The following is a 144,179-nucleotide window of genomic DNA, read 5'->3' as shown; positions in this document are numbered from 1 at the left end:
TAGTCAGCCACCAATTGTGCAAATTCTCCCACTTAAAAAGATGAGAGAGGCCTGTGATATTCATCATAGGTACACTTCAACTATGACAGACAAAATCCCCCCCCAAAATCCTGAAAATCACATTGTGGGATTTTTAATGAATTTATTTGCAAATTATGGTGGAAAATAAGTATTTGGTCACCTACAAACAAGCAAGATTTCTGGCTCTCACAGACCTGTAACTTCTTCTTTTAAGAGGCTCCTCTGTCCTCCACTCGTTACCTGTATTAATGGCACCTGTTTGAACTTGTTATCAGTATAAAAGACACCTGTCCACAACCTCAAACAGTCATACTCCAAACTCCACTATGGCCAAGATCAAAGAGCTGTCAAAGGACACCAGAAACAAAATTGTAGACCTGCACCAGGCTTGGAAGACTGAATCTGCAATAGGTAAGCAGCTTGGTTTGAAGAAATCAACTGTGGGAGCAATTATTAGGAAATGGAAGACATACAAGACCACTGATAATCTCCCTCGATCTGGGGCTCCACACAAGATCTCACCCCGTGGGGTCAAAATGATCACAAGAACGGTGAGCAAAAATCCCAGAACCACACGGGGGGACCTAGTGAATGACCTGCAGAGAGCTGGGACCAAAGTAATAAAGCCTTTTTTTTCAAAGTAATAAAGATTTTTTTTCCTCATTTTGTCTGGTATAGTTGAAGTGTACCTATGATGAAAATGACAGGCCTCTCTCATCTTTTTAAGTGGAAAAACTTGCACAATTGGTGGCTGACTAAATACTTTTTTGTCCCACTGTATCTCTGCTGGCCACCCTCTTCGGATTTCTACACAACATATATCTTTCAACTATGCTGTGATGTTTAACGTACAATTTCAATCTATCTAATCGAATAGAATCCACAGATTGCGAGTTGAAGACAAATACTTTTACTAAGAGTATTAGTATATTAGTAATCAACTGACCCGGTCTGTCCAGATCTCCTAACAGTATTATTTATAAGGTCAATTTTAGATCAATGCTATGCATTTTCAGCCATTCCTGAACCCGAGACCAGAAACATGCTACCTAAGGGCAATATCAAAATAAATGGTAGATTATTTTTGGTAGATTGATTCTGTATCATCATCACAAAAGTTTCGATGATTTTATGCCCCAAATATTCAACATTTTGCTGGTAGCAAGAATTCTATATAATACTTTTAGCTGAAAAAGTCTTGAATCTTGCGTTGTTTTAAATATCAACTCATACACCCTGTACCATGGAATCGGTACATCAAAAATCTCTTCCCAACTATTTTGCAATCTGTATGACACAGATGTCAACATCCTGGTCCTCAAATGAAACTGGTATACTTTCCTATTTATGCTATTTTTATTCCTCCGCCAGTTGTGATCCTTTATATTGGGCAGACAGATCAGTTCCCTACCTCCTCCCACTTCCACCTGCCTGCTCCATTTTTGGGGTGATTCTGTAATCAATTGGTTGAACTCTTGGATTGAGCAGACCTTCCCGTACAATTCTGATAACTCCATGAAGGACACATCTCTACCATTCCAATTTACAATATCATTTAAGAACAAAATACCCTTTCCCATAATTACAGGTATTTTATCAACCAGCACATTTGAGTTCAGCCATAATATTTGTAATATCTTTTCAGGGGGATGAAATTGAAATTGTAGTCAATTAATTGAAAATAAGACATGGCAATCTGCACAAAGGCAAAAGGCCATTTTTAAACAATGGATGAGCTTTTCTTAGTAATCTACTTGAGAACCATTTAGGGTTTAAGTACAACTTTTGAATAAGTGAAGATTTTTGAGAGAAGTTTAGTTCTTTTATATTTAATAATCTCAACCCACCCAATTCATATTCATTATAGGCTCATTTTATTTTGTCTGGTTTAGCGTCCCAGATAAAGCGAAATATTTTTTGCTCATATGATTTGAAAAATGAATCATCAGAAGTAGGCAGCGCCATAAGTAAGTGAGTAAACTAAGATATGACTAAGGAGTTAATCAGGGCAATTATTCCATAAAAACACAGGTATTTACCTCTCCATGGTTGCAGGATCTTGTCTATTTTTACAAGTTTTCTATTGAAATTCATTGTGGAGAGCTTATTTGTATATTTTGTGATATGAATACCAAGTATGTCTACTTCACCATCAGCCCATTTTATAAGTAAACTGCAGGGTAATGTAGAAGTTGTATTTTTTTAAAGCTCCAATATGTAATATTGTACATTTATCATAATTATGTTTTGGTCCAGAGAGTACAGAAAAGTTATCTAGATCTTCAATGAGACATTGCAGGGATCTAGCTTGCGTACATAATATAAAACTTGAGTCATTGGCATACATGCATTTCTAATCCTCTAATGTTGTTATTGGATCTGATTTTAATAGCAAGCATATCGATGGCCATAACAAATAGATATAGTGACAGTGGACACCCTGTTTAACTCCTCTTGACAATTCAAAACTCTGAGAAGTAGCTGTTTTTTTTACTATTTTACTCCTTGCACCCATTTCATAAGAGAATCCCCGAAATTAAAAGAATCCAGGCATTTATAAATAAAATCCAGTCTTACTTTATCAAATGCCTTTTCAAAATCCGTTATAAATACCAGGTCTGGCTTCTTAGATGTTTGATGATGTTCTACTATTTCTAGTAGTTGTCGTATATTATCTCCAATGTAAAAAACCTGTCTGATCAGGATGAACAATACATGGTAAAACCCTTTTAATTATGAGTGCTATGCATTTCGCTAGTATTTTTTGCATTACAACATTGAAGTGTAAGGGGCCTCCAGTTTTTAGATAGACCGGGTCTTTATATTTGCCATCTGGGTCTTGTTTTAATAATCGAGAAATCAGACCTTCCTGCTGAGTACTTGACAGACTACCATTTCTATAGTAGTAGTTAAAACAATCTAGCAATGGAGCATTTAGTATTTCAAAAAAGGCTTGATATACATCTACCAATGTGCCATTAAGCCCTGGGGGTTTTCCAGAATTAAAGGATTTAATAGCCTCAAAAAGTTATTCCTCTATAATTTGGCCTTTGCACTTATTTTTCTGTACATTTGTTAATTTTCCATGTTTTATATTATTTGGAAAGAATTCCTTACCGTAATCTTCATTCAGTGGGAGAGGATGAGACGGAAAAGAGAACATCTGCCTAAAATATTTAGCTTCCTCTTTTAAAATATAATTTGAAGAATCATAGATGACTCTGTCTTCAGTAACAAGTTTCTGCAAATTATATTTGTTAGTGTTCCTGTATTGGAGATTCAGGAAGAATGTTGTGCATTTTCCATCCAGTTTGCTTTATTTTTGTAATAAATTACATTAGATCGTTTTTGGATAAGTTCTCAAGTTCTTTTTGTTTTTCCTCTAACTTGTTTTGTATCTCTGTAGTATCGTTTTTATTGCTATCTACCTGTACTATTAGTTCATGGATTTCCCTTGTTAGTCTTGTCTCTTTAGTCAGAAACAGTTTTTTAAAATTATTGATGAATATTGAATTGAATGACTTCTGAAGGTACATTTAAAGGTATCCCAAACAATAAGGGGATTTGCTGAACCTATATTATACTGGAAAAATTCAGTTATAAATTCTTTAGTCTCATGTAAAAATAAGTTGTCCTCCAGTAAACGTTGATTCAATTTCCAACATCCCCGTCCACGTGGAAAATCAGAGTTATTTGAATGCCAATTAGATGACGATCTGATCGCATTCTGTTTCCTATTAACACTTTTTACATCTGATGCAAGAGAGAAAGAGACAAGAAAGTAGTCAAGACGACTAGCTTGATTAAGTCTCCTCCATGTATATCTCACTAGGTCAGGTTTCCAAATATCCACTATTTCTAATGTGTCCATAATATTTGTGATTTCCTTAAGGGCACGGTGATGATAGTTTGTAGAGTGATTACCTTTACGGTCCATTGAGGTATTTAACACTGTGTTATAGTCTCCTACCATAATGATTTGATCATTTGTTGCCTGTAAATTCAATAAATTGGTATAAATGTTTTCGAAGAAGTATGGATCATCCTGATTTGGACCATATAGATTAATGAGCCAAATCTCTTTTCCGTCCACTTTCATATTCAAAAAGATCCACCTTCCTTGCGAATCATTCCTGACTATTTTCACATTCAGATCAAAATGTGTGTTAATTAATATCATCACATCTTTTGAGTTCCTTTGTCCATGACAGAAAATTATTTCACCACCCCATTCCTTTTTGCCCGCAACTTCATCTAAGGATGCCGAGTGAGTTTCCTGTAAACAGTATATGTTATATTCCTTTTAGCCATGTAAAGTCTGATCTTCTTTTTTTATAATCTGCTAAACAGTTACAATTATAACTAGCTATACTTATTTCACCCCTTACCATAACTAGATACTATTCTCAGTCTAAATGTACCATAATTAGTGCTTGTAAAGTTACTGCCGTCAGAGTTATTATGATGGTCAAAATTAGAGCTTTCAAATGTCTGATATTTAGAATTCAAGAAATAAGTTCTAGCAATATTTGTTTTATTCCCTTGCCTGTTTGGCTGTGAGCCAATGCCACAAATGTTAGAAAATTGAGTCAATATATTATGTGTGGAGTAAATCTGAGTAGGTTGATGTGTATGATATTGGATGTGATTTAGTGAGAGTGTGTACGATGTCTGTATAAGATTAAGACTATAATGTGTGCTGTCCAAATTAATAATAACAATTTGCATGGTTGAGTGTCTATGTGTGTAACATGTAGTGCGTATAGCCTTAATATTCATGATGATAATTGTAATCCATATCATATCACCGTCATACTTGCATCATAATTACCTTTAACATCATTGAAAAACACATCCCAGCATTATCATAGCAATTGATGTTTCTCATGATCATGAAAGAGATCTCCAGTCGGCTTCACTACAGTACAAATCTATTCCGTACAATATGTTATTATTCCCCAATGCCCATATTCTGATATCTTCCCCTTGCTTGTTGTAAACATACAGTATATAAACTTGTAGACAAATACATAAAAAAGATAGACAAACAAGAAACATATTAAATTATAAAATAGTTCTCGACAATAGAGTGAGAGAAGAGAAGAGAAAAGAGAGAAAGAGAGAGTGAGAGAAGAGAGAAAGATCAGGAGTGTGTGTGTGTATGTATAAGTCCGTATGTGTAAGCGTTCATATCCACTTCATAGTGTTCAGATATTTTTACCGTTCCCATACTTAATTTTTTTCGGAACCTCAAGTCCCTGTAGAATTTAGTACAGGCATGTTGTTATGGAGCTGTCTCGGAATAGCTGTCCATCTATAAAGAGTTTGTCCACAATGAGAAAGGCACGCTTACCCTTCTCCCTCTTTTGCCTCTGTACCGGATATAGTCTCTTACGACATTAATTTACCTCCCTTGGAAATTGGTCATTGAGACTGAATTTGGTCCCTTTAAGCTCCATTACCCTGCTTTTGATCTGCTCCTTTCATTGGTAGTGTTCACATTTTGCGATGATTGGTCGGGACCCTTGGTCTTGTCACTCCAAGTCTGTGTACTCGGTGGAAAGCCACTTGGTTTACAGTCTCTATAGGAAATTTCAAGGCGGATTGCATGAATTCTCTGATCGCGCCCTCTGGATAATTGGATGCATCCTCAGGAATCGATTATTGGTCAATAGCAGCCATGTAGTTTAGGTCCTATTCTGAAAAATATTGTGTTGAGACTACTTTGTCCATAGATGCCACATATCAAGTTTCATGCAGATGTGTCTTTCGGTACCTGAAGACTAGCGTTTTAAGACCAGCGTAAAATTCCAAGTGGCAGAAAATCCATCATGACGGACCTTATGGGTTCCTGAGGCAAATGTGTTTATCTTGAGGAGCGGGACCTGTATACTTAATGCAATGACTTTAGGTTAGACGGGAAGATGGGCATGACTTTTCAAAGTTTGTATTTTCAATGGCTTGTTATATTTTGTAAATGTCGGATCTCTATGGCAAGACTCATCATTCACCCAAGTTTATTACGTGTGACTAGCGGACGGAGACAGATCCACAGACACCTCCCCGATTTCATCATGAGGGACAATAATAATAATGATGACAGAGGCAATACATAGGTTTTTGTCTGTTTAATCACAGGATATCTTGGAATTACGCATTCTCACTTTGAGCGCTAATCACTAATTCATATCACAGTGCATCCTCACATAGTGTCTTAAATGTCCCTGCCTATCATCCTGTAGAACAATGTCCTCCTCACTCCAACCATGGTAACGAAGACAATAACCTACCTAATGTGACCAGACATCAGAGAGTCCCCTGGCACCCCACCAAGTAGGCTACACAGCTGCTGAGACACCCATTCTGAGAGGCCTTGATAGGATACCCAATGGAACTCACCTGCAGTTCGGCATTAGAGTTGGGTAAGTGCTCCGTCTGATAGGCATCCAGCTTTGCCGCCACCGTTGTGTTATGGCGTCATCTCTCTTTCGGACTTGGTCAAGAAACAACGTGCTATTTATAGCCCACTCACCATTGAAACAGTCTGACTCTTAGTCCAACTGTTCCTTCATCGTCTCATTTCAAAAGAACTCACATTAGAGAATTGGAAAGAATGAATAATTTCATGAACTATTCTTGGTATTCTTGGTATTTACAACCGCGTCCCCACTTCATTTGTGAGGAGGTAGTCCCTCGGCGACACAGAGTGAAAGTAAAGACGTCACTCCGCAGGTGTGAGCCGGGGGATAAAGAGGGATTGGGACGGACTGGGAGGGAGGTAATTAATCCTAAACGCATCGGTTGATCTACAGATAAACGTGCCATGTCAACGGCCACGGGTGTCTGTCAAACTGGGGGCCCATCACTAAGACAGTTTGTCTGTAACTGACTGGGATTGAATCTGGGCCTCTGAGCGCTGCAAGACTGCGTTAGCCTGCTGAGCTAAAGCCTTGGCATTAGCCGGTGGAGCTAATGTAACTCTTCAGATAATGTTACTGCCTTACATGTTACCTCTCCCGCCAGTGCCTCAGATTTAAGACCGGAGGAAACATGGAGTAAACTTGAGGATCACAGGGTGTTTAAGTCACTTTGCAGATTAAAAACACATTTAGTGGGCCTAATAGGTAGTATAGATTGAGCTAAACTGGATGTTTTTTTAGTTATGTATCACTGACAGTTGGTTTGAGTGCTGGGGTAGCCTTATTCAGTTAAGTTCAATCAGTAAGGCTGATCTGAATGCATCTCCTCACATTAAACTTTGATTCAGTATCCTCTATCATGGGCACAGCTGGAATTTCTATCTGTGGGCTATAAAAATGTTCTCAAGAGCACAGTGTCATGTCACTACTATCAATTAGCCATGTGCAGAATGTCAGTCACCTATTATCTTCTAGCTAATGAGCACAGCAGAATAATGTAACGTCACCATGCTTGCTAAATAACCTACGGACATACCTGTGCAATAATCCCCTTGCTCTCTTCTCACCAATAGGGGCATATATCTTGTGATGTATTTCAATGATTGCCTACCCCTTGTTCCTTCACTTGCTGGCTTGCAGGGGTTGAAGTGTATTAGGTCCAAATGACTGGTCCAGACAATCTGGACCTAATGGCACAGGAGGCTGAGCACTTGCCCTGAAACCCCAGAGTTGCTGGTTCAAGCACTGCTCCAGCTATTCCCTCCTCAATTGCTACAACAACATTTAACCCAGGCAGAATTCATACACTCTTTATTTGAACTGCTTTAGCTCATTTACCTTATGAATGACATGGAGTCAAAGTCACAAGGAAGGAAAAGCAGCTGACATTCAGCATTAAAACCCCATTGCCATCTGTTCTCAATAATGCACTCACTTCACAGTAGGATAAGAGAGAGTGAGTGAAGACCCCAAACTGGATTTTCCAGGTTGAAAGACTTGGAGTCCACCTTACAGACAATGTATTAACCTTGTGTTAGTTATCCCGCTGTATGCATTAGGAGAAATCTGCAGGCATTCATCTCCAACGAGAACCTCAAAGGATATATAGAAGGCCACAGTGCAAAGAAGCAATGGGCTTTTTTTTCTCATCCTCAATAATTGTACAAGTATACTGCTATTGTTTGTTACTCGTAACCAGAGTTTTTTCAACGAGGACCCAGAGTTGTCACATGCGTCACATGATGAGGGGAAAAACTCAGGGCCTAAACAGATGGGACAGCATATAGTGAGGAGGTCAGAGACCTGGCTGTGTGGTGCCAGAATAGCACCCTCTCCCTCAACGTGATCAAGACAAAGGAGATGATTGTGGACTACAGGAAGAGGACGGCTGAGCACACCTCCATTCTCATCGACAGGGCTGTAGTGGAGCAGGTTGAGAGCTTCCTTGGTGTCCACATCACCAACAACCTATCATGGTCCAAACACACCAAGACAGTAGTAAAGAGGGCACGACAAAGCCTATTCCCCCTCAGGAGACTGAAAAGATTTGGCATTGGTCCTCAGATCCTCAAAAGGTTCTACAGATGCACAAACTGAAATTGCATCACTGCCTGGTATGGCATCTGTTCAGCCTCTGACCGCAAGGCACTACAGAGGGTGGTACATCACTGAGGCCAAGATTCCCACTATCCAGGACCTCTATTCCAGGGAGTGTCAGAGGAAGGCACTAAAAATTGTCAACGACTCCAGCCCCCCCTAGTCATAGACTGTTCTCTCTTTTACCACACGGCAAGCGGTACCGGAGTGCCAAGTCTCGGTCCAAAAGGCTTCTTAACAGCTTCTACCCCCAAGCCAGCCCTGCCCCCCACTCTTTTACGCTGCTGCTACTCTCTGGTTATTATCTATGCATAGTCCTTTTAACTCTACCTACATGTACATATTACCTCAATTACCTCGACTAACCAGTGCCCCCGCACATTGACTCTGTACCGGTACCCCCTGTATATAGCCTCCACATTGAATCTGTTCCCGGTACCCCCTGTATATGTTACGGTGCGTGAATGAGGACCCAAAAGCGAATTAACGTAAACAGAGCTTCTTTAATAACAAAACAAAACGTAGGCTCAGATGGACCGGCAGGTTCCGACAGGACAGGACAAGGTTGCAGCAAACATGACGATAGTCTGGTTCAAGCATGAACAACACAAACAAGAATCCGACAAAGACAGGAGCAGAAACAGAGAGAGATATAGAGGACTAATCAGAGGGAAAAAGGGAACAGGTGGGAAAAGGGGTGACGAGGTAGTTAGGAGGAGACAAGGCACAGCTGGGGGAAAGAGGGGGAGAAAAGGTAACCTAACAACGACCAGCAGAGGGAGACAGGGTGAAGGGAAAGGACAGAAACAAGACACAACATGACAGTACATGACAGTACCCCCCCACTCACCGAGCGCCTCCTGGCGCACTCGAGGAGGAAACCTGGCGGCAACGGAGGAAATCATCGATCAGCGCACGGTCCAGCACGTCCCGAGAGGGAACCCAACTCCTCTCCTCAGGACCGTACCCCTCCCAATCCACTAGGTACTGATGACCACGGCCCCGAGGACGCATGTCCAAAATCCTACGGACCCTGTAGATGGGTGCGCCCTCGACAAGGATGGGGGGGGGGGGGGGGGAAGACGAGCGGGGGCGCGAAGAACGGGCTTGACACAGGAGACATGGAAGACCGGGTGGACGCGACGAAGATATCGCGGAAGAAGAAGTCGAACTGCGACAGGATTAATGATCCGAGAAATACGGAACGGACCAATGAACCGCGGGGTCAACTTGCGAGAAGCGGTCTTAAGGGGAAGGTTCTGAGTGGAGAGCCAAACTCTCTGACCGCGACAATATCTAGGACTCTTAGTTCTACGCTTATTAGCAGCCCTCACAGTCTGCGCCCTATAACGGCAAAGTGCAGACCTGACCCTCTTCCAGGTGCGCTCGCAACGTTGGACAAAAGCCTGAGCGGAGGGGACGCTGGACTCGGCGAACTGAGATGAGAACAGCGGAGGCTGGTACCCGAGGCTACTCTGAAAAGGAGATAGCCCGGTCGCAGACGAAGGAAGCGAGTTGTGGGCGTATTCTGCCCAGGGGAGCTGTTCTGACCAAGACGCAGGGTTGCGAAAAGAAAGACTGCGTAAGATGCGACCAATAGTCTGATTGGCCCGTTCTGCTTGACCGTTAGACTGGGGGTGAAAGCCGGAAGAGAGACTGACGGAAGCCCCAATCAAACGGCAAAACTCCCTCCAAAATTGAGACGTGAATTGCGGACCTCTGTCCGAAACGACGTCTGACGGAAGGCCATGAATTCTGAAAACATTCTCGATGATGATTTGTGCCGTCTCTTTAGCAGAAGGAAGCTTAGCAAGGGGAATAAAATGAGCCGCCTTAGAGAACCTGTCGACAACCGTAAGAATAACAGTCTTCCCCGCTGACGAAGGCAGTCCGGTGACAAAATCTAAGGCGATGTGAGACCACGGTCGAGAGGGAATGGGAAGCGGCCTGAGACGGCCGGCAGGTGGAGAGTTACCGGACTTAGTCTGCGCGCAGACCGAACAAGCAGCCACGAAGCGACGCGTGTCATGCTCCCGGGTGGGCCACCAAAAGCGCTGGCGAATGGAAGCAAGCGTACCCCGAACGCCAGGGTGGCCGGCTAACTTGGCAGAGTGAGCCCACTGAAGAACGGCCAGACGAGTAGGAACGGGAACGAAAAGAAGGTTCCTGGGAGAAGCGCGCGGCGACGGAGTTTGAGTGAGTGCTTGCTTTACCTGCCTCTCAATTCCCCAGACAGTCAACCCGACAACACGCCCCTCAGGGAGAATCCCCTCGGGGTCAGTGGAGGCTACTGAAGAACTGAAGAGACGAGATAAAGCATCAGGCTTGGTGTTCTTAGAGCCCGGACGATAAGAAATCACGAACTCGAAACGAGCAAAAAACAGCGCCCAGCGCGCCTGACGCGCATTAAGTCGTTTGGCAGAACGGATGTACTCAAGGTTCCTATGGTCAGTCCAAACGACAAAAGGAACGGTCGCCCCCTCCAACCACTGTCGCCATTCGCCTAGGGCTAAGCGGATGGCGAGCAGTTTGCGGTTTCCCACATCATAGTTACGTTCCGACGGCGACAGGCGATGAGAAAAATACGCGCAAGGGTGGACCTTGTCGTCAGAGAAGGAGCGCTGAGAAAGAATGGCTCCCACGCCCACCTCTGACGCGTCAACCTCGACAATGAACTGTCTAGAGACGTCAGGTGTAACAAGGATAGGTGCGGATGTAAAACGATTCTTGAGGAGATCAAAAGCTCCCTGGGCGGAAACGGACCACTTAAAGCACGTCTTGACAGAAGTAAGGGCTGTGAGAGGGGCTGCCACCTGACCGAAATTACGGATGAAACGACGATAGAAGTTCGCGAAGCCGAGAAAGCGCTGCAACTCGACGCGTGACTTAGGGACGGGCCAATCAATGACAGCTTGGACCTTAGCGGGATCCATCTTAATGCCTTCAGCGGAAATAACAGAACCGAGAAATGTGACGGAGGAGGCATGAAAAGAGCACTTCTCAGCCTTCACAAAAAGACAATTCTCTAAAAGGCGCTGGAGGACACGTCGAACGTGCTGAACATGAATCTGGAGTGACGGTGAAAAAATCAGGATATCGTCAAGGTAAACGAAAACAAAGATGTTCAGCATGTCTCTCAGGACATCATTGACTAATGCCTGAAAGACAGCTGGAGCGTTAGCGAGGCCGAAAGGAAGAACCCGGTATTCAAAGTGCCCTAACGGAGTGTTAAACGCCGTCTTCCACTCGTCCCCCTCCCTGATGCGCACGAGATGGTAAGCGTTACGAAGGTCCAACTTAGTGAAAAACCTGGCTCCCTGCAGGATCTCGAAGGCTGAAGACATAAGAGGAAGCGGATAACGATTCTTCACTGTTATGTCATTCAGCCCTCGATAATCTATGCAGGGGCGCAGGGACCCGTCCTTCTTCTTAACAAAAAAAAACCCCGCTCCGGCGGGAGAGGAGGAGGGGACTATGGTACCGGCGGCAAGAGCTACAGACAAATAATCTTCGAGAGCCTTACGTTCGGGAGCCGACAGAGAGTATAGTCTACCCCGGGGGGGAGTGGTTCCCGGAAGGAGATCAATACTACAATCATACGACCGGTGTGGAGGAAGAGAGGTGGCCCTGGACCGACTGAACACCGTGCGCAGATCGTGATATTCCTCCGGCACCCCTGTCAAATCACCAGGCTCCTCCTGTGAAGAAGAGACAGATGAAACAGGAGGGATAGCAGACATTAAACATTTCACATGACAAGAGACGTTCCAGGAGAGGATAGAATTACTAGACCAATTAATGGAAGGATTATGACAAACTAGCCAGGGATGGCCCAAAACAACAGGTGTAAAAGGTGAACGAAAAATCAAAAAAGAAATGGTTTCGCTATGATTACCAGAAACAGTGAGGGTTAAAGGTAGCGTCTCACGCTGTATCCTGGGGAGTGGACTACCATCCAGGGCGAACAAGGCCGTGGACTCCCTTAACTGTCTGAGAGGAATGTCATGTTCCCGAGCCCAGGTCTCGTCCATAAAACAGCCCTCCGCCCCAGAGTCTATTAAGGCACTGCAGGAAGCTGACGAACCGGTCCAGCGTAGATGGACCGACAAGGTAGTGCAGGATCTTGAAGGAGAGACAGGAGTAGTAGCGCTCACCAGTAGCCCTCCGCTTACTGATGAGCTCTGGCTTTTACTGGACATGAAGTGACAAAATGACCAGCAGAACCGCAATAGAGACAGAGGCGGTTGGTGATTCTCCGTTCCCTCTCCTTAGTCGAGATGCGGATACCTCCCAGCTGCCTAGGCTCAGCACCCGAGCCGGCAGAGGAAGATGGTAGTGATGCGGAGAGGGGGGCAACGGAGAACGCAAGCTCCTTTCCACGAGCTCGGTGACGAAGATCAACCCGTCGCTCAATGCGAATAGCGAGTTCAATCAAGGAATCCACGCTGGAAGGAACCTCCCGGGAGAGAATCTCATCCTTTACCTCTGCGCGGAGACCCTCCAGAAAACGAGCGAGCAAAGCCGGCTCGTTCCAACCACTGGAGGCAGCAAGAGTGCGAAACTCAATAGAGTAGTCTGTTATGGATCGATTACCCTGACATAGGGAAGACAGGGCCCTGGAAGCCTCCTCCCCAAAAACAGATCGATCAAAAACCCGTATCATCTCCTCCTTAAAGTCCTGATACTGGTTAGTACACTCAGCCCTTGCCTCCCAGATTGCCGTGCCCCACTCACGAGCCCGTCCAGTAAGGAGAGATATGACGTAGGCGACACGAGCAGTGCTCCTGGAGTAAGTGTTGGGCTGGAGAGAAAACACAATATCACACTGGGTGAGGAACGAGCGGCATTCAGTGGGCTCCCCAGAGTAACACGGCGGGTTATTGATTCTGGGCTCCGGAGATTCGAAAGCCCTGGAAGTGGCCGGTGGATCGAGGCGGAGATGGTGAACCTGTTCTGTGAGGTTGGAGACTTGGGTGGCCAGGGTCTCAACGGCATGTCGAGCAGCAGACAATTCCTGCTTGTGTCTGCCTAGCATCGCTCCCTGGATCTCGACGGCTGAGTGGAGAGGATCCGAAGTCGCTGGGTCCATTCTTGGTCGGATTCTTCTGTTACGGTGCGTGAATGAGGACCCAAAAGCGAATTAACGTAAACAGAGCTTCTTTAATAACAAAACAAAACGTAGGCTCAGATGGACCGGCAGGTTCCGACAGGACAGGACAAGGTTGCAGCAAACATGACGATAGTCTGGTTCAAGCATGAACAACACAAACAAGAATCCGACAAAGACAGGAGCAGAAACAGAGAGAGATATAGAGGACTAATCAGAGGGAAAAAGGGAACAGGTGGGAAAAGGGGTGACGAGGTAGTTAGGAGGAGACAAGGCACAGCTGGGGGAAAGAGGGGGAGAAAAGGTAACCTAACAACGACCAGCAGAGGGAGACAGGGTGAAGGGAAAGGACAGAAACAAGACACAACATGACAGTACATGACAGTATATGGCCTCACTACTGTTATTTTACTGCTGCTCTTGAACTATTTGTTATTTACTTAACTGTTTGGGCTGGAACATAATTACAAATAATTTGTAGACTGCAAATTGACCGGAAGAAGACCAAACAGATATAATGTTTGACTAAAACATAATCATTTCAAACCTTTTTACATTTGTATAGAACCACGTGTCTCTCTATTATCCGCGGCAATACTTGGGAACAAATGTATTCAATTAAAATCACTTGGAGCTGATTTCCTGGTGTTTTTACATCTAACAATCCCCAAAATAAATGTATTATTTTTTGCTCAGAAAAATTGGGGCGCCAAATAAAACCACCCACACCAGTTGGGTACCCTGCACTATAGAAAGACAAACTACAGGGGCCTCCCGAGTGGTGCAGCAGTCTAAGGCACTGCATCAGAGTGTTGTGGCGTCACTACAGCCTGGGTTGTGATCCCAGGCTTTGTCATTACCGGCCGTGACCGGGAGTTCCATAAGGCGGCAGACAATTGGCCCAAAGTCATCAGGGTTAGGGGAGGGTTTGGCCGGGGGGGGCTTTACTTGGCCCATCGCGCTCTAGTGACTCCTTGTGGTGTGCCGGGCACCTGCAGGCTGACCTTGTTGTCAGTTGACCTGTGTTTCCTCCATTGGTGCTCCTGGCTTCTGGGTTAAGTGGGAGGGTGTTAAGGAGCGTGGTTTGGCAGGTCATGTTTCGGAGGATGCATGACTCGACCTTCGCCTCTCCCAAGCCCGTTGAGGAGTTACAGTAATGAGAATCCCGAAATTGGGAAGAAAAAAAGGGGGTAGTCCAGATACAAACCAACTCTGTTGGAAACAGGACGAGGAATGGATGTGTCATTACAATTGTGAAAATAAAGACAAATATAATCTGTGCAGAACAAACCTGCTATTAAATCAAATTGTGGTGTCAGCATTCTGTAAGGACTGACGCTGGGAGACGAGAAGCAAGTACAGGGAGTGAACATTTAATAGATAACAGACAAGAAACAAACAAGGACAGTGTCTGGACAGGGGAAAACATAACGACGTCAATGCTGACACGGGGAACAAACTGAGGAACTGACAGATATAGAGGGGGCAATCAACAAAGTGAAGGAGTCCAGGCGCGGATGCCTGTAATGATGGTGACAGGTGTGCGTAATGATGGGCAGCCTGGCGCCCTCGAGCGCCAGAGAGGGGGAGTGGGAGCAGGCATGACAATATCCTTCCAATTCTGGTTCATTTAGATCTGTGTTCTATGCTTGCAAGTGATTCTGACTACTTATTTTTACTTAATCTGTTTGAGTTCCAAAGATGCAGTGATAACACTTCCTATGAATACTTCTTCATAAAGCATTTATAAGGCCTTATGATTTATGAAATATACACTATAAAGCATAACGTTGGTGCTAATACCCACTCGTACATTTTCTAGAACTACCTATAGAAACATTATGAGTAGGCAGCATAATGTTTTTTATGAGGCAAAGTATAATAACAAATATAATAATAAATGCCACTTAGCAGAAGCTTTTATCCAAAGTGACTTACAGTCATGTTTGGTATGCAGTGTGTGTGTGTGCACTGTGTGTGTGTGTGTGTGTGTGTGTGTGTGTGTGTGCTCACTGTGCATGAGAGGGTCCACAGGGGATGGCAATATAACACTTGAGTACATATAATGTTCTATTTCCTAATGAGCTAATAAGGCATTATAACACTTTGCTTAATAATGCATTATGCTGCCTGCTCAGAATGCTTTATAAATGTGGATTTCTTTCTGAGCAGTTATAAGCACATATCATTATTATTAAGTCCCTCCAGGATTTTGTGAGTGCGATCGCAACATATTTAGCTAAACCAACAATTCACTGCATATGATGTGAGGGCGTAAAACTTTGACCAATCATCACACGTTTACCCCCAATAAAACGGTCAAATCACCGCAATATTACCAAAACTGTACGACCACCACCCTACAAAAAGAGGGCTTGCAATTTTAAACTGGCGTAGGGTCTGGGGAGGACTTTTTGGGGCCATTTCAAGCCATTTCCTGTATTTCTACACAATCCTTCAATATGTATATTTAGAATAATTAAAAGTAAGCAAAGAATGCCAACAGTCGTCAAGCTAGGTAAGAAATAATGATTAAATATGTTTAAGTGATTGATAAGACTGAGCCAGATCAATGATAATTCAATAGTCAACATTGTGTTGCACCTTTAACCGATAGCCTAACAAATGAACATCTCTTCAAATAAATACAGACTTTTGATTGTCTTTATTAAGACATCCTCTATATCAGATTTCAGCCACACCGCCCAGCCAGCCAGAGCCGCCTGCACGCCCGACCCCCACCAGTCTAATACATAACTGAACTCTCGCCCAACAGATTTTCCTCCCCACTTTCCCAAGGGAAAGGTTTGGAAACAACATTTTAAAAATAGCAAAAAAACACATACACCTCAAATATACATTAACACACAGGAACAGCAAATCCTCCATGTACACTGAACAAAAATATAAACCCAACATGTAAAGTGTTGGTCCCATTTCATGAGCTGAATTAAGGAGTAGTATTTATGTCTGTAATAAAGCCCTTTTGTGGGGAAAAACTACTTCTGATTGGCTGGGCCTGGGTCCCCAGTGGGTGGGCCTATGCCCTCCCAGGCTGACCCATGGCTGTGTCTCTGCCCACTCATGTAAAATCCACAGATTAGGGACTAATTCATTTATTTCAATTGACTTATTTCCTTTCGTGATTTGTACCTCAGCAAAATCTTTGAAATTGTTGCATGTTGCGTTTATATTTTAGTTCAGTATAATTCATATCATAGGCCTAATAGTACTGCAGAGCTCTTTTTACTTGCACACAATATAGCTGGATTGCCCTGTCCTGCCACAAGGAATCCACTGCCCTGCAGCGCCCCAACCAACACACCACACTCTTCTTTAGGATCTTAGTGAAACATTTATTATTCGTTTTGGGTTGTGTTAGGCCAAGGCCAGAGTAACAACTCACAGAACGGCAGACCCCCAGAGCCAGGACTGAATAGCCCAGCAGTTAATTAAGGACTGCCTAAATAGATATCTCCCCTGATGTGAGCATGTTTTCATTACAGACTCCTTTAGTCATTCTATATTCCATAGAAGGCATCCAGACATTATGAAAGTTGCACAGTTTTCCTTTAATCTGGTAATAAATCAAATCTAGTGATACATAACTTGACATTTCTGTCATTCATTGTGACATTGTGGGAGGACAACCAACTTTCCAATTAATGGCAATGCATTTCTTAGCCGCTATAAATGCTAGGTTACACAGTTTCCAAGCAAACAAAAACCAGGAGAAGGTAGAATCTGTAGACATGCTGAGATGAAAAAAGAACATACTCTTTGCCAGAATTCAGCCAGCCTTCACAAGAGCATAACATATTGAAATATGTCCCCTTTTGTGTTTTACACCTCCAGCAGAGGAATTACATCTCTGAGTGCATGATATTCAGTTTCACTGGCATATAGTACATTATATGGTGGGTCTTAAACTGCAGTAATTTACGTCTGAGACTATATGAACATGACTGGACATTCAAACATATCTGCATCCTGTAACAATCTTAGGCGTAGTGGGTGCGGAGTCAGGTGCAGGAGGCAGAAAGTTCTGAATAGTGCTTTATTCAGCACTGGGCAAAATCGTATATACAACGAAACTGAGCGTCATAAAACAAGTGCCCAAAACAGGAACCAAACCCAGATCGCACTACCACACATACAAAGTGGGAATAAACAAGCCCGCACGAAGAGCAGGCGGGCCTACCGACTTAAATAGCCAAACTAAAAGTCTAAACAAGAAACAGGTGAAACAAATCAGACCAAACCAACAGAAAAGGGAAAAAGGGATCGGTGGCAGCTAGTAGGCCGGTGACGACGACTGCCGAGCACCACCCGAACAGGAAGGGGAGCCACCTTCGGTAGGAGTCGTGACACATCCATTCATCATTATCAATAGCTTCTACCAGGTCTTCCTCTCATTTTTGTCTGTAACTCAACTTTGGAGATTTGTCCAACTGCCTTAAAATATTAAAATACTTTCAATCTTTGAAGCATCTGGCTTGTCCAGCTGCACAGAGATAATAAAGTGTTCTATCTGCAAAAAGTCACCTCAGCTCCATCACAGACTGGTTTTCCCTGGCTGCCTGACCCTGCTGAGACCCCTGTCACCATCTGACACTCCTAAGATGAGCCTGACAAAGAATTACCTTGGTATAATTTATACATTGTATTATCCAAGAATATAATTAATGGTTCAATAATTGAGATGATTCCCGAGATCCCAGACTGTAGCTTTAAGCTTAAGCTGCTGTCATGTAGTTACTGTAGGTCTACTGTACCCATCAACTCAAGATGGAACTTTTGTATCATTCACTGATATTGATAATACACTGCAAAATTCACCTGAGCTCCGTAGACAGGTCTTCCCTGGCTATCTGACCCTGCTGGGACACCTGTCACCATCTGATCCTGCTAAGACATGATGAGCATAGTGTTGTGTACTGACTGTGCACCATGACAGTGAAGCCTGTAGAGCTGTTAATTACTGTGTTTGTGTGAAAAGTAGGGAATTAGCTAGGGAAACTGACAGATCAATAACGTTACACTGCTATACTGACTAATAAAAGCTCACATTGCACTGAAGAAACGTCAGAATATTGGTCATCAATCATTTGGCCGCTGGTTTCATTGTTAGATTCAGGTCTAGTGTGATTGAGGCAAAATGAATAGCTAAGGTTTTGGGCCATACAGCGGTCTCTCTAATGGTACATGGCAAACTGTCAAAAGCTAGCCAAGTTCATTTACTTCTGTTGAAATGGGACAAGACAAAGGCTACAAAACATTTCCACACAAACAACAGCTGTTAGATAGTAGTAATAGCCACCTCATATCGCTATCTGACAGATAGCTAGAGGCTAGAGCTGAACTGACTGTGGTAAGACAAATTTCTGTGAAAAATAAAAAAACGATCTGATCCCTACACAGGCTCAAGGTGAACCTTGAGGGCGAGTCTTCCGATTTAAAATACTGAAGTCCCAAAAACCTTTCTGCCGCAGCCACAATCATTTTGCCACCTCAATCTTCTTCACCCTTACAGGGCACTCCAGGAACTCAGGATCATGATCCCCATCACAATTACAATTCTGTCGTCCTTCTACACAGCATTCTTCAGTATACTCTGTCCATCTGTACACACTTGAAACATGGCCAAATCCTTTACAATTCTTACACTGCAGTGCTTTGGGGACGAAAGCTCTTACAGCGTATCGTACATAACTAAACTTCACATGCTAGGTATTTGCTCTTTATCAAAAAACAAATGCATCCCAACAAGAAGCTATTCATTATCATTCATACACGTATCCTCCACTCCTATTTTAGACCATTTCCTTTTTGTTCCAGTATTCGATACTACTGTTGTCCATTCAGAACATTCATCTTCACCAACTTTGCTCGATGCGCTGCTTGATTCAAACTCAGCATCCACTTACGTCATTTTCTCCACCTACCCGGTCCAGCCAGCCTTCCAGAAACTTTGCCTTTCACACAGCCTGTCTGCCCGCTCTGTGGTGTCCGCATGGTCCTAAATCCAGCCAGCTGAAGACTCCAAACAGCCTAACCGACCACGCTGAGGCGTCCGCATGGTCCTAAAGCACACCCTTGCCGTTTATTGTATAACATTGCAATGATAAAACTGGGGGGGGGAGGGGCAAAAGTTTTCAGAATGTGGGCGGGACATGATCCCCCCCCCGTTCGTAGTGAAAGTTGCGCCCCTGCTTTTATGTCATAAAATGGTTCAATCAAGCCAGGCGCCATCAGCGAGTTACGTGACAAATTGGAGAAAAAAATTCTAAAAATTAATTATTACCTTGCGCAACTATCACAGAAAATACTGCAAAATACTGCGAAATACAGGAAGGACTGATAATTGCATTAGATATGCAATATGCATAGCTCGTAAGGCACAATAATTTGAAGAACTTACATTTTCTCCTGATTTCAGCCTGCACTCTCCACCATGAAAAAAATCTACCTTGGCTACCCGGACGATTTGCATTGTGTCTTCCATCCCCCCAACCCCTCTTTAAAGCTGCTGCTACTCTCTGTTGATCATATATGCATAGTCACTTTAACTATACGTTTATAGGGCATTGAGCCAGTAACCGGAAGGTTGCTAGATCGAATCCCAGAGCTGACAAGGTAAAAATCTGTCTTTCTGCCCCTGAACAAGGCAGTTAACCCACTGTTCCTAGGCCTTCATTGTAAATAAGAATTTGTTTTTAACTGACTGGCATAGTTAAATAACATTTTTTTACATACTACCTCAATTAGCCCGACTAACTGGTGCCCCCGCACATTGGTTACCTGGACTATCTGCATTGTGTCCCACCAACCCCTCTCTGTTTATCATATATACATGCATAGTCACTTTAACCATACCTACAAGTACATACTACCTCAATTAGCCCGGCTAACCGGTGCCTGTATATAGCCTCGCCACCGCTACTGTTATTTTTCACTGTCTTTTTACTGTTGTTTTTTAATTTCTTTACTTATCTATTGTTCATCTAATACCTATTGTTCACTTAAAAATTGCACCGTTGGTTAGGTCCTGTAAGTAAGCATTTCACTGTCAGGTTGTATTCAGCGCGCGTGACAAATAAACTTTGATTTGATGATCCACTCTCTAAGAGAAACAACAGTTATTGAACACACAAAGTGTAAACACACTGTGCCAAACGTATTCCACATACTATCAGGTCTAATATAATCTTTCAATTACTTCAGCAACTTAAGATAATAATCTGAGAACCATTAGACAGGCTTAGAGCAGTCCCCCTGCAGAGACTCCTGGGTGATTCCACCTGGACTCCAACTCTCTCAGGTAGGAGGGATTTGACCTCAAAGCTTAAGCCAAAGCAGCACAGCCATCCTTTGTGACTCCACAGGCTGACAGCCTACAAAGAGAGACACACAAAACAGCTATTTATCTAGCCTAACTCACACATAGCACAAAGCTGTTCCTGCCACAATTAGGTTTGGGGTTCATTTTCGGGTTAGGTTCAGGGAAAGCATGGCCGGCTCCAGGCATATGTGAAATTAATCTAAACAGTTACAGTGCATTGCGAAAGTATTCGGCCCCCTTGAACTTTGCGACCTTTTGCCACATTTCAGGCTTCAAACATAAAGATATAAAACTGTATTTTTTTGTGAAGAATCAACAACAAGTGGGACACAATCATGAAGTGGAACGACATTTATTGAATATTTCAAACTTTTTTAACAAATCAAAAACTGAAAAATCGGGCGTGCAAAATTATTCAGCCCCTTTCCTTTCAGTGCAGCAAACTCTCTCCAGAAGTTTAGTGAGGATCTCTGAATGATCCAATGTTGACCTAAATGACTAATGATGATAAATACAATCCACCTGTGTGTAATCAAGTCTCCGTATAAATGCACCTGCACTGTGATAGTTTCAGAGGTCCGTTAAAAGCGCAGAGAGCATCAGGAAGAACAAGGAACACACCAGGCAGGTCCGAGATACTGTTGTGAAGAAGTTTAAAGCCGGATTTGGATACAAAAAGATTTCCCAAGCTTTAAACATCCCAAGGAGCACTGTGCAAGCGATAATATTGGAATGGAAGGAGTATCAGACCACTGCAAATCTACCAAGACCTGGCCGTCCCTCTAAACTTTCAGCTCATACAAGGAGAAGACTGATCAGAGATGCAGCCAAGAGGCCCATGATCACTCTGGATGAACTGCAGAGATCTACAGCTGAGGTGGGAGACTCTGTCCATAGGACAACAATCAGTCGTATATTGCACAAATCTGGCCTTTATGGAAGAGTGGCAAGAAGAAAGCCATTTCTTAAAGATATCCATAAAAAGTGTCATTTAAAGTTTGCCACAAGCCACCTGGGAGACACACCAAACATGTGGAAGAAGGTGCTCTGGTCAGATGAAACCAAAATTGAACTTTTTGGCAACAATGCAAAACGTTATGTTTGGCGTAAAAGCAACACAGCTGAACACACCATCCCCACTGTCAAGCATGGTGGTGGCAGCATCATGGTTTGGGCCTGCTTTTCTTCAGCAGGGACAGGGAAGATGGTTAAAATTGATGGGAAGATGGATGGAGCCAAATACAGGACCATTCTGGGAGAAAACCTGATGGAGTCTGCAAAAGACCTGAGACTGGGACGGAGATTTGTCTTCCAACAAGACAATGATCCAAAACATAAAGCAAAATCTACAATGGAATGGTTCAAAAATAAACATATCCAGGTGTTAGAATGGCCAAGTCAAAGTCCAGACCTGAATCCAATCGAGAATCTGTGGAAAGAACTGAAAACTGCTGTTCACAAATGCTCTCCATCCAACCTCACTGAGCTCGAGCTGTTTTGCAAGGAGGAATGGGAAAAAATTTCAGTCTCTCGATGTGCAAAACTGATAGAGACATACCCCAAGCGACTTACAGCTGTAATCGCAGCAAATACTGACATGGCTGAATACTGACTGGGCATGCAGGGCACATGCCGAAGGGCCCTGAACTCCAGGGCCCTCCCATTGATATTGTTAGTCACTCTCACTCAGATATCATTAACATGGCATAAGTCATTGCAAAATGTGTAGAATTGCAGGAAATCAGCTTTAAAACAGCTAAATAATCTCTCCAACCCCATGGCAAAATGAGTAGAATTGCATGAAATGTGTTATAAGATTGCTAAATGTTCTCTCTGCCCCATGGAAAAATGTGTAGAATTGCAGGAAGTAGAAAAAAAATCTCTCCAACGGGGCATTTTTATGTCTTTGCGGTTGGAAGGTAGTGGAAGGTCATTTCTAGAGCCAAAACAGAAGTGTGGCCAGATCTGCACAATAACCCTTCATCAGACCACACTGACCTAGGCTGCCGTAGGAAGGCAGTTAAAAGAAGCACCTGATAACTCAAGATCATCAAGATAGTTCACACACACAATAGTAATAGCCTTTCCAATTAGTGTTCTGGACATTTCATTTACCTTAAAGCCTATGTGAAATGGTAGATTATGTATCTTCTTTAGAACAACTTTGATTACCAAAGAGCGAGAACAAAAGCCTGCACACAAACACACAGTAGCTCTCTGGGACAAGAGTTAGAGAACCATGCAGTAAACGGTTTTGAGAAAAATTATACACGGTACTCTTTTGCCCTCTAGTGGTTTATCCTAAAATAATTTCTTCAACAGAATTCTCAAGGCTGTTTCTTTCATCGCCAGTGATAGTAGATAACACTATTTTGTAATATCATCAATCAATCCCACATACCATCGTATGAACCCTGGGTTGTTTTCAGTAGGGTAAACTATATAAAAATGAAAAAATAAAACGCTCAACAGTCATACACCTCTAGGTAGTAAAAGTGATCTATAGACAGAATCCGTCTGGAGTTGACTGATCTACACTCCTAGAAACAAAGCTCTAGATTTGTTCTTAAATGGGTATTTTGTACCTTTTTAGTTATAGGTACATACTTGTACTCCAGTTCATACCTCAGATAGTAACTTTCTTACATCAAATGCATTCGGAATGTCACGCCCTGACCTGAGATATCTCTGTTTTCTTTATATTTTGGTTAGGTCAGGGTGTGACTAGGGTGGGTACGCTAGTTTTGTATTATCTAGGGTTTTTGTATGTCTAGGGTTTTGTAGGTCTAGGGGTTTTTGTAATTCTATGTTGGCCTGATATGGTTCCCAATCAGAGACAGCTGTTTATCGTTGTCTCTGATTGGGGATCATATTTAGGTAGCATTTCCCTTTGGTGTTTGTGGGATCTTGTCTATGTGTAGTTGCCTGTCAGCACTTGTTTGTATAGCGTCACAGTTCATTTTGTTAGTTTGTTCAGTGTTCATTTTTTAAATAAATAAGAATGTACTCAAACCACGCTGCGCCTTGGTCCGATCCTTATAACGAAGTGTTTAGAACGCATGTTTTTCTGCATTTTGTTATGTTGCAGCCTTATTCTTAAATGGATTCAATTGTTTTTTCCCCTCATCAATCTACATACAATACCCCATCATGACAAAGCAAAAAGAGGTTTTCAGAACAAATGAAAAAAAGAGAAATATCACATTTACATAAGTATTCAGACACTTTACTCAGTACTTTTTTGAAGCACCTTCGGCAGCAATTACAGCCTCGAGTCTTCTTGGGTATGACACTTTAATCTCTTTGGACCCCAGGAAGAGTAGCTGCTGCCAAGGCAGCAGCTAATGGGGATCCCTAATGAATTCAAATACAAGCTTGGCACAGCTGTATTTGGGGAGTTTCTCCCATTCTTCTCTGCAGATCCTCTCAAGCTCTGTCAGGTTGGATGGGAAGTGTCGTTGCACAACGATTTTCAGGTCTCTCCAGAGATGTTCAATCACATTCAAGTTCGGGCTCTGGCTGAGCCACTCAAGGACATGCAGAGACTTGATCCGAAGCCGCTCCCAGGTTGTCTTGGCTGTGTGCTTAGGGTCGTTGTTGGAAGGTGAACCTTCACCCCAGTTTGGAGGTCCTGAGCGCTCTGGAGCAGGTTTTCATCAAAGATTTCTCTGTACTTTGCTCCGTTCTTTCCCTCGATCCTGACTAGTCTCCCCGTCCCTGCCGCTGAAAAACATCCCCACAGCATGATGCTGTCAGCACCATGCTTCACCGTAGGGATGGTGCCAGGTTTCCTCCAGACGCGACGCTTGGCATTCAGGCTAATGAGTTCAATCTTGTTTTCTTCAAACCAGAGAATCTTGTTTCTCATGGTCTGAGAGTCTTTAGGTGCCTTTTGGCAAACTCCAAGCGGGCTGTCATGTGCCTTTAACTGAGGAGTGGCTTCTGTATGGCCACTCTACCATAAAGGCCTGATTGGTGGAGTGCTGCAGAGATGGTTGTCCTTCTGGAAGGTTATCCCATCTTCATAGAGGAACTCTGGAGCACTATCAGAGTGACCATTGGGTTCTTGGTCACCTCCCTGACCAAAGCCCTTCGACCCCGATTGCGCAGTTGGGCTGGACGACCAGCTCTAGGCAGAGTCTTGGTGGTTCCAAAGCTCTTCCATTTAAGAATGATGGAGGCCACTGTGTTATTGGGGACCTTCAATGCTGCAGAAATGTTTTTGTACCCTTCCCCAGATCTGTGCCTATACACAATCCTGTTTCAGAGCACTATGGGCAATTCCTTCGACCTCATGGCTTGGTTTTTTGCTCTGACATGCACTGTCAACTGTGGGACCTTATATAGACAAGTGTGTGCCTTTCCAAATCATGTCCAACCAATTGAATTTACCACAGGTGGACTCCAATCAAGTTGTAGAAACATCTCAATGATGATCAATGGAAACGGGATGCACCTGAGCTCAATTCATGAGCCTCACAGCAAAGGGTCTGAATACTTATGTAAATACAGTATTTTTGTTTTTTATTTATAATACATTTGCAAACATTTCTAAAAACCTGTTTTCGCTTAGTCATTATGGGGTATTGTGTGTAGATTGATGATGACAAATATTTCATTTAATGTTTAATTCATAATCCACTTGAGAATAAGGCTGTAACGTAACAAAATGTGGAAAAAGTCAATGGATCTGAATACTTTCTGAATGCACTGTGTAGTCAATAGGTCCAAAGCTGACTTTAGATAAGGTACATGGCACAACACTTCCACTCACTGGTGGCCCAAAGAAATTAACTCAAAGCCACGCCCCCACTAAGCCACGCTTCCAATATAATTTCACAGTGTGCCTTGCCTTTTGTAGTGAATTCGTTCATATTCAGTCCTGCGGCCTTCACCAAGTGAGTTCCTAGGCGAATGTTATCATTAAAATGTTACTTTTTATGACAAGGCCTTATTTTGCAGGCCTAAAAAAATTTGGTAACTACAGATTTCCTGCTTATTCCCTCCCAACCGGGATTCCTCGAAAACCTGGGCATTTTGGGAAAGTTACTCGAATTTTGCAACCCTACCTGCAAATCATATTCTGCTGGTTTGGAAAGGGATGCGTAATTCCTATCAGATTCCAGCCAAATTAGGATATCCAGCATTTTCTATTCTCCCACAACCTGTATTCAGAATGAAAACATTACGAGGGAACTACCATTGAAACTGGAACAACCATTTCAGTATCGGGTGCAAAAAATCTAACTGATTACATTAGTTTAGAAAAATATGTTATTTATCTTTGTGTAGCATAAAATTACTCAATCAATCTTCGTTAATGAAAAATCACAGATATTCAAAACATTTCGAAAAAATCAATCTGCATTAGAGCATGCTGGGAAATAATTGTATTGTAATGATTATAGTACAAATGTGTATTTTAGGGTACTACCACATTGACAAAGTAATTAGTTCCTTTTGAGAATACATTATTGTACCCTGTGGTGGGTATTGAGGGTACACAAAATACAGTACGTTTGTATCTTTGAAAAAACAGAAAAGTAGCTTCACAGTACAGTGGGATGATTGCATATTTTATATTCAAAATATAGGGTACAAAAATGTACCATTATACTGGGTTATCTGCACATGTACCCTAAAAGGTACTGAACAGTACCGTGTGAGTGTCACACCCTGGCCATATATATGCTTTTATTCTCTATTTTGGTTAGGCCAGGGTGTGACTAGGGTGGGCATTCTATGTTCATTTTCTATGTTTTGTTTTTCTTTGTTGTTTGGCCAGGTGTGGTTCTCAATCAGAGGCAGCTGTCTATCGTTGTCTCTGATTGAGAACCATACTTAGGTAGCCTTTTCCCACCTGAGTTTTGTGGGTAGTTGCTTTCTGTTTTTGTGTCTGCACCAGACAGAACTGTTTCGGTTGTGCTCGTCGTCTTGTTAATCAGTATTCAGCTCCCTTAATAAAAGGATGAACAGGTACCACGCGGCGCTTTGGTCCTCACCTTCTTCCACCTTTAGCCGTTACAGTGAGGTGATTATGTGTACCTCTCTTATGTTTACCCCAGTGAACAATTTGTACCCTAACCGTACCCTTATATATCATTGTTTTAGAAGCTAACCCGGACGACTCTGTGTGCGCCACCCCATGACCACCGTGCAACTCGGGAGGCACATCCATAATAATTTTTCCAGAAATGTAACAGATTTTACCACTGATATGTGACAGAGCTGTGAATTCAGGAGATGCTAATAGACTACTTAAAGGGGTAGTTCTCCCAAAACTTTTGCCAACATTTTCATGTTGTAAAGACTAGGGGCGCGATTAGCAGTATGGAACGTTCCAATAGAAATAGTAGAATATGTAGAACAAACATGCATCTCTAACATGTAGAATATGGCATCACATCTCTATTCATGGCATTTCTATCTTCAACGTTCGAGAACGATTGGCAACTGAACATTGCACCACTGGCCATATTCCACGTCACGATTGGTTACTCTCCCTTTAATTAATACAACAGATGAGAGAAAGGGTGTTATGTCTAGCACGCTGTAGCGCAGCCCTCCGTGCGTCTGCTTAGAACAGCCCCCTGTAGAATGCATACAAAAACCAATATGATCCACGCAGTTTCAGATTCACAGAAATGTCCACGGAAAAAGGCTGAGAAGGATGGAGAAAAAAGCTTCACGGCTTCAAAGTGACACAGCATCGGATGATTTTATTGATTTTGTTTAACATTTGTTTAAATGATCAGTGCTGTAGAATAACATTCTAATATTCAGTCTTGTGTAGTTTAGTGATTACAGTAATTTCCTCCATGTAGAAGTTTGAGTTTATTAACATCAAAGACAGTGACTTGGAGAAGAAGGCGGCAAAGCAGAACCAAGGCAATTAAGTGGAGCAGCTGTATAGAGCGATGGGAATTCTAGCTAAGACATGCGTAGTCTGGTCCTCATAAAGAATCACATTAAAACAGTAAAAAACACCAAGCCTGGTCCTGGATCTGTTTGTGCCATCAGGCCATGACAACAACCATATTGTTGGCTATAGACAACAAACAGATCTGGGATCAGGCAAGAAAACATTCCTCCTTGCTTTCAGTTCCACCATCACCTAGGTCCTAAGGAATCCATGCCAATAGCTCACACTGTAATTTAAGGTTAACATTTGAAAGTGAACATGAACTGTAGCCTACTGCGGATGAAGTCACTACTGTGTGCGTGCAACTTCTCGAGTTGGCTTGAAAAACCACCAACATCAATCAATCAATGGGAAAATATTAATCGCCACCGTTTGGGTTGGGCAACATTGGACAAATGTTTCAACATTGTTTTGGGTTGCCAGGCGCCTGCTCTGTCATGATTAGGAGTCGGGCCTAAGTTTAGAAAGGCTAAGGCTATTAGTCAGACAGACCACTGCTAGTGTTCAGTCCTGACTGACCTGCTGGACTGTGTTGTCATGGTTACCACCCCATAACAAGGAAGTGGCAGCAGAGTGGTGGGGGGATGCAAGGGGAGACATTCCGTATTGAAGTCCCACCGTCTTTAGTGGCTCTGACGCAAGACCACCCATTGTCGACATGCCCCTATTAAATGAGCCCGGCAGCAGGAGGCATTGTGCGATAAGATGTGGGAGGCCGCTCTTGTAAAGGGCCATCCTTGTAAAAGACTGGACATTGTGTTAAGTCTGGCGGAGAGGAGATCTGTTATACACTCTAACTGTGACTGTAGATGGGAAAAGAGAGGGAGTGAGAGGAGCATTGTGCCTCGCTCTTTAGCCATAAGACATGTCGTAGGCCAGCGTCCCAAATATAACACACTACTTTTGATCAGAGCCCTATAGGGTGCCATTTGAGACACAGCCCGTCCGGGCTGACGTATGGCCTCTGGGTCTTTTGTGACATTCACTGCCTCCCTTCATTTGCATTGCAGAGAGCAGGGAGATAAAAATATCCTGGCCTACTGCAGGGATGTGGCCTGTAGGATTGATTTAGGCTTGCTCTGAGAGTTACAGACAGAAATGGTACAACAGCTGTATGGAGAGTACAGTAGATTGAACTTGTTGATTCACGACCAGTTGAATTGAGCGTATGTATGGTCTGTGAACAACGATGCTGTTCATTGTGACAATTTCAAGAGAGGAAAAAGTCTGGTTAAGCAGTTCCTCTCACCTTCACCACTTCCAAGCCTCCATATACAGTTTGCTACATGTAAACATATTGCAAGCTCTACGTATAATAAAAAATAGTATGTCTTTACACTATGTACACAGAGCGGACGGCTAATCGGCTAAGCCCGTGATTTGTAGTATCCATTCTAATTCGTTCAGTGCAATGGAATGTAAGGGAGGATTTCTACTCTTATTTACAATTCGGGAGACACTACTGATGATGGTGCGGCTACATCAAGCTTCAAGTTAATGCACTCTAGTTGTTGTTATTTAAGTCAATGGCACAATGCTGTTTCAAAGGCAAGTGGTGTGACAAGCTGGCCTAGTTCCAGATCTGTTTGTGCTGGCTTGCCAATGACCATAGGAGTGGACAAGACAGCACAAACGGGTCATTCTAGTGAGAAGCAAATGCAGGGCTGAAGAATCTACGGTATTACTTGAATCACGACCATTGGCGGTCAAGGAACACAATTACGCAATGTCATGTAGTACAAAAATCAGATGACAACATTCACAGTAGAAAAGTCAAGGATTACAAAGACGATTATTGTGACAAAACACAGAGACAAACAACACCATGTTGGGTGTTACTTCAGTCTGAAGAGCTACATGTTCAATGCTGTTTTTGATAGCATTAGCGTTCGTCTAGGTATAGCATATAGCAGGAAAAAATATTTCCTTTGTGTGCACGTCTACTCAATGCTAGAATGGAGGCGTTTTATCGAGAGCATTTAGAAACATTGCTTGTGATTGATACATAAATACAAATGTCAAAAGTACCACAAGTACATGAAAATACATTGCATGACCAAGTACATGTACTGTATTGTAAGAGGTAAAGGTAAAACTTTACAGTGGAATCATACCAAAGGACTAACTGGAGTATCATAAACAGAGGATAATGGCTCAATAACTTTCTGTACTTGCTAATAGTAACAGTTAATGCACTTGATACAGTACACAATAGGATACCTGATTCAATCCAACCCTGACAACCAGGTTTCCAAAACAAGTGAAAAACAACATTCTTTATTGACAATTCAAATTTCGTTCAGTTTCCTAATATCTGACTGCACATATTATTTTGTCCAAGACAATGCAGCGCATCAGCAATAATGTCTATTTAACTTAACCTCGGAAACCTGGATACCCAGTTGGATTGAATAGGGCCTATGGGCATTTCTTTTGTGTCCTTTTTTTATACTATATACTATTTCTGCAATGTCAAGTATAACCGAGGTATAACTTCAGTGGAGCAGGAAAGGAACTCAGTGGCCAACTGCTGAGGAGTACAATGACACTGAGAGCAGGGTCTTATTCATTAGTACAAACAGAAAACCAAAACGGTTGTTTCTTATTGGTTTCTCGTGAATAAGGCCCTGAATAGTTATTTTCACTATTGTCCCACCCATAGTTTCTGAGAGGACACTGATTGGACCAGCTCTTTTTTGCCAATCCCAAGTGAACCCTAATGGATCAGAATCACACTAAATCAGTGAAGTGAAGCAATAGAAAAACAGAGTGATATTCAGTGTGGACTCCAGGCTACTGTGTAGTATAGCTGTGCAAAGGAAAGTAGAGAACCACAGAAATCAAAGATACAATCACAACAGCAGCAAGGCAGCATCTCACAAAGCTCATACCCTGAATGAAGACACTAACATAGTCCCCAAATTGTCAAAGCTAATTAGCAGCATTCAAACATGTTCAGTAGTGGTTTTTCAGTAACACTTCATTTTACAGTCACTGTTTACCAGGTTGTTACCTAGAAAGTACTTGTTAAAATGGTAATTATCTAATAATTGCATAGTAATCACACTTCAGTTTCTACGAGATTCATTGACACACATGTCTCTATGTACCATTTGGTAACAGTAAATTACCAATAGTGTTGAATTCTTTGAGGTGAGTACCAGAAAAGATTACTACCACATAGTTTTTAAGTAAATACCATGTAAACACCATCTTAAAATGGTCTGTAAAAAAAAAAAAGCATTCTAATTTTTCTTCTATTTTTACATCGAGTTTAAGACCACAAAGCAGGCAAAGAAGGCTCCTAGGAAAAAAGGGGGATTTTGCCATTTGTCAGTTCTGTCTCGCCGTGAAGAATGCTCAAAAACAAACGGGGGCTCACGAAAAAAATAATCTTATCTACAGAGAGGTTACATAGAGTGCATTATATATTTTGCAGTTCATATAATACGTTTTGACAGAGCCCTGCACATTGACTTGATATGGATGAGGTGGGATGTCATAGAGTAGCTAATGAAAGAGGACATAAAATGTCCATCTACAGTACGTGGGGAAAACCATAGTACATTTCTTTCTCTCTGGCTCCAATCGAGCTCCACCATATTTGAGTACTACTTCCAGGTGGGCTTGATGGTCCTACATGACGTAATGGATTGTACAGATTTCTCGGAGAAGCTGCTGCTCTTGCGTGAGCGCTCGCGGGTGGGCGGCGGTGGGGGGGTGTCGCTACGCTGGGTGCTCGCCCGGCTTGACGCCTTAACGCTCTGCACCCTCTGCAGACCACCCACTTGGGACTTCTCCTTCTCCTCCCTCCGGGGGGAATGCTGCCCCCCTTTGGCAGGAGGTGTGGTTGTGGCGGCGGCTGGAGGCCGAGCGGGTGCTTGACTCTGGGAGCTGCTGCGGGACCGGAGAGAGGGGCTCCTGGAGGGGGTCGGAGGGTTGGAGAGGGCGAGAGCGAGTTCCTTCTTGGTGGTCCTAGAGGAGGAGGCCACGGTGTTGCGGGCCCAGCCAGGCAGGGTGGCCGATGGGGTTTTGGAGCTGTGGGTAGGTGTTTCGGGAGCACTAGCCTCAGAGGGTGCCCCAACCTGACCTTGGGCCTGGGCAGCCAGGGCTCTCATGGTGGCGCGGCACATCTTTGCCTCCGGCGGTGGCTTGGGCAGGTTCCTCAGCGGCTTGGCGCTGGGCTTGCGGAAGGAGGGCTTTCGTGGGTTGAGGTCACATGCCCAGCCTGAAAGGCCGGTGCTCCCCTGGGATTTGGTCTCCTCTGGGGGCAAGCTGGAGTGGCGGGAGGGCCTACCGAACTTCTCGACCCGCCCCCTGGCTGGGGTGCTCTTGTCACGGAGAGGCTGCCTGGGTACTGCACCCTCATGGCTCCCGGCTGGTCTCTCCACCCGCCTGGCGTTGCTGCCAGTCCGGCTGAGCTTGGTGATGGGCACCACCTTCCGCATGCCCTGGTTCTCAGTGGTTGTCAACATCCTGACGCTGCGACCCACTCCGCTGTTTTTGGAAACTTTTGACACATTCTTGTTCTTGGAGTGTGTTGGTTTAGGGCTATACGTCTCTACAGCTTTCTCGCCCACCTGCCTACCCTCTGCCGTGTCCCAGCTATCTGTGTCCCCTTCTTCCGTGGTAACGAAGGAGCCGACGGATGGGGCACGTTCGTCTCTGGACTTTGACGGCAACATCTCATTTGTGGAGGCGGAGACGGACCGATCGTTTGTGGATGTGGAATCAAAGTTGGAGTTGGAGGACAGCGAGCTGGGGTCTTGAAGGTTCCCCTGAACGTTGTTGCAGTCAGTGTTTTTTACGTCAGGGACCAATCCTTCCCTCATTAGAGGCGAGCTTTCGATCTCAGAGTAGTCAAGCGCTACGGAGCAGTCAGTTTCTGTGCAGTCTAAGATGTAGAAAACCGGTTTCTTATTGGATACGGAGGGGTCAAGAGGGAGGGTCGTGTCGCAGGTGGTTGAGGAGATGGTGCTGCTGTCTTCTTCTTCCTCCTTCTGAAGCGGGCCCACCACAAACTGAGAGGATGCCATATCACCTTCCCATGCCGCGGGCTCTGGCCCTCTTTCCAAACTCTTTGGACAAGGAGGAGGAGTATCCAAAATGAGTGTCTTTGGAGATTCCCTCTCCCTTTCCAAGTCCGTCACCACCACGTTTTCGTGGTCGACAAAGTGCATGTGATTTGTGTTATTGTTCGGACTTGGGGGGTCAAACGGTTGAATTCCCGGAACTAGCGTGTGCCTCTCCACGCTGACGTTCATGTGTGCCGTGATGCTCGCTCCGGGGTTGGGAGTCTTCTGAAAGACGTTACGGTTGTGACATGAGCGAGGCAGATAGCTCCCCTCAGACATGGTCGTGTAGTTGTTATTATTGTTATACGGTTCCTCATTGACATTAAAGCCTGTGGAAGAGTACATGGCCAAGGGGCTGATGGGCTCTGTCTCGGCCCGGTGTGACGTGGCCAGCACCTGCCGCCCATTCCCCAGCTCGCGATTATCGTCCTGGGACACAAGCCAGGGGGCGGTTCTCCGTTGAAGGGTGCGGCCGGAGCGCGGCAGGCTGTTGAACTTGTTGGCATAGTCTGCTGGCAGTGCCGCGCCACTGCCGAACAGCTCCAGATAGCCGTGAAGCTCGCGGTCGGCCATGGAGGCCACAGTGTGGCGGTGGCGGCGGGCGCTGGCTGAACGACCCAGGGGGCTGTGGGGGCTGGCGGGACGCTGCTGGAGGAAGTCAAGTAGGCCCTCCTTGGTGAGCATGTCCACGTCGTTCTCGCTGCTGCTGCGGCCAAAACCTCCGTTACCAGCGACAGCACCCTGCTGCTGGTCAGCATTCCAGGCAAAGCGCTTCTCCTCCAGCTCTCTGAGACGCCGCTGCCTGGCCATCTCCTTCAGCTCCCGCTCCAGGTTATCCTGACAGAGACAGCGAAAGGACGGGCTAATTAATAACATTTTGTGTACAGTGCCTTCAGGAAAGTATTCAGACCATTTGACTTCTTCCACATTTTGTTATATGTTTACATACACCTACATCAGTATGTTCTTTTAAAGAGTTTATAATTTTTTGTTACTTCAGGAAATGCAATGCAGGATATTGTGAGTTACTTATCTGAAACTACATAGTAAAGTCTTAAAAGATTTGAATAGTTTAATGTTTAAAGAAAAAACACCTCACCTTGACAGCCTTTTTGAACTTGAGACAGAAGTCCTGGAAGATGCGGAAGCACTCGTCCAGCATGAAGGTGTCCTTGTCTTCACAGAAGAAGTCAATAAGCGCATTTCCCTCCTTCCGCAGGTCCAGCCTGCGCCTCTTCAGATCTTGTAGGGTCCTTGTGGAGCTCTGTTGGGGATGACAATGCATGACAAGACACATAGATTAGATATATAAAGAACAAAACAAATTTGAACATATTATTACCATCAAAATATACCAAAAACAGGGGGCTTGGTGATACTGGATATCAGAGATGTAGGATAGTATGAATGGTAAGCACTTATCAACATGCAAAATACATATGGACTCATATCGGCCCATATTTGTTATGCTTATGGGGTGTTCTTCCAATTGAGATCATGGTGGTAAGTTATCTGATATACATTTATTTGTCTACTATATGTACAGACACACCTCACATGACATTCAAGTCATGTTCCAATGTTACAGTCACCCTAGGATCCGTTTTGATATCACAACTGGCTAAGGATGCCTTCACTGTGTGCCGCCCTCATGCGCCGTAATCAGCACAGAGTAGAATTCCCTAATTAGATTCTGACTGAATGTGCTCCCACCTGCAGGAAGGGGTCCAGCTGCTCCAGGAGCTCTGGGTCACTCTGGACCTTCTCCTCCAAGGATCTGGTCCTGACGTAGAGAGACGAGAACTCCAACTCGATGTTTTCCACTGATATTCTGCGGGGATATGCAAATCATCCAAAGCCTGTTAAAATACATTGTGTGGCTCAGTTGGTAGAGCGTGGCGCTCACAACGTCAGGGTTGTGTGTTTGGGACCACCCAAAAAATGGTCTCCCGAGTGGCACAGCGGTCTAAGGCACTGCATCTCAGTGCTAAAGGCGTCACTACAGACACCCTGGTTCAAATCCAGGCTGTATCACAACCGCGTGTGATCTGGAGTCCCATAGGGCGGTGCACAATTGGCCCAACATTGTCCGTGTTTGGCCGGTGTAGGCTATCATTGTAAATAATAACTTGTTCTTAACTGACTTGCCTGGTTAGAAAGATGAAAAAAATGTATGTGCTTCAGATAAAAGCATACTTTAAAAAAAAAATATATATATATATATAAATATATATATATTATAATAAATGTAATGATAAATGTGAATAGTTTAAGATTCTGAAACTTTGTCTACTGCTGTAGCAGATGGCTATGTCAGCATCGTAAAATGTGACTTTGTATTCCTGAGACTTGAAGTACTGCTGACCCTGAACCCAGAAATGCTTTGGCTTGTATTGGTCAGTGGTATTGGTGGTGCTCTAGAAATTGCTATGTTGTGGTTCACTGTAGCAGAAATGGACCATGTTACACTGTATGGCACTTGTCTATATCTACAGTGCATTCGATAATGGTGAAGGCACGACAGTTAGAGAGGCTGGAAGTAAGGATGATGTGTTAGCATATCCACAGTGGAGCATTAACTGTTGGCACACCAGGAGAGAGGGAGAGCTGAACTGTAGCATGCAGAGGTGACCTTGTAAAAGAGCTTGACAGCCACAGGGAAGATAATGCATCCTAAACAGTGCAGTATACTGCCAGAGCCATTGGGAGCTTAAATTAATTTGAAATCAACTCAAGGCGTTAGTAGGGATCTGTGATTTCATTCAGTGCTGCTGTTATTCTAGCCAATAATCAACCTCTTCATTTGATTGCATTGAAACTATGAGCATGTATTGTACCATCTATTTTTTCTATTGCGTTAAAGCTGCAGTCTGCGATACATAAAACAACAAAGTGGTCACCTCGCCACTTGGTAAACAGCTGAGGTATGCGGCTGGAGAAATGTAACCAGACTTAAAGATGCAGTCTTATTAAACCCGCAGTCTGCAGTTCAGAAAACAACAAACAGGACACCCCACCACTTGTTTAGGTAAACGGCTAAGGGATTGGGGTGGGGCTGAAGAAATGTTACTAGACTGCAGCATTAAGCACAAATCATCATCCAGTAGTAGTCATATAAAGGCAACATATACAGGGACTTATATGTCTAATGGAGGGAAATAATCATGCTAATGCTAAGAGCAGTGGCTGAAGCAAGAACCTAAAAGCTACAGTCATGGGCAAAAGTTTTGAGAACGACACAAATATACATTTTCCCAAAGTCTGCTGCCTCAGTTTGTATGATGGCAATTTGCATATACTCCAGAATGTTATGAAGAGTGATCAGATGAATTGCAAAGTCCCTCTTTGCGAAGTCCCTCTTTGCAATGAACTGAATACCCAAAAAACATTTCCACTGCATTTCAGCCCTGCCACAAAAGGACCAGCTGAAGTCATGTCAGTGATTCTCTCGTTAACACGGGTGTGAGTGTTGACGAGGACAAGGCTGGAGAATACTCTGTCATGCTGATTGAGTTTGGATAACAGATTGGAAGCTTCAAAATGAGGGTGGTGCTTGGAATCATTGTTCTTCCTCATTCAACCATGGTTAACTGCAAGGGAACACGTGCCGTCATCATCGCTTTGCACAAAAAGGGATTCACAGGCAAGGATATTGCTGCCAGTAAGATTGCACCTAAATCAACCATTTATCGGATCATCAAGAACTTCAAGGAGAGCGGTTCAATTGTTGTGAAGAAGGCTTCAGGGCGCCCAAGAAAGTCCAGCAAGCGCCAGGACCGTCTCCTAATGTTGATTGAGCTGTGGGATCGGGGCACCACCAGTACAGGGCTTGCTCAGGAATGGCAGCAGGCAGGTGTGAGTGCATCTGCACGCACAGTGAGTGGAAGACTTTAGGAGGATGGCCTGGTGTCAAGAAGGGTAGAAGCCACTTCTCTTCAGGAAAAACATCAGGGACAGACTGATATTCTGTAAAAGCCATTTTCTCTGATGAATCCCCTTACCGATTGTTTGGGGCATCTGGAAAAAAGCTTGTCCGGAGAAGACAAGGTGAGCGCTACCATCAGTCCTGTGTCATGCAAACAGTAAAGCATCCTGAGAACATTCATGTGTGGGTGGGTGGGCTCACTCACAATTTTTCCTAAGAACACAGCCATGAATAAAGAATGGTACCAACACATCCTCCGAGAGCAACTTCTCCCAACCATACAGGAACAGTTTGGTGACAAACAATGCCTTTTCCATCATGATGGAGCACCTTGCCATAAGGCAAAAGTGATAACTACGTGGCTCGGGGAACAAAACATCGATATTTTGGGTCCATGGCCAGGAAACTCCCCAGACCTTAATCCCATTGAGAACTTGTGATCAATCCAATCAAGAGGCGGGTGGACAAACAAAACCCACAAATTCTGACAAACTCCAAGCATCGATTATGCAAGAATGGGCTGCCATCAGTCAGGATGTGGCCCAGAAGTTTATTGACAGCATGCCAGGGCGGATTGCAGAGATCTTGAAAAAAAGGGTCAACACTGCAAATATTCTTTGCATCAATTTCATGTAATTGTCAATAAAATCCTTTGACACTTATGAAATGCCTGTATTTATACTTCAGTATTCCATAGTAACATCTGACAAAGATATCTAAAGACACTGAAGCAGCAAACTTTGTGAAAATGTATATTTGTGTCATTCTCAAATTTTTTGGCCACTACTGTACACATACCACAGGAACTGAGTTAGTGATCTTGATTGTGAAAAGAGACACATAAGTCCTTATACGGTATAGGGCATCCATAGATAATGGGTATGAAATTGACTGGGATTCTTCTAGGTGAACTAGTTGTAGACTCTTGTCAAAGGATAGCAGTGCAAATGCTGCGTTCTTGACATGTCAGAGTGTTCGGAAATAAAACGTGCAAACTCTGAGCATTAAGTTGTATCTATTCACGTGCTTTGAAGTCGTTGAAAATGCCCATTGACTAACAGCTAACTAGGTACGTCAACCATGAACTGCAGTTATTATGCTCACAAACAAATTACAGTGTTCAAAAACAGTATAAATAGATTGCTTTTGATAAAAAATGTACTGTTGCATTTAACTGCTGAGAATGCGGTTCTCCAAGTAATTTCCTCAATAGGAGATGTCGTAGTTCAGCATGTCGAAGAAGTTGCGGCACATAGTTGACACCCGAGTGTCCTACTTTACAGAAATTATGAGTTGGAGGGCTGTTCAAATGGCTTTTTCCCAGTTTGCAAGTTTCCGACATCATGAAGACCGCAGGGACTTTTTACCTGGAAGCGCTCTGGATGTCCTGCAGTTTCTCAGGGAACTTCAGCAGCTTCTCGTCCTTCTTCTGTGCCTCCTGAGTAGATAGGAAGGAATTATTATTACATGTTATGTACACCCATATCCCCCTTGTAATTTCCAATCTGTTTAATAAAGCTTGAAAATACATAAGGACTCCTTAAAAAAGAAAAACACACAAACATCTGCCATCCTTTTTACAATATTCAAAATTTCTCTAATTTGGCCTCTGTTTACTCCAACATCAATGTCATGGAATATTTACTAGTGACATCTTCTCTGCTGTTGAAAGGGCATCTGTGGAAAGCCTCTCCTTATTCTGTGTCAAAAAATACATATTGACACATCTCAAATTCTAACAAATGAATTCAAACAAACTACTGAATTCTGACCCACTGGGCACACCACGTCATTTAAACGTGGAAATGTTGGTCATATTTGGATGAGATGTTGATCAATAAGATTTAAACCTTTATTCACCCACTCAAAAAGACAGCCTGAAGTTTGTTGAATTCCTAATGTGTCACTCACTACCTTCTAAAAGCACAACCAAATTCCAATGAAAAAACAATGTTGGATGTTTGGTTTAGTTGTCATCTAAACGTGTTATCACTGCAATTTCCACCATAACAAACAAACAACAAAATTCAACAAAATTCAAATGGGAATGCGATGTCAGACATTTTGTATCCATACACTGAGTATACCAAACATTAGGAATACCTTCAACAAGGGATGTTTTATATACTCAGTGTTGTATATATACTATATATATATATACATACTATATACAACAACTTAATGTGTTCTCACTGTTTCATCTAATACCAAAACCAATATATAGCTGTGAGCAGCAATGAACGGTGTTCACAGGATGACAGAAAGGACATAAGATCAGTTGGATAGCAAAGCAAGCACTCTATCATGGAAATATATTCCGTTATGTGCAATCAGTGAAAGCATTACTATGTTTATCTCTCAATACCACAAGGATGACTCAAGTGAAGTTTAGTCTAGTGCTGTAGGTTGGTTATTCTTTGAATGCCGCAGGTAATCATTCTTAAAGTCATTACTTCATGCTTTGAGTTTACATTCCAATTCTGGGGGAAATTTGACTAATGGTTTATGTTAAGATTTGTGTTAATTGGTATTTTGTGGTCATCTTTCAATTCTGGGCCGACTTTGAATGCAGCACCTTATAATTCTAAAATTCATTAGAGTCTATATACCAAGTCTGACTTAAAAACGAGTTGCTGCATTCAAATATGGCCACACTGTACCTATAGGTGTACTATAGCAAATAAGATAATGCTACAAATACTTTTGAAACTATAATTTTTCAAAAGTATTTGTAGCATTAGCATATGTGCTAACATGCATCTATAGGTACAGAACGGCCATATTTGAATGCAGCAACAATCTTTTCTCAAAAACCATTAAAGACTGATGTAATGAGTCTAAATACAAAATCTGAAGTGAATCTGACGTATGGTTCACAAGAATAAGATGAATGCAGATGATTTTGAGCATTAGCGTTACACACATGCAAAGAATGAGTTGTTTTTTGAAATATAAATACCAAATTCAGTGTGGTTCATTTTAGGGACGGCCATGATAGCGATGATAAGTTTCAAGTTGACAGGCCACTGTGGTGTCAATTTACATTGGTTTAAATGGACAAGGAAAATCTGAGTTTCCGTTTGTCAATAACTTCGCCATCTTTTGGCCGATCCCTTTGCTTTTCAACTATGTACCATAGGCCTACATTCCACATTTTGTGTGTACTTTCAGCATATTCTAACATATTAGTGTATGTGCTATAGTGTGGCCATCTTTGAATGCATCAACGTAGGGACTATTGTGACCAAAGATCAAATTTGGAGTGAATCTGACTTTTATTCCATGACAAGATTCTTTATGAATATTTGAAGCATTAGCGTAACTTGGTCAAAAAAAGTGAATTGTTAATAGTTTCCTTATTTTTTAGGATATCAATGGCAAACTTAACATGGTTCATCATGGTAATGTCTCTGATGAACCTAAACGGTTTCAAGTTGTTAGGCCATTGTGGAGTGGCTTTACAAATGATTTAAAAGGACATGTAAAATCTGATTTATCAACAGCTCAGCCATTCATTTTGAAGTTACTCATGGCCTCTAGTTTCTGTGTGTTTCGCTCTGAACTCTGAACTCCAGGTGGGATTGTAGTTGAGATGACATTAAAAGTACATAGTGCAAGTTATCAATGCTGTTCAATATTCTGCAACTGTGAAGATCTCCACAGATCTGCGACCTTTGCATGCTGTTTTGAACATGCACGCTTTCTATGATTACATAAAATGACATTTATAGTTACAGTAACCTCAAAACATGGCTCTGGATGTGTTACTCGTTTTAAAGTTGAATAAATACTGTTACATTAGTTTGTAAAATAGCCTAACTTTAGGCTATTCATTGTATTACAAAAGTTATATTTGTAATACAAATATCAACATTTAAAGGGAATGAATCTAATGCTTGGATAGTTTAATCTGAGCCACTGGCTTAATCCTATTAAATTATATTTTTGGTTTAGTTGGAGACGTGAATACAACATATCATTTGTTAACTTGTGGACAAGTTAATAGGCAAAAGTGCATCGAAAATGTGATATTGAATTGTGTTTACACAAACAAAAATCTACATTTGAAGGAATTGTATCTTTTGTACCACTGACTTAGTCTGACTTTAATTCCAGTTTGTCTCCAAATTAATATGTTGAAATAACCATCTCCATCTCAACCAAAAACTGAAGTTAAAGAATAGGACTAAATCAAATCAAACTTTAAACACACTTTAAATAAAGGTTGATTTGATTTAGTCCTATTATTTTACTCAGAGATGGAGATGTGTGTTCAGTGTGTCAAATCGGAGGGCATGCTGTCCGGTCCTCTGGCAGTCTCTATGGGGGTGCAACAGGGTTCAATTCTCGGGCCGACTCTTTTCTCTGTATATATCAATGATGTTGCTCTTGCTGCGGGCGATTCCCTGATCCACCTCTACGCAGACGACACCATTCTATATACTTCCGGCCCGTCCTTGGACACTGTGCTATCTAACCTCCAAACGAGCTTCAATGCCATACAACACTCCTTCCGTGGCCTCCAACTGCTCTTAAACGCTAGTAAAACCAAATGCATGCTTTTCAACGCCTGACTAGCATCACCACCCTGGATGGTTCCGACCTTGAATATGTGGACATCTATAAGTACCTAGGTGTCTGGCTAGACTGTAAACTCTCCTTCCAGACTCATATCAAACATCTCCAATCGAAAATCAAATCTAGAGTCGGCTTTCTATTCCGCAACAAAGCCTCCTTCACTCACGCCGCCAAACTTACCCTAGTAAAACTGACTATCCTACCGATCCTCGACTTTGGCGATGTCATCTACAAAATTGCTTCCAACACTCTACTCAGCAAACTGGATGCAGTTTATCACAGTGCCATCTGTTTTGTCACCAAAGCACCTTATACCACCCACCACTGCGACCTGTATGCTCTAGTCGGCTGGCCCTCGCTACATATTCGTCGCCAGACCCACTGGCTCCAGGTCATCTACAAGTCCATGCTAGGTAAAGCTCCGCCTTATCTCAGTTCACTGGTCACAATGGCAACACCCACCCGTAACACGCGCTCCAGCAGGTGTATCTCACTGATCATCCCTAAAGCCAACACCTCATTTGGCCGCCTTTCGTTCCAGTTCTCTGCTGCCTGTGAATGGAACAAATTGCAAAAATCGCTGAAGTTGGAGACTTTTATCTCCCTCACCAACTTCAAACATCTGCTATCTGAGCAGCTAACCGATCGCTGCAGCTGTACATAGTCTATCGGTAAATAGCCCACCCATTTTTACCTACCTCATCCCCATACTGTTTTTATTTATTTACTTTTCTGCTCTTTTGCACACCAATATCTCTACCTGTACATGACCATCTGATCATTTATCACTCCAGTGTTAATCTGCAAAATTGTAATTATTCGCCTACCTCCTCATGCCTTTTGCACACAATGTATATAGACTCTCCTTTTTTTCTACTGTGTTATTGACTTGTTAATTGTTTACTCCATGTGTAACTCTGTGTTGTCTGTTCACACTGCTATGCTTTATATTGGCCAGGTCGCAGTTGCAAATGAGAACTTGTTCTCAACTAGCCTACCTGGTTAAATAAAGGTGAAATAAAAAATAAAAAAATAAATAAAAGATGTGAGTCCAACATATTAATTATTAACTTTAATATTACATTTAAAATCAACCAAAGCTTGAAATCCTAGGGCCATATGCATTGTCTATTTTTAGTTGAACCCTGGGTTGACTTGAGACAATATCTGTTGATGACTTTGCAATTTCTATAATAATAATAAAAGGCCTAATATAGGCCTAAATAGTATCATTGATGATATTTGACTTAACATTTGTTCTGTTAAACCCACCCCTTGAAACTACTTCGATAACAATAGTGAATCTATTTAGTTATTAAGAGATCTCTCAAATATCATTCTCACTATAACAAATTGGTAGTAGTCAGTGACAAATATTAAAGCTAAGCAGAGCTGGGCTTTGTTAAAATCCTGGAAGTACATAGTGCAAGTTATCAATGGTTGGTTATCTTTGAATGCAGCAAATGGATGGCTGTAGATAGATCAACTCTCCAGTAGGAGCTGATGCCCAGCTTATAGCTTTTTTCTGATAGTGGATATAACATTGAAGATCTGAAGTTGTTTCAAATGTACAAATTCAACAAGGTATGTCTATGTTGAAAATTGGTTATTATGATGACAGACACTCCGCACTGGTTGAAATTTACCCTCAAAACAACAGTTGATTACTTTTTGCAAATCCAAATCCAATGTATTTTCCACCTAGATTCAATGTCTCAATGACAAATAACGTTAAAACAACGTTGATTCAACCAGTTTATTCCCAGTGGGGAGTGTCTGTACTCTGGTCGAATGCCAAAAGGATCCACAGGTCAGCACACTGACTCATACACCCAAATGGTGACATTTCATTTTAAAGTGAGCATGACCAGAAGAAACCTGAAGATATTCCTGCACACAGCTTGCTTACAAAGGGATTCTCCACTAATCTGTCTCTCTGTGTGTCTCCTCCAGTGTGTCTCCTCCAGTGTGTATGTGTGTCTTCTCCTGTGTGTGTTGTGCATGTCTTGTTTTTCTCCTCCAGTTTGTCTTTCTCCTCCAATGTGTGCATGTTGTGCATGTCTGTTTGTCTCCTCCAGTTTGTCTGTCTCCTCCAGTGTGTCTGTCTCCTTTAGTGTGTCTGTCTCCTCCAGTGTGTCTGTCTCCTCTAGTGTGCCTTTCTCCTCTAGTGTGTCTGTCTCCTCCAGTGTGTCTGTCTCCTCTAGTGTGCCTTTCTCCTCTAGTGTGTCTGTCTCCTCCAGTGTGTCTGTCTCCTCTAGTGTGTCTGTCTCCTCCAGTGTGTCTGTCTCCTCCAGTGTGTGTGTCTCCTTCAGTGTCTCCTCCCATTTCTCTCTGTCAGACTCACCAAAGCCACAAAATGCAGCAGGTTCATGCCCGGTTTGTTGGCCTTGGTGTCAGCCAGCGAGAGGAGCGATGACAGCTTGAAGCCCACGGCGTTGCCCGCGTAACCGCCCTGTGGGACGGGGAGGAGGATAAACGAGCAGTGTCATAGTGGTGCCATAAAAGCCATTATCCCACCTTAGCCATGGTCATATCAGACAGATAAGGAGAGACGAGAGACGGGGGGAAGAACTAGACAGATGTCACAGATTGATGGAGAGAGAGACCAAGTGAGTGAGTGAGTGCGTGAGAGAGCGAGAGGGTGAGTGAGTGATTGAGGAGAGAGAAAGAGAGGAAGAGAAAGTGAGGATAGATAAATAGAAAGAGGAAAGTGAGAGATAATGGCATCGTTGGCTTACAGCGTTCATGATGTTTCCAGCCTGCAGAACCAGGTGGAGGATGGCGTGTAGTTCCTCACAGGTCATCAGCTCTACAGAGAGAGAGGAGTGAGGGGTCAATACAAACCCATAGCACGCAGAGCATTCAGCAGTAACCTCCATCAGATCTGGGCTTCAAAAAAATAGATTAAAATACTTTATCTGTGCCTAGTTGAGCTTGCCTGGCTTAATAAACTAATATAAAAGTCCCAAAACTGCAAACCCCGCCCATCTGGCACTCCAGGCGGATTCAAGCAAATGCTCAAAGTATTTGAAAATACTTTTCAAGTATTTCAACCCAGGTCTGCCCCCCATCAAACACCATCACTGGTTGGAATTAACTTCCACCATACACTTCCACTATAACTCAAGCTAGCTTTCAACTGAGATATACAGCTGTATAGAGATTATGTCATAGTTTTAGCATGACTGTAGGCCTATTGATATTTCAAATACTGTACAATACAGCTAGCTACTCATTAGGAGTAATGTCGGCCCCCACCAAGAGTCTGGTTTCACTAGTAATCACAATCAGGAAGTAGCTTGTCTGTGACTTGCACTTTGTTTAAATAGAAAATGGACAACAGCGTAACAAAATGCATCATATATGTACATGCACATCCTAGATCAAATGCAATTCATGATGAGATGGAGTAAACACAAAACAACACACACAAAATAACGACGGCTCAAATCAACTTATCCAATGTTGCAGCAACGTGCAGAGCTGTGGATAACACTCCTGGCACATGCCACATAAGGCCCTGTACTGGAGGTCAGGGTTCAATGCCTTCTTTCTGTGTCTCACTGTCTTCCATCCATCTACACCTTCCTAATAAAGCACGCCAAAAAACCTTGCAGCTATAACCTTTTTTATGTAACATAACGCCGCCCAGAGGCCTAATGTTGATGAAACTATTCTTAATTTTGGCCAAGTGCCCTGCAAAACTGACATCTCAATTCAGCACTGCCACAAAGAGGTTGCAGTGCATGGGCTTCCTGAGAGGGAAGCCAATAAAGTGTGGCTGAGGGGTGAGAAGCTGTGACTCAGCTAAAATTACATTGAGCCGCATTCAGCTTAGAGCAGGGGGGGTTGGTGTGTCAAATACAGTGGGGAGAACAAGTATTTGATACACTGCCGATTTTGCAGGTTTTCCTACTTACAAATCATGTAGAGGTCTGTAATTTTTATCATAGGTACAGGTGTGAGAGATGGAATCTGAAACAAAAATCCAGAAAATCACATTGTATTATTTTTAAGTAATTCATTTGCATTTTATTGCATGACATAAGTATTTGATCACCTGCCAACCAGTAAGAATCCCGGCTCTCACAGACCTTGGATCCCTCCAGTTCTCCACTGTATTAACTGCACCTGTTTGAACTTGTTACCTGTATAAAAGACACCTGTCCACACACTCAATCAAATAGACTCCAACCTCTCCACAATGGCCAAGACCAGAGAGCTGTGTAAGGACATCAGGGATAAAATTGTAGACTTGCACAAGGCTGGGATGGGCTACAGGACAATAGGCAAGCAGCTTGGCCAACAACTGTTGGCGCAATTATTAGAAAATGGAAGAAGTTCAAGATGACAGTCAATCACCCTCGGTCTGGGGCTCCATGCAAGATCTCACCTCGTGGGGCATCAATGATCATGAGGAAGGTGAGGGATCAGCCCAGAACTACACGGCAGGACCTGGTCAATGACCTGAAGAGAGCTGGGACCACACTCTCAAAGAAAATCATTAGTAACACACTACGCCGTCATGGATTAAAATCCTGCAGCGCACGCAAGGTCCCCCTGCTCAAGCCAGCGCATGTCCAGGCCCGTCTGAAGTTTGCCAATGACCATCTGAATGATCCAGAGGAGGAATGGGAGAAGGTCATGTGGTCTGATGAGACAAAAATAGAGCTTTTTGGTCTAAACCACTCGCCGTGTTTGGAGGAAGAAGAAGGATGAGTACAACCCCAAGAACACCATCCCAACCGTGAAGCATGGAGGTAGAAACATCATTCTTTGGGGATGCTTTTCTGCAAAGGGGACAGGATGACTGCACCGTATTGAGGGGAGGATGGATGGGGCCATGTATCGCGAGATCTTGGCCAACAACCTCCTTGCCTCAGTAAGAGCATTGAAGATGGGTCGTGGCCTGGTCTTTCAACATGACAACGACCCGAAACACACAGCCAGGGCAACTAAGGAGTGGCTCCGTAAGAAGCATCTCAAGGTCCTGGAGTGGCCTAGCCAGTCTCCAGACCTGAACCCAATAGAAAATCTTTAGAGGGAGCTGAAAGTCCATATTGTCCAGCGACAGCCCCGAAACCTGAAGGATCTGAAGAAGGTCTGTATGGAGAAGTGTGCCAAAATCCCTGCTGCAGTGTGTGCAAACCTGGTCAAGAACTACAGTAATTGCAAACAAAGGTTTCTGTACCAAATGTTAAGTTCTGCTTTTCTGATGTATCAAATACTTATGTCATGCAATAAAATGCAAATGAATTACTTAAAAATCATACAATGTGATTTTCTGGATTTTTGTTTCAGATTCCGTCTCTCACAGTTGAAGTGTACCTATGATAATACTTACAGACCTCTACATGCTTTGTAAGTATGAAAACCTGCAAAATAAGCAGTGTATCAAATACTTGTTCTCCCCACTGTATGTCCCACCATTTATTGGACGCTTTGTAAAGCCCCAAATTCGCTGAGAGGTGAAACTCCATGTAAGGACGTTTTACGAATCATTAGAAAACCCTGCGCTATGCCCTAAAAGGCCTCACAATGCAGATTTTACAGCAGCCTACACTCTCAAGATATGTTTAGCTTACTAAATGTATCAGGGCAAATCATTTGCTAAAGTGGTGCTGCTCTTTAGGCACTACCAAGCTCATTTGAATGTATTAGCTACAGTAGCTGCATACCAACAAATCATGCATAGGCCCACTGTACTACAATAAATGTTGCATATTTCAGAGCTCAAATGACAAAAACAAGTCGACTGTGGATCATATGATTGGTTTCAGACGCTGTGCTTAATATAAGTATAATAACACTGACACACCGCGGCCATCCGCTGGTGTCAACTGTTTGTCATCAAGGCCTGTTTTGTCCTTTGCAATCATTAACCATTAAACAAATGGTGAACCAAATGAGTTCTACTGTCCCTATTCCCGAAAAAATCTCTAGGTGCACCCATCCACGTCTCTATTTATCTGTAAATACAGTATGTATCTTAGTATCTTTCTATCTCTGTATTTAAATGTCTCTTCATTGCATGAACCTCAATTTCTGTCATTAACCTGAAAACCTCCTCTGCATGAACCCTGCATCCAGGGGTTGGAAACAAAATTAATTTAGTTCTGAACAGAAATATACATTTTTTGGTTCCGTTCCACTTTTCTAAACAGGAAAATAAAGTTATGAAACGGTTCGAACCAAAAAAAAGTATGGGTTTGTATCGTTCCTCTCTGTTCCTTTTTAAACCTCTAAAATATATATACATTTAGCTCAACATTAATTTACTTCAGCAATCAGTGCAAATAGAGCAACTTGCTGTGGAGCAGGTAAGCAATTTAATAAGTAAAGGAAAGTACTTAAGAGCCAATTGTATTTTGCCGTAACAGCATAGTAATCATAATGAAAGACAAACACACACACTGTGCTGCCAGTCACAGTGTAGGGCACAAGATGCAACTGACATGTTGAGGGTGAGGAGAGAGCGAGAGAGGGTGGCAGAAGCATGCTTTGAAGCACTAAGCATCTTGTTATGATATGCATTATCAGAATTAGGCCAACAGAATTATACCTACGGAGGAGCGGCTTCTATGGAGGAACTTTGAATATCTTTAGCTAGAATTAAAAACATGTATTGCCTTTTTGTAGCTAACCAATCCAACGTAAAACATGAACAATATAGTATCCTTAACTAGCATTGAAAAAGTAAATCCATTCTTCTCTAATTAAATATCTCTCCCTAATTTCTGAATTATGCTTGTAATGTCGTCAGTAGGCTACAGTAACCTATGCTTCAGAGGCGAGGGGCAGGTAGCCAACATACAAACACACACTGGCAAAGATTTCCAGCTGGCAGGCAGACGCTGGAATAAGTTTCTGAGTGACAGAATGAGGGCTTTGCATAGGTGCTTTGTTGTGAGGGACTAGAAAAAAATGCCCAGAATGTAAAATAAGGTTATTAACCAGTTCCCATGCTTTTAAAATAATGGTTTTGTTCCGGAACAATATAGATCACTTTTGTTTTCGGTTCAGGTTCTGTTCGTCAAATGATTCTGTTATTTTCCTGTTTTCTGTTCTGTTCTCTGAACCGGTTCCAACCATTACCTGCAACTACTATATATATTGGTCCGAATACAGCGCCAGCTCGGATGACACGCACGCACCCGCGCACACACTGGGTCCTTGTTACACCTCAGTGCTGCGACTCAGATATCTGGGTCTCCAGTCGGTGGTGTGTGGCAGCACCAGCGGGCTGCGGTGGCCGCTAGCGGGGCAGTTTTGTCTCAACATCATTACCTTTGGTGGCCTCGCGGATTACATCGATCTCACGGCTCATCACAGCGCAGGATGGAAAGAACTCGTCACGCAGGACCATGGCCTCGATGCGCAACTCAAACCTGGCAGGGGCGACAGAGAACAGGGGGTGTCAGATTCACTGGCACAGGGAACAGAATAGTAAAATTGACTATACAACTCCAGGCCTTCAGTTTCGGGGGCCAATGCACTGCTGGTTTTCATTCTCTCCTAATCAGGTACTGCCTTGATCAGCCTGTTGCATGATGATGAGGAAACACATGGCCCGGTCCTAAATTACTGTGTGACGAATCACACCTGGTCCTAAATATCAACAAGACCAAAGAGATTTGCTTAGACTTCAGGAAGCGTACAACATTTACCTCTGCAACATTTATCAGAGGTCAGAACATAGAGATTGCAGAAGAATACAAATATATGGGTGTCCTCTTGGACAATAAGCTTCAGTGGAGTAAATGTACAGACCTGATCTTAAAAAAGAGTCAACAGAGACTGTACTTTCTCAATTTGAATGTTGACTGTTCTATACTGACTCTGTTTTACAAATCTTTCATTGAGAGTATTTTAACTTTTTGTATTGTTTGTTGGTTGGGCAATGCCACTGTCAGCCAGAGAACTATGCTGAGAATGATTATCACCACAGCATGCAAGGTACTTGGAGTCAAACAGACAGGCCTGGATGAGATCTTCAACATCAGGGCCCTCCGCAAGGCTCACAAAATCATTTTAGACCCAAGCCACCCCCTGTACTCTGACTTTGAACTACTCCCCTCTGTGTGCAGGTATACGGCACCCCCCCGGGATGAAAAACAGAACTAGACAATAATTTGCACTAGCTGTGATATCCCTCCTAAATAGCTCAGGCTAATGTTCCTATCGACCCAGTAAGGCCAGCAGGCTAGTCTCTTTTTATTTGTATGTAACTGTTATGGAAGTTGTATTGTCAATTTGTTTTATATTTAAACACATGACACTGCAACAAAATGTCCCCATGTGGTCAATAAAGTCAGTAAAGTAAAGAATGACTTACACTTGGCCTTGATCAATTAACTACCAGGGAGAAAAACAGTAGTAGCATAGCCCTCGAAGGGCAGTGGAATTGACCTGAGGTACAGCATCAGATACTACACACCCGTTTATTTAATTGACATAAGTACTCGGTAAATTTCTCAAACCTGCACAGTTTATGCTTTCGTTATATAACCATGCATTTTCCTTTGGAGCAAATTAATTTGCAGAATGAACAGTTGTGGGTACTGGAAAAACACTAGCAAGGTAGACTCATGAAGATATGCTTAAAATGGCTGATAAGTGAATCAAGATTTGATTGATTCATGCAGTAACAGGGATGGACTGGGTCCAGAAATCGTCTCAGGCATTTCAAACACACCGGCCCATGTTTTTCCTCGAGGCCTGAAAACCAGCCCATTTATTTTGTTGAGGTCCTCATTATTAGGCAAATAATGATCCTTCTGCACAAAGAAAAAAACGATTTAGACCGGTCTTCATTAGGCTAAATGAGTACAGCTTACCGAGGCACCTGGATCAACAGGTACATGAAGGAGTCTGCCAGGGTCAGTTTGCTGGAGTCCCCTTTGAACTCCCTCAGTTTCTTTACCTGTGGATGTGACAATAAACATATGAACACGTTCCTATGTGGCTCAGTTGGTAGAGCATTGTACTTGCAAAGTTGGAATCATGGTTTTGATTCCCACTGGGGCCACCCACATGAAAATGTATGCACACGACTGACTTTAAGTCGCTTTTGATGAAAGCGTCTGCTAAATGCCATTAATATTATATTGTGCTGCAATATGTGCAATCCGTAAGAACCCAACCTCAACAACACAAATGTACCTTAAACATTGTTTATGTGCACAGTAACTTAGACAATGTCTGTCATTAAATCATTGAATTATTGTGCTCCATCCATTTCAGAATGTTTTACTGGTATTTATGTCATAGACATGGAAGAAACCTATGCTAGCTGGGATGTGCTAGTATCCTATTCAAAAACTGTGGTGCATTGCTTGGCTGGTACATTGTGTTCTCTCTCTCTCTTTCTCTCTCTCTCTCTGTCTCTCTCTCTCACACACACACACACACACACACACACACACACACACACACACACACACACACACACACACACACACACACACACACACACACACACACACACCTCTTCAGACTCGGGCAGGAGTTTGAGCAGGTCTTTGAGGAGATCAGCTCTGTACAGCTTGCCGTCTCCCTGGCGAATGTCCTCCACGATGGACAGATTGGACCTGGATAAGATGAACACAGTGATAACCCTTATAATGCATTATGATGCGGTTATAATGCATGGCAAGATGTTATAAGCATGTACAGTATGACCCCATTATAATATCTTATTATCATCTGAATAAAAGCCATTTTGAGTCAGTCGGTCATTTGCTGCAGAGAGACTAAACATACTATAAGCCTTGTTATAAGAGGTTCTTACATGCTCATAAGTTATAAGCATTATACCCGTACATTAAATAAACAAATAAACACAACATATTATACACCTTATAATATAACATCTTAAAGGCTCATACAAAACAAGTTATAAAGCCTTATACCCACTGGCTGAAATGGTACTGAAATGAGACAGTCAGTTCAGTTCATTGGTAAACAACACAGGCTCTCACTCTATGTCTGCACAGAGCAGTAAATCCAGCCAATCCTCACACAGGCACCTTGATATGTGAGCCCGATGCCCAGGCCTGATGTGGACATATGAGCCATGGGACTGGAGAATCCATGAATTGAAAGGGATTCTGGGAGACGCGGTGGGAGCCCGTGCAACTGCAACAACATGCTGCTAATTCAGTAAGAATGCCTTCTCTGGAAATTGGGTTGTGTCATGTCAAATCGGGAGGAATCACTTAACATATGATATTCTTAACATATGATAAGGTCGTCAACTGTAAGGGGGAGAATGTACAGTTGAAGTTGGAAGTTTACATACACTTAGGTTGGAGTCATTGAAACTCGTTTTTCAACCACATGTCTTGTTAACAAACTATAGTTTTGGCAAGTCGGTTAGGACATCTACTTTGTGCATGACACAAGTAATTTTTCCAACAATTGTTTACAGACAGATTATTTCACTTATACAGTGCCTTGCGAAAGTATTTGGCCCCCTTGAACTTTGCGACCTTTTGCCACATTTCAGGCTTCAAACATAAAGATATAAAACTGTATTTTTTTGTGAAGAATCAACAACAAGTGGGACACAATCATGAAGTGGAACGACATTTATTGGATATTTCAAACTTTTTTAACAAATCAAAAACTGAAAAATTGGGCGTGCAAAATTATTCAGCCCCCTTAAGTGAATACTTTGTAGCGCCACCTTTTGCTGCGATTACAGCTGTAAGTCGCTTGGGGTATGTCTCTATCAGTTTTGCACATCGAGAGACTGACATTTTTTCCCATTCCTCCTTGCAAAACAGCTCGAGCACAGTGAGGTTGGATGGAGAGCATTTGTGAACAGCAGTTTTCAGTTATTTCCACAGATTCTCGATTGGATTCAGGTCTGGACTTTGACTTGGCCATTCTAACACCTGGATATGTTTATTTTTGAACCATTCCATTGTAGATTTTGCTTTATGTTTTGGATCATTGTCTTGTTGGAAGACAAATCTCCGTCCCAGTCTCAGGTCTTTTGCAGACTCCATCAGGTTTTTTTCCAGAATGGTCCTGTATTTGGCTCCATCCATCTTCCCATCAATTTTAACCATCTTCCCTGTCCCTGCTGAAGAAAAGCAGGCCCAAACCATGATGCTGCCACCACCATGTTTGACAGTGGGGATGGTGTGTTCAGGGTGATGAGCTGTGTTGCTTTTACGCCAAACATTACGTTTTGCATTGTTGCCAAAAAGTTCAATTTTGGTTTCATCTGACCAGAGCACCTTCTTCCACATGTTTGGTGTGTCTCCCAGGTGGCTTGTGGCAAACTTTAAACGACACTTTTTATGGATATCTTTAAGAAATGGCTTTCTTCTTGACACTCTTCCATAAAGGCCAGATTTGTGCAATATACAACTGATTGTTGTCTCCCACCTCAGCTGTAGATCTCTGCAGTTCATCCAGAGTGATCATGGGCCTCTTGGCTGCATCTCTGATGAGTCTTCTCCTTGTATGAGCTGAAAGTTTAGAGGGACGGCCAGGTCTTGGTAGATTTGCAGTGGTCTGATACTCCTTCCATTTCAATATTATCGCTTGCACAGTGCTCCTTGGGATGTTTAAAGCTTGGGAAATCTTTTTGTATCCAAATCCGGCTTTAAACTTCTTCACAACAGTATCTCGGACCTGCCTGGTGTGTTCCTTGTTCTTCATGATGCTCTCTGTGCTTTTAACGGACCTCTGAGACTATCACAGTGCAGGTGAATTTATACGGAGACTTGATTACACACAGGTGGATTGTATTTATCATCATTAGTCATTTAGGTCAACATTGGATCATTCAGAGATCCTCACTGAACTTCTGGAGAGAGTTTGCTGCACTGAAAGTAAAGGGGCTGAATAATTTTGCACGGCCAATTTTTCAGTTTTTGATTTGTTAAAAAAGTTTGAAATATCCAATAAATGTCGTTCCACTTCATGATTGTGTCCCACTTGTTGTTGATTCTTCACAAAAAAATACAGTTTTATATCTTTATGTTTGAAGCCTGAAATGTGGCAAAAGGTCGCAAAGTTCAAGGGGGCCGAATACTTTCGCAAGGCACTGTATTTCACTGTAGCACAATTCCAGTGGGTCAGAAGTTTACATACACTAACTTGACTGTGCCTTTAAACAGCTCACAAAATTCCAGAAAATTATGTCATAGCTTTAGAAGCATCTGATAGACTAATTGACATAATATGAGTCAATTGGAGGTGTACCTGGGGATGTATTTCAAGGCCTACCTTCAAACTCAGTGCCTCTTTGCTTGACATCATGGGAAAATCAAAAGAAATCAGCCAAGACCTCAGAATTTTTTTTTTGTAGACTACAAGTCTGGTTCATCCTTGGGAGCAATTTCCAAACGCCTGGAGGTACCACGTTCATCTGTACAAACAATAGTACGCAAGTATAAACACCATGGGACCACGCAGCCGTCATACCACTGAGGAAGGAGACACGTTCTGTCTCCTAGAGATGAACGTACTTTGGTGCGAAAAATGCAAATCAATCCCAGAACAACAGCAACGGACATTGTGAAGATACTGGAGGAAACAGGTACAAAAGTATCTATATCTACAGTAAAATGAGTCCTATATCGACATAACCTGAAAGGCCGCTCAGCAAGGAAGAAGCCACTGCTCCAAAACCGCAATAAAATGTTGTGGGCAGAACTGAAAAAGTGTGTGCGAGCAAGGAGGCCTACGAACCTGACTCAGTTACACCAGCTCTGCCAGGAGGAATGGGCCAAAACTTATTTGCGGGAAGCTTGTGGGAGGCTACCCGAAACGTTTGACCCAAGTTAAACAATTTAAAGGCAATGCTACCAAATACTAATTGATTGTATGTAAACTTCTGACCCACTGGGACTGAGATGAAATAAATAAAAACTGAAATAAATAATTCTCTCTACTAATTCTCTCTATTATTCTGACATTTCACATTTTTTAAATAAAGTGGTGATCCTAACTGACAATTTTTACTAGGATTAAATGTCAGGAATTGTGAAAAACTGAGTTTAAATGTATTTGGCTGAGGTGTATGTAAACTTCCTACTTCAACTGTATGTTTCAAATGTCTAATTAGCCTTGTTAGCATTATCCACCTGCCTCTTTTCTGCATTCAAGATTCCCATCGACATGAATAACAAATAACATACTGTAAGTAGTTTGAGTTACTGTTAGCAACACATTTGTCTGTGAGTGACATACTGTACTGCACTAGCGACTGTGTTACGTAAACGAAAGTGTCCAAGTCCAGTGTGGACGAGGCAGTGTTGATAGGTGCTCTTGTGATAAGAGTCAAATGCTATGAAAATACCAGGGAGAGCCATGCAAAACGTCCTATGAGATCAGCCCTCTGGCCCTGTACCCACTCAAGTTGTAGAACTGATGTAAAACACATTTCAAATCAAATCATATCAAATTGTATTTGTCACATGCGACGAATAGAACAGATGTAGACCTTACAGTGAAATGCTTACTTACAAGCCCTGAACCAACAATGTAAAAATAAATAAATAAGAGAAAAAAATAATTAAACAGCAGCAGTAAATTAACAATAGTGAGGCTATATACAAAGGGTACCGGTACAGAGTCAATGTGCGGAGGCACCGGTTAGTCGAGGTAATTGAGGTAATATGTACATGTAGGTAGAGTTAAAGTGACCATGCATAGATGACAAACAGAGAGTATCAGCAGCATAAAAGAGGGGTCTGGGTAGCCATTTGATTAACTGTTTAGGAGTCTTATGGCTTGGGGTAGAAGCTGTTAATAAGCCTTTTGGACCTAGACTTGGCGCTCCGGTACCATTTGCCGTGCGGTGGCAGAGAGAACAGTCTATGACTAGGGTGGCTGGGGTCATTGACAATGTTTAGGGGCTTCCTCTGACACCGCCTGGTATAGAGGTCCTGGATGGCGGGAATCTTGGCCCCAGTGATGTACTGGGCCATATGCACTACCCTCTGTTGTGCATTGCTGTAGGAGGCCGAGCAGTTTCCATACCAGGCAGTGATGCAACCAGTCTGGATGTTCTCAATGGTGCAGCTGTAGAACCTTTTGAGGATCTGAGGACCTATGCCAAATCTTTTCAGTCTCCTGAGAGGGAACTTTGTCGTGCCCTCTTCACGACTGTCTTGGTGTGTTTGGACTATGATAGTTTGTTGGTGATGTGGACACCAAGGAAATTGAAGTTCTCAACCTGCTCCACTGCAGCCCTGTCAATGAGAATGTGGGCATGCTCAGTCCCCCTTTTCCTATAGTCCACAATCATCTTCTTTGTCTTGATCACGTTGAGGGAGAGGTTGTTGTCCTGGTACCACGTGGACAGGTCTCTGACCTCCTCCCTATAGGCTGTCTCAGCGTTGTTGGTGATCAGGCCTACCACTGTTCGGCAAACTTGATGATGGTGTTGGAGTCGTGCCTGGCCATGCAGTCATGAGTGAACCGGGAGTACAGGAGGGTACTGAGCATGCACCCCTGAGGGGCCCCTGTGTTGAGGATCAGCGTGGCGGATGTGTTGTTACCTACCCTTACCACCTGGGGACGGCCTGTCTGGAAGTCCACGATTCAGTTGCAGAGGGAGGTGTTTAGTCCCATGGTCCTTAGCTTAGTGATTAGCTTTGAGGGCACTATGGTGTTGAATGCTGAGCTGTAGTCAATGAATAGCATTCTCACATAGGAGTTCCTTTTGTCAAGGTGGGAAAGGGCAGTGTTGAGTGCAATAGAGATTGCATCATCTGTGGATCTGTTGAGGTGGTATGCAAATTGGATTGGGCCTAGGATTTTTGGGATAATGGTGTTGATGTGAGCCATGACCAGCCTTTCAAAGCACTTCATGGCTAAGGTAGTCGTTTAGGCAGGTTACCTTAGGGACAGGGACTATGGTGGTCTGTTTGAAACATGTATTACAGACTCAGTTGACAGGTTGAAAATGTCAGTGAAGACACTTGCCAGTTGGTCGGCCCATCGGGGTACACGTCCTGGTAATCCGTCTGGCCCTGCGGCCTTGTGAATATTGACCTGTTTAATTAAAGGTCTTACTCACATCAGCTACGGAGAGCGTGATCACACAGTTGTCCGGAACAGCTGATGCTCTCATGCATTCTTCAGTGTTACTTGCCTCGAAGTGAGCATAGAAGTAATTTAGCTTATCTGGTAGGCTTGTGTCACTGGGCAGCTCGCGGTTGTGCTTCCCTTTGTAGTCTGTAATAGTTTGCAAGTGTGCCACATGCGACGAGCATCGGAACCGGTGTAGTACGATTCAATCTTAGACCTGTATTGATGCTTTGCCTGTTTGATGGTTCGTCCGAGGGCATAGCGCGATTTCTCATAAGCTTCCGGGTGAGAGTGCCGCTCCTTGAAAGCGGCAGCTCTAACCTTTAGCTCAGTGCGGATGTTGCCTGTAATCCATGACTCCTGGTTGGTGTAAGTACGTATGGTCACTGTGGGGACGACGTCATCAATGCACTTATTGATGAAAAACTTGGCACAACCATTTGGATACAAGGGAGAGTTTTTCTGCACAAAATAATTACACAAGCATTGTGGAGACTCTGCACAATGGTTGTGTAAACAACAATTAGTATCACAAAAATATCAGTTGAATCACACCCATTGTGTCAAATGTGTTGTACATCAGTTGTACAAGCTGAGTGTATACAGCACATGCTCTGTGCTGGCATGCAAATCCCGAGCTACAACTCTCTCCCAGTCTACCACACCACAGTGAGTTAGCATTAGCCACTCCAGACTGCTTATGTAATACATAGGACTTATTGCTAGCCAAAGCTATCGCCACCAATTAAACATGAATGAAACAATGTGGACCTTTTCTCCTGGATTATCAACCCAGATAATCTGAGGGTCCGTTTTGTGATATTACTAAAACCTTCTCTGTGACTGTATTTTGTGTGTGACCGTATTTTGTGTGTGCGTGTGTGTGTGAATGTGTATTGTATGTGGTGCCGGTTCCTGAATAGATATCTTCAGGGTCAATACTGCTATATTCCTCAGTAAATGTAGGAAATGGTCCGAAGAAATGATCTTTTTTTTTTACATAAAACAACTTTGCGGGGGCCTTTGAAGGACACACGCACAGACAGTGATGTGGTAAGGGCAGACTATACTTCTTCTGCAGGCCATGTCACCATGCCATACTTATTAACTGTGTGTGTGAGCTGAGGAGAGCACTGCCAGCAGTCACACACACACTGAATAATACAGTATGTGCCCAGTCAGGCTGGGTAAAGAAATACTTTGATTAAAAAAACAACTCCAGGGGTTTTTCATTAAAACTACTGCTGTATAAAACATGGAGATTTTAGGGTGAGGGACTTCAATATCCCTAGACAGAAACTTAAAAATATCTCAAATGAGTCTAAGCCTTATTTATACTTTACATATGTACGCAACGCAAGAACGCAATGAAATATGAAAAATGCAGATCCTGCGTATTTACGTTAAGTTACAAAATGGCATTGCTGCACACGTTTGCATATTTTTGCTTTGCAAGAACGCAGGACCTCCAATTTGTGTAGCTAATTCTGTATTTTCGTTGTGTGCACGTAAGATATAAATTAGACATAAGACACTCAAATAGGACAGAAAGCATGGAGCTTGGGGGCTTTCAGACAAGGGACTCTGATCCTTATGTGAGTTTTCAAAAGTCTTAGACGAGAAACTTCATTACGATACCGCTATGTCCTTTGTGGTCAGCCCGGTGATGACGAAGTTTAATACAGAATCGAAAACCTTTATCATCTAGCTTTTCTTGGCATTTAGGGAAATTGTAGCCTGCAGACACTGTTTCTGCATCCAACTGTGCAGCAGTGTCGCCTTGCCAAATAAGACAATGACAAGCATAAAAAGATTGGCAAACAAGTTAGAATTTACCCAAAGGATTTCAGTAGCATTTTGATTTAAACACTATACTGTCATGGCAAGTTGTAGACAATTAAGTGTCTTCCTATATAGAGTAGTAGGCATCAGTGAGCACTTCAGTCTGAGCGCATGTTAGGTCACCTTGGGAGTTGGGACCATTTAGCATTTGAGCTACGTTGTTTCACGATGGAAAAGTCAGCCAGATAAAATAAGGCCTAAAGCTGTGTCTGATTACTCTAGGGACCAGTGGGAGGAGAGCTGGACTGTTCACTAAGCACCTGGCTGCTATGGAGACAGGTATAGAGAAACAGACAAATGGCGCAAATATGCACACACGAGCGTGTGGGAGCATGCATGCATGCACATGCACGCACACACCTGCACAGAGATATACTCAAAAACACACACAAACAAACACCTGGACAAACACGCAATGCACATACAAACACAGGACACGAGTTCGGTAAACACAAATAAAGGTTATTCATAGGTCACGCTTTGAACAGCAAATGCAACAGGCACAGATAGTTCAAACTAGTTGTAATATAATTGGCCTTGCCCTTCTATGGAAATACCCTAACCCAGTGGTTCTCAAACCTGGTCCTGGAGACCCAAAGGGGTGAAAATGTTGTTTTTCTTGCCCAAGCAAAATCAAATCACCATCAAGCTTTGATGATTTAAATCAGGTGTGTAGTGCGAAGAATAAAACAAAAATGTGCATCCCTTTGTGTCCTCAGGACCAAGAATGAGAACCACTGCCCTAAACCGATGACAACTATACAGGGGCAGCGGCAGCAGTTAGCCTAGCAGTTAGAGCGTTGGGCTGGTAATCATAAAGTCGGTGGTTTGAATCCCCAAGCCGACTAGGTGAAAGATGTGCCTTGAGCAAGGCACATAACCCTAATTACTCAGGTAAGACGCTCTGGATAAGAACATCTGCTAAATGACTAAAATGTGAATACAGACATCCATGCACACACACGTGACCTTATCCCCAAGTGGTCAACCTAGCGTGCCGGACTAAGGACGCCACCAGTTACACAACGGCGTTGTTTTTCGCACAAGGCGTCTCGTTTCTCTCTCTCAGGCCGATCGGTGGAATTTCATGCACGCTTTATGTAAACTAATATAACAGAACCGGAGGAAGACTTACTTCTTGAATTGCTTGAGGAAAATTCCCACGTTCATGCCACGCTTGGAGTCCAGAATGCTGATCTGAGAACAGTAGAAAGAGAGGAACATGATTCAGTACAGGAGGATATATGTGGGCATGACTCGATGCTAGATTAGGGTTGCAAAGCTACCAGTAATTTACCAAAGTTACCGGGATCTTCAATAATTTTGGGAAATAACAGGTAATCTATGGCAATCTACAATGACTACACAAAACATTAAGAACACATTCTCTTTCCATGACCAGGTGAATCCAGGTGAAAGTTATGATCCCTTATTGATGTCACTTGTTAGTGTTTTCTGTTTTTGAACGATTACAAACATACCCATTACATGATGCAGCCACCACTATGCTTGAAAATAATGAAGAGCAGTATTCAGTAAAGTGTTGTATTAGATTTTCTCCAAACATAACACTTTTTATTTAGGACAAAAAGTTGTTTACTTTGCCACATGTTTTGCAGCATCACTTTAGTGACTTGCTGCAAACAGGATGCATGTTTTAGAATATTTTGTATGATGTAGAGGTTCCCTTCTTTTCGCTCTGTCAATTAGGTTAGTTTTTAAATCAATCCACGATTGTGCCCCCTCAATACATGTCAGACATGCTTTTAAGTTATGTACCCAGTAGGTTCCTCAGGTCCTCTGGCACTGACCTTTAAAACAAAGATCTTAAAAACACATATTTTAAGCTTTGCTTTTCCTTAGGGTGCTTTTTAGTAGTTATTTTGTTTTGTATCATATGTGCAGTAAATATTTCCTATTTTATTTTCATCGTTTTTTCTTCGTTTTTTTTTCTTCCTGTAAAGCACATTGCGTTGCATTCCACATCTGAAATGTGTTGTATAAATATGGCTTGATTTGATTTGATTTAGTATTGTAAAGTAACTACAATGTTGTTGATCCATCCTCAGTTTTCTTCTATCACAGCAGCTACACTGAAATACATATTGAAATGGTCACTGGAAAAGGGGACGTTGGCAAATGTATGGAAGCATGCTGGGATGCTGTGTCCTATCCCGAAAGACAGCAAAGAACCCATTACCCCTGCCAATAGTCAACCAATTAGTCTACTCCCTTCACTCAGTAAGATATTGGGGGTTATTGTGAGTAGACAAATACAGGAGTACATGGAAAATAATGATCTGATTACAGCCAATCAGCATGCTTATCACAAAAACCATTCCACTACCACTGCATTGGTTGACATGACTGACCAGTGGCTCAGTGCTATGGATAATGGCAGGTTTGTGGGTGTACTATTTTTAGATTTAAGTGAGCATTTGATTTAGCGGATGATGAAATCATTTTGACAATAGGGGGCGCTATTTTAATTTTTGGATGAAAAACGTTCCCGTATTAAACAAGATATTTTGTCACGAAAAGATGCTCGACTATGCATATAATTGACAGATTTGAAAAGAAAACACTCTGACGTTTCCAAAACTGCAAAGATATTGTCTGTGAGTGCCACAGAACTGATGTTACAGGCGAAACCCAGATACAAATCCAATCAGGAAGTGCCGCATTTTTTGAAACCGCCTCATGCCAATGACTCCTTATATGGCTGTGAATGAGCTACGAATGAGCTTACGTTTTCCACGCATTCCCCAAGGTGTCTACAGCATTGTGACGTCTTTTTAGGCATTTCCATTGGAGAATGGCTGTAAGGGACCATATATAGCGAGTGGTCACATGGTGTATCCCGGAGAAAATCTTGCGTAAAATACTGAGGTAGCCATTTTTCCAATCGCTTCTTATGAGAAACCAATTGCCTCGACGGATATATTTTCGAATACATATGTTAAAAACTTAAACACCAAGAAAACCAACGTTATGTTTGTCTGTTCCACCAGGAAAAGGCCAACACAGCATGGGATACAATTAAGTATGGGGGGAGTACAAATTGAGGAAGTGGCAGAAACCAAAGTACTAGGAGTGCATGTAAAAAAATAGTTTTTTAAACTGCATGCATGATCAGAAGGATAGCTAAATATTTCCTAGGAAAGATTCTTAAATAACCCAAGCATTAATTGGGAATCAGGTGAACTAGTGTTCTGTGGTCTGGGAAAATGCATCATCAAGTTAAATTAGGAGGCTGAAGATTGCACAGAAGAAAGCAGCAAGGATTTATTTTATTTCATAATATACACCATTTAAATCGGCCAAACTCTATTCACAACAGTGTTCAGTTGGTAAGAGACAGACATTCATTAAATACTAGGATTAGATTGTCCACCATTTATGTGTTATCCAGACAGAAAAAACTGTTAGAGTATTTATCTGGCCAATATGTCAGTGTATTATGTCTGTATGTATGTGAAAATGTGATCATATTATAAATTGTATTTTAATGTTTAAGGACTCTTGGAAGATTTGTCCAAATGAGGACTAAAAGAGATCCTGATAAAATAAAATAAAACCATTGGCCTTGTGGTGAAATCCCTGAGAAGTTTGTGTCACACCCTGACCTTAGAGATCCTTTTTATGTCTCTATTTTGGTTTGGTCAGGAAGTGAGTTGGGGTGGGTATTCTATATTCTATTATTTGTATTTCTATGTTTTGTTTCTATGTTTTGGCCAGGTAGGGTTCTCAATCAGGAACAGCTGTTGTCTCTGATTGAGAACCATACTTAGGTAGCCCTTTTTTTCAGCTTTTCATTTTTAATTAATTTGTAAAAAAGTAATTCCACTTGGATATTATGGGGTAGTGTGGCCAGTGACAACATCCATTTAAAACGCTGACCATAACAGTATGAAATGTTGAGAAGGTCAACTCATCCTTTCTGAAGGCACTATATGTCCTTCGTACAATTTTTATTTTACCCTTATTTAACTAGGCAAGTTAAGAATAAATTCTTATTTTCAATGACAGCGAGTTAACTGCCTGTTCAGGGGCAGAACAACAGATTTGTACCTTGTCAGCTCGGGGATTTGAACTTGCAACTTTCTGTTTACTAATCCAACACTCTAACCACTAGGCTACCCTGCCGCCCCAATCAAGGGGTTCTTGGGAGTAGTGGGCAGCATGTTGCTATATTTGGAGTCCCTTGAGGAATAGGGGTTGTGAAATAACAGCCTATATTCCCTCCAGGTTGCTCAGACTGTCCAACTGTGACATTAGCTAAGCCTCACGCGAGCATAGCTTTACAGTTCGTTCAAAGCCTTTTTCAGGGGTATACAATTATTTACACTACACTCGCCATTGACACGTTTCTTGTTTCGAGACACATGCCGTAAAATTGGCTATTGTATCCGTTAGTATTATTTCCATCCCTCGAGACAAAGCTGATTGTGCTGTGCTGTTAAGTAGTTGTGTACGCTTGTGTTCGTTCTGTGATAAGTACAGTGAGTTCAGGTTCAGTATACTGTCTGTCTATACTGCTCTTGTTGCTGTCAATTTATGTTTTGTTATATTGTTTTTACTACAGAGCAAACTGCCATACCAACCAGTCAATCTTAGTCATGTTAGCGCAAACCCAAAACTCATTGTTAAGCACATTATACTGCTAACGTCTTTTTCTAGTGAAGTGGACCTACCAGCACTCTTATATCCTGTAATTCCACCAGTAAAACATAAACAGGTCAGGGCGTATCCCCATCCACCATTCACAATCTACCCAGTCATACTCACCTCGTCCTTGTTCTCCTTAAAGGACCGGGACCGGGTGATGCGGGCTGAGGAGCATCCACCAGTGGTGGGCATACCCTCCCGGCCCTGCGCCTCCTCCTGCTGGCCGAACAGCTCCTCCACGGAGCGCACGTCGATCTGGTACTGCTGCTGGCAGCGCACCGCCATGGTCCAGATGTTGGGCTGGCTCCGCACCTTCTCCTCCGGGATGGGCTTCCAGAAAAAGCTCCGCACCCTCCGCTTCTTCCGCACACCATGGCTGGAGAGGGAGGTTGATGGTGGTGGAGGGGGAGGGGGAGGAGGGGCGTTTGGGGGCAGGGGTGGTGGTGACGGTGGGGCGTAGTGGTGGGGTAGTGTGGTAGGGTGCAGGGGGGGTTCGTTAGGGAAGGGAGAGGGGAGATTAGAAGGTGAGGGGGTGTGGCCCGACATTGGGGAGAGGTCGGAGGTGGTGCTGGTGGTGCTGGTGGTGGTGGCGGCGCTGCTGCACTCACTGCTGCAGCTCTCTGTCTCATTAGCCAGCGACGGGCTGCTCATAACATGCATCACACTAGCGCACCATTGGGGTGGGGCCTAATTCTGAGAGGCCACTGCGTCAGATTCTCTCTGCCCTCAATTTCACTCTCGAGAGTTTGAAGTAGTCCAATCAACTAACAACCTTTCACGCAACTTAAACTCAAGTTATTCAGGTATGTCGAAGAAATCATAAACTGTCTGTGGTTTTAAAAACTAATAAAATCACGGGTCAAGGGTTAAATGTCAAAATAGCACGAGCACAATAGACGTTCTCTCTAGTCACGGCGAGGTTAACATGCTCTCTGATTCCTTCTGTCTCCATCTTGCTGCCGGTATACCATCACTTCAAACTGGGCCTTGTTAGGGTTCTGGAGCGTTCTGTGGAGGTCGTCGTTGGGGGAACCACCATGGACCTATAGGGATGTACAAAAACAACACAAGAGAGGATTATTTGGGGGACAGTCATGCATGTTGTCCCCAGGATAATCTAAATTAGGGCAAATTGAGGGGTGCGACACATCAAAAGAGAGAAGGGGGAACCACAATAGGGAAATGACAGACTCCATTACTCTTTTGAAGTCCTTGAAGTCAACCTGCTGGGTGTAAAATGTCCGGTGACACTAGTCTACACATACTTACGCCCAGGGTTACTGGAAGGTATCCAAAGCACAACATGGATTTGCCAGGGGCGTATTTTGTTTTCCACAGGTTAGCGAACATGCCATTTCTTTACACTTTCCCTTTGTGGATTTGAATATAGTTTTAGAGTATTAAACGATTGAATTGTATTGATTTTCATTTGTACTGAAGTTCCCAGTCCACTTCTCTGTGGAAGTTTTCTCATGTAGGAGTTAAATATCATAGATTGGATGATAGGTTGTTCTACTGACCTACCTTTATGACTGGGAGTGGACTGACCAATCTACTACATAAGTGACATCATCTTAGACCTTTGCATAAAAGGAGTAATACTCCATCGACGTTCGCACAACAACCCACATTTCAATATGCAAAGCACCTGATATCCCAAAGACAGCTGTTGCCACAAGAGCGGCACAAAACATAAAGGTCATCTTTGAGAGAAAAGTACCTCAAACCAAAACGAACCACCTTAAACGAGTGCCGCAGCGGTCTGATGCACTGTGTCTCAGTGCAAGAGGTGTCACTCCAGTCTCTGGTTTGAATCCAGGCTGCATCACATACGGCCATGATTAGGAGTATTATAGGGCGGTGCACAATTGGCCCAGCTTTGCTGGGTAGGCCGTCATTGTAAGTAAGAATTTGTTCTTAATTGACTTGCCTAGTTAAATAAATAAAGGACCTTAGTTTCACCTGAATATGATAAATTATTCTTGTAAGGAAGCATTTGAACCAGTCCGGGCACAATGATCAAAGAGCCAACTGACAATTACTGCCAAGGTGCTGACCTGTTGCACCCTCGACAACCACTGTGATTATTATTATTTGACCCTGCTGGTCATCTATGAACATTTGAACATCTTGGCCATGTTCTGTTATAATCTTCACCCGGCACAGCCAGAACAGGACTGGCCACCCCTCATAGCCTGGTTCCTCTCTAGGTTTCTTCCTAGGTTCTGGCCTTCATAGGGAGTTTTTCCTAGCCACCTTGCTTCTACACCTGCATTGCTTGCTGTTTGGGGTTTTAGGCTGGGTTTCTGTACAGCACTTTGTGACATCAGCTGATGTAAAAAGGGCTTTATAAATACATTTGATTGATTTTTCATGCAAAGCCTGATTGCTTAAATGTTGTTTTGTGTTACATGCCAAAATCAACTTAAAGTTACTTTATTGAGCTACACAGTCAATTTCAATTCAGGATGATTTGTACATGCATACAATGCAAAGCATGTTAATATCGGGGTGATTTTTTTTTTAAGTTTGGAGAAAGTGGCAAGGTAAAGTAAACCAAAGCATGGATTGCTATCTTTTCTGCTTACAGGGTAAGGAAACCAATATATAATTTAGTAATTTGAGTGAGCCATCTCTTTAAGTTCTGCTTTAACAATACCATCTGTTGTACAGTACTTTCAGGTTTTGTCGAATAATAAGAATGAAAGGAGTAGCCTCCGGAAAACGGATAGGAAGACAGAAGACTCGATTACATTTCTCTCATCCTAATCCCTTTGTCTGTTTGATAAAAGACCACGACCATAAGCAAGGCAAATAGGGTCTTCCTCCCTTTTCAAATCAACCCCCATAGTTCTGTGATGGTGACTAACTCTCTTTCAGAACAACACATCACTCACAACCTAAGCTGACATGGCCTTGGTCATGTGATAGCCATTAATTTCCAAACAAGGAAAGGGAAAGCTGACCTGACAAAACAAGGAACTGGATATGAGGCATAATAATGCTACAGTGGAAACATCAGTCAGGAAACATCAGTGCCCCTAAGCACTGACTTAAAATCAGCCTTTCCTACTCCAACCCTATCATTAACCATTTGAGACAAAACAAAATCAAACTGACCCTGGGTCAGGGATTTAAGACTTTTATGCTAACAATTTAGTATATTTTAACCAAAGGCCTGCTGTTTTCTGGATCTTTCCGTGTCATGGCAACGGCACTACATCAGTTAGCGCCCTGTCCACCGGATCCCAGGGATCTTTTACTAATTCATACGGCTGACGTCACGGCCGGCCTCGTGTTGCCTGCTCGTAGTGCAACTTCAGCTGTCCTGTCCTCGCCCGTCGCTCATGCCTTATTCATGGGACCTGTGAGGAGCACTTGACCCCATGGTGAATCATCTTCTAAAAGGATGCTGCTAGATATGTGGTGATTAGGTAGGCTAGGCTAGGCTATGCTAGGAGATGCTCTTGGGAAAACAGGCAGTGGGAGGGAGGGGGTTAAAGCTGCTATAGCCGCCTTCTCTGGCTCACTCGCCTATCTGGTTTAGAGGTCGACCGATTAATCGGAATGGCCGATTAATTAGTGACGATTTCAAGTTTTCATAACAATCGGAAATCTGTGTTTTTGGGCGCCGATTTGCCGATTTTTTATTTTTTTTTGAACACCTTTATTTAATATTTATTTAACTAGGCAAGTCAGTTAAGACTTTCAATGACGGCCTAGGAACGGTGGGTTAACTGCCTCGTTCACAGGCAGAAAGAAAGATTTTCACCTTGTCAGCTCGGGGGATCCAATCTTGCAACCTTACAGTTAACTAGTCCAACGCAATACAGACCTACCTCTCTCTCGTTGCACTCCACAAGGAGACTTCCTGTTACGCGAATGCAGTAAGCCACGGTAAGTTGCTAGCTAGCATTAAACGTATCTTGTAAAAAACAATCAATCATAATCACTAGTTAACTACACATGGTCGATGATATTACTAGATATTATCTAGCATGTCCTGTGTTGCATATAATCTGACTGAGCATACAAGCATACAAGTATCTAAGTATCTGACTGAGAGGTGGTAGGCAGAAGCAGGCGCGTAAACATTCATTCAAAAAGCACTTTTGTGCGTTTTGCCAGCAGCTCTTTGTTGTGCGTCAAGCATTGCGCTGTTTATGACTTCAAACCTATCAACTCCCGAGATGAGGCTGGTGTGACCGAAGTGAAATGGCTGGCTAGTTAGCGCACGCTAATAGCGTTTCAAACGTCACTCGCTCTGAGCCTTGGGGTGGTTGTTTCCCTTGCTCTGCATGGGTAACGCTGCTTCGATGTGGTGGCTGTTGTCGTTGTGTTGCTGGTTCGAGCCCAGGGAGGAGCGAGGAGAGGGACGGAAGCTATACTGTTACACTGGCAATACTAAAGTGTCTATAAGAACATCTAATAGTCAAAGGTTAATGAAATACAAATGGTATAGAGGGAAATAGTCCTATAATAACTACAACCTAAAACTTCTTACCTGGGAATATTGAAGACTCATGTTAAAAGGAACCACCAGCTTTCATATGTTCTCATGTTCTGAGCAATTAACTGAAACATTAGCTTTCTTACATAGCACATATCACACTTTTACGTTCTTCTCCAACACTTTGTTTTTGCATTATTTAAACCAAATTGAACATGTTTCATTATCTACTTGAGGCTAAATTGATTTTATTGATGTATTATATTAAGTTAAAATAAGTGTTAATTCAGTATTGTTGTAATTGTCATTATTACAATTACATTTGTTTTTTTATTTTTTTGTTTTTTGGTCCTCCAATAATCGGTATCGGTATCGGCGGTGAAAAATCATAATCGGTCGACCTCTAATTTGGTTGTTGTCATAATGTATTTGCTATGAAGTCAGCTGCTCCGGAGTCGCATGGTGTGCACGCACGCACGATGGAGGGAATAGGACTAGAGGGAATGGAGGCAGTTTTACGGGTTCCTGACCAATTGTGCTATTTTGTACAATTTATTTTTAGCTTTTTTTGTACATAATGTTTTCGTAATCGTTTCCTATGGCCGATAAGAGCTTCAGGGCATCAAAACAGCTATCACTAACCTCGATTTGGACGAGGACTTCTACTTCAACGAGTCAGAAGTGAAATATATATTGATACATTGATATATTGATCAGGCCCAGATCACGAACATTCGAAGAAGGAGGGGACAGCGCTGTAGAGGCCAGCGTGTGAGATACCGGATGAGACTACGACGGAGAGTGGACAAATCGCTTCTACCCTCCGTTCTATTGGCGAACATGCAATCACTGGAGAATAAACGGGATGAGCTCTAGAGTTTTGGACGACTGTGTGATCACGATATCCGTAGCTGATGTAAGTCCTTTGAACAGGTCAACATTCACAAGGCCGCAGGGCCAGACGGATTACCAGGACGTGTACTCCGAGCATGCGCTGACTAACTGGCAAGTGTCTTCACTGACATTTTCAACCTGTCCATGACTGAGTCTGTAATACCAACATGTTTCAAGCAGACCACCATAGTCCCTGTGCTCAAGAACACTAAGGTAACCTAACTAAATGACTACCGACCCGTAGCACTCACGTCTGTAGCTATGAAGTGCTTTGAAGGGCTGGTCATGGCCTCACATCAACACCATTATCCCAGAAACCCTAGACCCACCCTAATTTGCATACCGCCCCAACAGATCCACAGATGATGCAATCTCTATTGCACTCCACACTGCCCTTTCAGACCTGGACAAAAGGAACACCTATGTGAGAATGCTATTCATTGACTACAGCTCAGCGTTCAACACCATAGTGCCCTCAATGCTCATCACGAAGCTAAGGACCCTGGGACTAAACACCTCCCTTTGCAACTGGATCCTGGTCTTCCTGGGGCCAAGCTACCTGCCATCCAGGACCTCCATACCAGGTGTCAGAGGAAGGCCCTAAAAGACTCCAGCCACCCAAGTCATAGACTGTTCTCTCTGCTACCGCATGGCAAGCGGTACCAGAGCGCTAAGTCTTGGTCCAAAAGGCTTCTTAACAGCTTCTACCCCCAAGCCATAAGACTCCTGAACAGTTAATCAAAGGGCTACCCAGACCCCTCTTTTACGCTGCTGCTACTGTCTGTTTATTATCTATGCATGGTCACTTTAACTCCACCTAGACGTACATATTACCTCAATTACCTCGACTAACCGGTGTCCCAGCACATTGATTCTGTATCGATGCCCCCTGTATATAGCCTCGCTATTGTTATTTTACTGCTGCTGTCGAATTATTTGTTACTTTTATTTGAATTTTTTTACTTATTTTTCTTAACTGCATTGTTGGTTAAGGGCTTGTAAGTAAGCATTTCACTGTAAGCATTTCACTGTTGTGTTCGGCGCATGTGACAAATAAAATTTGATTTGAAAACATTAAGAACACCTGCTCTTTTCATGACATATACTGACCAGGTGAATACAGATGGAAGCTATGATCGCTCACTTGTTAAATCCACTTCAATCAGTGTAGATGAAGGGGAAGAAACAGGTTAAAGAAGGATTTTTAAGCCTCGAGACAATTGAGACATGGATTGTGTATGTGTACCATTCAGGGGTGAATAGGAAAGACAAAAGTGCCTTTGAACGGGGTATGGTAGTATGTGCCAGGTGCACCGTTTTGTGTCAAGAACTGCAACTCTGCAGGGTTTTTCACGCTCAACAGTTTCCCGTGTGTATCAAAAATGGTCAACCACCCAAAGGACATCCAGTCAACTTGACACCACTGCGATAAGCATTGGAGTCAACATGGGCCAGCATACCTGTGAAACGCTTTCGACACCTTGTAGAATCCTTTGAGGCTGTTTGAGGGCAAAAGGGAGGGGGTGGGGGGTGAAAATCAACATTAGGAAGTTGTACTTAATTTTTTGTACACTCAGTGTATATCATTTTAAAGTCAGAGCATTCCCACAGATGTTCAAATAACGCTAACTGTCAACGACAGCTTAAAACAGCAGTGCTAGTTTGGGGCATCTTGAGACAAAAGAGAAGACAGGACCCCAAGAAGACGACAACAAGAGTGTCTACTTCCTTCTAAAGAGACAGTAAACTATTTGTAACTCTGTAAAATTCCCCGAAGGCAACAGACAGAGTTGGAATGAGTGTCTAGCTACAATACATCCATCCACCTGCTGTACTGAGAGTGAGTGAGCCCAGACAGACTGTTGAGGATCTCATTGTGGTAGTCCACCTGTTGTCAGGCCTGCAGCGTTCCCACCCCCATCCGTCTTTACCAGTGACAGGGATACCCCACCCAGCCTCATTAACTACTGGGCACGATGTGCCCCCCCGCCACAGAGAGAAAGGGTTAAGATGGACGCACAAAGGCTTCTTTAAAGTTTATCTTTAAAGGAGAGGTAGTGTGGATTGTTGAAGCAGGCTTTTAAGCCCTGAGGATAGTGTGGTCAGATTCTAGACAATAGGGGGAAAGGGGGGTGGCAGAGACCTGATATTGGATGTGTGTGTGTGTGTGTGTGTGGTTCGCCAACTCTCGGGTGACATTCTTTACCTAGACCATGTGTCACATTACTTTCCCCCTAGCCCACCACCAACTTCTCATTCACTACTCCAATATTGGGGGCTAAGGAGACAAATTCTCCTCCAGATCAGAGGGCGAGTTGTAATCCGGCGTCCCCGAGAGAGGTTACTTCCTGTGGCTGTTTGAGTGCTTGTTAACCCCAGCACAAACACACAGTCACACACACACACAGACACACACACAGTCTGAGTGCTCGTTAACCCCCGCAGCGCCGGGGCTTTTCACTCGCACAGTCAGGGCAGAGAGGGTCCGCCTCTCTGGGATTAAGCCAATCCTGCATCCGCCATCATCGCAGCGGAAACACTTATTAGAGGAGAGCAGCTTTGCGGAGAGCTCAGTGGGGGTATGGCTCCCGTGATTTTGAACTTCTCTGTTTTAGATCCCTCAAAAAGTTATTGATCTGGACTTGTCTACATGTGTAAGGTAGTCAAATTGCCTATGGCCTTCTTTCGTGTCTTCGTCATATCTCTTAGCCCTGTTTTACTTGTGTTTACCTCAGTAGGACTGCTTGTTGACCTTGTGACAGTGAATCTTGTCCACATCTGTCTCTTTTCACCGGTCACCATATATGGAATGAATGTGTCATACCGGGATCAGTGTTTTCTGTCCAGGCTCCTTTTCAAGATACTATAGTAAAATCAGCACACTATGTCATAGAAACAGTCCTCTGCCTGGGCTGTCTAGTCATATCTACACTGTATATTTATATTCTCTTTCAAACCAAACTTGCTAGGAAAACAAGGCAGCTTAGGCTTTGTTCAGTGTAGTACAGCATACCGGCTTCCTCACTTCCCCCTTCTCTGACACATCAGATGGGGAGGTGAGTGACACACAAGCACGCACACACACGCACATAGAAACAGTAAGGGGAGACGGAGTGTGAGTGAGGCAGAGCAAACGATGGGGCGAGCAGGTGGATATGTCAACTGTGTGAGATTAAACACACGCAGGCATTTACACAGACATACATAAACACAGTTACCCAGATACCCAGACAAAAGAGCCTCTCAGCCAAACAATCTATTTTAATGAAAAGGATATGAAATGACGCCTTATGGGTGTGTGTGGCAAACAGGGACAGATGCTTCCAGTACACACTGTACAACAGTCACTGGCAAAAGCAGCAGAGGCACATAGGGCGGCAGGTAGCCTAGTGGTTAGAATGTTGGGCCAGTAAACTAAAGGTTGCAGGTTTGAATCCCAGAGCTGACAAAAAGCTGTCGTTCTGCCCCTGAGCAATGCAGTTAACCCACTGTTCCCCAGGCCCTGAAGACGTGGATATCAATTATGGAAGCCCCCCACACCTCTCTGATTTAGTGGGTTAAATGTGAAACACACATTTCAGTTGTACAACTGACTGTCATTCAGATAAGGCAGGAGATGACAGATTGCAGCAATAATGTGCCCTAGGGGGATCACAATACTGCTTTCAGTCTTCTCTGCTCATGGACTTGTCTACTCTGGTCTATCCACTTTCCTACGTCACTGGACCCTCCTGTCGTGCAATATGTGTTATTCAGAGCAAAATGTGTCACTGTACCTGACGAGTCGAGGATTTAAATGTTTTGAGTGTAGACGAAAACCTCATCCATCTACTGTTATGAATATTGACAACAACTAGCACAAACAACAGATTAATACATCTACCATTCACTGTCTGGAGGGGATGTTAGGCAACGATGTGAACAACGGGGGCTTTTATTAGACAAATCCTGATCGGATTCAGGAAAGAAAAGGGATTAATCAAATACTTTGAAAGATTGAGATTAAGATTGAGATTAGTGCTCGGATAGAGCCTGTATTTTCTGATTGAACATTATAGGCCAGTGTAAGTAGCTCTAGTAACTGAAAATGTACATGTCCCTTATGAAAATTAATCTCTCTTCCAGAATGAACGACAAAAAAAATCCAGGTTGGAGTCCCTATTCTCTATAGTGCACCACTTTGACCAGAGCTTTTAACCAGAGAACTATAGACCCTGGTCAAAAGTAGTGCACTATACAGGGAATATGGTGCCATTTGGGATACAACCAGACAGACAGCTTACATAAGCTTCTGAGCCGATGCAATATTCAACACAGCAAAAGCAACATGTACTTTCTCCTATGCAAATATATTATGAATTCATGATTCTCAAAGGACCTCTTCCTTTGAAAGTTTGAGCCATTTCTATCAAGATACTTCATTAGAAGTCACTGCGTATTTCATGGGGCATCTTCTATCATAACTCTTCTCTTGTGAATCAAACAAATTAAAACAAATAAATAATTATAGAAATTCGGTTGGATTATGCTACACACAGATAGGCCTAGATGCACTGGGAATCAAACATGCAAACTTGACATGTTAATGGACCTTGAAGGAGGGGAAGTTGATTCCCTACTGTCTTTAGACTTTCTACTAATGTTAAAACATGAAAGAACTGTACACATCTAACCAAATCCTTTCCCTGGGTTAAATGCTCCCAGCTTTGAACATCATCCCTAGAGACAAATAACTCACCATTTAGACTCTTGCTGAGCAAACATTTTATCTAATGCGTCCCTACCATCTGTCAAATGAGCTCCTTATAAAGTGAAAGCCCTCTCCCTAAACACACACATACTTTCCCTCCCACTATCTCATCTCTTGACTGAGGTGTTCAAACGCCACATTGTTTTATGGCACGATTAAGTCCCTCGCTATTGGAATGGCTGTGATAACTTGGGGCCAATAAAAGATATCCAATGAAGGATACTAGCGTCTAAATTCTAAGATAAGGGAGAACTACTGCTTGACCTCTATTTCATAGCATCCCAAATAATGAAATGCAACCAGTACATTATCAGACGATAGGATCTGCTGCTGGTTCAAGCTGGACTCAGGGGTAGACATAATATAGTAAATGTAAATCTGGGACACTCCAATTAAAATTATATGTTACGTTTCATATGGTATGTATCAATTTGTAGATGTCTATCATCCATTTCGTATGATATGTTACGAATTGAAATTCGTACATGTTACGAAATTTGCAAAACGTATGATATGTTACAAATTACAATTTGTCTAGTAAGCTAACTCGTTAGCTATGCTAGGGGCTAGGGGCTATGGTTAGCAGTTAAGGTTAGGGTTAAGGTTAGGGTTAAGGTTAGGGCTAGGAGTTAGGTTAAAGGGTTAACGTTAGGGGAAGGATTAGCTAACATGCTACATTATTGCAAAGTAGCTAAAATGTAGTAATAGTTGCGGCAGGGTAGCCTAGTGGTTAGAGTAGCAACCGGAAGGTTGCAAGTTCAAACCTCTGAGCTGACAAGGTACAAATCTGTCGTTCTGCCCCTGAACAGGCAGTTAACCCACTGTTCCTAGGCCGTCATTGAAAATAAGAATTTGTTCTTAACTGACTTGCCTGGTTAAATAAAACAAGTTGTCCATGATGAGATTCAAACACGCAACCTTCGAGTTGCTAGACGTTTGTGTCATACGCCTGACCAGCCACCCTACTTCTATTTTTGCCTAAAAAAAAACCTATCTTATGTAACCATACCAAACGTAACATATCCTAGTAATTTGAGTATCCCGGATTTACGGTTATTATGTTACGTATGAGACAAGGCTGGCTGGTTAAGCATATTCTGCAGGATCAAGGATACACACAAACAACCAAAGCTGTGTATGGGACAGGTCATTATACTGGGTGTAAGGGTGTAACAGAACTCAATAGCTCATTACAAATCTCCCGGCTGTTAATGAGCTTTCAGCAGATTATCAGTGTGTTGTTGGTCTACTAGTAATTATGGACACTGAAATAATGGACACGGGTGATAAGGCCACGGTGAACTTTGCAATGAGTGAAGTAGTTATACAAATCAAATACATTATTTGTGAATAATATAGAGGTTCACCTCACAATATTCAGACAAAACATTTATCCAGACCAAACATTATGTTGTAATCAATTAAGCTACATAACAATTTTATGGTTTGGAAAGCAGTCATAACAAATGACAATCAAATCTCCTTGGTTTTTAGAGTCTATCTGGGATCACCAAAATGATCATCATTCTTTCTACAAACTGTCCCCCTCTGCCTCCCTGCTCTGACTCAACAGTGGCCTACAGACTACATTTTTTTCAAAACATTGCTATTAATACACTTCTATTCATTTTCTCCGCATCATAAACTCGTTCCCGGTGCGAGAAGGGCCGGGTGAAGTTGACAGTAATTACAGTGGCAAGAAAAAGTATGTGAACCCTTTGGAATTACCTGGAATTCTGCCTAAATTGGTCATAAAATTCGATCTGATCTTCATCTGTCACAACAATAGACAAACATAGTCTTGCTTAAACTACCAATTATAAATGTTCATGTCTTTATTGAACACACCGTGTAAACATTCACAGTGCAGGGTGTGAAAAGTATGTGAACCCTTGGATTTAATAACTGGTTAACCGTACTTTGGCAGTAATAACCTCAACCAAACGTTTTCTGTAGTTGTGAACCAGACCTGCACAACGGTCAGGAGGCATTTTGGACCATTCCCCTTTACAAAACCGTATCAGTTCAGCAATATTCTTGGGATGTCTGGTGTGAACCGCTCTCTTGAGGTCATGCCATAGCATCTCAATCGGGGTGAGGTCAGGACTCTGACTGGGCCACTCCAGAAGGCATAATTTATTCTGTTGAAGCCATTCTGTTGTTGATTTACTTCTGTGTTTTGGGTCGTTGTCCTGTTGCATCACCCAACTTCTGTTGAACTTCAATTGGCGGACAGATAGCCTACATTCTCCTGCAAAATCTATTGAGAAACTCGGGAATTCATTTTTCCATCGATGATAGCAAGCTGTCCAGACCCTGAGGCAGCAAAGCAGCTCCAAACCATGATGCTTCCTTCACCATACTTTACAGTTGGGATGAGGTTTTGATGGTGTGCTGTGCCTTTTTGTCTCCACACATAGTGTTGTGTGTTCCTTACAAACAACTCAACATTAGTTTAATCTGTCCACAGAATATTTTGCCAGTAGTGCTGTAGAACATCCAGATGCTTTTTTGCGAACTTCAGACTTTTTGGACAGCAGTGGCTTCTTCTGTGGTGTCCTCCCATGAACACCATTATTGTTTAGTGTTTTACGTATTAGAGACTCGTCAACAGAGATGTTAGCATGTTCCAGAGACTTCTTTAAGTCTTTAGCTGACACTGTAAGATTCTTCTTAACCTCAATGAGCATTTATGCAAGTCAACAATTCTTAATCTTGGGTCTTCTGAGATATCTTTTGTTCGAGGCATGGTTCACATCAGGAAATGGTTCTTGTGAATCGCAAACTAAACATTTTGGAGTGTTTTTATAGGGCAGGGCAGCTCTAACCAACATCTCCGATCTCGTCTCATTGATTGGACTCCAGGCTCCAATTAGCTTTTGGAGAAGTCATTAGCCTAGGGGTTCACATACTTTTCCCAAACTACACTGTGAATGTCTAAATGATGTATTCAATATAGACAATAAAAATACAATAATGTGTGTGTTATTAGTTTAAGCAGACTGTGTTTGAAGATTAGATCTAATTGTATGACAAATTTATGGAGAAATCCAGATGATTCCAAAGGGTTCAAAATATTTCTTCTTGCCACTGTACACTTAATTCATATCTCTATTCAATTATCTCCAATTATTTCTTCCTCCTCCAGTTGTTTTGTAATTGAGTAAAGGACATTGGGGGTACGGATGACACGGATGGCCGCATATTTGTCACACCGTGGAATTATCCAAATAAGTTGGTGTGATGGTGTCATACAGAAGTCAAACAGACAGACAGACAGATTCATCAATAAAAAGTAAACAATCTTACTGAACAATCCTACACAATCTTACTGAAAACATTAGTAAGATATATACAGTTGAAGTTGGAAGTTTACATACACCTCAGCCAAATACATTTAAACTCAGTTTTTCACAATACCTGACATTTAATCCTAGTAAACATTCCCTGTCTAAGGTCAGTTAGGATCACCACTTTATTTTAAGAATGTCAAATGTCAGAATAATAGTTGAGAGAATGATTTATTTCAGCTTTTATTTCTTTTATCACATTCCCAGTGGGTTAGAAGTTTACATATACTCAATTGGTATTTGGTAGCATTGCCTTTAAATTGTTTAACATGGGTCAAACATTTCGGATAGCCTTCCACAAGCTTCCCACAAAAAGTTGGGTGAATTTTGGCCCCTTCGTCCTGACAGAGCTGGTGTAACTGAGTCAGGTTTGTAGGCCTCCTTGCTCGCACACGCTTTTCAGTTCTGCCCACAAATGTTCTATAGGATTGAGGCTAGGGCTTTGTAATGGCCACTCCAATACCTTGACTTGTTGTCCTGAGAGAGGCCTCTCAGGTTATGTCGATATAGGACTCGTTTTACTGTGGATATAGATACTTTTGTACTTGTTTGCTCCAGCATCTTCACAAGGTCCTTTGCTGTTGTTCTGGGATTGATTTGCCCTTTTCGCTCCAAAGTACGTTCATCTCTAGGAGACAGAATGAGTCTCCTTCCTGAGCGGTATGACGACTGCGTGGTCCCATGGTGTTAATACTTCCTTACTATTGTTTGTACAGATGAACATGGTACCTTCAGTTGTTTGGAAATTGCTCCCAAAGATGAACCAGACTTGTGGAGGACTACAATTTTTTTCTGAGGTCTTGGCTAATTTCTTTTGATTTTCCCATGATGTCAAGCAAAGAGGCACTGAGTTTGAAGGTAGGCCTTGAAATACATCCACAGGTACACCTCCAATTGACTCAAATGATGTCAATTAGCCTATTAGACGCGGCTAAACCCATGATACAATTTTCTGGAATTTTCCAAGCTGTTTAAAGGCACAGTCAACTTAGTGTATGTAAACTTCTGACCCACTGGAATTGTGATACAGTGAATTATAAGTTAAATAATCTGTCTGTAAACAATTGTTGGAAAAGTTACTTGTGTCAAACACAAAGTAGATGACCTAAACAACTTTACAAAACTATAGTTTGTTAACAAGAAATTTGTGGAGTGGTTGAAAAACAAGTTTTAATGACTCCAACCTAAGTATATGTAAACTTCCGACTTCAGCTGTAAGGAGAGATAAGTAAGAGAAGGCCACTGGCCATTCAATTTCATGTTTCAACCATGCAAATGTCTCTCCAACTTTGACATGCCTTCAGAATTCAACATCCAGTTTTACAGTTTTTGTCAATATAGGAGCATCATGGCAAAAACTAAGACTGGCCAATAGGTTCTACCCCTTGACCCCGTCCACAATGAACATTTTAATTATATTTTCTGGGGAATGATTAATTCTTACAGAAATAAACAATTCCACAAATCTGCCCAAATCACTCTCTTTTTTTAAACAGAGGCACACACACATACCCACACAGACACACACATAATGGCATCACTACAACAACAAACCCTCCAAAACAAAAAGGGCCTCAATTTCTACTATAGCTTTTCTACATTTTGCTAACAATTTTACTAGCTTCTTCTCATCCATCTGTTGCTTATATGATGTAGTGCAAAAACACCTCTAATGCCAGACCCAGACCATTGGACTTCAGTGGAAACCAGCCAGTGAGTGTGTGGGAGCTAATCACTACCCCATATTTTCTGTCTGGTTTTCACCATTGATCCTCTGAGTCATTAGAGAAGGTACATCTGGGGAAACAAAGTGTGTGTTTGAGATTTATATTGCAGTCAGACTGCGCATACAGTGCCCAGAATCACGGGATCTACAAATCAAATTGCATCCCAAGGAAGTACTCATTATGTGATCAAGATCAAACTGATCTCTTCAAACACGTTCAAAGGGAGGCCTACAGTCGGCGATCCATTCCCAGGAGTGGCTGGACAGATGATTAAACCCATAAGGCACAGAAAGTGGGTTTCTGGGTTAGGTAGTCCACGTTGTAAAACCAATCCTCTGTCTATTTGGGGCGTTGTCTTAGACTACAATTCAGATGAAAAAGGATTACGTATGAAACTCTTCAAACTACAAACTAGAAGTCTTTCTCTGTTGTCGGATAATTAACTTTAGGCAGCATCTTGTCACCTGTCTTGTCCAAAATCTTCGGCATCCACTTTGAACACGTTGCTATACTGCACTTTGTGTACTATAGTCTCTGTTGAAAATGTTGATATGAAAATGTAGCAATAAAGGCTGGTCTGGGGCTCAACAGTAATATCAAGTCATTTGTGTTTTTGCTCCGAGACCGAGTGAAGACCGAGTACAACGTTATCCAAGTCCAAGAACAAAAATATAAAAAAGCAATCTCAAGACCGGATTTGTGACTGAGTCCAGTCTTGAGTACTACTGCTATAGTGCATATAATACAATAACTGATCTCACAATCAGTAACAGTGTCACTTTTAAATCCACTTCATGAAAGTGTCATTAGTGTCTTCTCATCATGTTACGTCTATCAAAACTTATATAAAACCCAGAAAATCTATTAACTATGGAGCTCAAAAACATACTGTATCTTGCAAATGATCCTGAGGCAGACAGAATCTGAGTTCTCCTTTATACAACTTGGTCATTCATGTACTTTCCTATAGAGGGGACAACCTGCCAGTATGAAGAAGTTATTAATGAAATAGGATCATTTATTGAGGGTCCCTAGAAAATACTGTAATTGTACCCGAGGAAGGATTGATTGCCTAACTCGTTCACAAATCATACACATGGACAGCCTACATAAATGCTGTCATGGAAATGTTGATAGAAAGACACAAGGCATTGCCAATGAAATAGAACTCCAGATTTCAGTGTGAATAGTTGAATCACATCTCTCTCTATGGAACCTGCAGTACTGTACCAACGTCCTCTAGCCCATAGCCCCAATAGCAGCACAAACACCTGCAATCTCATTTCTCTTCCAGCATTTTCGTGCTACAGACTTCCAACACGGCAGCACATAACAAATCCCAGAGCTTAGGATCAATCCCTTAATCACAGCCTGGGAGTCTGAGACAAAGGGTTTCAGAATGGAGAGATTCAAGTCTGGAAGTTTTGCTCTGTCATTTAGCATTCAAAAGGCCTAATGTACCGCAGACATCTATATAGAAGCTAAAACGTATAAACTGCATCCCAAATGGCATTCTATTCCTTACTTTTAATCAGGGCCCAAAAGGGCTATAGGGAATTATAAAGGGACCTATATAGGGAATAGGGTGCCATTTGGGACATTCAATACATTCAGAAAGTATTCACACCCCTCAACCTTTTCCACATTTTGTTGTGTTACAGCCTGAATTTCAAATGTATTACATTTAGATTTTTTTGTCACTGGCCGACACACAATAACCCATAATGCCAAAGACGCATCATGAATTTCGAAAATATGAAAATATGAAATGTCTTGAGTCAATAAGTATTTGTTAAGACAAACCTAAATCATTTCAGGCGTAAATATTTGCTTAACAAGTCATATAATAAGTTGCATGGACTTACTCTGTGTGCAATAATAGTGTTTAACATGTTTTTTTAATAACTACCTCATCTCTGTACCCCACACATATAATTATCTTTAAGGTCTCTCAGTCGAGCAGGGAATTTCAAACATAGATTCAAGCACAAAGACCAGGGAGGTTTTCCAATGCCTCCAAAGAAGGGGACCTATTGGTCGATGTGTAAAAAAAAAAGCAGATATTGAATATTCTTTTGCGTGTGGTAAAGTTCTTAATTACACTTTGGACGGTGTATCAATACACCTAGTCACTACAAAGATGCAGGCGTCCTTCCTAACTCAGTTGCCATAGAGGAAGGAAATCACTAATGGAATTTCACCATGAGGCCAATGGTGACTTTTAAACAGTTATAGAGTTTAATGGCTGTGATAGGAGAAAACTGAGGATGGATCAATAACATTTTAGTTACTCTACAATACTAACCTAAATGACAGAGTGAAAAAAAGAAAGCCTGTACAGAATACAAATATTCCAAAACATGCATCCTGTTTGCAACAAGGCACTAAAGTAGTACTGCAAAAAAATGTTGCAAAGCAATTCACTTTTTGTCCTGAATACAAAGTGTTATGTTTGGGGCAAGTCTAATACAACACATCACTGAGTGCCACTCTCCATATTTTCAAGGATAGTGGTGGCTGCATCATGTTATGGGTATGCTTGTAATCATTAAGGACTGGTGAGTTCTTCAGGATAAAAAATAAATGGAATGGAGCTAACCACAAGCAAAAACCTAGAGGAAAACTTGGTTTAGTCTGCTTTCCACCCGACACTGGGAGATGAATTCAACTTTCAGCAAGACAATAACCTAAAACATAAGACCAAATCTACATTGGAGTTGTTTACCAAGAAGACGGTGAATGTTCCTGAGTGGCAGAGTTACCGTTTTGACTTAAATCTACGTGAAAATATATGGAAGACCTGAAAATGGTTGTCTATGTCACGCCCTGACCTTAGACCTCTTTTTGGTTTGGTCAGGGTGTGATTTGGGTGGGCATTCTATGTCCTTTATTTCTATGATTTGTATTTCTATGTTTTGGCAGGGTATGGTTCTCAATCAGGGACAGCTGTCTATCGTTGTCTCTGATTGGGAATCATATGTTGGTAGCCCTTTTTTCCTTCTTTCAGTGTGGGTAGTAACTTTGTAACTTTGTTTGTGGCACTTATCCCTGTAAGATTCACGGTTATTTCTTTCGTTTGTTGTTTTGTTGGCGACATCTTAAAATAAAATAAAATGTACGCTCACCACGCTGTACTTTGGTCTACTTCCAACGACACCTGTGACAGTCTAGCAATGATCAAAAAACTATTTGACAGAGGTTGAAGCATTTTGAAAGGAATAACGGGCAAATGTTTCACAATCTAGGTGTGGAAAGCTCTTAGAGTCTTACCAAGAAAGACTGTAATCGCTGCCAAAGGTGCTTCTACAAATTATTGACTCAGGGGTGTGAATACTTTTGTAAATTAGATATTTCAGTATTTCATTTTCAATCAATTTGCTAAATATCTATTATGTGGTATTGTGTGTAAATGGGTGAGAAAAAACATATATTTAATCAATGTTGAATTCAGGCTGTAATACAACAAAATGTGTAATAAGTCAAGGGGTATGAATACTTTCTGAAGGCACTGTAGTCATAAGATCTAGTCTAATGTAACTACTAAATAGCTCTCAAGTCCCACATAGAATTCTATAGTAACTGTAGTATACTATACTACATGCTGTACTATCCCTTGATCATGTGTAGTACTTACTATAGAATGCTGTAGTATACTATAGTAAATACTGCTGTATTATCTGCAAAAAAGACACTGTAGTAAATACTACAGTAATGTCCGCAAAAACACTACAGCATTTATTTATTTCACATTCTCCGGACCCATATCACAATTGGTGTCACCCATAACTGAAAACCTACATGCCAAGTATAGACCCTACAGGTTATAGAAAAGAGCAGAAGCTCTGAACTATCCGTTCAGATCTCGTTCCTGCCTACCTCCTGAAAGATAAATCCTCCATTTTTATGTAGCATCAGCATATGTGAAGACTGTGAAAGTGTGTCTATGTGTGAGTGTGGAGTCAATATGATGTTTTGTGTGTGTGAGCGTATGTAGTGTGTCGGTGTGTGTGTGTGTGTGTGTGTGTGTGTGTGTGTGTGTGTGTGTGTGTTTGAGTGTGTGTGTGTGTGTGTGTGTGGGGGGGGGGGGGGAGTACACCACATCAGTCACTAGCTTCTTCAATAAGTGCATCGATGACGTCGTCCCCACAGTGACTGCATGTACATACCCCAACCAGAAACCATGGATTACAGGCAACATCCGCACTGAGCTAAAGGGTAGAGCTGCCTTTTCAAGGAGTGGTACTCTAACCCGGAAGCTTATAAGAAATCCCACTATGCCCTCTGACGAGCCCGTCAAACAGGCAAAGTGTCAGTACAGGACTAAGATTGAATCATACTACACCGGCTCCAATGCTAGTAGGATGTGGCAGGGCTTGCAAACTATTACAGACTACAAAGGGAAGCACAGCCGAGAGCTACCCAGTGACACGAGCCTACCAGACGAGCTAAATTACTTTTATGCTCGCTTCCAGGCAAGTAACACTGAAACATGCATGAGAGCATCAGCTGTTCAATACGACTGTGTGTTCACGCTCTCCGCAGCCGAATTGAGTAAGACATTTAAACAGGTCAACATTCACAAGGCCAAACGGCCAGACTGATTACCAGGACGTGTACTCCGAGCATGCGCTGACCAACTGGCAAGTGTCTTCACTGAAATTTTCCACCTATGTAATACCAACATGTTTCAAGCAGACCACCATAGTCCCTGTACCCAAGAGCACTAAGAAAACCTGTCTAAATGACTACCGACCCGTAGCACTCACGTCTGTAGCCATGAAGTGCTTTGAAAGGCTGGTCATGGCTCACATCAACACCATTCTCCCAGAAACCCTAGGCCCACTCCAATTTGCATACCGCCCAACAGATCCACAGATGATGCATCTCTATTGCACTCCACACTGCCCTTTCCCACCTGGACAAAAGGAACACATATGTGAGAATGCTATTCATTGACTACAGCACAGCGTTCATCACCATAGTGCCCTCGAAGCTCATCACTAAGCTAAGGACCCTGGTACTAAACACCTCCATCTGCAACTGGATCATGGACTTCCTGTCAGGCCGCCCCAAGGTGGTAAGGGTATGTAACAACACATCCGCCACGCTGATCCTCAACGCTGATCCGCTGATCCTCAACACGGGGTGCATGCTCAGTCCCCTCCAGTCCTACTCCCTGTTCACTCGTGACGGCACGGCCAGGCACGACTCCAATACCATCATTAACTCTAACAGGAAGAACCAGTGACACTCTGAACATGTCACTGGTATGCACAACCCTCTGTCATGCCTTGCGGTCAGAGGCCAAGTAGTTGCCATACCAGGCAGTGATACAACCAGTCAGATGTGATGTGGACGCTAAGAAACTTGAAGCTCTCAACCTGCTCCACTACAGCCCCGTCGATGAGAATGGAGGCATGCTTGGTTTCCTGAAGTCCATAATCATCTCCTTAGTCTTGATCACGTTGAGGGAGAGGTTGTTGTCCTGGCACCACACTACCAGGTCTTTGACCTCCTCCCTATAGGCTGTCTCATCATCGTTGGTGATCAGGCCTACCACTCTGGTGTCGTCTGCAAACTTAATGAAGGGGAAGGCCCATCAAGAAGTCCAGGATCCAGTTGCAGAGGGAGTTATATACCGAAACATGACCCATTAAACCGCACCTGTTAACTTCTTATGGGCAGGTGGGACGGTAGCGTCCCACCTGGCCAACATCCGGTGAAACTGCAGAGCGCGAAATTCAAACTACAGAATTATAAAAATTTAACTTTCATAAAATCACAAGTGTAATACATAAAAAGCTTAACTTCTTTTTAATCCAGCCGACTTTAAAAAGGCTTTACGGTGAAAGCACACCATGCGATTATCTGAGGACAGCGCCCCGCATACAAAAGCATGAAAAACATATTTCAACCAGGCAAGTCAGAAATAGCGATACAATAAATGACTTACCTTTGATGATTTTCTTCTGTTGGAACTCCAAAAGGTCCCAGATACATCACAAATGGTCCTTTTGTTCGATAATGTCCTTCTTTATATCCATAAAAACTCAGTTTAGCTGGCACGCTTCAGTCAATAATCCACCCAGTTTCCCTCCATCAAAATGCATACAAAATGAATAAACTTTTCCAAACAAGTCAAACAACGTTTATAATCAAACCGTAGGTACCCTAATACGTAAATAAACTATAAAAAGTAAGACGGAGAATCATTCTTGTCTTTATTGGAGAAAAATACCAAAGAACGCGCTCTCTTCCACGCGCTTGGAAACACTACAGCCAAAATGGGAGCCACATAGAAAAACTACAATTTCTGGCTCATTTTTCCAACAACCAGCATGAAACTCTTTCTAAAGACTGTTGACATCTAGTGGAAGCCCTAGGAACTGCAATTTGTGAGGATTTCACCTTATAATAAAAGTGACAGCCATTGAAAACAGTGGTAGGCTGAAAATGTGTTTTTTTGGGATGGTTTGTCCTCGGGGTTTCGCCTGCCATATTAGTTCTGTTATACTCACAGACATAATTTTAACAGTTTTAGAAACTTTAGAGTGTTTTCTATCCAAATCTACTTTACTTTGGACACGCTTTTCATCTAGATGGGTAAATACTGCCCCCCCACCCAAGAGAGGTTAATTAACTCGGAAGCCAGCTGCACCAATGTGTCGGAGGAAACACCGTTCAACTGACGATTAGGTCAGCCTGCAAGCGCCTGGCACGCCACAAGGAGTCGCTAGAGCGCGATGAACCAAGTAAAGTAAAGTAAATCCCCCACGGCCAAACCCTCCCCTAACCAGGATGACGCTTTGCCAATTGTGCACCGCCCTATGAAACTCCCAGTCGGCCAGTTGTGACACAGCCTGGGATCAAACCCGGGTGTGTAGTGACGCCTCAACCCATGCGATGCAGTTCCTAAGACTGCTGCGTCACTTGGGAGGCCATGAACAGCATTCTGATGTAAATGTTCCTTTTGTCCAGGTGGGAAAGGGCAGTGTGGAGTGCACTAGAGATTGCGTCATCTGTGGATCTGGGACGGTGCGCGAATTGAAGTGGGTCCAGGGTGTCTGGCTTGATGGTGTTGATGTGAGCCATGACCATACTTTCAAAGTGCTAAGGGGCGATAGCCATTTAGACAGGTTACCTTGGCATTATTCGGCACAGAGACTAAGGTGGTCTGCTTGCAACATGTAGGTATTACAGACTGGGTCAGGGAGAGGTTGAACATGTCCGGGAAGACACTTGCCAGCTGGTCAGCGCATGCTCTGAATACACGTTCTGGTAATCCGTCTGGCCCTGCAGCCTTGTGAATGTTAAACTGTTTTAAAGGTCTTCTGGTTGGGATATGTATGTAAGGTCACTGTGGGGACGACGTCGTCGATCCATCATAGGAATCCGGATCATATTCCAGTCTGTGCTAGCGAAACAGTCCTGTAGTTTAGCATCCGCTTCATCAGAACACGTTCATATTCACTGGTTCTTCCTGTTTGAGTTTTTGCTTGTAAGCGGGAATCAGGATGATAGCGTTATGGTCAGATTTGCCAAATGGAGGGCGTGGGAGAGCTTTGTATGCGTCTTTGTGTTTGGAGCAAAGGTGATCTAAAGTGTTTTGCCTCTAGTTGCACAGGTTACATACGGGTAGAAATGAGGTAAAACAGATTTCAGTTTTCCTGCATTAAAATCACAGGTGAGCATTTTTTTGTTTGCTTATGGCCCTATACAGCTTGTTGAGTGCGGTCTTAGTGCCAACATCGGTTTGTGCTAATAAATAGACAGCTATGAAAAATATAGATGACTTGGTAAATAGTATGGTCCACAGCTTATCATGATATATTATCATGATAACAGGCGATAACAAACTTGAGACTTCCTTAATATTAGAGATCGCGCAACAGTTGTTGTTAACAGAGAGACACACCATCGCTGCCGTTCTGTCCTACCGATGTATAGAAAAATCAGTTAGATTTATATTTTCCATATCCTTGTTCAGCCACGACTCTGTGAAACATAGGATATTAGAGGTCTTCATATCACGTTGATAGAATAGTCTTGATTGGAGCTCGTCCAGTTTATTCTCCAGTGATTGCATGTTTGCCAGTAGAACAGAGGGCAGAGGCGGTTTATCCATTCTCTGACGTAGTCTTATCAGGTATCCCACACGTCGGCCTCTATAGCGCCACCTCCTCCTTCTCCGAGTATTGTTGATTTTGGCTTGTTCCGTAATAATCAATATGTCCTCATCCAAATTAAGGTTAGTGATAGCTGTTCTGATGTCCAGAAGCTCTTTTTGGTCATAGGGAATGATGGCAGAAACATGATGAACAAAAAAGTTACGATCAATGCAAAAAAATACACAAAATAGCATAATTGGTCAGGAACCCGTAAAACAGCTGCTTTTCCCTCCAGCGTCATTCTAGGTCATGATACTACAGTCCGCAAAAACAATACAGTGAATACTATAGTATTCATACCAACGTACACTATAGTCTTTTTTCATGTGGGGTGGAGGAAAGCCACATACAGTGCCTTGCGAAAGTATTCGGCCCCCTTGAACTTTGCGACCTTTTGCCACATTTCAGGCTTCAAACATAAAGATATAAAACTGTATTTTTTTGTGAAGAATCAACAACAAGTGGGACACAATCATGAAGTGGAATGACATTTATTGAATATTTCAAACTTTTTTAACATATCAAAAACTGAAAAATTGGGCGTGCAAAATTATTCAGCCCCTTTACTTTCAGTGCAGCAAACTCTCTCCAGAAGTTCAGTGAGGATCTCTGAATGATCCAATGTTGACCTAAATGACTAATGATGATAAATACAATCCACCTGTGTGTAATCAAGTCTCCGTATAAATGCACCTGCACTGTGATAGTCTCAGAGGTCCGTTAAAAGCGCAGAGAGCATCAGGAAGAACAAGGAACACACCAGGCAGGTCTGAGATACTGTTGTGAAGAAGTTTAAAGCCGGATTTGGATACAAAAAGATTTCCCAAGCTTTAAACATCCCAAGGAGCACTGTGCAAGCGATAATATTGAAATGGAAGGAGTATCAGACCACTGCAAATCTACCAAGACCTGGCCGTCCCTCTAAACTTTCAGCCCATACAAGGAGAAGACTGATCAGAGATGCAGCCAAGAGGCCCATGATCACTCTGGATGAACTGCAGAGATCTACAGCTGAGGTGGGAGAATCTGTCCATAGGACAACAATCAGTCGTATATTGCACAAATCTGGCCTTTATGGAAGAGTGTCAAGAAGAAAGCCATTTCTTAAAGATATCCATAAAAAGTGTCGTTTAAAGTTTGCCACAAGCCACCTGGGAGACACACCAAACATGTGAAAGAAGGTGCTCTGGTCAGATGAAAGCAAAATTTAACTTTTTGGCAACAATGCAAAACGTTATGTTTGGCGTAAAAGCAACACAGCTCATCACATTGAACACACCATCCCCACTGTCAAACATGGTGGTGGCAGCATCATGGTTTGGGCCTGCTTTTCTTCAGCAGGGACAGGGAAGATGGTTAAAATTGATGGGAAGATGGATGGAGCCAAATACAGGACCATTCTGGAAGAAAACCTGATGGAGTCTGCAAAAGACCTGAGACTGGGACGGAGATTTGTCTTCCAACAAGACAATGAGCCAAAACATAAAGCAAAATCTACAATGGAATGGTTCAACAATAAACATATCCAGGTGTTAGAATGGCCAAGTCAAAGTCCAGACCTGAATCCAGTCGAGAATCTGTGGAAAGAACTGAAAACTGCTGTTCACAAATGCTCTCCATCCAACCTCACTGAGCTCGAGCTGTTTTGCAAGGAGGAATGGGAAAAAATTTCAGTCTCTCGATGTGCAAAACTGATAGAGACATACCCCAAGCGACTTACAGCTGTAATCACAGCAAAAGGTGGCGCTACAAAGTATTAACTTAAGGGGGCTGAATAATTTTGCACGCCCAATTTTTCAGGTTTTGATTTGTTAAAAAAGTTTGAAATATCCAATAAATGTCGTTCCACTTCATGATTGTGTCCCACTTGTTGTTGATTCTTCACAAAAAAATACAGTTTTATATCTTTATGTTTGAAGCCTGAAATGTGGCAAAAGGTCGCAAAGTTCAAGGGGGCCGAATACTTTCGCAAGGCATTGTATTTCAGTCCACTTAATCCAGAAGGAGATAGACAGACAGACAGACAGACAGTTAAAATAACCTTGTCGAAATGTAACCAATTATAATGTGTATCACTTTACATGACACTGCAAGTCTTCAAGATTTGTATTACAGCAATAAAACAGAGAGCTGCTGGCCTTGGACAACCTTCTTTATCCCCCAAACAGTCTCCAAAGGGCACAGTTTCACAATTGCAGTGGGAGATATCGTGTCCCCAGGAAAGTAGTGTCCTACATAGCAGATAAAATCAACCAGATGACATTGTCCCCCAACAATACAAACAACTTTGTCATACTACACTGAACAAAAATATAAACGCAACATGCAACAATTTCTAAGGTATTACAGAGTTACAGTTTATATAAGGAAATATGTTTAAATTAATTAATTAGATCCTAATCTATGGATTTCACATGACTAGGAATACAGATATGCATCTGTTGGTCACAGATACCAAAAAAAGGTGCAGACGTGGTCAGAAAACCAGTCAGTGTGACCACCATTTGCCTCATGCAGCACGACATTTCTCCTTCGCATAGATTTGATAAGGCTGTTGATGGTGGCCTGTGGAATGTTGTCCCTCTCCTCTTCAATGGCTGTAAGAAGTTGCTGGATATTGGCGGGAACTGGAACACGCGGTTGTACACGTTGATCCAGAGCATCCCAAACATGCTCAACGCTTGACATGTCTGGTGAGTATGCAGAACATGGAAGAACTGGGACATTTTCAGCTTCCAGGAATTGTGTACAGATCCTTGCAACATGTGACCGTGCATTATCATGCTGAAACATGAGGTGATGGTGTTGGATGAATGGCACGACAGTTTGTGCAGAAATTATTTGGTTGTGCAAACCCACAGTTTCATCAGCTGTCCGGGTGGCTAGTTTCAGACGATCTCAGATGATTTTTAAAGACCTTGGAGAAGGCTTATGGTAGAGAAACAGCTCTGGTGGACACTCCTGCAGTTAGCATGCCTGCACATTTAAGAGTGGCCTTTTATTGTCCCCAGCACAAGGTGCACATGTGTAATAACCATGCTGTTTAATCCGCTTCTTGATATGCCACACCTGTCAGGTGGATGGATTATCTTGGCAAAGGAGACAACATTTTAGAAAAACAAGCTTTTTGTGCATAGGACAATTTCTGGGATCTTTTATTTCAGCTTGTGAAACATGGGACCAACACTTTACATGTTGCGTTTATATTTTCGTTCAGTATAGAATGAGAGCCCCGAGAGAGGTGAAGGCCAATTACTGCGTGTTGAAAGCCATTCTGAGAGCACAATTGAAAAACACCATATCACAAATAAACTGTCTCTAAATCACCAAGACTATCTAGAGTTAAGAAAAGTGGGGATACTCATTGGGAAAGACAAGTCAGATCCATTGACAGAGGGGAATGAGAGAAGGGAACACACAGAACAGGGAAACACAGTGAATTGAGATAAGCATCAAAACAAAGGTATGAATCCGTCCCTTTGTTCCATTGTTAACAGGTGGTGACTGTCTAGCCCGGAGATGATGGAACACTGAGTTCTACTAACTGAGCCTCTAATATTGGTATTTAGAATTTTGGCTAGAATAACACCTTTTATGGTACCGTGCAACCAGATTTTACTTTGAAATGTATACTTTAATGCTCATCTAGGGACAAGAACAGGAAATTAGTGTGGGTTAAAGTGTGTGACTGTTGTGTATTCAATGTGTCAACGGTGTCATTGTATTTGTCTTTATTCAAAATAACATTTTAATTAAATGACATTTCAAAATGGCTTCTTCAGTTTGATCAACATATTCAACCCTGACACAGAATGCGGTGATTGGCCTAGGCCCTAGGCAGATGAGGAAGGCATGCTGTTGATGTTACCATAGAGATAATAGGAGGGGGAAGCAGGGAGTAACTGAAAACACCTGATGTTTACTTCGAGAGGCGAACAACAAGGTGCCCAGGGCATTAGCTCAGAGCAAGACAAATACCCCAGACCCTTATAGGTGACCCATAGGTGTGCTTGAAGTTACAAGAGCGCTTAATGATACTACGCACCCCATTAATAATGAAGTAGTTTTCCAATACTAAACAGTTAAAACATATTAACGTTCATCTACCTCACAAAGTAAATATGTAATACGAATCCTGAAGATTTACTTGATTAAAACCTCAACCCTGATAAGGTTTGTGTTGGAAGTATATTGTCATAGTGAGTTATATAGACTTTTTAAAGTCTCATTGTTCTCTTTCCAATGCGTATTGTGGCTTCTAATCCGTCATTGTTGTAGATGAAGACATTGCATTTTCCACTCCTGAACTTTACAGCGCTCTGACCTTTTCTATTTCTATGACAGTGCGGCACAGCAGCAGTTAAATGCAATTTCCACCATTAAAAGAAAGGGAGAGAAAAGCTAATCTCACAAAGTGAAAATGTTTCAGTGACTTCCTTTCAGAATAACATCAGAATCAGAATCCCATTCCAATTCAAATCAGATGAAGTTGTTTTTTGTGTGTGCAATAAGCATGGGTAAACCCAACCTTTTACAACAATCTAAGCTGTAACACTTTTATAGACACGATTTAAGAAAACAGAATTGTAGAACTTAAAGTACACCCCAGCTTCCCACCCTTTTGTATTATACTGCTCCCACACAAATCAATCAAGCCTCCTCCATAAGATGGCCGATGGCGTCACAAAATGTAGTTTCCCCCGTTGGTCCCGGTATCCACGGTAACGGGGGGGATACCAACCCACCCCCTTGACCAGACCCGGGGAGGGGAGCAACTTTTTTTTTCTTGGGCAATGTTCCCCTTACTTGAATGGATTGCCTCTCATTCATCTCAGCATGAGAAATTGCATACAAAGGCCAAGGAAGAGCGAGGGTTTTGGGATTAGACCAACGCAGGCAGAGTTGCAAAGCCTTACATGTAGCCTCGTGGGTTGAGGGGTCACAGAGCTACTAATTGACTTGAGAACATCCACAATAACATTGGAATTGCTTTTGAAGAAGTTGTAATTTTCACTCTTGTTTTGAGACGATTGGTGAACTGCAACATTCAACACTGTTGCCAAATGCAAACATACTGTACATGTATACAGCAATGAATTAATGCGTTTTCAGAGAGATGGAGCAGGTGTTTTGGTGGAAGAAATAGTTGTTTTTGTATGGTAATACTATTTTCACACAAAACAATATCATCAATCTTAGATGCAGTTTAGTAGACTTTACACAGTTTGCAATAAATTCAAAGCAAGCCAACAAAATCAATTGATGGCAATTGGCAAACTTACATTATCAATTGGTGGCAAAGCTGAATCAATTAGAATTGGGGTGGCAGGTAGCCTAGTGGTTAGAGCGTTGAGCCAGTAACCGAAAGGTTGCTAGATCAAATCCCTGAGCTGAAGGTAAAAATCTGTCATTCAGCCATTGAACAAGGCAGTTAACCCACTGTTCCTAGGCTATCATTGTAAATAAGAGTTTGTTCTTAACTGACTTGCCTAGTTAAATAAAACATTTAACAATCACTGTTAATTGTATTAAATTAAAGACATGTGAATGAATTCTGTCATGTTAAAATGTTAAAGCCAAATACAAGCATATTGATTATTTTAACAGATAGATATTTGGCAAAACTGTGACCACTTGTACATTTTCTGACTACAAATACATAACGTATTTGTAAAGCCAGAATAGATTAACATACAATATGGTATGCTCACACATGACATGACATGTGCATTGTTATCAAAGATACTAAGCTACAATATCTCTATCCTGTGACATTGTCCTATCAATAGAATTAGGAATCAATGTTGGATGTAATTGTCTATACTGTTCCATTCCCATAGTAGGCTACAACATCTTGTAAAACAACCCTAAAAACGAAGGAAGGAATTCAGGCTGGCAAATACATGAAGGTTAAAACAACCTTATGCATAGACATCCACACAAAGAGCAAATAAACTTCATATAAGAATAACTGTGTAGAAGCACTGACTTGCATGATGTCATTTCACACATCAGTTGCAGTGAGTTAGCTACTATACTTAATTGCAGACTCTAAATAAGCAAATAATAGACTGATGAATCACTTACCGAGAGAGCTAGGATGGTAAAATACATACTAGGTAATCCGCATGGATAATGTTTTAGTTAGCAGGTGTACTTTTCAGAGAAAGAAAAGGTGTATGTTGTTTTTATTTTGGTTGTTAGAGCAGCGACGGTGTCCTCTGTTCGTTGCGGCTGCTTTGAGGGACGAGAATCGATTGAAGGGCGGCAGCGGAGACAGCAGCAGCAGCAGCCGCCAAGCAGCAAAGCGAACGCGTGCACAATCTCAAACGTGATTGGCTCAGGTGAACGCGGTGTGTCCACCCATATCTTGCGCTGGTGTCGCGCGCCTCAACGGGCCTTGTTGCGGTTATTTATGTCTTATAATGAATGTCAACGTTTTGACACCACGTTTGTTAGCTATACGCTTTCGTTTTGCAAACTACGTATATGCAGTTCGCAAATAGGCCTCTGCAATAGTATTAGTCAGCATTTCTTGAAGAAGTAGAAAATCACCACCTGTAGGGCAAACATATTATAGGCTAGCTACTGATGTCTTTGAAGGTGACTATTTTGGTGGAGGCCACGAAGATGAAGGGAGTGCATGGGATAGAGATAGGAAGAGAGAGGACCTGAAGAGAAAGATGATGGTGAGTAAAATGAGAATAATACAGAAAGGTGACAGATGCTTGGTAGCATTTAAGGTCAGGAGTACAACATTTATATAACTATTAATAGTTCAGTTCTGACCTTGACCCCTTGTAATGGGGAATATTTAACATGAATATTTATTTAGATGTGTTCCCTTTCTATACTACACGTAGGTTGATGGACTGTATGTTATGGATTAAACTGTATCTGTTGATAGTGATTGACGCCAGACTGGAGTTCCAAGGACCAAGGATACTGATTGTTGTTGTATTATGTGAAACACTGTGTGATTCTGCAGCAGCTGACAAAGTTGTTTTGACTTCCTACAAGCCTCCCAGGCTGTTGTTTACAGAACATTTGGTGCTGTGTAATTAGGATAGAAGAGCCTTCTCTGCTAAGGTCAAGTTAGACATGTTCTCTGCTTCTGTGCTGGGGGTGTCTCCTCGTTGCAACTTGAAATTAAACCGAGATGATTCTGATTGATTTGACAGCTCTCCTTTTTGTTCACCTGGAAATTCCCAGTAGATCCCCCCACTGTTGACCCGAAGATTAACCCTATCTCCTGTACTGTATGTCCTGTTTTTATTCTTCTCAATAACAATGGGCTGTCACCGGACCTCTGTTTGGTCCCTAAATGTAACCCACCTTGAAGGCTGGACCCCCAATTTTAAATTCACAGGCAAAAGGTAGGCTACACCATACTTCTTACATCCAATTATAAGAGAGAGAGAGAGAGAGAGAGAGAGAGAGAGAGAGAGAGAGAGAGAGAGTGTGTGTGTGTGTGTGTATGTGTGTGTGTGTGTGTGTGTGTGTGTGTGTGTGTGTGTGTGTGTGTGTGTGTGTGTGTGTGTGTGTGTGTGTGTGTGTGTGTGTGTGTGTGTGTGTGGGTGTGTGTGTGTGTGTGTGTGGGTGCATGTGTGTGTGTGTGTGTGTGTGCGTGTGTGCGTGCGTGTGTGAAGAAAAGAGATTCAAACTGATAGGAAGGTAGGTAATAGGTTGTTATACTGTATGGACCGGTTTCCCAGACACAAATGAAGCCTAGTCCAGGACTTGAGAGAGCTTTGAGAGAGTTTAATAGTCCAGGACTTGAGAGAGCTTTGAGAGAGTTTAATAGTCCAGGACTTGAGAGAGCTTTGAGAGAGTTTAATAGTCCAGGACTTGAGAGAGCTTTGAGAGAGTTTAATAGTCCAGGACTTGAGAGAGCTTTGAGAGAGTTTAATAGTCCAGGACTTGAGAGAGCTTTGAGAGAGTTTAATAGTCCAGGACTTGAGAGAGCTTTGAGAGAGTTTAATAGTCCAGGACTTGAGAGAGCTTTGAGAGAGTTTAATAGTCCAGGACTTGAGAGAGCTTTGAGAGAGTTTAATAGTCCAGGACTTGAGAGAGCTTTGAGAGAGTTTAATAGTCCAGGACTTGAGAGAGCTTTGAGAGAGTTTAATAGTCCAGGACTTGAGAGAGCTTTGAGAGAGTTTAATAGTCCAGGACTTGAGAGAGCTTTGAGAGAGTTTAATAGTCCAGGACTTGAGAGAGCTTTGAGAGAGTTTAATAGTCCAGGACTTCATCTGTGTCAGGGAAACCAGCCTTATATGTATTATTAAAGTGCCACAGCCTTTGCTGCAAACATTTACACTTATTTGCTACTTTAAGATGAATGCCATGCAACGCTACAGATCCCATATCTAACGGCACTGACCAGCCCTTTGTTTTAAAGCCCTAAATGCTGAATTAATGATGTGATAGTAAACTGTCTGCTTAGACTGTAACCATTTTAGATCAAATGAACTGCTACTACAGGATAAGGAGCTAAAATGTGATTTGATTTTCCCTAATTAAAAATGTATCAACACTTACCAAAATGTCCATGAATTATAATCCACATAATAATTCACATGTCCTGTTGCTGCAGGATTATTTTCCTGCTGTAGCAAACTGGCTCAAATCTTCATGTCTGCCATATTTGAAATCATATGGCTATTACATTTTTTTTCCGCAGGGACAGACAATTATCAAAATCTCATAGCCTAGACAGAGGTTGATGAATAAATTAAAACCTACAGTCAAGGGGATTAATTAATAAACACATTAATTAGTCCACAGTCCTTCCATGCAAGGACCCAATGAAATACTTTCACTCTCTTCTCCTTCTTTCCTCGAGCTAAATGTCTCTTGCTGAGGTGGCGGCTCAACTAGTTTGAGGTTGAGCATATAATAATTTTACTAAACTAGAGATTTGGACCAATTATGCAAAGCGGAGCATAAATATGAATTGTCCTGTGACAGAACTGGATGACATTGATACAGGCATTAGGTGATGAAAAGTGTACCTGTTGCGGATTTCTTAATTCAATTACCCTTAGAAATTGGGCACACGTGTTGAAGATGTGATTTGCAACAAGTATACACAGGGATCTACACTATACTTGGTACAAAAGTAATCGAAAACCTCACTGATTAATGTTTTTTTTTGTGGTTCAATTCTATTTGACATTGTCACTATGACAGGCACATGGTGTCACATAAGACTTCTCATTGGTGGGCAGTGTGCTAAGTCACTACAGCTATCATAATGCAAACTGCTACTACAATACAGTCATCATAATGCAAACTGCTATTACAATACAGTCATCAAAATGCAAACTGCTACTACAATACAGTCATCGTAATGCAAACTGCTATTACAATACAGTCATCATAATGCAAACTGCTATTACAATACAGTCATCAAAATGCAAACTGCTACTACAATACAGTTATCATAATGCCAACTGCTACTACAATACAGTCATCACAATGCAAACTGCTATTACAATACAGTCATCATAACGCAAACTGCTACTACAATACAGTCATCATCAAGCAAACTGCTATTACAATACAGTCATCGTAATGCAAACGGCTACTACAATACAGTCATCATAATGCAAACTGCTACTACAATACAGTCATCATCAAGCAAACTGCTATTACAATACAGTCATCATAATGCAAACTGCTACTACAATACAGTCATCATCAAGCAAACTGCTATTACAATACAGTCATCATAATGCAAACTGCTACTACAATACAGTCATCATAATGCCAACTGCAACTACAATACAGTCATCATAATGCAAACTGCTACTACAATACAGTCATCATCAAGCAAACTGCTATTACAATACAGTCATCATAATGCAAACTGCTACTACAATACAGTCATCATCAAGCAAACTGCTATTACAATACAGTCATCGTAATGCAAACGGCTACTACAATACAGTCATCATAATGCAAACTGCTATTACAATACAGTCCACATAATGCAAACCGCTACTACAATACAGTCATCATAATGCAAACTGCTACTACAATACAGTCATCATAATGCAAACTGCTACTACAATACAGTCATCATCATGCAAACTACTACTACAATACAGTCATCGTAATGCAAACTGCTACTACAATACAGTCATCATAATGCAAACTACTACTACAATACAGTCATCGTAATGCAAACTGCTACTGCAATACAGTCATCATAATGCAAACTGCTACTACAATACAGTCCACATAATGCAAACCGCTACTACAATACAGTCATCATAATGCAAACTGCTACTACAATACAGTCATCATAAACCAAACTGCTACTACAATACAGTCATCATAATTCAAACTGCTACTACAATACAGTCTTCATAATGCAAACTGCTATTACAATACAGCCATCATAATGCAAACTGCTACTACAATACAGTCATCATAATGCAAACTGCTACTACAATACAGTCATCGTAATGCAAACTGCTACTACAATACAGTCATCATAATGCAAACTACTATTACAATACAGTCATCATAATGCAAACTGCTACAACAATACAGTCATCATAATGCAAACTGCTACTACAATACAGTCATCATCATGCAAACTACTACTACAATACAGTCATCGTAATGCAAACTGCTACTACAATACAGTCATCATAATGCAAACTGCTATTACATTACAGTCCACATAATGCAAACCGCTACTACAATACAGTCATCATAATGCAAACTGCTACTACAATACAGTCATCATAATGCAAACTGCTATTACAATACAGTCATCATAACGCAAACTGCTACTACAATACAGTCATCATAATGCAAACTGCTACTACAATACAGTCATCATCATGCAAACTACTACTACAATACAGTCATCATAAAGCAAACTGCTACTACAATACAGTCATCATAATGCAAACTGCTACTACAATACAGTCATCGTAATGCAAACTGCTACTACAATACAGTCATCATAATGCGAACTGCTACTACAATACAGTCATCATAATGCAAACTGCTATTACAATACAGTCATCATAATGCAAACTACTATTACAATACAGTCATCATAATGCAAACTGCTACTACAATACAGTCATCATAATGCAAACTGCTACTACAATACAGTCATCGTAATGCAAACTGCTACTACAATACAGTCATCATAATGCAAACTGCTACTACAATACAGTCATCGTAATGCAAACTGTTACTACAATACAGTCATCATAATGCAAACTGCTACTACAATACAGTTATCATAATGCCAACTGCTACTACAATACAGTCATCACAATGCAAACTGCTATTACAATACAGTCATCATCACGCAAACTGCTACTACAATACAGTCATCATCACGCAAACTGCTATTACAATATAGTCATCATAATGCAAACTGCTATTACAATACAGTCATCATAATGCAAACTGCTATTACAATACAGTCATCATAATGCAAACTGCTATTACAATACAGTCATCATAATGCCAACTGCTACTACAATACAGTCATCCTAATGCAAACTGTTACTACAATACAGTCATCAAAATGCAAACTGCTGCTACAATACAGTCATCATAATGCCAACTGAAACTACAATACAGTCATCATAATGCAAACTGCTACTACAATACAGTCATCATCAAGCAAACTGCTATTACAATACAGTCATCATAATGCAAAGTGCTACTACAATACAGTCATCATAATGCCAACTGCAACTACAATACAGTCATCATAATGCAAACTGCTACTACAATACAGTCATCATCAAGCAAACTGCTATTACAACACAGTCATCATAATGCAAACTGCTACAACAATACAGTCATCATCAAGCAAACTGCTATTACAATACAGTCATCATAATGCAAACTGCTACTACAATACAGTCATCATAATGCCAACTGCAACTACAATACAGTCATCATCATGCAAACTGCTATTACAATACAGTCATCATAACGCAAACTGCTACAACAATACAGTCATCATAATGCAAACTGCTACTACAATACAGTCATCATCATGCAAACTACTACTACAATACAGTCATCGTAATGCAAACTGCTACTACAATACAGTCATCATAATGCAAACTGCTACTACAATACAGTCCACATGATGCAAACCGCTACTACAATACAGTCATCATAATGCAAACTGCTACTACAATACAGTCATCATAATGCAAACTGCTACTACAATACAGTCATCATAATGCAAACCGCTACTACAATACAGTCATCATAATGCAAACCGCTACTACAATACAGTCATCATAATGCAAACTGCTACTACAATACAGTCCACATGATGCAAACCGCTACTACAATACAGTCATCATAATGCAAACTGCTATTACAATACAGTCATCATAAACCAAACTGCTACTACAATACAGTTATCATAATGCAAACTGCTACTACAATACAGTCATCATAATGCAAACTGCTATTACAATACAGTCATCGTAATGCAAACTGTTACTACAATACAGTCATCAAAATGCAAACTGCTACTACAATACAGTCATCATAATGCCAACTGCAACTACAATACAGTCATCATAATGCAAACTGCTACTACAATACAGTCATCATCAAGCAAACTGCTATTACAATACAGTCGTCATAATGCAAACTGCTATTACAATACAGTCATCATAATGCAAACTGCTACTACAATACAGTCATCATAATGCAAACTGCTACTACAATACAGTCATCATAATGCAAACTGCTACTACAATACAGTCATCATCATGCAAACTACTACTACAATACAGTCATCGTAATGCAAACTGCTACTACAATACAGTCATCATAATGCAAACTACTACTACAATACAGTCATCGTAATGCAAACTGCTACTGCAATACAGTCATCATAATGCAAACTGCTACTACAATACAGTCCACATAATGCAAACCGCTACTACAATACAGTCATCATAATGCAAACTGCTACTACAATACAGTCATCATAAACCAAACTGCTACTACAATACAGTCATCATAATTCAAACTGCTACTACAATACAGTCTTCATAATGCAAACTGCTATTACAATACAGCCATCATAATGCAAACTGCTACTACAATACAGTCATCATAATGCAAACTGCTACTACAATACAGTCATCGTAATGCAAACTGCTACTACAATACAGTCATCATAATGCAAACTACTATTACAATACAGTCATCATAATGCAAACTGCTACAACAATACAGTCATCATAATGCAAACTGCTACTACAATACAGTCATCATCATGCAAACTACTACTACAATACAGTCATCGTAATGCAAACTGCTACTACAATACAGTCATCATAATGCAAACTGCTATTACATTACAGTCCACATAATGCAAACCGCTACTACAATACAGTCATCATAATGCAAACTGCTACTACAATACAGTCATCATAATGCAAACTGCTATTACAATACAGTCATCATAACGCAAACTGCTACTACAATACAGTCATCATAATGCAAACTGCTACTACAATACAGTCATCATCATGCAAACTACTACTACAATACAGTCATCATAAAGCAAACTGCTACTACAATACAGTCATCATAATGCAAACTGCTACTACAATACAGTCATCGTAATGCAAACTGCTACTACAATACAGTCATCATAATGCGAACTGCTACTACAATACAGTCATCATAATGCAAACTGCTATTACAATACAGTCATCATAATGCAAACTACTATTACAATACAGTCATCATAATGCAAACTGCTACTACAATACAGTCATCATAATGCAAACTGCTACTACAATACAGTCATCGTAATGCAAACTGCTACTACAATACAGTCATCATAATGCAAACTGCTACTACAATACAGTCATCGTAATGCAAACTGTTACTACAATACAGTCATCATAATGCAAACTGCTACTACAATACAGTTATCATAATGCCAACTGCTACTACAATACAGTCATCACAATGCAAACTGCTATTACAATACAGTCATCATCACGCAAACTGCTACTACAATACAGTCATCATCACGCAAACTGCTATTACAATATAGTCATCATAATGCAAACTGCTATTACAATACAGTCATCATAATGCAAACTGCTATTACAATACAGTCATCATAATGCAAACTGCTATTACAATACAGTCATCATAATGCCAACTGCTACTACAATACAGTCATCCTAATGCAAACTGTTACTACAATACAGTCATCAAAATGCAAACTGCTGCTACAATACAGTCATCATAATGCCAACTGAAACTACAATACAGTCATCATAATGCAAACTGCTACTACAATACAGTCATCATCAAGCAAACTGCTATTACAATACAGTCATCATAATGCAAAGTGCTACTACAATACAGTCATCATAATGCCAACTGCAACTACAATACAGTCATCATAATGCAAACTGCTACTACAATACAGTCATCATCAAGCAAACTGCTATTACAACACAGTCATCATAATGCAAACTGCTACAACAATACAGTCATCATCAAGCAAACTGCTATTACAATACAGTCATCATAATGCAAACTGCTACTACAATACAGTCATCATAATGCCAACTGCAACTACAATACAGTCATCATCATGCAAACTGCTATTACAATACAGTCATCATAACGCAAACTGCTACAACAATACAGTCATCATAATGCAAACTGCTACTACAATACAGTCATCATCATGCAAACTACTACTACAATACAGTCATCGTAATGCAAACTGCTACTACAATACAGTCATCATAATGCAAACTGCTACTACAATACAGTCCACATGATGCAAACCGCTACTACAATACAGTCATCATAATGCAAACTGCTACTACAATACAGTCATCATAATGCAAACTGCTACTACAATACAGTCATCATAATGCAAACCGCTACTACAATACAGTCATCATAATGCAAACCGCTACTACAATACAGTCATCATAATGCAAACTGCTACTACAATACAGTCCACATGATGCAAACCGCTACTACAATACAGTCATCATAATGCAAACTGCTATTACAATACAGTCATCATAAACCAAACTGCTACTACAATACAGTTATCATAATGCAAACTGCTACTACAATACAGTCATCATAATGCAAACTGCTATTACAATACAGTCATCGTAATGCAAACTGTTACTACAATACAGTCATCAAAATGCAAACTGCTACTACAATACAGTCATCATAATGCCAACTGCAACTACAATACAGTCATCATAATGCAAACTGCTACTACAATACAGTCATCATCAAGCAAACTGCTATTACAATACAGTCATCATAATGCAAACTGCTATTACAATACAGTCATCATAACGCAAACTGCTACTACAATACAGTCATCATAACGCAAACTGCTATTACAATACAGTCATCATAATGCAAACTGCTATTACAATACAGTCATCATAATGCAAACTGCTATTACAATACAGTCATCATAACGCAAACTGCTACTACAATACAGTCATCATAATGCAAACTGCTATTACAATACAGTCATCATAATGCTAACTGCTACAACAATACAGTTATCATAATGCCAACTGCTACTACAATACAGTCATCATAATGCAAACTGCTATTACAATACAGTCATCATAATGCAAACTGCTATTACAATACAGTCATCATAATGCAAACTGCTACTATAATACAGTCATCACAATGCAAACTGCTATTACAATACTGTCATCATAACGCAAACTGCTACTACAATACAGTCATCATAATGCAAACTGCTATTACAATACAGTCATCATAATGCAAACTGCTATTACAATACAGTCATCATAATGCAAACTGCTATTACAATACAGTCATCATGATGCAAACTGCTATTACAATACAGTCATCATAATGCAAACTGCTACTACAATACAGTCATCATAATGCCAACTGCAACTACATCTGTCATGATAATTCCAATTGTCTTGACAGATGTAGTAGCAGTTTGCATTATGATGACTGTACTGACATCGGGAGGTTGCTTTCCAGCCGTGCTATGTCAGGGGTGTCACAGCATGAAACTAAGGGCCGGTTTCCCATACACTGATTAAGCCCAGTCTTGGACTAGAAACCTTGCTCAGTGGAGAATCCCCATTGAAAGTGCATTTAGTTTCTGGTGTCCTTTGACAGCTCTTTGGTCTTGGCCATAGTGGAGTTTGGAGTGTGACTGTTTGAGGTTGTGGACAGGTGTCTTTTATACTGATAACAAGTTCAAACAGGTGCCATTAATACAGGTAACGAGTGGAGGACAGAGGAGCCTCTTAAAGAAGAAGTTACAGGTCTGTGAGAGCCAGAAATCTTGCTTGTTTGTAGGTGACCAAGTACTTATTTTCCACCATAATTTGCAAATAAATTCATAAAAATTCCTACAATGTGATTTTCTCGATTTTTTTCTCCTCATTTTGTCTGTCATAGTTGTGTGTACCTATGATGAAAATTATAGGCCTCTCTCATCTTTTTAAGTGGGAGAACTTGCACAATTGGTGGCTGACTAAATACTTTTTTGCCCCACTGTATCTGGGAAACCGGCCATAAATGTAATATAATAACAATGAAACTAAACTGTTATGCAGTAGGCTTATACATGTCATAGTGACACCATTTCACCTTTACTCAGTGCTCAGTTTTTTTAAATCTAGACTTAGCAAACATAACATGGCTAAATTCCCAATCTGGCCCTCCATCCATCACGGTCACCTAAGAATCTCCAGTTTACAATTGGCTCATTCATCCCCCTCCTCTCCCCTGTAACTATTCCCCAGGTCGTTGCTGTAAATGAGAACGTGTTCTCAGTCAATTTACCTGGTAAAATAACGGATAAATAAAACAAATCAAAGGTGACCAAAAACACCAGATACACATCAGCTGCTGGTTAGTCTTAATGACAAATATCAATCCATTTCTATGACACCCTCTGGGAGGCAGACATACTGTGAGTGTGCTGTGTAATTGTTAAGTGAGCCATTTGCTACATGGGCCTTGGACCCATGTGTTATAGCAGCACAACATGTGAACACATACACAAACTTTCCCTGAAGTCAATCAAATCACATGTATTTATAAAGCCCTTCTTACATCAGCTGATGTCACAAAGTCCTGTACAGAAACCCAGTCTAAAACCCCAAACAGCAAGCAATGCAGGTGTAGAAGCACCTGAAGTGTGTGTGTGTGTGTGTGTGCTAAAACATATGCTCAGTCAACCGCCTGTACATAAATGACATTGACAGCCACATCCTCTCAAGCACAAGCAGGCATCTCTCTCAGGGCCTATACCTTCAGGTTCCTCTCCAGACTGCCCACCTCAGACTCATGATTACATTCATGCAAAATCCTATTTTGAGCCTACCGTTCACTTAAGTCCCCCATATAGACTTGGGGATAATTAGCCTAGCCATCATGCCAATGCGGTACTGGACTCTATGCTAATTCATTAATGTGCCTGGCTAGGCTAGCTGATGATCAAATAAAATAACATGTTATTGGTTACATACACATGGTTAGCAGATGTTAATGCGAGTGTAGCGAAATGCTTGATCTTCTAGTTCCGCCAGTGCAGTAATATCTAACAAGTAATCTAAGTTCCACAACAACTACCTAATACACACAAATGTAAAGGGAAGGAATAGGAATATGTACATGTAAACATATGGATGAGTGGGGGCCGAGCGGCATAGGCAAGATGCAATAGATGGTATAAAATACAGTATATACATATGAGATGAGTAATGTGAGATTTGTAAACATTATTAAAGTGGCATTATTTAAAGTGACTAGTGATCCATTTATTAAAGCAACCAATGATTTGAGTCTGTATATAGGCAGCAGCCTCACTGAGTTAGTGATGGCTGTTTAACAGTCTGATGGGCTTGAGATAAAAGCTGTTTTTCAGTCTCTCGGTCCCTGCTTTGATGCACCTGTACTGACCTCGCCTTCTGGATGGTAGCGGGGTGAACAGGTAGTGGCTCGGCTGATTGTTGTCCTTGATGATATTTTTGGCCTTCCTGTGACATCGGGTGCTGTAGGTGTCCTGGAGGGCAGGTAGTTTTCCCCTGGTGATGCGTTGTGTAGACCGCACCACCCTCTGGAGAGCCTTGCGGTTGATGGCTGTGCAGTTGCCGTAGCAGGCTGTGATGTAAAGTGTTTTAGGTCACAACCAAATTTCTTCAGCCTCTTGAGGTTGAAGAGGTGTTGTTGCGCCTTCTTCACCACACTGTCTGTGTGGGTGGACCATTTCAGTTTGACCGTGATGTGTATGCCGAGGAACTTAAAACTTGCCCCCTTCTCCACTACTCTCCCGTCGATGTGGATAGGGGGGTGCTCCCCTACCTGAACTCCACGATCATCTCCTTTGTTTTGTTGACGTTCATTGAGAGGTTGTTTTCCTGACACCACACTCCGAGTGCCCTTACCTCCTCCCTGTAGGCTGTCTCGTCGTTGTTGATAATCAAGCCCACTACTGTTGTGTCATCTGCAAACTTGGTGATTGAGGTGGAGGCGTGCATGGCCACGTAGTCATGGGTGAACAGTAAGTACAGGAGGGGGCTGAGCATGCACTCTTGTGGGCCCCAGTGTTGAGGATCAGTGAATTGGAGATGTTGTTTCCTACCTTGACCACCTGGGGGCGGCCCGTCCAGGACTCTATTGCACAAGGCGGGGTTGAAAGCTTAATGATGAGCTTGGAGGGTACTATGGTGTTGAATGCTGAGCTGAAGTCAATGAACAGCACTCTTACATAGGTATTCCTCTTGTCCAGATGGGATAGGGCAAATTAGCCATTCATGATGGCGATGACATTGTCTGTGGGCCTGTTGGGGCAGTATGCAAACTGAAGTGGGTCTAGGGTGGAAGGTAATCCTTGACTAGTCTCTCTCTTCCCTTCATGACTACATGACAGAAATGAGTGCTACAGGGGCAATAGTCATTTAGTTCAGTTGTCTTTGCCTTCTTGGGTACAGGAACAATGGTGGCCATCTTGAAGCATGTGTTGACAGCAGACTGGGATAGGGAGCAATTGAACATGTCTGTAAACACACCAGCTGGTCTGCGCATGCTCTGAGGACGGTGGCTGTTGTGTAAATGGCTAATCCAATCGGTTTCTACAAGCTTCTTTTACTTCCCAAGGGTGGTGGGAGGAGTGGGGCACATAAACAACTTAGAGCCCTTCCAGAATTCACCACTCGCTCAAGGGGACTGCTACTACAATACAGCCACTTTGTCACCCTCACTATGGTGACAGATTTGTTGGTGTGAAGGTTTGTTTTATGCTGCCTAGATTTTATGGTTACTGTTGTTATTAGTGTGTTTAGGCCTGGGATGAGCTAGGATACACTTACATGTTTTATGTGCCACACTTTGAGGCACACATGACTTTATGCAGGTGTTTTACATGCCAAACATGTATACAAAACAGATCATTCTATATTACAGTAACAGTGATCCAGGCAAACATAAATAACATATACCATACATTCTATGCTTATGAATAATATATCCCGTGAGTGACCACTTACACTGTTAATGTCTGATGACTACAAATGGACTGTTAAAACTGATAGGCTTTGACGTTCTGAAATGGTACAATCAGAAAAAATGACAAACAATAGAATCTGAGGAATGAAATCGTTGAAAACTGACCAGGAGCGAGGAAAGTTGAATTGTTGACAAATTTCGGAGCGACAACAATTTATTAAGCACCGACAAATCAGTTCCACAAGCACTTGCTTTTATGTTGTTATGGCTTTGAGAAGACCCGACGTTAAACTTCACATCCATTCTGGTTCTTAACTAATCAGCTAGATCCTGTGACGCTTAAGACTTTTGGATGTTGCAGGTAGGTGACTATAAAATACTTGGAAAAGCCTCAAATCAAAGGAGATGGATGATGCACTAGAATTGTCTTAAAAATATACAGTGCCTTGCAAAAGTATTCGGCCCCCTTGAACTTTGCGACCTTTTGCCACATTTCAGGCTTCAAACATAAAGATATAAAACTGTATTTTTTTGTGAAGAATCAACAACAAGCGGGACACAATCATGAAGTGGAATGACATTTATTGGATATTTCAAACTTTTTTAACAAATCAAAACCTGAAAAATTGGGCGTGCAAAATTATTCAGCCCCTTTACTTTCAGTGCAACAAACTCTCTCCAGAAGTTCAGTGAGGATCTCTGAATGATCCAATGTTGACCTAAATGACTAATGATGATAAATACAATCCATCTGTGTGTAATCAAGTCTCCGTATAAATGCGCCTGCACTGTGATAGTCTCAGAGGTCCGTTAAAAGCGCAGAGAGCATCATGAAGAACAAGGAACACACCAGGCAGGTCCGCGATACTGTTGTGAAGAAGTTTAAAGCCGGATTTGGATACAAAAAGATTTCCCAAGCTTTAAACATCCCAAGGAGCACTGTGCAAGCGATAATATTGAAATGGAAGGAGTATCAGACCACTGCAAATCTACCAAGACCTGGCCGTCCCTCTAAACTTTCAGCTCATACAAGGAGAAGACTGATCAGAGATGCAGCCAAGAGGCCCATGATCACTCTGGATGAACTGCAGAGATCTACAGCTGAGGTGGGAGACTCTGTCCATAGGACAACAATCAGTCGTATATTGCACAAATCTGGCCTTTATGGAAGAGTGGCTAGAAGAAAGCCATTTCTTAAAGATATCCATAAAAAGTGTCGTTTAAAGTTTGCCACAAGCCACCTGGGAGACACACCAAACATGTGGAAGAAGGTGCTCTGGTCAGATGAAACCAAAATTGAACTTTTTGGCAACACTGCAAAACGTTATGTTTGGCGTAAAAGCAACACAGCTGAACACACCATCCCCACTGTCAAACATGGTGGTGGCAGCATCATGGTTTGGGCCTGCTTTTCTTCAGCAGGGACAGGGAAGATGGTTAAAATTGATTGGAAGATGGATGGAGCCAAATACAGGACCATTCTGGAAGAAAACCTGATGGAGTCTGCAAAAGACCTGAGACTGGGACGGAGATTTGTCTTCCAACAAGACAATGATCCAAAACATAAAGCAAAATCTACAATGGAATGTTTCAAAAATAAACATATCCAGGTGTTAGAATGGCCAAGTCATAGTCCAGACCTGAATCCAATCGAGAATCTGTGGAAAGAACTGAAAACTGCTGTTCACAAATGCTCTCCATCCAACCTCACTGAGCTCGAGCTGTTTTGCAAGGAGGAATGGGAAAAAATGTCAGTCTCTCGATGTGCAAAACTGATAGAGACATACCCCAAGCGACTTACAGCTGTAATCGCAGCAAAAGGTGGCGCTACAAAGTATTAACTTAAGGGGGCTGAATAATTTTGCACGCCCAATTTTTCAGTTTTTGATTTGTTAAAAAAGTTTGAAATATCCAATAAATGTCGTTCCACTTCATGATTGTGTCCCACTTGTTGTTGATTCTTCACAAAAAAATACAGTTTTATATCTTTGTGTTTGAAGCATGAAATGTGGCAAAAGGTCGCAAAGTTCAAGGGGGCTGAATACTTTCGCAAGGCACTGTATATATATATATATATATATATATATATATATATATATTCCACTCAGTTTTAGGATGTGCTTTAGTCATAAAATATGCTTCCATAATGAATTCATCTCTTTATCAATAGAAAACAGGCCATATCAATGTGCATTTTCGGTTAAAAAAAAAAGAAAAAAAGGGGACACCAGAAAATATCTTTATTTATATACTGTAGCTAAGCCTTCGCATAGCAGGCCCTGGTGGCAGCACAAAATGAGGCTAAATCACCCAAATGTACACACAAATCATATAACAAAGGCAAAAATGCAAAGAAGTTGTGAAAATATAAAAACACCTTCACTCAATTATTGGAAACATACCAAAACACCAAATGAGACATTCACAAAGAAAACATTTTATTTTCCCCCAAAAGACTTTACACAACATTCAGAAACCTGTTTTTGAACTCAACATCTGTTAATCACCATGAGAAAAATGCCCCATCGCTTCATTCATATACCCTATAAAATATCTAAGGTAAAATAGAGGAAATTACAAATATATATTTATCTATGCTTACATCAATTCATTGAACAGATTGATGTACAATGCACACATGCTGTTGTACAGCAGGAATGGTACTGTAGGTGCAAATAGAAGACAGAGGAACCCGTGGGCAAAAGTGGTTGCAATAACATTATTTTGTGAATATTATGGTCAGGTTCTAAAGGGAAGGTGTTTAATGTCATTTTACCAGATAACCAAAATATGGCACCATGAAAAAGATGTATTCACCTGGTTGTCATCTGGCTAACATTTCAACCAGAATATAACGTCATTATGACATCCTATATTTTGCCCGCGGGGACGAGACACCTGGCTAGAATACCTGTGGTCCTTTCGAAGGAAATAACCATAGTATTCAGAAAATAACTATTCAAATGGTTAGAAGCTCAGGCAGAGGATGCTGGTCTTTCCTATGTACAAATGTTTTTCAGGTCCACTTTCAACTCATATACACAGTTCTTACAAGTGTTTTTTGTCTCATGCACATAAATGTGCAGTATTATATATATATATATATATATATATATATATATATATATATATATATTTGAGAGGAAGATATCGTTTTTTTTTTTTTAAATCACTGCAATTGGAAAGTCAAGGGAATCAACATGCTTCTTGTTCCATTAACTAGCATAGAGATTGTCATTGTCCAATGCTAAGACTGAACTTTTGTTGCTCATTCTAAAATGCAAACATTTACGCTCACGTTTAGCATATAGGTTAGCTTTAAAGCAGATAACAGCTGCTAATTAGAGATTTAACTCATATTTACCCCGCTTCTCAAATGCAGCAAAAAGGATTCTATTCACACGGCGAGGTAATCGTGAAATAGGATAATTGAGTGGTTTATGTTGGTATGGAGTGTATGTGATGTAGGTATGTTTGGTCCATTCTTTATCTATCCATCTACAGCTATGTGGTCCTGAAGCTGGCAGTGTGAGGGGTCTGTGTTTAGTTGAAACATCAGACAGAGCGAGAGATTTGTACAGACATAAAACAAGGCACATCAAGTTCACGTGGTAAGGCTGGTCCTTCAATTTCTCTGGAATTACAAAATGTTCAATTCAATAATTAATATTGTCTATCATATACCCATGATTAAAGTCAAAGACAAACACAAAATGGTTAACACTAATGAACATCATTATTGCAACATAATAGCACCTTAAACTTGACATTGACGCTTGTTATAAAATGGCTATTCATTACAGTACAATGCAATGACTCAAACAGTGAAAACCAACCATCCAATCTACTGTATTTAATTCCAAGAAGGTGGTAATCCATTTCCTACAGTCATACACTGAGTATAACAGGTGTCACATCTAGCTTATGATGCATCATGTACATTTAATGATGCCTATCATGTGTTACTCCATCAATAGGTGGCCAGAGTTTTACAAAAAGTGGAGATAAGTTAACCAACTGGATGCAGAGTCAAGAAGATGACAGCCATTTGTCCCAAAACGTCTCTACAGTGTCGAGATACAACATTCATAAGCTGGAGTAAAAAGTCCTTTTACACTTTCCAAAATGTATTTAGCATCTCTGTGCTTCTCACTAGATTTGTCAAATCAACCCCAAAAAGTGAATTTCCCATGATTCAAAAAGAACTGCAGCAGTTCCATGTAAAAAAGAAGAGAACGAGAGAAAAAGAGAGATGGCCACTTCACGATTAGAACGGTCAATGGATTTCCTTGTACAGGAAGAACAAGAGCATAGTAGAAAACAGAACGTACAGTTTATCAACCAAGAGATTGATAAATATTTCTTTGTTTTTTTATTATTTATTTGTCTTAGTGTTGCTTAGTGTAACAACTTTTACAATCCTGAAGAAAAGTGGGAGGAACAGAGGCAGACAGGGAGGGGAGAGCATTTGCTCATGCCTCTCCAGACCAAACCACTGGATTTTTTGGGAGGGGTGGATCGGTTGATTAGTGCTCCTCCAGCCAAGATGGTGTATCCCCGCCGGGCATTTTCAACTTGATGTGGAACTGCTTGAGCGTCTGATCCAGCTGCTGCTGGTTTCCTGCATAGTATGCTGCGATGGCATTGTGGAAGAGGATCAGCTGGTTGTGCAACACTTTCACCTGGGAGAGGAAGGAGGAGAAAGAACAGAAAGACATAAGCACTCACAGAGTCAGACAACACAGTTGCATTTAATGCCGGTTGAACAACTGTGTAATGGACCAGTTTTTTATTTATTTAGCAAATATCCCACCAGACTTTTCAAACAGCAACACTGGTCAGTTTTAGATTTGGCCAACCTGGTCTCAGAGCATTTCAGTATACAGAAGATAGCCCTATTTGGGTAAAAGACCAAGTCCATATACAAGCACACCAAGACAGTCGTGAAAAGGGCACGTCAAAACCTATTCCCCCAGAGGAGACTGAAAGGATTTGGCATGGGTAATCAGATCCTCAAAAAGTTCTACAGCTGCACCATCGAGAGCATCCTGATTGATTGCATCACTGCCTGGTATGGCAACTGCTTGGCTTCCGACCGCAAGGCACTACAAAGGGTAGTGCGTACGGCCCAGTACATCACGGGGGCCAAGCTTCCTGCCATCCAGGACCTCCATACCAGGCGGTATCAGAGGAAGTCACTAAAAATTGTAAAATATTCCAGCCACACTAGTCATAGACTGTTCTCTCTGCTACCATGGCAAGTGGTACCAGGGCGCCAAGTCTAGGTCCAAAAGGCCTAGAGGCCTTCTAGCCCCAAGCCATACGACTCTTGAACAGTGAATTAGGTATGGGCCTATACAATTTGTGACTGTCTGAAGAGTCACAATGACAGCTCAAAGAAGCACACATTTTATAGGCTATAGTGTAGGGCAGGGGTGGGCAACTCCAGTCCTTGGGGGCCTGATTGGTCACACTTTCTCCGTCCGTAGCAAACACACCTGATTAAGCAAATTGCATTCTAAACTGAAGATCATGATTAGGCGAATATTGGAGTCAGGTGTGTTAGCTGGGGCTGGGGCAAAACTGTGACACCAATCAGGCCCCCGAGGACTGGAATTGCCCACCCCTGGTGTAGTGTTTAACTGCATTCGGGTTGCATGTGCAGTGTCAATTAGGCATGTGCTTTGAATTTATGGTTACTTTGTGTGAAGTAAATACACTTGGCTAAAGGCTTCCATGCAACAACCTGTTTGGACAATGTGCCATTTTATTTTTGGCTCATCTGCCGCTGCGCATGTTGAGAATTTTTGGAATTGCATTAGTGCGACATTGGGGAAAAATGTTATTATTTCGGGAAATGTGAAGTGTTCCCGGGATGCTGGTTGCCCATGTTAATCCCTAGTTGACAGCAAAGGTTCCAAGACAATTACATCCTAGTAAGGACACAAAATCTGGTCACATGTATTCTGTCCTAGCCCTTGATGCTGAAAAAAGACTTAGCTGCCATATCAGGAGTAGCCTAAAACTAGCATCGGAAATACCTTGTTCTCTTCCAGGAATTTGAGCTTGATGGAGACGTCGTTGCGCATCTTCTCGTATTTCTCGCGGTGGATCTGGAACTGCTGCTGGGAGTATTCTATCTTGGGCAGAGTGGTGGCATCCCGCGGCCCCAGGTTCAATTCCTCCAGGTCTGTGCGGTACGCATCGAACTCAACCCTACACGGGATGTCAAAGAGCAGACGGAGGTCAACTACATACTATTTTTTTCACTTACATTTTTCGGGTACTATAGCCGTCTTGACAACTCCAGCTGTCATCGTCTTGCCAGACAACGACCAGAGGAGTTGATTATACAGCACAAACAGATCTGCGACCAGGCTAGGGAAAATAACACGTCCAAGAGTCAAACAAAATCCTACAAAACATTGATGAAACCTCCCCAAAACACTTAATCGGCCATGGCAATTTCCTAAACTGAGTCCATTTCAGAAAATGACTAGGAATAACATATGCTCTCAAAATGTTCAATAAGAGGATGCAAGTCAGTCAATAAGTAACAGTGAACCAATTTAAACTGATATTCTCATATTACCTGGCAGTTTCATACTGTTTGATGTTAATCATAGTGTCCTCAATTGTTTTGTCCACCAGTGTGTTCACATTGGCAATGAAGAAGTTGATAGCTCCCAGTAGGGTCTCCCCATTTTTGGACAAAAGTTTTTGAGTGTCAGCATTGTAGCCAAACTCCTCCTGAAAGACAAGATTGCATCACACATTTATATAATGACTACCATAGAACAATTGTATTATCTGAGCAAGCATAGCATCGTTGAATATGATCAAAATACTACTTCCCTAAAATATGAGGCAAAAGGTCTTTATTTCCTAAAGAGATGAATGGATATTGAGTGACCCATCAATGTCATGGGAAAATTGCTTTTAGAGTGAGGACACAATTACATATATTGAATCATTATAGAATTCCCTTAAAGGGTTTCCAATTGAGAGCTCATAGATCATTTTGACATCCAATGACAATTCAGACAGTCACATTTAACTTCCAACCACGAGCTGTGCTTTCTTAAATCTCGATACATGTTTATTTAAACCTTTAATACAAAATGGAAGTCTTAACTCTTAACAAACCATGAACGTCTAGGCCCAAATGTCACAGCAAATAAACCATTTTGGACAGGCTTATTCATCATGCAACAGAAGTAAATCTAACACGAAACATGGCAGTGCTACCATCTTATAAACAGAACATTGAAACACAAACATGTACACACACACACAACCCTTTCATTAGGCAGCAGGTGGGGGGGATGTGCATAAATCCCATTACAATAAAGATAGAACATGAAGTACAGGTCCCACCCAGTTTACTGTTCATAATTGCCTATAGATCTGACAAGGGTTTTAGGTGGCTATAAAAACTAGCTATCATTTACGCATAAGCAAATACTTACAAAACATGCATTTCAAATAAATGCGCAGAATAAAAACAGGTGGTCTTCACCGTAAAATGCTTACTAATGAGCCCTTTCCCAACCATTATAAGTTATAAAGAAAAATAAAGTTATAAAGAAAAATGTGCACAAAAAAATAAGGAAATAGTAACAAAATAACGAGGTAGTTGAGGTAATATGTACATGTAGGTAGGGATAAAAGGGACCAGGCAATCAGGAGATAGGAAACGGTTCAGCGAACATAACAAAACCGGAAAATAACATTTTTGGGAGGAACGGAACCAGAACGAAAGTTATCTATACTTTTCCGCAACAGAGCCGTGTTATTTTAAAAGCATATGAACCGGTTAATAACGTTATTTTATGTTCCGTGCAGTTTGTTCCAGTCCCACAAAAAAACTCAAAGCGCCTATGCAAAGCCCTCACTGTCACTCAAACTTCCAGTGTCTGGCTGCCCACCAGCTGAAAATCTTTGCCAGGTGTGTATGTAGGCTACCTTCCCCTCCCTCCGAAGCATGCAGTCTACTGTAGCTACTGACGTTACAAGCGTGATTTAAAAATTAGCAAGAGGGATTTTTTTAATTAAGAGAACAATGGATGAACTTTATCAATTCTGGTTAAGGTTACTATCGATATCACGTTTCACATTGGATTTATTAACTACAAAAGTCTTTACTTTAACTCTGGTGCCGCTCTACACATACCAGCTAGCTGTGGTCTAGCTCTTAAAACTAACGTCCTCATTATGTGTAATGTAATGGAACTGAGAGTCATGATCAAGGGCTATCCCTGGTCCAATGTCAGTTAAGCAAACTCCGAAGTTCAAAGACATTCAAAAGTTTCCTCATCGAAGCCCCTCCTTCATAGATCTAATTCTGTGGGCCTAATTCAGATCATGCATGCCATAACATGCCCATGCCTTCATGCCCAGCACTCTTCTCACCCCGGAAAATTTCTGCCGCACCCTACACTTGTCTGTCCAATGCATGTACATATCTTGCCTACTCCATAGCAAGCTGCTCTATCCATTGGTGAAGTAATTTAAAGTAGAGCTAAATGTAAAAAAAAAAAAGAAATTATACCATTATTTGAGGTTTAAAATGGAAGAGAAAGAAACTATATAAACCATTACTTGTTGGGGGTTCGAACGGTTCAGAACTTCACTTTGCTGTTTGGAACAGTGGGTGGGGTGGAAATGACGGTTCTGTTCAGAATGAAATGATTGAGAAATCATTTGTTCCAACCCCTTGTCAGGAAACAGAGTGGAAGCAGCGTATGTGAAGAGGGTGAAAGTGTGTCTGTGTTTAGGGTCAATATGCATGTAGGCGTGTTTTGTGTGTGTGAGCGTATGCAGTGTGTGTGTGTGTGTGTGTGTGTGTGTGTGTGTGTGTGTGTGTTGGAAAGCCAGTGTAGTATGTGTGAGTATGCATAGAGCCAGTGCAAGAGAGTTAGTGCGAGGGACATTTGTTTATTATTTCAGGGTACATCAATAATACATTTACTACAAATAATAATGCATCATTATGCATCATGTATAAAACAGCTAAGTCACATAAAATAGGTCCCTCTTTACATTAAGCGGTCTGTCTTTTAAATCCATTTTATATAGATACAAATTAAACCAATTTATCAAAGGCTTTTAGTGCATTTGAGAATTCAACACAAGTGAACCCACTCAGCATCATCCGAAATGAGGCAACCTGAAGCAGCTCGAGTAAAAAAAGGGAGAAAATCACTGACTGATCTGACAGGTGAAAGCAGAATAGTGTTAACCTACCCAGTCCTTTCACCTAGCTATCAGTGGTTATGGAAAAAAAGAATAGAAGTAATCTCAGAGTACTGATAACAAACCAGAGCCAGAAACGGCCATCCTTAAAAGGTATGTCCCAAACCACAGATCTAGGAGGAGGTTACTTTACTCCCAATCCTAACCTTCCATTAACATTACAGGCATGAAGAAAAAAACTGATCTTGTATTCGTTTCAACTACTTCAACCTACTCCAGCTTCAGGTTGCTCGTTTAGGTCAGAGTTAAAAAATAGTGACTGACTCACATGGAGCTCTGGCGACTTGAGGCCGAGGTCAGCGAAGGCGTCGCCAAGCTGCCGCTGAGTCTGCATCATCTGGGTGAGCTGGTTGGCCAGAGTCTGGGTCAGCTTGACCACGTGTTCGTACTTGCGCTTGTTGTCGCGCAGCACTTCGATCTGCCCCTCCAGCTCCAGGTCCACCGTCCGTGAGCCGCGGCCCAGCTTCTCCGACAAGATCTGCCTGGTGCACTGCGGGGAGAGAAGTGTTAGCATTCCTAGTGTAACTGACCAAATGGAATGATTTAGCATTAGCATTGTTAGCATTTGAGAATAACGGACCTTGCGTTTCAAACAAGTTAGCGTTGACATATATTATCCCAATGTAACTGACCTGGGGTTTCAAACAAATTAGTGTTAGCATAGTTAGCATCCGAGAGTAGCTGACCATGGTTTCAAATGAGATAGCGCCAACATCGTTAGAATTCTAGTGAATCTGATGTTGGGTTGAGAACCCAACATCAGACACATAGTTAGGATCCTAGTGTAACCAACCCCAGGTATCAAACCCAGGTCATCGACATGTCTCAATACCATGTTAGCCCTCCAAGCTAAAGCCTGTATGTTGGCTCTGGGAACAGACAGATTTTATTTAAATTTTTACCTAAATCTCTGATCACATTCAAAGCAATATCTTTAATGGGTATTAAAAGTATGTAGTGCCGTGTATTATCACTGAGAAACAGTTTGGCTAAATCAGATGTTCTACAGCAACCCTTTTGTCTTGTTCTTTTGTGAGCGTACAATAAAGCAGGGGAGCCAGAAGTAAACATTCACAGCACACTGGGGAATTATGGACAGATGAGATCATAGGTAGCTCACCAATCCAACCCTGGCTATGAAAAGCTGTGTGTGTGTGTGTGTGTGTGTTGTGCGATGCCAGGAAAAAAGGGGTAGTCTACCTGCAAAGTGGGAACCGGATTGTGAGAGGAGAAAGGTACTAAGGAGATAGGGGTGTGAAAAAGCAAGGTTGAGAATGAGTGAGTGGGAGTTAGAAAAGAAAGAGAGGCAGTAAGTACTGGTGGCAAATATTACTTTGTACGTGTTGATGCTCCACTTCCTCACTAGGTCCAGTTTTTCCATGGCCGGGTTCTTCAGGTCGTCTGCCAGGACCACCGGCCCGCTCTGTGGCTGCCCTTGCATAGTGCCTGAAGAGAAAGGCGACTGTCATGAATGGTCGAGAGAGGCTGTATCTGTTAGCTTGGGGCTCTGGGAAGATACAGTGTTGGAGAATATAAAATGTAGATGTGAGACTACGGTGAATCAATCATAGGATTGATATACCATTTCCAGTCATGTCATCAGACTGGAACATGGAAACACTGAGTAAAAGTTAGATGGCGACTATGATACTTTGACGATTATCATCTACAGGTGAAATACTAAAGTATATATGTTTACCTGCAGGGAAAATAAATTAGTAACAAGCAACAGCAAGGAGTTTCATTTAGAGTAGAAGGGAGGTTTTTCCATTTGAGGGAGGTCTGGCAAGGAACTATGGGAGCCCAGTGATGCAAGGAGGACACAGGAGTTAAGCAGGGATGCTGATTAAAACTCAGGTGAAGCTGTGTAAGGTCCTAGCAAGTATGTTTGTGAAATGTTAAAACAAGATGAGGACCCCTATAACCAGCTATGGGAGAAATGCAGACAACCGACATAATTAGTTTCCAGTGGCCTAACCTCAGCTGTTACAAACCAGAAACCACCGTCAAGCTTTCAGGTAATTGCATCCTTCGCAGCTAAAAGCCAAAGGTGAAATTGAACGAAGAGAGAGAGGGGAAGGACGCGAAGACAGAAGAGAAACGGCAGTAGAAGTCGATGAAGAAGGACGTGGACGATGGATTTTGAAGGAATGACACAGAGCCTTGATACAAAGGAAGGAGCAAGGGAGAGAAGCCCAACCAGAAATAAGAAGGAGCAGAAAGCAAGTCTGTATATATATATATATATATACACTGTCTCTGTTGCTGCGGGTACCTTTCTGTATCTCAGTCTGACTATCGCTGATGGGTCGTGCCAGACGGCTAGCCGCGGCTGAGCTGGGAGCTACAGGTGCCACGGGAGACGTGGGCTGGCTTGCTGACACTGGAAACAGCAGGCAACAGTGGCGATTGATTAGTAAGTCAATTCAACAACCCCCCCCCCCCCTTATCTAGAGCTGTCAAATGGAATCTCCCACAGATCTTCCTTGGGTGTTCCTTTGGGTCTGAATGGCACTATGGATGGGGTGGTCCACCACTAAAGACCGAATAAGAGGTGTAATCTTGAGATGACAGGCACAGAACAGTCCCACTGGACTAAAAGGGGATTAGTGGCACAACTAGGTTCATATCGTACCAAGTAAAGACTCCTAAAGCAATTGGACTACCTGACACCACATTGGACACAATGTACTATGCCTGCACCTTGCTTTTGGTTTGATGTTACTTGTCAGTGAAACCTCCATGGAACAAACGTTCTGTACTTGCCATTTAAGCCTATGCTCGACCTTTAATAAAAAGCACAGATGTTGCTGTAAAATGACAGGCCGCAATGATAGAACCCTTTCTGTCTTTGTAGACTTGCCTTTGGATGCTTTTATGGGTTAGCCAGTTGAGAAGTGACATATCAGGTCTGAGTCTGTAATCATAAAGTGTCTCAGAGTAGGAGTGCTGATCTAAGATAAGTTTAGACCATAATGAATGAAATATCACATGGACAGATCCCAGATCAGACGCTTTGTGAACACTGGCCCAGGTCAGGTCAGGAACCTTCTCAGTGTGTTGATGTGTCCTTATGCACACCACATACCCACAAACAGAAAGGTATACAACAAACAGAGTTCAAAGTTGTTGCCTGGGACACGGTTCGACCCACCGCCGCCTTGCTGGTGATGACTGGGCATTTCAGCACATCACGCAAAACCTCTGATGCTAAGTATGTGGCTACTATCAACCAACACTACTGTACGCTAGCTATGTCGGAAAGGACTACAACTTTCAAAGTGTACCCACTGCATTATCATTATTATTGCCCATGTATTGTTTGTTGAAAAGTTTGCGGTCACTTAGGAATGTCCACATTTTTTTGTCCATTAACATAACATCAAACTGATCAGAAAGATAGTGTAGACATTGTTAATGTTGGAAATGACAATTGTAGCTGGAAATGGCAGATTGTGAATGGAATATCTACATAGGCGTACAGAGGCCCATTATCAGCAACCATTACTCCTGTGTTCCAATGGCAGTGTAGCAAAGAAAAAGCCATATCAGACTGGCCAATAAAAAGAAAAGATTGAGCAAAAGAACACAGACACTGGACAAATGAACTCTGCATAGAAGGCCAGCATCCCAGAGTCGCCTTTTCACTGTTGACGTTGAGACTGGTGTTTTGCGGACACTATTTAATGAAGCTGCCAGTTGAAGGCTTGTGAGGTGCCCGTTTCCCAAACTAAATCAATTAGCCTTTTAAAATGATCAACTTGGATTAGCTAACACAACGTGCCATTGGAACACAAGAGTGATGGTTGCTGATAATAGCCTCTATACACCTATGTAGATATTCTATTCAAAATCATCCGTTTCCAGCTACAATAGTCATTTACAACGTAAACAATGTCTACACTGTATTTCTGATTTGATGTTTTTTTAAATGGACAAAAAAAAAATTGCTTTTCTTTCAAAACCAAGGACATTTCTAAGTGACCCCAAACTTTTAACCGGTAGTGTATATTTTCCTTCTTTATTATTTTTCCCCTAACCCGATCCTCCCTCCTCTAATTGGAGTAACCTAATGGACAACAATACCTAAGCTTCTACTTCCTGCTTATACATACATTTTACTGACACAGTATATTAGTCGCCTTGTTTTTTTTTGTTCCTCCCTTCAGCTCCCCCCAACCCCTACCACCATCCAGGTTTGGTTTCAATTAACCTCTTGAAACTCTGGGGGCAGTATTTCATTTTTGGATGAAAAACGTTCCTGTTTTAAACAAGATATTTTGTCACGAAAAGATGCTCGACTATGCATATAATTGACAGCTTTGGAAAGAAAACACTGACGTTTCCAAAACTGCAAAGATATCTGTGAGTGCCACAGAACTGATGCTTCAGGCGAAACCAAGATGAAATTTCAAACAGGAAATGTCCCAGATTTTGAAGGCGCTGTGTTCCAATGTCTCCTTATATGGCTGTGAATGCGCCAGGAATGAGCCTACACTTTCTGTCGTTTTTGTAGGCACATCATTGGAAGATTGACCATAAGAGACCACATTTACCAGGTGTCCGCCTGGTGTCCTCCGTCGAAATTGGTGCGCAATCTCCAGCTGCATGCATTTTTCCATGTCGTTCAGAGGAGAAACCAAACTTCCACGAATTATATATCATCGAATAGATATGTGAAAAACACCTTGAGGATTGATTCTAAACAACGTTTGCCATGTGTCTGTCGATATTATGGAGTTAATTTGGAAAAAAGTTTGGCGTTATAATGACTGAATTTTCAGGGTTTTTTCTTAGCCAAACGTGATGAACAAAACGGAGCGATTTCTCCTACACAAATAATATTTTTGGAAAAACTGAACATTTGCTATCTAACTGAGAGTTTCCTCATTGAAAATATCCGAAGTTCTTCAAAGGTAAATTATTTTATTTGAATGCTTTTCTTGTTTTTGTGAAAATGTTGCGTGCTGAATGCTAGGCTTAATGCTATGCTAGCTATCAATACTCTTACACAAATGCTTGTTTGCTATGGTTGAAAAGCATATTTTGAAAATCTGAGATGACAGTGTTGTTAACAAAAGGCTAAGCTTGAGAGCCAATATATTTATTTCATTTGCGATTTTCATGAATAGTTAACGTTGCGTTATGGTAATGAGCTTGAGGCTATAATTACGCTCCCGGTTACGGGATTGCTCGTCGCCATATTTTTCAACTGTACTGTGATATGTCACAAAAATCCTGAACCTTTCTCATAGTTTCTACAGATTATAAATTCAAGAAAATGTTTTGTTAAAATTATATTATTGATCGATTTACTATGACTTTTCTAATTCCCCAGCAGTGCTATTTGCAAAGTTAGCTCCAAGTAAATGTTGTAAATCTTCAGTCATTCCTGAACCTGCGACCAAAAACAAGCTACAGTACCAAAACAAGTGATCAAATGATTCTGACTCTTCACAACAAAATCTGCAGAGCTAGGATGGTTGTATCACACACACACACACACACACACACACACACACACCAGGTTGTAAGAATGTTACATAATAATTTACACTGAAAAGAGAAAACAAATGTATTAAAAAGACATTATGTGGACCTGGACAAAAGGGCTGTCGTGTTGAATATTGTTGCATAAATACTGTATCATTGAAGTGAAACTTTGGTTCCGTTAATTACAGTCACAAGAGTCAATTGATACAAACGTCAAGTCTCTGTGTTCAGTGACTTCACCTGCCTCCCTTGAATGGGCATGCCAAGGTAAGTATTTTCCAGTTCCCACCACAGCCTGAAATCTATACAGCTTGTGTTAATAATTTTCCAATAGGTCTTGATTAATTCCGAGTAATAAACGATATCTACATGACTTGAGAGGGGACGGCGGACACTCACGAGTCCGCAGCAACCTCCGGACGCCAGCGCCTCCAGTCCGTTGCCAAGGGGGAGAGAGTTAATTTATTTGCATGTGTAACGAGGATGCGATAATGAAAGAAAGGGGAGCCAGGAGAAAATCAAACGGAGATCAGAGGCAATTCATTAAAACTCAATTGGACTCCTCCTTTATAAATTAAAATGTCATCCTCATCTATCCATATCTCTGGCGCTGGACAGAAGGGCAGCTTGTTAGGGCGACACAAACAGTACCTTGCATTTTGCAACCTGAACACCGGGGTTGAATGAGGAGGGCGAGTGTGGAGGGTCGAAACACAGGAATAACGCAAACTAGGCTTGGGCAGTATACCATACTGGGGTATTTTGAAATACCGACAGTATGATTTTCAATACAGTCCAAAAAAATAGACATTTTTATTTTATTTAATCAATACTCACACACACACAGTACCAGTCAAAAGTACCAGTCAAAAGTTTGGATACACCTACTCATTCCAGGGATTTTTTTATTTTTATTACCATAGCATTTTTGTATGTTCTCTATACTTGAAAAAGTATAAAATGGACCAATTTGGCACATTTGAGCAAACTCCTGGCAGACTTTATACAAAATATTGTGTTGTGATGTAATTTGTCACTGAATCAGTCTGAAACAATGCACACACTGCTGCCATCTTGTGGACAATATCTAAATTACACCTAGAATTCTACATCACTGTCTGGCCTTTCGCTTGCATTTCAAAGACGCAACAACAATTAAAACATGTGTTTTTGTTTGTACTATCTTTTTCCAGATCTAATGTGTTATATTCTACATTACCACAAACTTCAAAGTGTTTCCTTTTAAATGGTATCAAGAATATGCATATCCTTGCTTAATGCCTTGAGCTACAGGAAGTTAGATATGGGTGTGTCATTTTAGGTGGATTTTTTTTTTTTTTTAAAGGGTCCAATCCATAAGAGGTTTTAAGACAAGGTCAGTCAATACGTAACTTTTCAAGAACTTAGAAAGTTTCTTCAAGCGCAGTCGCAAAAACCATCAAGGGCCACGATGAAACTGCCTCTCATGAGGCCCACCACAGGAAAGGAAGACCCAGAGCTACCTCTGCTGCAGTGTTTAAGTTCAATGGAGTACCAGCCTCAGAAATTGTAGCACAAATAAATCCTTCAGAGTTCAAGTAAGACACATCTCAAAATCAACTGTTCAGAGGAGACTGCTTGAAATCAGGCCTTTTTGGTCATATTGCTGCAAAGAAACCACTACTAAAGGACAGTGGGATTGATTTGCACTTCTCGCTCCAAAGTATGATCATATCTAGGAGACAGAACGTGTCTCATTCCTGGGCGGTATGATGGCTGCGTGGTCCCATGGTGTTTATACTTGCGTACTATTGTTTGTAAAGATTAATGTGGTACCTTCTGGCTTTTGGAAATTGCTCCCAAGGATGAACCAGACTTGTGGAGGACTACAATTTCTTTTTTCTGAGGTCTTGGCCGATTTCTTTTGATTTTCCCATGATGTCAAGCAAAGAGGCACTGAGTTTGAAGGTAGGCCTTGAAATACATATACAGGTACACCTCCAATTGACTCAAATGATGTCAATTAGCCTATCAGATGCTTCTAAAGCGATGACCTTTTCTGGAATTTTACAAGTTGTTTAAAGGCACAGTCAACTTAGTGTATGTAAACATCTGACCCACTGGAATAGTGATACAGTTAATTATAAGTGAAATAATCTGTCTGTAAACAATTGTTGGAAAAATGACTTGTGTCATGCACAAAGTAGATGTCCTAACCGACTTGCCAAAACTATAGTTTGTTAACAAGAAATTTGTGGAGTGGTTGAAAAACAAGTTTTAATGACTCCAACCTAAGTGTATGTAAACTTCCAACTTCAACTGTATGTAGGTTAAGAACTTTTGTGAAACAGCACAGTTGAAAAATAAAAAAACAAAACTAGATGGTCTTCAGAGATAGATGGAAGGGGTTGAGGGTAGCTGAAAGATGGAGTTAAAACCAAAAGATAACAATTGTAAGATGTACTGCCAGTATAATGTATTTTTTTGTACATCTGGGGGATTGGAAATGAGGCAGACAACACTGATGGAAGCCACAATCTGCAATATTAAAGCTGACCTACACTCCACCCCCCACCAAAAATGTTTTTTTTTAAGAAAATGTACTAGGTACTCTGGTTAGAGTAGAAAAGGAAAAACCGCACTCACTGGAAACAGTCTTTACATTCAATTTGCTGCTGCACGCCATTTCTTGATAGTCTGGTTACTGTACCTTTGTATGGTCCTGATGCAATGATGCCCTCTGTCATCGAGGCAAAGCTGCCAGAGTGGATGTGGCTTTCTGACAGGTTCAGGTCCCCATAAGAAGGGTCCTAAAGTCAGGGAGGAAAAATTGCAACGGTCAGAGGAAAGGGGTTCACATTGAAGAATACGACACTGGTGTAAAGTACTTAAGTAAAAATACTTTAAAGTACTAAAGTCCTTTTTGGGGGGTATCTGTACTTTACCTTGTTATTTATATATTCTAACTTTTAATTCAATATATTACTAAAGAAAATTCTTTACTTTTTACTCCATACGTTTTCCCTGACACACAAAAGTATTCGTTACATTTTGAATGCTTTGCAGGAGAGAAAATGGTCCAATTCGCACATTATCAAGAGAACATTCCTGGTCATCCCTACTGCCTCTGATCTGGCGGACTCACAAAACACAAATGTTTTGTTTTTAAAATGATGTCTGAGTGTTGGTGTGACCCTGTCTATCCGTAAAAAACAAGACAATTGTGCCGTCTGGTTTGCTTAATAAGGAATGTAATTATTCATACGTTTACTTTTGAAACGTAAGTATATTTTAGCAACTACGTTTACTTTTGATACTTAAGTATATTTAAAAACGAATACTTTCTCAAGTAGTATTTTACTGGGTAACTTTCACTTGTACTTGAGTCATTTTATATTAAGGTATCTTTACTTGTACTCTAGTATGAACGTCGAGTACTTTTTCCACCAACACCAATGAGTTTGACCTAAGTTGATGCATTCTCACCGTTTACAGAAACTGAACAATCGCAGAATTTCATTTTCAAAAATGTGCCCATACACAGACATCGAAAGCATCACAGACTGTCACGAAATGGAACTACAATCGTCACTAAGATAAAAAAAAAATACTCCTGACAACTGAAGGACTTCAAGAAACAAGTGTCCTGTACAGGTTTTATGAGAATAGATTTTCCCTTTAAGTACATATCTTGCTGCATTCCTCTCAAATCACCATGAATCACACCCGCGGCCTCAAAGCTATTGGCTGACGTCCAGTGTAAGAGATCAAGTTGCCACCATTGGGCAACACATTGGAATTCACTTTAAAAGGGAGATGACAATGATCATGTATCCTACACATCATGACAATGTTCTGTAATTAACATGATTCGTATGACATTATTTTAAAAGGACATTCATTTATTTTTATACTTAGCTCTAGTTTGTCACTTACGGGTTGATTCGGATGTGTTTCAAAAGCCACTGCTAACAGAAAAAAAAAAACTTAGTGATGGGGGTAAGATCCACATGTTCAGAATGTGTGGCCCAAACACCTAAGTAACCTCAAACCAAGGAGGAGGTACAGAAAAGGAAGGGCACAAACAGTTAGGTGAGCAGAGACCCATCGCCGTGGGGACATACGGTCCCAAGTCGGGAGCGGTACTGCTGCGCCAGACTCCGGAACTATGTATTACAATTTATTCCATCATAAAATAGGCACGCATGTCAGAGATTTGTAACTGTTCTTATGGGAAATATAGCATTATTGCTTGCCCCTTATTACACCATAGAGCCTAACAAAGCACGGCACGATCCCTAAACATAAATTAGACAGCAAGACCCCAATGCGGCGATGTTCTGTGTGCTTACAATGGTCACAAAAGCCTTACCGTCAGTGACAGAGGATCGGCGGGATTTGAACTGCATGCGACCAATTTCCACAATGTCTGTCTTGACATTCATGTTAATACCATGTACCATCGGTCTGCATTTTCTAAACTGGATAAGTATGATATATTCATCAATCAATACATGATAAACATGGGCATAGATAGAGAGCAGCAACAATACCACATGGACAACAGACAAGAATAGGCCTATGGTTTGATCCATTACATATGTAGGATTACATGTATACCAGTTAGGCTTGGGTGGTATAACGTATACTGGGGTATTAGGAACTAGCCACAGGCTGCTTTTTCCATACCGTTGAATTTTAGTTTTAGTTTTACAATACGTTTTAATATTTGTAGCTACTTTAAGAAAATACCTGCAGTCAACGTGTGCAATACATTAGGAGATTAAGCATATCGCGTTCTTCCTTTCACCTATCACATTATTATACATAGAATACCATATTTCCCCAGAACAGTTGAGCCAGTCACGTGTTTGTGAAGAACCCAATGACCAGAACTACAGAGTTTCTCTGCTGAGATCAGAGAAGCTGCCAGAAGGACAACAGTCTCCACAGCACTTCACCAATCTGGGCTTTATGGGAGAGCGGCTAGACGGAAGACACTCCTGAGAAAAAAGCACATGACAGCACGCCTGGAGTTTGCAAAAAGGCATGTGAAAGTCTCAGATCATAAGGCAAAAGATTGTGGTTTAATGAGACCTGAATGCAAAGTGCTATGTCTGGAGAAAACCAGGCACAGCTCAACACTCTTCCAACACCATCCCTACCGTGAAGCATGGTGGTGGCAGCATCATGCTATGGGGATGCTTTTCAGCGGCAGGGACTGGGAGACTGGTAAGGATAGAGGGAACAATGAAAGAGTCAAATGCAGGCAAATCCTTGATGAGAACCTGCTTCAGAGCGCAAACGAACTTGGAATGTAAATCTTTGCCCCAGTCTAACTGGACAATGACCCCAAGCATACAGCCAAAGCCACGCTGGAATGGCTTCAGAACAAGAATATGAAAGTCCTTCAGCTGTCAAGCCAAAGCCCAGACTTGAATCCCATTGAAAGTCTGTGGAAAGACGTAAAGATTGCTGTTCACCAAAGCTCCCAAACTAACTTAACAGAGCTTGAGAAAAATTGCAATGAAAAATGGGCGAAAAATGCCCAAATCCTGATGTGCAAAGCTGATACTGACATAGCCAAGATGACTCAAAGCTGTAACTGCCGCCAAAAGTGTTTCTACAAAGTATTGACTCATGGGTGTGAATACTTACACAAGAGACATCTATGTATTTCCTTTTCAATAAAATTAGCAAAAATGTCTAAAAACATGTTTTCACTTTGTCATTATGGGGAGTTAGTGTAGATGCATAGCCTAAGTATAGGTTTGTCCATAATTAAATCCCATGATGTGGAGCCACAAAAAGAGCTGCTGCTACTGTTTCAAATGCACAGCTGGGGCATCAAATTACTTTAAATGAGGGAGACCAAGTATATTGAAAGCAGGGTCAAAAAAAATGCTGGGCAGGCCCAGTTGCTCATTGACAATGCCCACATCCCCAGGGCACGAGTGGCTACCGAATGGTTTGATGAGCATGATAACTATGTCCATATGCATGGCAGTCTCCAGATCTTGACCCAATTGAACACTTATGGGAGATTCTGGAATGATGACTGACAAAGCATTTTCCACCACCATCACCAAAACACCAAATTATTGAATTTCCTGTGGAAGAATGGTGTCACAGCTATCCAATAAAGTTCCAGACACTTGTCGAATCTATGCCAAGGCGCATTAATGCTGTTCTGGCGGCTTGCCGTGGCCCAACACCCTATTATCCCCTAGAGTAATGTCTGCGAACCTGTGGAAATCTAATAAGTACAATTTAAAAAAATCCCAATAAAAATCTGTAATTTTAACCTAGAGATATGCATTAGATGCTTCTCAATCCAAGCACTTCAACATCTGTGGTGAAAGATGAGAGTTATGCTCTGACAAACACAGATTTGAGACATCCCGGATATCGGTCTTCTCACAAAATTATCTGTAGAGTCCGAACATTTTTGCCTAAAAATTATTATGACACCTCTATGGAAAGATGAGACTCTCACGAACACAATGGTGATCTCCGTTTTGCTCTACCGCCTCCACAAGCTGTAGCGTCCGAACAGTTTGTGTTAAACACTAAACGGTGAGACTCACGAACACATACATGTAGGTTGTTTGCTCTAGGACGCCCACGGGCCTCAAAAGACTTGTCTGATGGTCAAACTTTTTAAAAAATTAAGTAAGTACACTACATGTGGACACCTGCTCGTTGAACATCTCATTCCAAAATCATGGGCATTTTTTTTTTTACTAGGCAAGTCAGTTAAGAACAAATTCTTATTTTCAATGATGGCCTAGGAACAGTGGGTTAACTGCCTGTTCAGGGGCAGAACAACAGATGTGTACCTTGTCAGCTCGGGGATATGAACTTGCAACCTTTCGGTTACTAGTCCAACGCTCTAACCACTAGGCTACCCTGCTGCCCCAATATTAATATGGCATTAATATGGAGTAGGTCCCCCCTTTGCTGCTATAACAGACTCCAGTGTTCTGGGAAGGCTTTCTACTAGATGTTGGAACATTGCGGCGGGGACTGCTTCCATTCAGCCACAAGAGCATTAATGAGGTCAGGCACTGATGTTGAGCGATTAGGCCTGGCTCGCAGTCGGCATTCCAATTCATCCCAAAGGGATTCAATGGGACTCTGTGCAGGCCAGTCAAGTTCTTCCACACCGAACTCGACAAACCATTTCTGTATGGACCTCGCTTTGTGCAAGGGTGCATTGTCATGCTGAAACAGGAAAGGGCCTTCCCCAAACAGTCCACAAAGTTGAAAGAACAGAATCTTCAAGAACATCATTGCATGCTGTAGCATTAAGATTTTCCTTCACTGGAACCAAGGGGCTTAGCCCGAACCATGAAAACAGCCCCAGAACATTATTCCTCCTCCACCAAACTGCACAGTTGGCACCATGCATTGCGGCAAGTAGCGTTCTCCTAGCTTCCGCCATACACAGATTTGTCCTTCGAACTGCCGGATGGTGAAGCGTGATTCATCGCTCCAGAGAAAGCGTTTCCACTGCTCCATAGTCCAATGGCGGCAAGCTATAAAATCACTCCAGCTGATGCTGGGCATTGCACATGGTGATCTTGGGCTTGTGTGTGGCTGTTCGGCCATGGAAACCCATTTCATGAAGCTTCCGATGAACAGCTCGAGCTGACGTTGCTTTCAGAGGCAGTTTGGAATTCGGTACGGAGTGTAGCAACTAAGGACAGACTACTTTTTACATACTACGTGCTTCACCACTGAGCTGTCCCTTTCTGTGAGATTCTGTGCCCTACCATTTCGCGGCTGAGCTGTTGTTGCCACTAGACGTTTCCACTTCACAAACAGAGCAATTACAATTGACCGGGGCAGTTCAAGCAGGGAAGAAATTTGACAAAGGCTTTTTGAAAAGGTGGCATCCTATGATGATGCAAAGTTGAAAGTCACTGAGCTCTTTAGTAAGGCCATTCTACTGCCAATGCATGTCTAGGGAGATTGCATGGCTGTGTGCTCGATATTATACACCTATCATCAACAGGTGTGGCTGAAATAGCCAATCCACTAATTTGAAGAAGTGTCCACATACTTGTGTATATGTGGAGACTGTTTAGTGCCAAAAATAAGGAGTTAAATACATGTAAAACATCTCTCTCAGATATAGGAGACACTATAGAACTAACTTCCTTTTGATATTTGTTCAATCTAGTGAATCTGTTATGCAATTTGTTCATATGGACTAATAAGGCCAAATTCACATGTTTATCTAATTGTTATATATGTATATAAAAATCTATATACTTCAAGGGGTCTCAAAATCAAATAGCAAAATTATCCTTGGTATGACCTTCTTAAAACAATTCCATATAGCTTAGTAGAACCCCCCCTCTCCCTTCCCCTGCTTAGACAGGACATAGTGTCTTAACTCATTACAGTAGGTTGGCTTTTCCTTTATTTTGTCAGTTACCAGAATGTAGTCGAGCCTAGGTCCATCCGGAGTATGTCTTGCAGCGATGTAATCCTTAGAAAGACATATCTTTCCAAACGTCATTGTATGTCTAGTAAATTGATGCGACAATAAAGCCGGACACAGCTTGCCTGTTAAAAGCCATGCCAAGGATCACAGTCTAGATGTCTTATCGCACTGCGACAAACTAAGGCTGAAACGGAATTTCACTGACAACCAATTATCATCCTCAGAGAGTAGAGGAGAATACCTGCTGCCTGATCCTACTGATTACAACTACAACCATGTAGCTACAGTGGCAAGCTATATGAAATGTAATCCTTTATTGAATAATTGTATAGCACTAGGAATAGGGTTAGACTATCATTGCTGGGGAGATTATCTGGTAACGCTTTACTTGACACCCAGTGTCAACAAGTTATGACATGATCATAACCATGTCATAATATGTCATAACAGCAGAAATAACTTGCCATAACATGGTCATGACCAATATATTTACAAGTGTTGTGACAAATATTGCATTATTGTACAGCTGGTTATGACACCTATGTGTCAAACCCCACATTTATTAAAAAAAAAAAAATTCAGCCAAAAAGTTTCCTTTCGCTTGAATGTTTGTTTCTTAAAAACTTCTTAGGGCTGCAATCCCGTTAACGGGATCGATATGACAACAGCCAGTGAAAGTGCAGGGCGCCAAATTCAAAACAGAAATCTCATAATTAAAATACATGTATCTTATACCGTTTTAAACGGTAATCTTGTTGTTAACCTTTCTGATCTCCCCATCCCGGATCCGGGTTCGTGAATACAGACTCAAGCTCATTACCATAACGCAACGTTAACTATTCATGAAAATCGCAAATCAAATGAAATAAATATGCTAGCTCTCAAGCTTAGCCTTTTGTTAACAACACTGTCATCTCAGATTTTCAAAATATGCTTCTCAACCATTGCAAAACAATCATTTGTGTAACAGTATTGATGGCTAACGTAGCATTTAGCATTAGCATTCAGCTGGCAACATTTACACAAAAAAACAGAAAAGCATTCAAAAAAATCATTTACCTTTGAAGAACTTCAGATGTTTTCATTGAGGAGACTCTCAGATAGCAAATGTTCAGTTTTTCCTGAAAGATTATTTGTTTAGGACAAATCGCTCCGTTTTCTGCGTCACGTTTAGCTATGAAAAAACCCCTGTATCCAGGATTGTGTAAATCTATCAGCAAGCTCATTAGCATAACACAACGTTAACTATTTATGAAAATCGCAAATGAAATGAAATAAATATGCCATCTCTCAAGCTTAGCCTTTTGTAAACAACACTGTCATCTCAGATTTTCAAAATATGCTTCTCAACCATAGGAAAACAATCATTTGTGTAAAAGTAGCTAGCTAGAGTTAGCATTTCGCGTTAGCATTTAGCGTTAGCATTAGCGTTAGCATCCAGCACGCAACATTAACAAAAACATAAAAGCCTTCAAATAAAATCATTTACCTTTGAAGAACTTCTGATGTTTTCAATGAGGATACTCTCAGTTAGATAGCAGATGCTCAGTTTTTCCAAAAAGATTCCTTGTGTATTAGAAATAGCTCCGTTTTATACATCACATTTGGCTACCAAAAAAAATCCATAAATTCAGTCCTCAAAACGCAAACTTTTTTCCAAATTAACTCCATAATATCGACTGAAAACATGGCAGACGTTGTTTAGAATCAATCCTCAAGGTGTTTTTCACATATCTCTTCATTGATACATCGTTCTTGGAAACATGGTTTCTCTCCTGAATCCCAGGAGAAAATGCCTGCACCTGAAGATTACGCACAAATTTAGACAAAGGACACCGGGCGGACCTCTGGAAAATGTAGTCTCTTATGGCCAATCTTCCAATGATATGCCTACAAATACGTCACAATGCTGCTAAGACCTTGGGCGAACGACAGAAAGTGTAGGCTCATTCGTTGCGCAATCACAGCCATATAAGGAGAGAATGGAAAACAGAGCTTCAGAAATTCTGCTAATTCCTGGGTGATGCATCATCTTGGTTTCGCCTGTAGAATGAGTTCTGGGGCACTTACAGACAAAATCTTTGCAGATTCTGAAACTTCAGAGTGTTTTCTTTCCAAAACTGTCAAGAATATGCATAGTCGAGCATCTTTTCGTGACAAAATATCGCGCTTAAAACGGGAACGTTTTTTATCCAAAAATGAAATAGCGCCCCTAGAGCTCTAACTGGTTAATCTCACCACAGTGTCCGATTTCAAATAGGCTTTACAGCGAAAGCACCACAAACGATTATGTTAGGTCACCACCAACTCAAAGAAAAACACAGCTATTTTTCCAGCCAAAGAGAGGAGTCACAAAAAGCACAAATAGAGATAAAATGAATCACTAACTTCTCGATGATCTTCATCAGACGACACTCATAGGACTTCATGTATTTTTTTTTGATAAAGTGCATATGTATATTTAAAAAATCTGTCTACATTGGCGCGTTACGTTCACTAGTTCCAAAAACATCCGGTGATATTGCAGAGCCACATCATTTTACAGATATACTCATTATAAATGTCGATAAATACAATTGTTAGACATGGAAATATAGATAGAGGTCGACTGATTAAATCGGAAAGGCCGATTAACTAGGGACGATTTCAAGTTCATATAACAATCGGAAATCTGTATTTTTTTGACACGGATTTGCCGATTAATTAATTTTTTTACACCTTTATTTAATCTTTTTTTTAACTAGGCAAGTCAGTTAAGAACACATTCTTATTTTCAATGACGGCCTAGAACGGTGGGTTAACTGCCTCGTTCGGGCAGAACGACAGATTTTCACCTTGCTCGGGGGATCCAATCTTGCAACCTTACAGTTAACTAGTCCAACGCAATAATGACCGGCCTCTTGTTGCACTCCACAAGGAGACTGCCTGTTACGCAAATGCAGCAAGCCAAGGTAAGTTGCTAGCTAGCATTAAACTTATCTTATAAAAAACAATCAATCATAATCACTAGTTAACTACACATGGTTGATTACTAAATATTATCTAGCGTGTCATGTGTTGCGTATAATCTGACTAAGCATAGAAGCATACAAGTATCTAAGTATCTGACTTAGCGGTGGAAGGCAGAAGCAGTCGCGTAAACATTCATTTAAACAGCACTTTCGTGCGTTTTGCCAGCAGCTCTTCATTGTGCGTCAAGCATTGCGCTGTTTATGACTTCAAACATATCAACTCCCGAGATGAGGCTGGTGTAACTGAAGTGAAATGGCTGGCTATTTAGCGCGTGCCAAAATAGCGTTTCAAACGTCACTCGCTCGCTCTGAGCCTTGGAGTGGTTGTTTCCCTTGCTCTGTTGTCGTTGTGTTCCTGGTTCGAGCCCAGGGAGGAGCGACGAGAGGGACGGAAGCTATACTGTTACACTGGCAATACTAAAGTGCCTATAAGAACATCCAATAGTCAAAGGTTAATGAAATACAAATGGTATAGAGAGAAATAGTCCTATAATAACGACAACCTAAAACTTCTTATCTGGGAATATTGAAGACTCATGTTAAAAGGAACCACCAGCTTTCATATGTTCTCATGTTCTGAGCAAGGAATTTAAACATAAGCTTTCTTACATGGCACATATTGTACTTTTACTTTCTTCTCCAACACTGTTTTTGCATTATTTAAACCAAATTGAACATGTTTCATTATTTATTTGAGGCTAAATTGATTTTATTGATGTATTATATTAAGTTAAAATAAGTCTTCATTCAGAATTGTTGTAATTGTCATTATTACAAATAAATAAAAATCGTCAGATTAATCGGTATTGGCTTTTTTGGTCCTCCAATAAATCGGTATCGGCGTTTAAAAATCATAATCGGTCGACCTCTAATAGATATACCTCTCCTTAATGCAACAGCTGTGTCAGATTTTTTTAAACTAAAATGCCATAATCTGAGATGGCCCTCAGAAAAAAAAAAAATTATCTGCCATGTTGGAGTCAACAGAAATCAGAAATAGCTATATAAATATTCCCTTACCTTTGATGATCTTCAACAGAATGCACTCCCAGGAATCCCAGTTCCACATTAAATGTTTGATTTTGTTCGATAATGTCCATTTGTGTCCAAAGAGCTACTTTTGTTAGCACATTTGGTAAACAAATCCAAAGTCATGAAGCGTGTTCCCTAGCTGCAGACGAAATGTCAAAGTTCCGTTCCTGTCCGTAGAAACATGTCAAACGATGTATGGAATTAATCTTTAGGATGTTTTCAACATAAAACGTCAATAATGTTCCAACCGGAGAATTCCATTGTCTTCAGAAGCGTGATGGAACAGAGCTCCCTCTCATGTGAACGCGCATGGTCAGCTCATGGCAGACCTGACTCATTCCTCTCTCATTCAGTCCCACTTCACAGTAGAATCTTCAAACAAGTTTCTAAAGACGGTTGACATCTAGTGGAAGCCTTAGGAAGTGCAACATAACCAATATCCCACTGTGTATTCAATAGGGGCTGGGTTGAAAATCGACCAACCTCAGATTTCCCACTTCCTGTTTGGATTTCTTCTCAAGTTTTTGCCTGTCATATGAGTTCTGTTATACTCAGACATCATTCAAACAGTTTTAGAAACTTCAGAGTGTTTTCTATCCAATACTAATAATAATATGCATATATTAGCAACTGGGACTGTGGAGCAGGCCGTTTACTCTGGGCACCTTTCATCCAAGCTACTCAATACTGCCCCTGTAGCCATAAGAAGTTACATCCTTTATTGTTGTAATGAACTCTATACAGTTATGTTAGTTCATCATATTTTAAATAACTTGTAGAAAATACATTTTATGACACCGTCATGAAGCATTATGACCATCCTGTGTCACTTTACTTGGACTAAGAACATACACCCTGACAATGTCAAGAAGCATTATGACCATCAATCATAAACGCCAGCTAGGCCTATCACGTACAGGCCCTTAAATCAATCATCAGTCACAAATAGGGTGTCTTGTCCTGCTCCTGTATTCATCCCAGTCATCAGCAACAGAACATTGGGGTAGGAGCATGTCTGACATCAATGTGTGCACCGAAACAATGATAACATTATATGGTCAATTTCCCCCAAAATAATATAACAAACATACTGTTGACAGTACGCTATGGTGCAATGTAATAATTTTGCCTTGTATGGTAGCTTGACACTCATGTAGGTGTCATAACCAGCCATAAAATAAAGCAACATACTGTATGTCACAACAGTGCATTGTTCCACTGGCTCCGATTGCAAAATTGCTTAAACCTACCAATTTATTCTGTTTTCATTATTGTCGCAATAATGTGGTTCCCTTTCAAGTAAAAAATTAAAGTGCAAACACAGTTTTGCGAAGCAGTGCGTGCATGTAATTATATGTAGTGAGTGAATGAGTGCAGTGCCAAAGAGGAGGCCCTGTCCAGCCCTTACCCTGAATACATCCTCGTGGCTCTCCTCCAGGTCTCCATTGCTGGTGACCGATATCTCTGCCGCAGGGCTCCTGTGGACCTCTTCATCCATAGTGCTGTCCTGCAATCACAAACGGCTACGGTAAGAGATTAACACAGTGTTTCATACATTAAATGAGACTTACCTCAAGTTCCTCTTCCAAGTGTGCTCTGTGCATGGGTGAAGCTGTAGGCCTATGCTTTTAACCTAACGTTTGTCTGGAAGAGTAAGCAGAGGGGACTCAATCAACAGAATTTGATGACTATGGGCTGCCATCTTGTGGTCACTGCCACCAGAAGTGATGAACAATTCATTGAAATAACATCCTGCAGTATTAGGGTGGTTTTTAAAAACAGTGTAGTAAGCTCAAGCTGAGTTATTGCATAAAAGGAGATAAGTCAACCTTCAGAGAATTACACAAGATACCTCACATGCAAGCTCACCTGACCTCTTCACACAGCAAGAATAATTGGAAATCTTCAAATGGTTTTTAGAGCCTTGGAACTAGCCATCATTGCCCTGATTGAGCAGTATCAAATATTTCTTGCAACCAAATGAACAAGTTCTACTCTACATAAATACAACTAGAATCGGTTGTTTCAAAGATCCAATCGGTCTCCATGGCAATGCTTTTATGAGGGCCTCTCCCATGCCATTCCAAGTCTGCCACAGTTATCAGGGCAAAAAAATCCAACCATCTCTTTAGTCCTTTAGGATTGAGACGCTGTCCTGTGACGGAGTAACAGATTTTCAAATTGCCTCTCATTACCTCAGACAAAGCAGAACTATCTGGGTCAAGCAGAGTTATTGTACCATTTCATATTTATAAACTAGGACTCCTCCAAGGAATCTGGGCAAGAAAAACACAACAAACACAAGGGTAACGCTGCTGTCAGTCAACATACAAAAAAAAAAACTGTCCACACACCAGACCAAATAAAAGTTCCAGTTGTCAAAACAGATAGGGCTAAATGTCTGGTATGATATTGTTAAGAGAAGAGTCAAAGGGCAACCCTTCAAGCCATTTACACACTTCAGTCTCAAGTCGCCACCTATAGGGAGAATATGTAGGACTGTGAGAAGTGTGACGAGCACATTCACACCTTCTCCCACAGAACCACACTGACTGTCTGAGTCACTGTCAGAAGAGGCTAAAAATACAAATGGGCGTACTTGCTAACGCAGCAAAACCAACCCTGTTCATGCAGCATGAATTGTGTTGGGCAATTAAGCATGAATCTGTTTTTGTCTAAAGGCTTTGCTTAAACCATGGGTCAAGAAAAGCTACAATTTTAATTAAATAAGTATTCATTGAAACAATTCCAAATTCTCTATAGGAAATGAAAAGTTATTATTAGTCTATAGTCTGTAGGTAGAAAACCTCATGACATTGTCATCATCGACAAGACCCATGTGGAATTACTGTAACGGTGGTTAATAATTGGCCTTTTGATGCCTGCTATAAAATGTAATGGACATAGGAAGCTGTATTACATCATTAAGTCAGGCTTCGACACATTGGCTTACAACACCACCATAACTTCCTCTTGAAAGTTGGACACAGTAGAATGCTGTTCACACATCACACTTAAAACAAAAGCCTGAATGACAAAAGCTTTGCATTTTCTGGGCCAGGATACCCAACTTGGCATAGCTATGGTGAAAGGCTAGCACTTTTATAGCACTCAATCCGTATAAAGCTAACTGATAGCAGCTATATTATCGGTGTTTCAAAAACCACTATGGTCCCCTGCCATTGTCAAGGGTTTATTGCTATTTGGAAATACCAAAGTCGAGAATGAACTTGGACTGTCTAAATAATGCAGATAGCCGCCACTGGATAGCTAGCCAAGATAAGGCTAGCGCTAGCATAAATGCATGTGTGAAGTGCAGGTAAGCTTCAACTGCTCCATTCACAGACCATGCTAACGAGATCAAGCAGTGCTAATGCGAACATCAAAATGAGAGGATGAGCCAAGCCCTTAAGATTTCAAAATGGCATCACAGAGTGAGAAAAATATCAACCAGAGAATGGGACAGGTCTGCTTCATGGGAACCAGGTGGGATCAAGTTCATGAACGAAGAGTAAGCTATCTGCTTGTTCAAACCTGGAGGCTACACATTCATTTATTGGCTGCCTAAATATTACTATTATTTCACACTCCAGCAAATGGGAAAATACACTATAAACAAGTGCAAACACACAGCACCGCTTTGTTTATGTGTGGGTGTCATTTGGTATGTGCATGAGTACATGAACCGCTCCAGACAACAAAACCTAATAAAAAGACTTGTGTTGGAGTTTTGGCCTCAATATATTTTGGAGGCTCATCCAGGGAAGAAGTAGGCCAGTATACTTTCTCTTTATTCCGTTGCATTAGGACAAAGCATACGTCCTAATGCATTTGCAATAGCTCAATAGGATTCAGTATGAAGATATTCTCGGTATTTTCAACTTGTTTCAAACATTGTCCAGAAACCAGCTCCATAAGCAACAACGAGCTTCATAAAATTATTTGGACTGCTTTGGCAGCGGAGTGTGTCAACGGTGCAGAGAGCAACAAGTATCAGATAACACACAACATGAATATTTAAAAAGGCCACAAGATGCCCACATGCAGGCAGGCAACAGAGACATCCACAGGTAGGCTTGTCTAACTGTTGAGGTAGATTAGACAGACTCCCGTCTATCTGTTGGGTATTCCAGTGTTCACACAACTGTATTGATAGACACCTGACAACCTCAACAACTACCGGTATATCTAGGCCTAGATTAAATACATTCGTTGGCAAAAGCCAATAGCACTACCAATTCCTGAAGATCAAACAGACTGGTTACAAGACACAGAAATGGTTCTAAGGTACTGAAAGGTTGAACATGGGGGCAATGTTTGGCATAACAGAGACACAGAGCTCAGGCCCCTGGAGTTCAGTAGCCTGGAAACTAGCTAACAAGTGGGGGGAGGGAAGGATAACAACAGCAGCCTCCTGATCAGCTGAGCTGAGGGAAGAAACCAAGTCTCGCTTCTTAAATAGCAGGGCAGAATGTAAAGCAAACAGGGCTTACTAGCAAGACGGGTACAGTGACTGCAGAGTATATGACTACTTCATGCAGCCTTTCTATACAAAATAAAAAAAGAGGCAGTTGGTATGAAGCCACAACACTCCAGGATAGCATCACCACCTGAAGCACAATCACTCATTCGACGTTGGGAACAACTTAAGGGAATCTGCATCGAACTAACAGCTTGGAGTGGTTGAACACAACAGCAGTGGATCTGACATTGACTGGGAACATTGAGGAAGCAGTCCAAATTCTTCCGCCTACAGCGATGACCCAGCCATGTGACAGGCCTATTCAATTCAGGGTGCTGTATCCACACACACAGGAAACACTGGGTTGGATTCTTATAATGGCAGGGAACAGTCACACATACAGGCCACACCATGGCTAGGATGGGGACAATAGTGTCACCACTGCATAAAGGTGGCTACAGGCTGGTATGCTGAGACTCAAAGGCAAACATAACATCATGGCATGTTCCTGTAAACACAACTCAATTAAAGTTAAGCAATAAAAATACAAATTAAATTCAACAAATGTATTGGCATTAGGTGGAGAATGCATGCAGGGGATTTCACAGGAAGCATAGGCCATCACCAGCATTTTCAATGGCGCTACCAGACATCACAGTACAACTAATCAGGAAGTACACCCCGTAAAAGAAAGATAGTTATGCAAATGTTACACCAACAACACAAATGCACTAGCCAGTACTCCTACTAGAGTTGCACCAAGCAGACAAATTTGAAACGTAAGGGGAAGGCACCAACGATTAAAGGAAATCAAAAATGGATAATTATTGATTCAGAGCTTTAACTCAAGTTCATGTTGTATTAAGAAATGGTTCATAAGCTGTATCACCATTGGATATCATAATAATAGCGATATCCTGAACTATGGAGTAACACTATCCATGTTTTTGTGAAATATAGCAACATGAACCAGAGTGCTGGAATGAATGATTCCCAGAGCTGTTGTCTGCATTGAAGATAAATATGTCACCTTTGTATGAGTGTGAGAATCTTCATTTTTCTTTGGTTCCTTTGGTGTATCATTATGAGTAGGCACTGTATGGCAATTTTCCCTTTTAGCACCAGCATTGTCGGAATGTACATCATCGTCATGCTCAGCATTCACACTGTTTTGCGTATTCTCATTATCGCTCTGAACATCATTTTGAGCGCCATCGCTGTTCTCAGCATTATCGTTGTCATTTTGAACATCACTGTCGTTTTCAGCTCTGTCACCATGAGGCACTTCATCATTGTTTAGTACATATTCAGTACTATCAAAGCTGTGAGCATCCTCCTCACTCTCTCTTTGAAAGTCCTCAGTATTCTGAGCCTCCTTAGATGAATCCATTGGCAGGTCCTGGGCTGGGGACTCAGCCTCAACACTAACTTCGGACATTCCTGAAAACAAACAGATAGGAGGGCATGAATAGGTTCCTATCAGCCACCACATTTAATAACGAAGAGGGCATCGATCCAGGCAGCTACATTGGTGGTCAAAACCTCAAGGCGCAAGATAGCAGTCCTTTCAAGTTATTGATTTGCTGGGGGGGGCACAGAATGTAGCCTAAACTCATGTGTGTAAACTCACGCGTGTTCGTCTGGTGATTCTGTTTTACTAAGACTTAACAAGGAGTAAAAAAGTGTAATGATATTACACAGGCTGAATATTGTTAAGAAGAAATACTAGGCCTATTTTAAATGCAACTCCATAGGGTGGGGTGGCATAAAGCACCTGGGCCACTATTCCAGAGACAAATGTCATTGCATACAATGGCAATTGACAAATTAGGTTGGACAGCTATGCTGCTGGATAGGCTAGTTCATCACCACAAAATCATTGTTTGTGCAGGGATCTTGACCCATGTCTGCAGGGGCGATTCCAGACATAAGTGGTTGCTTAGGGCCCCCAGCCGCCAGGGGGCCCCGATTGATTTTGTTAGTCATTCTCACTCATATCAAAACATGGCATAAGTCATTACAAAATTATTAGGTGACGGTGATGGTATGAGGGCCAGTTTGGGAATTTAGCCAGGACACCGGTGTTAACACCCCTACTCTTATGATAAGTGCCATGGGATCTTTAATGACCACAGAGTGTCAGGACACCCGTTTAACATCCCAGCCGAAAGACAGCACCCTACACAGGGCAATGTCCCCAATCACTGCCCTGGGGAATTGGGATATTTTTTTAAGACCAGAGGAAAGGGTGCCTCCAACACCACTTCCAGCAGCATCTGGTCTCCCATCCAGGAACCAACCCTGCTTAGTTTCAGAAGCAAGCCAGCAGTAGGAGGCAGGGTGGTATGCATGTTTATCTCCAGGTAATACCACAAGACTGTGGCTCCAACTGCAAAACAGTCCTTCCTGTAGATGATCAGATATTAGACTGTATACGTCATGGAAAAAGCTATTTTTAAAAAACAGATGTAAGGAGGCAAAAAATATTACCATTTAGACCTCTGAACAGAGAACATTATACTCTTCCTCAACATTTTACTCACTATAACATTAAAGTCATGTTTTACTTTAAAATGAGAGTGCTGATGCATCCTGTTCAGTGAAGGACACAATTGGCATGATGTCTTGAACCAAATACAAAAAAAACTAATGAGAGGATGAAGGAAACTGTTGTAAACAGAAGGAAAGCTGATAATGTTGACTGTGGTTGTTATTATCAACCAATTCAAGTGTGACAGAATTTAAGCATGCAAATAAGATTTAAAAGTTTAACACTTGATTCCATAACAGAGGGCGTTGGTGACTTAAATGTCTGACTTATATGGTAGAGTATAAGAAACTGGGGAAGTTCGTTTTGCATGGCCCGGTGCCCCGGGTGGGTGGATATTATTTGGACTCGCCAATGTAGTCTAAAAATATATATACAAACTGGGCCATGCAAACCGAACTCACCAACCGGACTAAATGTCATAATGGACACGTAAACGGTAGTGAGTTCACTAGTTTACCATCTTAAAAAAAGAGGACATTCTAATTTGTAGACATTTATAAAGTTCTCAATAATGTGGTTCTCCTCTCACTTATTGAATGAAAATAAAACTATTGGCTAACTTATAATTGTTTATAACGAAACCCTGAAAAGTTGCATGGCTTAGCTGCTACCCCTAGCACCCCACTCTAACAAAGCAACACCAACTTTTGATTTAAAATAGTGCCTAACCGCTACCTAGCTTAAGGTATGATATTTCTTAGTTAACTAGCTAGCTATAAACATTAACTTAGACAACATTGCAGCGTAGCTGGCTTGTAGCTAGCAGGTACAGTAACAGTTGCCTGCTAGCTGTAACGTTACTGTTAACTATGAATGACAATGTCGACAGTCAGAAGAACGTAACATGTTGCTTAACGTTGGCTGTGCCCCTTTCTGCATTTGTCCAGCTGAGTACAATCACCAAACGCGGAAACTAGCGGTGACACGAGAGCTAACTTTTTCTACATACAAAATGAGATCGTGAGTCCCATAGGGCGGCGTACAATTGGCCCAACGTCGTCCGGGTTAGGGGAGGGTTTGGCCGGGTAGGCCGTCATTGCAAAAAATAATGTGCTCTTAAATGACTTGCCTAGTTAAATAAAGGTTACATAAGAACAAAAAACAGCTCGCTAAGTCACATGGCACCACAGATTCATGAGACACGGTCAAAGACCGTGACTGGCTAGCTAACTAAACTTAGCTAAAGTTAGCTAGCTTGACTGCTTGTTGTTGTGCTGAAACACTTAAATATGCAACTGATAATGGTCCCGAAAAATTACCTGCAGCTTTTGTCCGGACCTTTATCTCTCTGTGTTTCTTGGTACAAAAGGTTCCACTCCCGGGATTTGGGAAGAAAATACAGCCAGTTTGCAACTCACAGCATAAAATGTAATTCAACGCCCATTGGGTCTCTGGTGTCCCTGGCCTGTGTGAAGCTATCCACAATAAGAACAACGGTGGAATTTGCGGTTCGCATTCAAAATAAAAGTTCCCCATTGAAACGGATACACATAGTGGAACATTACTAGATAATGCAGAAACAAGTTTGGAATGTTGTTATATAACTTAAAAATAAATACAATACATCATTCATTTGACAATAAACAGTAAAACAAACTATTAAAATAGCACTGTGTATGTACACTGCTCAAAAAAATAAAGGGAACACTTAAACAACACAATGTAACTCCAAGTCAATCACACTTCTGTGAAATCAAACTGTCCACTTGGGAAGCAACACTGATTGACAATACATTTCACATGCTGTTGTGCAAATGGAATAGACAACAGGTGGAAATTATAGGCAATTAGCAAGACACCGCCAATAAAGGTGTGGTTCTGCAGGTGGTGACCAGACCACTTCTCAGTTCCTATGCTTCCTGGCTGATGTTTTGGTCACTTTTGAATGCTGGCGGTGCTTTCACTCTAGTGGTAGCGTGAGACGGAGTCTACAACCCACACAAGTGGCTCAGGTAGTGCAGCTCATCCAGGATGGCACATCAATGCGAGCTGTGGCAAGAAGGTTTGCTGTGTCTGTCAGCGTAGTGTCCAGAGCATGGAGGCACTACCAGGAGACAGGCCAGTACATCAGGAGACGTGGAGGAGGCCGTAGGAGGGCAACAACCCAGCAGCAGGACCGCTACCTCCGCCTTTCACTGCCAGAGCCCTGCAAAATGACCTCCAGCAGGCCACAAATGTGCATGTGTCTGCTCAAACGGTCAGAAACAGACTCCATGAGGGTGGTATGAGGGCCCGACGTCCACAGGTGGGGGTTGTGCTTACAGCCCAACATCGTGCAGAACGTTTGGCATTTGCCAGAGAACACCAAGATTGGCAAATTCGCCACTGGCGCCCTGTGCTCTTCACAGATGAAAGCAGGTTCACACTGAGCACATGTGACAGACGTGACAGAGTCTGGAGATGCCGTGGAGAAGGTTCTGCTGTCTGAAACATCCTCCAGCATGACCGGTTTGGCAGTGGGTCAGTCATGGTGTGGGGTGGCATTTCTTTGGGGGGCCGCACAGCCCTCCATGTGCTCGCCAGAGGTAGCCTGACTGCCATTAGGTACTGAGATGAGATCCTCAGACCCCTTGTGAGACCATATGCTGGTGCGGTTGGCCCTGGGTTCCTCCTAATGCAAGACAATGCTAGACCTCATGTGGCTGGAGTGTGTCAGCAGTTCCTGCAAGAGGAAGGCATTGATGCTATGGACTGGCCCGCCCGTTCCCCAGACCTGAATCCAATTGAGCACATCTGGGACATCATGTCTCGCTCCATCCAACAACGCCACGTTGCACCACAGACTGTCCAGGAGTTGGCGGATGCTTTAGTACAGGTCTGGGAGGAGATCCCTCAGGAGACCATCCACCACCTCATCAGGAGCATGCCCAGGCATTGTAGGGAGGTCATACAGGCCCGTGGAGGCCACACACACTACTGAGCCTCATTTTGACTTGTTTTAAGGACATTACATCAAAGTTGGATCAACCTGTAGTGTGGTTTTCCACTTAAATTTTGAGTGTGACTCCAAATCCAGACCTCCATGGCTTGATACATTTGATTTCCATTGATCATTTTTGTGTGATTTTGTTGTCAGCACATTCAACTATGTAAAGAAAAAAGTATTTAATAAGAATATTTCATTCATTCAGATCTAGGATGTGTTATTTTAGTGTTCCCTTTATTTTTTTGAGCAGTGTATTAGACTGCATATTTGCATTAGGGGCATACAAACACTGAGTGTACAAAGCATTAGGAACACCTTCCTAAATTGAGTTGCATCTCCTTTTGCTCTCAGAACAGCTTCAATTCGTCGAGGCATGGACTCTACAATGTGTCAAAAGTGTTCAATTGGGATGCTGGCCCATGTTGATTCCAATGCTTCCCACAGTTGTGTCAAGTTGTTGGTTGTCCTTTTGGTGGTAGACAATTCTTGATACACACGGGAAACTGTTGAGCTTGAAAAACCTAGCAGCATTGCAGATTTTGACACACTCAAGCCGATGCACTTGGCACCTACTGTCATTCACCGTTCAAAGGCACTTAAATATTTTGTCTTCCCATTCACCCCTCTGAATGGTACACATACACGATCCATGTCTCAATTGTTATCCAAAACACACAATAGAATGACTGGTGAGGTGATTTCCCACAGTCAAGGTCCTGCAATAACAGCTATGATGCTAATATTTGTGTAAATTCGTTGGGAATGTAATCTGTGGGTGTCACTGAGTAGGCTTATGCCCCATACAGTGCATTCGGACAGTATTCAAACCCCTTGACTTTTTCCCCCAAAAAATGTACACTAAAGCCTTACTCTAAAATTGATTAAACATTTTTTTCCCGAATCAACCTACAAACAAAGCTAAATCAGGTTTTTAGATTTTTTTTCAAATGTATTAAAAGTAGATAACATAAATTCCTTATTTACAGTACATACAGTTGAAGTCGGGAGTTTACATACGCTTAGGTTGGAGTCATTAAAACTCGTTTTTCAACCACTCCACAAATTTCTTGTTAACAAACTAGAGTTTTGGCAAGTTGGTTAG

At 41.7% G+C, this 144,179-nt stretch overlaps 2 protein-coding genes across 5 annotated transcripts; both read right to left on the bottom strand.

The window, feature by feature from the left end:
• Positions 1 to 27,796: 27,796 nt before the first annotated feature.
• fhdc1 (FH2 domain containing 1) lies at positions 27,797 to 92,651 on the bottom strand. Its single transcript, XM_036933387.1, has 12 exons — positions 92,477 to 92,651; positions 63,171 to 64,093; positions 59,518 to 59,579; positions 50,974 to 51,076; positions 50,324 to 50,409; positions 48,774 to 48,874; positions 44,225 to 44,295; positions 43,831 to 43,938; positions 38,276 to 38,346; positions 34,697 to 34,814; positions 34,083 to 34,247; positions 27,797 to 33,820 (listed from the first exon to the last, which is right to left on the bottom strand). The coding sequence occupies exons 2-12, from the start codon at positions 63,708 to 63,710 to the stop codon at positions 31,520 to 31,522; spliced, it is 3,726 nt and encodes a 1,241-aa protein (XP_036789282.1). The 5' UTR covers positions 63,711 to 64,093; positions 92,477 to 92,651; the 3' UTR covers positions 27,797 to 31,519.
• A 15,490-nt stretch (positions 92,652 to 108,141) lies between these two features.
• arfip1 (ADP-ribosylation factor interacting protein 1 (arfaptin 1)) lies at positions 108,142 to 141,783 on the bottom strand. Of its 4 annotated transcripts, XM_021619095.2 has the most exons (10): positions 141,411 to 141,783; positions 138,631 to 139,040; positions 134,547 to 134,645; positions 123,354 to 123,453; positions 117,447 to 117,554; positions 116,505 to 116,617; positions 115,440 to 115,661; positions 112,509 to 112,666; positions 111,958 to 112,132; positions 108,142 to 110,598 (listed from the first exon to the last, which is right to left on the bottom strand). In XM_021619095.2, exons 1-10 carry the CDS (start codon positions 141,625 to 141,627, stop codon positions 110,443 to 110,445), a joined length of 1,758 nt encoding a protein of 585 aa, XP_021474770.1. In that variant the 5' UTR covers positions 141,628 to 141,783; the 3' UTR covers positions 108,142 to 110,442. The 4 variants fall into 4 exon arrangements, with proteins under 4 accessions (XP_021474770.1, XP_021474771.1, XP_021474772.1 ...); XM_021619096.2 differs by lacking the exon at positions 117,447 to 117,554 and having other exon boundaries at positions 141,411 to 141,779; XM_021619097.2 differs by lacking the exon at positions 138,631 to 139,040 and having other exon boundaries at positions 141,411 to 141,773.
• Positions 141,784 to 144,179: the final 2,396 nt, after the last annotated feature.

Source organism: Oncorhynchus mykiss, chromosome 10 (assembly GCF_013265735.2).
Source record: "Oncorhynchus mykiss isolate Arlee chromosome 10, USDA_OmykA_1.1, whole genome shotgun sequence".
Lineage (NCBI taxonomy): Eukaryota > Metazoa > Chordata > Actinopteri > Salmoniformes > Salmonidae > Oncorhynchus > Oncorhynchus mykiss.
This window is presented reverse-complemented; position numbering and strand designations above follow the sequence as displayed.

Coding starts and splice junctions, on each gene's coding strand:
- fhdc1 (XM_036933387.1), bottom strand. CDS start 63,710: ATGCATGTTATGAGCAGCCCGTCGCTGGCTAATGAGACAGAGAGCTGC. Junction 51,077..59,517: donor TTCCTCAAGCAATTCAAGAA/GTAAGTCTTCCT, acceptor CATCTTATCCAG/GTCCAATCTGTCCATCGTGG. Junction 38,347..43,830: donor TGCTGCATTTTGTGGCTTTG/GTGAGTCTGACA, acceptor CTATCTACTCAG/GAGGCACAGAAGAAGGACGA.
- arfip1 (XM_021619095.2), bottom strand. CDS start 141,627: ATGGGGAACTTTTATTTTGAATGCGAACCGCAAATTCCACCGTTGTTC. Junction 134,646..138,630: donor ATTCTCACACTCATACAAAG/GTGACATATTTA, acceptor TTGTGATTGCAG/GACAGCACTATGGATGAAGA. Junction 110,599..111,957: donor AATTCCTGGAAGAGAACAAG/GTATTTCCGATG, acceptor TTCCTCTCCCAG/GTGAAAGTGTTGCACAACCA.